A 144179-nucleotide genomic window follows, 5' to 3' on the forward strand; every position below is an offset into this window, starting at 1 on the left:
ATGATTTAGAGCACCTTTTTATATGACTAGAAATGGTTTTAATTTCTTCATCTGAAAATTGTCTGTTCATATCTTTTGACCATTTATTAATTAAATGGAGAATGACTTGAATGCTTATAAATTTGAGTCAATTTTCTATATATTTTAGAAATGAGGCCTTTATCAGAATGTAAAACTTTTCCCAGTTTATTGCTTTCCTTCTAATTTTGTCTATATTGGTTTTGTTTGTACAAAAACTTTTAAACTTAATATAATTGAAATTATCCATTTTGCATTCCATAATGTACTCAAGTTCTTCTTTGGCCACAAATTCCTTCCTTCTTCAAAAAGGTAAACTCTCTTTTGTCCTTCTAATTTGCTTACAATATCACTAATTATTTCTAAATCATAAATCCATTTCAATTTTGTATTAGTATAGGGTGTTAGGTGTGGGTCAATGCCTAGTTTCTGCCATACTGATTTCCAATTTTCCCAGCAATTTTTACCAAATAATGAGTTCTTATTCCAAAAGCTGCGGTCTTTCTGTTTGTCAAACATTAGATTACTATAGTCATTGAGTATTTTGTCCTGTGAACCTAACTTATTCCACTGATCAACTACTCTATTTTTTAGCCAGTACTAAATGGTTTTGATGACCGCTGCTTTATAATATAGTTTTAGGTTTCGTATAGCTGGGCCACCTACATTTGCATTTCATTAATTCCCATGAAATTCTTGACCTATTTTTTTGGTAAATATTCATTCATTTCACTTAGATTTTCATATTTATTGGCATACAGTTGGACAAAGTAGTTCCTAATTATTGTTCAAATTTCCTCTTCATTGGTAGAAAGTTCATCCTTTTCATTTTTGATACGAAAAATTTGATTTTCTTCTCTCCTTCTGATAAATTAGCTAAAAGCTTATCTATTTTGCTGTTTTTTTCATAAGATGTGCTCTTAGTTTTATTTATTAGTTTAATAGTTTTTTTTTACTTTCCATTTTATTAATCTTCCCTTTTATTTTCAGAATTTCAAATTCAGTATTTACTTGGGAGGGTTGTTTTTTTCTAGCTTTTTTAGTTACATGCCCAATTCATTGATCTTTTCTTTCTCTATTTTATACAAGTAAGCATCTAGAGATAAAAAAAAAATTTCCCTAAAAACTGGTTTGGGCTGCATCCCATACATTTTGGTATGTTGTCTCATTATTGTCATTCTCTTGGATGAAATTATCGATTGTGTCTAAGATTTGTTGTTTCATATAGTCATTGTTTAAGATCATATTATTTAATTTCCAATTAATTTTTGGTCTATTTTACCTGGTCCTTTATTACATGTGATTTTTATTGTATCATAACCTGAAAAAGATGCATTAACTATTTCTGCTTTTCTGCATTTGATTTTGATGTTTTTAATGCCCAAATATATGGTAAAATTTTTGTATAGGTTCCATGAACCACCCAAAAAAAGTATACTTTCTGTCTCCGATTTTCTCCAAAGAACTATCATAACTAAATTTTCTAGAATTGTATTTACTTCCTTAACTTCTTTCTTGTTTATTTTGTGGTTCAATTTATGTAGTTCTGAGAGAGCAAAGTTGAGATCCCACTAGTATAGTTTTGCTATTTCTTCTTGCAACTCTCTTAACTTCTCCTTTAGGAATTTGGATGCTATATGGCTTGCTGCATATATGTTTAGTATTGATATTGCTTCATTATCTATGGGGCCCTTTAGCAAGATATAATCTTCTTCATTATCTCTTTAAATTAGATATATTTTTGCTTTTGCTTGATCTGAGATCACGATTGCTACCTCTACTTTATTTTACTTTTTACTTCACCTGAAGCATAATAGATTCTGCTCCAGCCTTTTACCTGTACTCTGTATGCATCATTATGCCATAAATGTGTTTCTTTTAAACAACATATTGTAGGATTCTGGCTTTTAATCCAGTCTGCTATCCACTTCCATTTTATGGGAGAGTTCATACCATTCACATTCACAGTTAAAATGATTAATTTCCACCATCTTATTTACCCCAAGTTATGCTTTTCTCTTTTGTTTCCCCCTTTCCCTCTTCCCCAGTATTTTGCTTCTGACCACCACCTTTTCTAAATAGCTCTCCCCCTTTCTTATACCTTTCCCCTTCTACTTCTGTTTTCACTTCTATTAGCCACCCTCTTTCCTTTCTCCTTTCCCCTTCAATATGCCTATAGGATGAAACAAGTTTCTCTGTAAAGCCAAATATGTCTGATAATCTCTCTGAGCCAAATCTGATGAGAGTAAGATTCACTCAGTGTTCATCCCCCTCCCTTCTTTCCCTCAATTATAATAGGTCTTCTTTGCCTCTTGATGAGATGTAATTTCCCTCATTTTAACCTCCATTGTCCTCTTTTTCCAATACAATCCCCTTTCAACCTCAAGGTTCATTTTTATATTATCACAATAAAATCAAATTGTACCTGCACTCTTTAAGTATACCTATAAGAGAGATATAGTTTTCAAGAGTTCTTTCCTTTTTACATTTTTATGATTCTCTTGAATTCTGTATTTGGAAATCAAATTTTTTGTTCAGCTCTGGTCTTTTCATCAGAAATAAATGAAATTCACCTGTAGCATTAAATGTCCATCTTCTTCCCTGAAAGACAATGCTCAATTTTGCTGGATATTTGATTCTTGGATGCAATTCAAGTTCCTTTGTCTTTCAGAATATCAGAACTGCCTGATCCTTTAAAATGGAAGCTGCTAATCCTGGGTAATCTTGATTGTGGCTCCTAATCAGTGGAATTGTTTCTTTCTGGCTGCTTAAAATATTTTTTTCTTTGATCTAATAATTCTAAAATTTAGTCATACTATTCCTTGGAGTTTTCATTTTGGGCTCTCTTTAAGGAAGTGATTGGTGAATTCTTTCAATGGCAACTTTACCTTCTGGTTCTAGGATATCAGGACAGTTTTTCTTAATGATTATCTGAAAGATGATGTCTAGGTTCTTTTTTCATCATGTTTTTCAGGAAGCCTTAGATTGTCTCATCCAGATCTATTTTGCAGGGCAGTTGTTTTTCCAATGAGGTATCTACATTTTCTTCTATTTTTAAAAAATATTTTTGGCTTTGTTTGACTGATTCTTGATGTCTCATTGAGTAATTCATTTCCATTTGTTTGGACATAATTTTTAGGGAATTATTTTTTCAGTTACTTTTTTTTAGCTCCTTTTGTACTTGGCCAATTGAATTTTTAAATGAGTTGTTTTTTTCAATAGATTTTTTTCCACTTCACAAATTCTAATTTTCAAGGAGTTATTTTCTTTCTCCATTTTGTCAAATCTATTTTGTAAGGAATTATTTGCTTTTTCCATTTCACTAAATCTATTTTAAGTAATTTTATTAAGATAATTTCTGTGTTTCCTTTTCCAAACACTCTTGCAAAGTTTTCATTTCCTTTCCCCATTTTTCTTCTAATTCTGTTTTAAGACCCTTTTTGAATTTTCCAAGAGAGCCTTGTGAAATGAGGACCAATTCATATCACCCTTTGGGGCTGCATCTGGAGACAATCTGCTTTTAGTGTCCTCAGGCTTTTAAATCTGTTTTTGTCTTTCTCCATAAAACTATCTATGATCAGAGTTATTTTTGCTTTTTTGCTCATTTTAAAAAAGTTTTAGGTCTGCCTTTATGGCAAAGAAGAGATTATCCAAGCTTCCTGTACAGGAAACAGTGGCTTTGCTGGGTCGGTGATGATTAACTACCAGTGGTGGGGTGTGGCCAGGGGCTCATTATTTATCTTTTGTATTTGTGTTGGATGTCTTATAGTTAATCTACTGATCTATTGGCTTGCAATCAGGACAGATTAGCCAACACTACTGTAGATTCCCCTCATTATATTCCCCAGCTCACAGGGCCCACACCTTGCTCTATCTCTGCAATGCGTCTGTGTTTGCTATCTCCCTTCGTGCCTGATTGAAACAGAACTTTTTTGAAGTTGAAGTTTTGAAGTTTGAAGATATCTTGAAGAAAGATATATTTGAAGAAGATATCAAAATATCTTCTGCTGGAAATTTGTTATACTCCAAATATTTGTGGATTCTGTCACTCCAAAAGCAATTCAGAGGCTTGATTTAGTGTTGATCTGAGAGATATAAGGGAGAGCTCATATAAAGATGTGTCTCCTCTTTGCCATCTTGACTCCCCTCCTCAAATCTATTTTCTATAGTGTTAGTCTCTCTCCTTAGTTCTAGTTTCTCATCAACTGTCTATTGGATAATTCCTGCTAGATATTCATCCCATAGACATCAAAACTTAGCATATCCAAAGTGGAACTCATTATTATAACATTCTCACTCAAATCCCAACTTTTTCTCTTTCCTTTTCTCAACTTTGTTATTTATGTCAAAGGTATTTGTCATCCCTACAGTCATCCACATTTTCAAACTCAGGGTTATTCTCAACTCATCACCTTCCTTCTTTCTCTATGCCATTTGTATCTTCCCACATGTCAGCATTCAAAGGTTATCACCTTAGTTAAGGGACTCATCTAATTTCACATGGATTACAGCAATAGCATCTTAACTAGTTTCCCTGATTGTAAACACTATACAGGCAGGCTCTTTCTTTTACCTCTTTTTATATGCCTGGCACTTAGCATAGTACCTGGTACATAGTTTGTGCTTCCTCCCAGAGTTTACATCATGTCTACTTTAGTGATCATCCATTTTAATGATAATCAGGTATTTTCCCTCACTTATGAAGAACAAAATCATCATTAGATAGATTAAGAATTAATCATTGACCTTTCAACTGTCCCATCTCAGAAAAAGAAATAGAACTATCAATCAACTGCCTAAGAAAAAATCCCCGGGACCAGATGGATTTACATGTGAATTCTACCAAACATTCAAAGAACAATTAGCCCCAATGCTTTATAAACTATTTGAAAAAATAGGGAATGAAGGAGTCCTACCAAATTCCTTTTATGGCACAGACATGGTACTGATACCTAAACCAGGTAGGTTGAAAACAGAGAAAGAAAATTATAGACCAATCTCTGTAATTAATATTGATGCTAAAATCTTAAATAAGATATTAGCAAAAAGACTACAGAAAATCATCCCCAGGATAATACACCATGATCAAGTAGGATTTATACCAGGAATGCAGGTTCAATACTAGGAAAACTATTAGCATAATTGACTATATCAATAACCAAACAACAAAAACCATATGATCATCTCAATAGATGCAGAAAAAGCATTTGATAAAATTCAACATCCATTCCTAATAAAAACACTTGAGAGCACAGGAATAAATGGACTTTTGTTTAAAATAGTCAGGAGCATATATTTAAAACCGTCAGTAAGCATCATATGTAATGGGGAAAAACTGGAACTTTTCCCAGTAAGATCTGGAGTGAAGCAAGGATGCCCACTATCACCATTATTATTCAATATCATATTAGAAACACTAGCCTCTGCAATAAGAGTCGAGAAAGAGATTAAAGGAATTAGAGTAGGCAATGAGGAAACCAAACTATCACTCTTTGCAGATGATATGATGGTATACCTAGAGAATCCCAGAGATTCTACCAAAAAGCTATTAGAAATAATTCATAATTTTAGCAAAGTAGCTGGCTACAAAATAAATCCCCATAAATCCTCAGCATTTTTATACATCACCAACAAAATCCAACAGCAAGAGATACAAAGAGAAATTCCATTCAAAATAACTGTTGATAGCATAAAATATTTGGGAATCTATCTACCAAAGGAAAGTCAGGAATTATATGAGCAAAATTACAAAAAAGTTTCCACACAAATAAAGTCAGACTTAAATAATTGGAAAAATATTAAGTGCTCTTGGATAGGCCGAGCGAATATAATAAAGATGACAATACTCCCTAAACTAATCTATTTATTTAGTGCTATACCAATCAGACTTCCAAGAAAATATTTTAATGATCTAGAAAAAATAACAACAAAATTCATATGGAACAATAAAAAGTGGAGAATCTCAAGAGAATTAATGAAAAAAAATCAAATGAAGGTGGCCTAGCTGTACCATCTAAAATTATATTATAAAGCAGCAGTCACCAAAACCATTTGGTATTGGCTAAGAAATAGATTAGTTGATCAGTGGAAAAGGTTAGGTTCACAAGACAGAATAGTCAACTATAGCAATCTAATGTTTGACAAACCCAAAGATCCTAACTTTTGGGATAAGAATTCATTATTTGATCAAAACTGCTGCGATAACTGGAAATTAGTATGGCAGAAATTAGGCATGGACCCACACTTAACACCATATACCAAGATAAGATCAAAATGGGTCCATGACCTAGGCATAAAGAATGAGATTATAAAATAAATTAGAGGAACATAGGATAGTTTATCTCTCAGACTTGTGGAGGAGAAAGAAATTTGTGACCAAAGATGAACTAGAGACCATTATCGATCACAAAATAGAAAAGTTTGATTATATCAAATTAAAAAGCCTTTGTACAAAGAAAACTAATGCAAACAAGATTAGAAGGGAAGCAACAAACTGGGAAAACATCTTCACAGTTAAAGGTTCTGATAAAGGCCTCATTTCCAAAATATATAGAGAACTGACTCAAATTTATAAGAAATCAAGCCATTCTCCAATTGATAAATGGTCAAAGGATATGAACAGACAATTTTCAGATGATGAAATTGAAACTATTACCACTCATATGAAAGGGTGTTCCAAATCATTATTGATCAGAGAAATGCAAATTAAGACAACTCTGAGATACCACTACACACCTGTCAGATTGGCTAAGATGACAGGAAAAAATAATGATGAATGTTGGAGGGGATGCGGGAAAACTGCGACACTGATGCATTGTTGGTGGAGTTGTGAACGAATCCAACCATTCTGGAGAGCAATCTGGAATTATGCCCAAAAAGTTATCAAACTGCATATCCTTTGATCCAGCAGTGTTACTTCTGGGCTTATATCCCAAAGAGATACTAAAGAAGGGAAAGGGACCTGTATGTGCCAAAATGTTTGTGGCGGCCCTGTTTGTAGTGGCTAGAAACTGGAAAATGAATGGATGCCCATCAATTGGAGAATGGCTGGGTAAATTGTGGTATATGAATGTTATGGAATATTATTGTTCTGTAAGAAATGACCAGCAGGATGAATACAGAGAGGCTTGGAGAGACTTACATGAACTGATGCTAAGTGAAATAAGCAGAACCAGGAGATCATTATACACTTCAACAACGATATTGTATGAGGATGTATTCTGATGGAAGTGGATTTCTTTGACAAAGAGACCTAACTCAGTTTCAATTGATAAATGATGGACAGAAGCAGCTACATCCAAAGAAAGAACACTGGGAAATGAATGTGAACTATTTGCATTTTTGTTTTTCTTCCTGGGTTATTTTTACCTTCTGAATCCAATCCTCCCTGTGCAACAAGAGAACTGTTCGGTTCTGCAAACATATAGTGTATCTAGGATATACTACAACATATCTAACATATATAGGACTGCTTGCCATCTAGGGGACGGGGTGGAGGGAGGGAGGGGAAAAATCGGAACAGAAGCAAGTGCAAGGGATAATGTTGTAAAGAGATTACCCTGGCATGAATTCTGTCAATATAAAGTTATTATAAAATAAAATAAAATATATTTTTAAAAAATCATTGACCTTTCTTTTGCAATGAAAGAATTCTAGCAACTGTGTGGATAATCGAAGTTCCCCATCCAATACTGTTCTTTCCTACTTCTGCCCCAGGTTTATGATCTGTTTCAGGAATCTCTCATTTATTTTTCTGTTCTGACCAGGTAATATATAGTACACTCCCATGACAGCATCACTTCTCTTATTCCAACCGTTAACACATCACCAAATATTTTTCATCCTGATTCCTGGATTTTCCTATATGATGATGTCACATTAAGGTATAAGGTTATTCTGATACCTCTTTTAATTATTTTCTTCCTTTCAAAGATGATATAGCTGTCCATATCCATATTCCAGTCATGAGTCCTAGTTTACTGAATTTCAATATTAGTTATCAGACTGATTTAATCTCCATGGCTTAAATCCTTTATTTCCCCTTCCTTCTTATCCACAGCTTGTGCATTTGTATAATGTCATGAGAGCATAGATTTTATTGCTTGTATCTCCTTTGAATTATTGGTCCACTTGTTATACCTTACATTCACTACATGAATTATCTGTCTGTATTCTTGGTGCCTTCTCCTTTCATGACTGTTAGAATCCTAGTGTTAACCCAATGGAATTGATACAATGCTTATTGCTTCATACATTAGAGCAAATCCTTACAAGGTGCTAAGTCACTAGTACTGATAGAAACAATGCTTAAGTTAACAACTTGAGAGTTCACACATTAGCTCACACATTGGAGTTCACAAGTTCGGGAGATTCACAAGTCAGAAACCCACAATCCCACTCTCTCAGAGGAGGACTCAACTTTTGGGTTCACACCTTTAAGAAATCATATATAAAGAAGCTCTTAGAGCTTCAGTGAGTCAGTCAGTTAAAAATATTGAGAGGGGAGCATCAGTTGGAGATTGAGAAGCCACGAGTCAGGTGATTATTATACGGAACTGAAACTAAGGGTACCTCCAGAAAACCTCCCCAAGAAACCTGCTCCCAGAAAGAACGATCATATATTCTAGAAAAGAAGAGACCACCACACATAACATCTGGCTTGGGAGGTACATGAGGATACCCTCCTGATAAACTCTCTATTAATAAGCATTATTGAGAAAAGTGATGCTAAAAGATGCAGAAAAAAAATCCATCAAGAAAGTTATTACCTTCAAAGCTGATGCTAACAAATTGGTGTTCAATACCACAAAATTCCAGAGGGTTTTTTTTTTAATTTTGTGCATCATTTTCCAATTGGTACAAGTAATTTAATGAATTTTATTTTCCTTCATGTAGGATATTGTTGAGATAAAAACTTTCTAAGCAGACTGCCTGTTCCCAAGCCCTAGCATTTTGGGGGCCTCTTATAGGGGAGAAATGGCAGGGGGTATCTCATGTTGCTTAATGGACTAGGCCCTACTTTTAGGTGGTGTGATAAAAGGCAAGGGGGAAACTGTTCTCTAGCTAAATGGAGCCTTTCTGTCAGGCTCAACAGCAGAACAGAACACAGGTCATAACTTCTTCACCCCATGCTGTTATGATTGTACATAATAAATTCTAAACATAAAAAGACTAATTAAAACAAACAGAGAGAATGATGGCATCTTTGCTTATGTGCTCACATTTGCTGTAATATTTCATTTTTAATAGGACTGTTTTGCTTTCCTCGTGTTTGACAAAACTATCTTCACTTCCAAGGGAATTATTGACTATGTATCCCTTTGGAACCTTTTCCATATAGCTGGAACTCACTGACTTATGAACTCTCCAGGAGGTAGTGCAAAGGATGCCTTGACTAAAGCAGACCTCCAAGGCTCTTGGTCCCAGAGATAGTAAAAATGGTGACTGCTACAGCCACTACCAAGTTATTACAGAATGGCCTATTTGGCGAGTTCTAGCAAACTATTCCAGCTTTTGAGGCCATCCATTTATTTATGGATTTCTTTTCTAAGATTGGTAAGGTGTAGGAACATACCACTATTCTTTCATTCCAAATTGTCCAGTGTAGTCAGTCATATTGTGCCAACTATGTCACAGTAAGGTGTTCATGTGAATATGTTAACTGCTCATATTACAAATTGCATTTTCAGAAAGAGTTGGCCAGGGGCAGCTTAATACTTAGTACAAAATAAACACAAATGGGGAATTTCAGGAGTTAAGAATAGTCTAGTGGAGGAGGGCACCACCATCTCCTAGGCTCACAACATTAGAGATGTCTTTAGTTCTTACTTCTCACTTCCCTTATATTTCATCAGTCATTGAGTCTTGTTGGTTTCAGTTCTACAATACATCTTACAGCTATTTCTACTAAATCACCCTGATTCTAGCTCATTACCATATATTACCTGGACTACTGTAATGTTTACTATTGCAACTCCAAGCTTCTAGTCCCTCACCTTTCTAAACCATCTTCCACAAACCTATCAAAATAATTCTGCAAAAACACAAGTCTGGCTATACTATTTCCTATTTGATTACCCAATAGTTCCTTATTGCCTCTAAGAAAAAGCATACAAATTCCTCAGCATAGCATTTCTTACCTTTTACAGTCTGGCTTTACATATTACTCTTTCATGAGATCCCCTTTTCAGTCAGTCTGGCCTACTAGCAGTTCTGTGACATAAGTAACTCAAAACTCATTTGACTCTATGCTCTGATCCCTGTCTGCAAGGTACTCTCTCCTACCCTGACTTCCAAGAATACCTAGCATTCAGGGTCAACTAATGGGCTACCTCCTGAAGGAATCATTTCTTGATCACTCTAATTGCCAATATTCTCTTTTCTTGAATAATTATGTGTTGTTGCCTCTGTTCAAATATTCTATACCCCTAGCAGAATATAACATCGTTGAGGGAAGATATGACTTTTCAATTTATCTTTAGAATCTTTGACACCTAGAACACAGCTGCACATATACTAGTAAGTACATAGTTTTTACTTGAGTAGAATTAGATTGAGGAAAGGGTCCTAATGCTAGAACTCCTCATAATGCACCTTGTAAGCAAATACTTTATTCCTCTTATCTCTTAAGAGTGAATCATTCTGACATGTTGGAAAATGGGATATTTCAAATAGTCAAAGATTCCAGTTAATCCAGACCCAATCAAGATCACCATCTCAAGGTAGCAGGTTAAACTAGGAGAAAGAACAGTAGACAGAGACCAATAATTCATGAGAAAAAATATCCATTAAGAGAAATAGAAATTAAACTAGTAGAGTCTGATGTATGCATACAAATGTTGCTAATGTGAGTGAAAAACAGAATGAACTGTTTGAAAAACAGTATATCTTAACAGGAAGCAAATTTGAATCCATATATATCATTCACACTTAATGAGATGGAAAGCATGATTGGATATTAGCTCTTGTCAAAATATTAGGAAATACCCTGTTTTCTAGAGCCAAGCTGTGCCTGAGCTCGACATAACAACAATCTTTTGTGCTCATTCTCTGGATGACCTCAGCCTCTTGCAAAATCACATAATTATTGTATTCCTTGATCTCTAAATTTGGACAAGCACTGGACAAGCTCAGACAAGTATCCATGAAGTCCTACTATGAATCACATGTGTCTCATTGTTGCTGTTACTCATCACTGTCAAGGTGCTGATATAAATATTGTAATTTCCTCATACAGACTAGGATCCCCACACAAGGGACAGGACACTGGCACATGTGTCTAATCTGTCTTCCTGCTTGTAAGTCATTTCCTTTACTTTGAAGGAAATGTTTTCAACTTATTACTTGTTTAATTCCTGATTCTCCTGTCTCTAGACTTCTCTGTTTGACTCTGGCCATCCACAGGTTAGGGGCTTGTTTGATCCGGTTGACAATCTGAAAGAACACTTTGATGGAATTGGGATCTCATTACTGTAGGTTACTCCTCCATCAGTGGAGACAATAAGCTACCCATACTTTTATGCACTATCCTATAAATCTTCCATATAGAATCCACCCAGAATTCTTGAGCCTCTTTGTAGATCTCTTAACTTTAGACTGGATGTCAAGAAAGCAAGAATGCTGTCTACTTGTTATACCTTACATTCACTACATGATCAGACCACCTTCTTTTAAAAGCAAATGCCCTCTAGCTATAGTCTTTAAACCACTTTTACTGTCCACATTTCCATTGGTAATATGTAGCCATTTCTTAAGGCTTATGACATACCTCTACACCAGGACTTCCAAACCTTTTTTGCCTAAGAAATTTTTACATGATGCTAGATATACAGGTATGTAATACAAATAGACAAACATTTGTAGGTAATAAATAAATTTTACAACCCCTACATTCATTTACAAGAATCCCATATGGGGTTGACACTCATAGTTTAAGAAGCTAAGCTCTACACATTACTATTACAGTGACTCTCAGCTTCTAATTTTTCAAAAGCTGGTGCATTCCATAGCTGAGAGCCATACAATATCATGATAAGAATGACTGATGATGGGCCTCTGTTTCAGGAAAAAAAAGTTCTACTCAGTTTCACCCAAATAAACAGATCTCTGTGTTCTATTTTTAAAATAAGTTTATTATTTGTTTACTTATAATGTTTCTTTTTTTAAAAAAATCTGAATTCCACAAGTCATTACCCAATTGATAAATGGTCAAAAGCTATGAATAGACAATTTTCAGATGAAACAACTGAAACCATTTCTAGTCACATGAAAAAATGCTCCATATCACTACTGATCAAAGCAATGTGAATTAAGACAACTCTGAGGTACCACTACACATTTCTGAGATTGGCTAAAATGACAGGAAAAGATAATGTTGAATGATGGAGGGGATGTGGGAAAAGTGGGACACTGATGCATTGTAGGTGGAGTTGTGAACTGGTCCAACCATTCTGGAGAGCAATCTGGAACTATGCTCAAAAAAATTATCAAACTGTGCATACCTTTTGATTTAGCAGTGTTTCTACTGGGCTTCCGTAAAGGAAGGAAAGGGACCTGTATGTGCAAAAATGTTTGTAGCAGCCCTTTGTGTAGTGGCAAAAAATGGAAATGGAGTATATGTCCATCAGTTGGAGAATGACTCCATAGCATGACTACTGTGGAATATCACTGTTCTATAAGAAACGATCAGCCAGATGATTTCAAAAAGACCTGTGGAAACTTACATGAAATACTGCTAAGTGAAGTGAGTAAAACCAGGAGTACACTGTACACAGCAACAACAAGATTATACTATGATCAATTCTGATGAACATGGCTCTTTTTTCAACAATGAAATGATTCAGGCCAGTTCCTATGGTCTTGTGATGGAGAGCCATCTGTACCCAGAGAGAGGACAGTGGGGACTTAGTATGGAACATAACACAGTATTTTCACTTTGTTGTTGTTGTTTGCTTGCATTTTGTTTTCTTTCTCATTTTTTTCCTTTTTGATATGATTTTCTTGTGTAGCACGATAACTGTGGAAATACGTATAGGATAATTGCATTTGTTTAACATATATTGGATTACTTGCCATCTAGGAGAGGACTTGGGAGAAAGGGAGGGAGAAAAATCACAATACAAAATTCTGCAAGGATGAATGTTGAAAATTATCTATATATGTTGTGAAAATAAAAAGCTTTATAAAAAAGTAAATCCAAATTCTAAATTCTCTCCTTCCCATTCAGTACTCCTCCACCCATTGAGAAGGCAAGCAATGTTATATCAATTATACATGTAAAATCATGCAAAACATATTTCTATATTAACCCTGCTGCAAAAAGGTAAGAAAACAAAGTGAAACAGTTATGCTTCAATCTGTACTCAAGACTTCTTCAGTTCTCTCTCTGGAGATGGATAAAATTTTTCATTACTGAATCCTTTGGAATTGTCTTAGATCACTGTATTCTCCAATTGATAGGTATCCCCTCAATTTCCAAAACTTTGCCACTACAAAAAAGAGCTTCTAGAAATACCTTCTTTTTTTGATTTTTTGAATTTTTCTTTTTTTCTTACACTAGTCTATGTTTTTCCTGAGGTGCATATTTGTTCTGTTTGTTGGAGAACTCTAAAGACCTTGAAATTTACTGACTTTTTCCATCATCTACTCAGAATCTTCCTCTGGAGAAATATTTTTATACATATAGATATTTTTGTCTTTTTCTTTGGTTTCTTTGGGATAGAGACCCAATAGTGGATGGCCATAAAGTGGAGACTGAACAAACTATGTTATATGACCGTCACTGAATACTGTAAGAAGTGATTAACAGAGTAGTTTCAGAGAAAACCTGGGAAGACATATGTGAAGTGAGCAGAATCAGGATAACACTATACATAGCAACAGCAGTGTTGTGAGGTCAATCAGCTATCAAAGATTAGCTATTCTGATCAATACAATTATCTAAGAAAGACGTATTTTCCCTCCATCCACTCCAAAATTTGTCATTTCTGATAGGTGTTATATGATAGAGTTGTTTTAATTCACTCTTCTCTAATTAATAGTGACTTAAAGTATATTTTAATGTCACTATTGATAGCTTCAATTTGTTCTAAAAACTGTATGTTCATAATTTTTGACCTTTTACCAATTGTAGGATGGCTCTTATTTTTATAAATTTGACTACATTTCCTATGTATTTGAGAAATGAAGCCTTTATCAGAGAAACTTGCTATAAAATGTTTTTTTTCCCAGTTTCCAGCTTTCCTTCTAATTTTGGTTACATAGGTGTTGTTTGTCTAATATCTTTTTAATTTAATGGAGTCAAAATTGCATTAAAAATACTGTGATTGGGACAGCAAGTTGATAGAGCACCAGCCCTGAAGTCAGGAGGACCTGAGTTCAAATCTGGCCTCAGATACTTAACACTTCCTAGCTGTGTGACCCTTGGCAAGTCACTTAACCCCAACTGCCTCAGCAAAAAAACGTATTGTGATCGTTCTCTATCTCTTGTTTGATCATAAAGTCTTCCCTTAATGATATATCTGACAGACAAAATTTTCCATTTCTCCCTACTTTGCCTATGATTTCACCCTTTGTGTCTGAATCATGTACCCATTTTGATTTAATCTTGGCAAACAGCAGGTGATATCGATTTATTCCTAATTCCTGACAAAATGCTTTCCAGTTTTTCAAGCAGCAATTTTTGCCAAATTGTGATTTCTTATCTCCAAAGCTTGGATATTTGGTATTAGAAAACGCTGAAACACTATATTTACTACTATGTGTTGTGTATCTTCCACTCTATTTCTTAGTCATTACCAGACTATTTTAGTGATTACTGTTTCTTAATATGGTTTAAAATCTGGAACTGTTAGTTTAACTTCACATTTTTTCCATTGACTCTCCTGATATTATTGATATTTTTGTTCTTCCAGAAGAATTTTGTATTTTTTCTAGAACTATCAAATAAATCTTTGGTAGTTTATTTGATATGGCATTGAATAAGTAAATTAATTAGGTAAAACTGCTATTTTTATTATAATGGCTTAGTGTAAAGGGCCGGAACTTTGGAGAAGTATACTTGAAAAAAGGATAATTACAACAAAGTGGAATTGATGAGATGATGGTTCTTTAATATACATATACTTAGTACTTAGCATAGTGATGTAATGGTTCTCTAGTTGACACATAATCAGTATGCTGTAATGATGAAATTATAATAAGGTATATAAAGGCTAAGAAGGACTGGAAATGAGACATTCCATTTTTGACCATCCTTCTCTCGTGGTGGCTCTCCTGCCTTCTGCACTCCTCCACTAAGATCAAGACTGGGCCAGAATAAAGACTCTTGACTCTATTCCTGACCATTCTCGTAGCGTCTATCCTGCTGAGACCAAGGCCCATCCAAAGGACCTCCAGAAAGCTAGCCCAAACATTATAGCTTAGCCTAAACATGGGCAAATAACATTTTTCCAGTTGTTTAGCTCTGTCTTTATTAGTGCAAAAATATTTTGTGATTGTGTTCAAATAGTTCCTGAGTTTGTTTTGGACAGGTAGACTCCCGAATATTTTATATTGTCTATAGTTATTTTATATGGAATTTCTCCTCCTATCTCCTCCTGCTGGGTTTTATTGGTAATATATGGAAAAGATGATGATAATTTATATGGATTTATTTTATATCCTGCAACTTGGCTAATGTTGTTAATTGTATTCTTTGTCTATTCACAGTATCTATCCACAATATATATATATATTGGAAGGATACAAATTAAACACATCAAAAAGAACAGAATAAACAGAAAGAGCTAAAGCTAGCAATGAAGGTGAAGCACATACAAAAGAGGTTTGATCAAATAAGGAGTGGGGCAACAGAAGACAAAAAAGAGATAGGATTGCTGTTTGGATTGAATGGCATGACTGACTGCATAATAGCGAATAGTAGGACATTCAGAGTACAGGAAGTAAGTTCTATTGTGCCTTGGTTAGGTGAGCCACATCTAAGGTACTGGATGTGCCTTTAGCCTAACAGGCAGCTGGGAAAAGGAAAATGGGCTTTCTTGGAAGGCAGTGAGATCTCACTTAATGAAGAACTTCAAGCACAGGTCAGAAACTACATGGGATTCCATATAAAGCTTTCATAGTCAGAAATGGGGTGGAATGGAGAGGCTCTGAAGTGCTTCCTATCTCCTGAATTATGTGAGTCTGCAATATGACAAAGGGACTATTTTTATGCAGTTTGCCTCCACAGGGAAAAACTAGGCATCATGAGTAGAGAAAAAAAATTGTTTCATCAAAAAAAAATCTTACTAGGACTGAGAGCAATTCCAGTTTGAGATAGGCTTTCTAGTGAGGAAGGAGAGTCCATATTGCTGAGCATCTTTAAGCAGAAGGGTATGATCACTTGTCAGAGATACTATAAAGGGGATCAGGTACCACAACGACCTTGGATTGTCTATCTGATTATACCCATCAGGTATGGGCAAAAGAGTTTGATTCCAAACCACTGGACCCACTTCCAGGGTCAGAATGACTAGACGCTAGGGATATACTGTGGGATTTTAGGATACAGAACTGAAAGGGTAAGCTAGTTCACTCCCTTTATACGTGATAAAACTAAGTTTCAGAAAAAAATGTAATTACTTACCCAAAGTCACAAAGTTGGTAAACAGAAAAGCTAGTCATCAAACCCAAGTCCAGTGATTCCCAAGCTAGCTCTCATTTTTACCCCATATTGTCTTTCTTATGTAGGCTATTACCAAGGTAGAATGAAGGCATAAAAATCAACAGGTAGCTACATGTATTCCCTAAGCACCCTGCAAGCTATAGAGTAAATGCCTGAATCATCTCTGGTGGTATATTGTGTTCCTCTGTTCTGTGTCCTTTTTCCATAGTAACATCCAGGTCATCAGACTAGCTCAGCAAACAGAAGTTCATTTGCACAGATCCATTAGCAATTAGCCTACTGTGATGGTAGATGACATTGAAGCTCACCATGCTGCTCCCACTGAGCGCACAACTATTTATCCTGCTTTACAATGATGGAGAAAAATTGTAGGTTAAATTATGAGCTTCGGAAAGATACAGTCATATTGACATGACAATAACTTTGTAAAGAAAGTACTATTGTAACTTGTCTATTACTGGCCATTTTCCTAAGAAAGTGTTTTTTTTTTTTTGGAAGAATTGAGGAAAAAAAGAAAGAAAATTAATGTATTTGTCCACCATTTTGAGGCTCCTTGGCTTTAAGAGAAATATATTTTTATACCAATGCATGAGACTATATTATTACAGCTTTTTCTATAAAAAGTCAGGTCAAAAACATTATTCGCTTAGCAGTAGACAGAAAAGAGCTGTCTGATAAGATAAAATAAATATTTGGGGTGAGCTACTGCTGCTTTATTTTTTTTTCTTTTAAAAGTAGCTTTTGTCAAGCAGAATCTCTAAAATAATTAGTGTTTATCAAACTCCACTACTAGATATTGAAGCAATTCTTTCATTCAAAGCAAACAGAATATTTTGGGAATTGGGTGAAGGGATGGGGAATAAAGGCTATGCAGGTGATTTTGATATTAATGAAGTGAAGTGTATGGAAACTAGTGTTTGTACTGTTAAGTAACAAGGACAAGAGAGGATATATTTTATAAATGAAATAAATTAGTAGCCATATCGATTATTTAGCAATTTGATCTTTCAATAGGAATAATTCTTTTTCCAAGTCCTACTATAGATGGCAAATGATGGCTTAGAAAATATCAGCTCTAATGGCCTGCGGTCAGTAGTCAATGGTGCATTTTTATTGGTGCTTTTCAAGACACTATGAGACAATGCCACATCTAATGAAATAGATAATTTGGTGAGAGTTTAATAAGCTGTGACTCTGAATAAAATACTCTCCCTATTAATGGATGATATTATATTATGATCAATAGTGATGCAAAATTTAGCATGCAATTTAGAAATTAAATAATGAATGAAGCCTACATTTCTCTGGGAGTGGGCCTTCAAAGTAGAGGGGAAGCAGAAAATATCCATTTATAAACAGAAGAAATGTGGAATGATGGCTTCATATTCATAAATATCTGCATAAAGTAGATTACTCAGCCTTTGCAACCCACACAATGTCCAAAGTCAGTGGTTAAAAGGCACTATTTAAAAATACTAATTTGCACAAGGTTGAAGTTATACTTCTCCATGGTCGCTGTATGACACTGCCTGCCTAACAGTGGTCCTTTTAAAATATTGTTTTAACTGCTCTCATTCATTTTCATAACCTTCATTTCTAAATCTCTCTCCCTTCTCCTCTTCCCACTGACTTCCCTTGTAATAAAGATTAACAAAAAGGAAAAAGAAAAGTAGTTCAACAAAACCAATCAGAACATTAGTCATGTCTTATCATATATGCAGTATTTCAGACCCATAGTGTCCCAATTCTGCAGTGTGGGAGAGAACATTTTCTTATCACTTCTCTGGGACCATGCTTGGTCACTTTATCTGCATAGCATTTAGTTACCTTTTCTGGCCCTTTTAAATTTCTGCCACCTTTAGTGTCCTGGGCAATATATATGCCAGATACTACAATATTGCATCAATATGGGCATTCCTTTCAATGATCAATGATCCCAGTTTACCCATGCAAGGCCAATTTTGCTATGCACCTCTCAAACATATCATTGTCCAGATACTTAAGCTATTCTGACCTACTCACTCTTTTACAATGCAGCCATAAAGGGCTTCAAGCTTTTGCTAGTACAGCCACCAAAGGCCCTCTGTACTTAATGAAACATGTATAATGTATCCTGACATTTCCCATCTAAAGACCAGAACCTCTAGATTCACAAGGGGGAAGAGACAGGTTGTAACACTTGATCCTCTCAGGCTCATCCTAACCTAAAAGCCTCCCTCCCCAAGTAGTAAGAAATGCTCCTCTTGGACTGTCAATGGAAATATCACTTGGATAGCTTCTTAGGAAAGAAATTGAACACTAGATAAAATACTAAATACTTAAGCATAAGTAACCAGGCTTACTCTCCTTGGCCTTGCAATTATATTAAAGTCCTTAAAAACAGTAAGTTACATATGCTCAAATAAAGCCTAGATTAGGAGAGACTAAATCTATCCAAGGGAAAAAGTGGATCAGAGGATAAGAAATACACAAATACTAGAAGTCAGCACCAAGAAAGGGGTCAAAAATTTTGAGAACTTAATGTCAAAAATCCTAGTAAGCAGTTACAAATATTGACAGTGGACAAAAGCTTCAAAAACTGGAGAGCCATAATTACAACCAAGGAGGCTATGGGTAAAGAATACAAAGAGTAAGTCAAATACCTGCCATCAAGGATATAATCTAAGAGGAAGGAAGAAACTGTTTGCTTTCTTTTATGGTGACCCTGAGCCCACAGATATAAACAGGAATGTGTATGCCACTAAAATATTGGTAAAAAGAAATCTAAATTCAGGTGAGTAGCTTTATTGACTGAAGTATGAAATATAAGAGCTGAAAATATTGTCATGATTTGATTCTGGTCTACTCATTTTAATCATTTTCATGTGTATACAAATTTATTCATAGAACCATACATCTTTAAGTTTTTAACATTTTAATTAATTTTAGCATTCTTTTCTTTTCAAAATCTCTCCCTTCCTAGCACTCCTCCTACCCACTGAAAAGGCAAGCAATATGATATCAATTATACATATGAAATCATGCAAAACATTTCCATATTAGGCATATTTCCAAAAAAAAACAAGGAAAGTGAGAAAAGTATATTTAAAATTTTCACTCAGAGTTACTTCACTCTCTAAAGGTGGATAGCACTTTTTTTTTATCATGAATCCTTTGAAATCATCTTGGATCACTGTATTAATCAAGTAGCCAAGTCCTTTTCAGTTCATGATCCTGACAACATTGCTGCTATTGTGCACAATGATCTCCCAGCTCTTCTCAATTTACAACACTTCATATAGGTCTTCCCATGTTTTTATGAAACCACACCTCTCATCATTTCTTATAGTGTAATAGTACTCTATCAAAATCATATGCTAAAACTTGGTCAGCCATATCCCAAATGATGAGCATCCTCTTCAATTTCAAATTCTTTATCACTACAAAAAGAGCTGTTAGAAATGTTTTTTTTACATATAGGTCCTTTCCTTTTTCTTTGGGCTCTTTGATATACAGAACTAGTAGTGTTATTGCTAGGTCAAAGGGAATATACAGTTTTATAGCCCTTTTGGCATAGTTCAAAATTGTTTTCCGGAATGAGTGAACTGGTTCATTACTCTACCAGCAGTTCATCAGTATATTTATTTTTCCTTCACCCTCTCTACCATTTATAAATTCTGATAGGTATGAGGTGGTATCTCAGACTTTTTAAATTTGAATTTCTGTAGTCATGAGTGATTTAGTGCATTTTTTCACATGACTATAGATAGATTTGATTTCTTCTTCTGAAAACTGCCCATTCATATGCTTTGATTATTTATTAATCGGGGAATGGCTCTTATTTTTATAAATTTTACTCATACTCAATATACATTTAAGAAATGAGATCTTTACCAGCAAAACTTGTGTAGAAAATTTCTGATATTAGTTCACAGTGTATGGTACTTTTTAACATAATGTAATTTCCCTGATTATCCCTTTTAATTAGGTCTATTTTTGCCTTTGCTTTGTCTGAGATGATTACTACTCTGGTTTGTTTTGTTTTGTTTGACTTCAGATGAAGCATATTAGATTCTGCTTTATTTTGCTTCTCAGTGTATCTTTCTGATTCAAGTGTGTCTCCTGTAAGTAACATAGTTTTGGATTCTGATTTCTAATCCATACTGCTTTCTATTTCCATTTTATGGATGAGTTCATGTCATTCTCACCTAAGTTATAATGAACAAATGTGTACTTTCCCCCTATCCCTCCCTCTGTCCCCTTCTCCCCTCTCTTCCCTCCTCGAAAGTTTATTTTATGTCTAAGCACTGCCTCCTTTAATCTACTTTCCCTTTTTAAGCACTCACCCCTTTCCTTATCCCTTTCTTTCCTATTTCCCTTTTGGGTAAGTTGCATTTTTATACGTGTGTGTGTGTGTGTGTGTGTGTATGCGACACATATTGTTTTTTGAACCAGTTCAGATGAGATCAAAGTTCAGGTACAGCTCATCCTCCCCATTTTCCCTCCACTCTTCCTTGAATGCCTCTTTTATTTAAAATAAGTTAGCACACTCTATCTCTTGTTTATCCCTTCTCCTAGTGTAATTGTCTTTCTCCTTAATTTTATCTTTTCAGATATCTTACCATTATAATCAACTCATATCCATGTCCTCTATGTAAATTCCTTAATAATGACAGTTTTAACTTGGGTGTTACAACTATCATCTTCCTATGTAAGAAATATAAAAAGTTTAACCATATGGAAGTCATTATGATTTCTCTTTCTTGTTTTATCCCTCTATGCTTCTCTTGAGTCTTATATTTGAAAGTAAAATTTTCTATTAATTTCTGATCTTTTCACCAAGAAGACTTGAAAGTTCTTCATTTTATTAAGTAACTACTTTCCCTTAAAGGACCACACATTTTTTCTAGATAGCTGTAAGCCTAGAAGCACTGCTCTCCAGAACATCATATTCCTAGTTCTCTGCCATGGAAGTCATTAAACTTTGTGTGATCCTGACAATGGCTCTATGATAAATTGTTCTTTGTGGTTGCTTGAAGTAACTTCTCTCTGATCTGAAAACTCTGGGATTTGTTGCTAATATTCTTGGGATTTTTTCATTTTGAAATCTCTGGAGAAGATTTCTTTCTTGTCTATTCTTTCAATTTCTGGTTCTAGGATATAAGGGCAATTTTGCTTGATAATTTCTTGAAATATGATGCTTAGCCCTTTTTTTGATCTCGGCTTTCTTTGGATTTTGTTTTATTGTTTCCTCATGTCTCATGGAGATATTAATTTCCACATGTCCAATTCTAATTTTTATGGAATTATTTTCTTCAGTGAGATTTTGTACTTCTTTTCCATTTGACCAATTCCATTTTTAAAAAGATTTTTGCTTCAGTGAATTTTTGTGTCTATTTAAAAATCATTTGACCAATTCTAATTTTTCTGTAATTTTGTAATTTTTAAAAATTTTAAACATAAATACAAAATGAGAAAAGAAAAAAAATTATTGCGACATACACAGCAGATCATAAGAAAGGATTCAATATAAAACAATAAATTTCTATTTTAAGAAAACCTATGTAAAAAATACCACTCAAGGTTTTTCAAAGCTGCCCAGATTTTCTTTGCTTCCTTTTTGGGTTTTTTGTTCTCTACTGTGGACTTTTTATTTTATTTTCCCCTGTAATTAAGCTTGAACACACACACACACACACACACACACACACACACACGTGTGACGCGCGTGCGCGCATGTATATACCTATCTATATAGGTGCATATATATCTATAAACATAACCACATACACATATGTGTATGCTTATACACATATATACAAGACAGTCATGTTTATTTCCTATAAGCGTCTTTCTTTATTAATCCAATTCTTTCCATGTTTTTCTAAATCAACCAGCTCATTGTTAACCATATCACAGGAATAGTCCAACCTTATCACAACCTATCTAAGAGATTGTCCATGAAAGTTTTTTTACCCCAATTTTCTTCATTTGTTCTGTTCCTGGCTATGTACATTTTATTTATACAAAAATTTTAATTTAAATTAGTCAAAATTATCATTTTTACACTTCAAGAATATTCTCACCTCATAATGTAGTTTAAGGTCTTATATTGAATCTACTTTCTTTATATCTTTTCCCCTTGATTTCTCTCAAGTCCCTAACCTTTTGTTCTTCCAAATTAATTTTGTTATTATTTTGTTTGACTCAGTAAAGTAGCTTTATAGAAATTTAATTGATATGGCATTTAATTAATAGATCAGTTAGGTAAAACTGATATTTAAAAAAATTATATAGGCTTTACTTGCCCATAAACAATAAATATTACTTCAATCATTTAGATCTGAATTTATTTGTAAAAAGAATACTTCAAGTTTATATTCATATAGTTCTCAGGTATGTTTTGGCAGATATATACTCAGGTACTTTATACTGTCTATGGTTTTTAAGTAGTTTAAAAAAATTAATATTTTATCTATCTTTTTAGCTTTTTATTTTCAAAATATATGCACAGTTTCCAACATTCACCTTTGCAAAACCTTGTGTTCCAAATTTTTTCTCCCTCTTCTCTCCACCCCCTCCCTTAGACAATAAGTAATACGATATATGTTAAGCAACATATGTTAAACAGGTGCAATTCTTCTATATACATAGTTCAGTTATCATGCTGCACAAGAAAAATCAGATCAAAAAGGAAAGAAAATGAGAAAGAAAACAAAAAGCAAACAACCAAAAATAAAAAGGTGAAAATACTATGTTGTGATCTACATTCAGTTCCCACAGTTCTCTTTCTGGATGCAGATGGGTCTCTCCATCACAAGTCTATTAACACTGGTCTGAATCACCTCATTGTTGCGAAGAGCCAAGTCCATCAGAATTGATCACTGCTTAATCTTCTTGTTGCTGTGTACAATGTTCTCTTAATTCTATCCATTTCACTTAGCAACAGTTTATGTAAGTCTCTTCAGGCCTTTCTGAAATCATCCTGCTCATCATTTCTTATAGAACAATAATAAAATATTGAATAATATTACCGACACATAGTACTCCATTCCTCATTTTTGATTAAATCAATTTCAACTTTATCTGAGATCATGATTTCCATCCTAGCATTTTTTTACATACTAAATTCTATTCCTACTCTTGATTTTTTTTGTGTCTCTCATTTCTATATATCCGGAAAGGAACATACTGTCAAACTAAAAGTTTAATCTGCTATTTTTTTTCCATTTTATGGATAAATTCATCTCATTCACATACCAAGCTATAATTACTTCTGTGTTTTCCTCCTCCCTCTTTTTCTTCACTATTCTTCTCATTCTGTTTACTCTACCCCTCCTCGTATTTTAATTGTTTTTTCTTGTTATTCATAACATTTTCTTCTTGAGATGTGGGTTTCAGTATTTGTTTATGATATTCCTGTAGGTTTTCCTTGTAGGATCCCTTTTCCTACATGGTCTGGGACTGAAACAAGAACTCTATCCTCCTGTAAGTGCATTCACCAGGCATGGGCTTTCACAGTTTTCTTGCATTTCTCTGATTTCTTTTCCCAATTTTTCCTCTACCATTCCTTATCTCTTTAACTCTTTTAGGAATTCTTGTTGCATTTGGGTCTAATTACCATTTTTTGAGCATTTTTTGTAGCTGTTTTTACATTGTTATCTTCTTCCAAGTTTATTTCTTGGTCTTCTCTGCCATGATAGTAGCTTTTTATGGTCAAATTATTTTTTGCTGTTTGATCATTTATCAACCTCCTTCCGACTTCAAACTTTATGTTGGGCTCTGCTCACCTGTGGGGTACAATGGGAATTGTCCCAGACTTCAGGCTGCAAGAGCTGGCACTCCTCCTTGCTTTTGAACTGTGACCAAGGTCCCTGCTCCCTTGTGACTGACCACCAGTGCCTCTCTCCACCCCAGAATTGTGGCCCAGAACTGCATATGGGCGATAGAGTTGCCAATCAGCTCTAATTGTACCCAATATCAGCAAAAGTTCATTTTGACCATTTATCCCCCAAAATATCTTCAATATCTCTGGACTGAGAGTTCTCAAAGCAGCTACTGCTGCTGCTGTTATCACCCCTGCAGGTGTAGACTCCACACAATATAAAAGACTTGTTCTGGTGACCTCTTAAGTTTTTTTAGGTCAGGAAAGGGTCAATATTTTTTCCTCTACCATGCCAAAATTTGATTTGAGGCATTATTTTAAAGTAGTTTAGAAAGAAATGTTGCAAGATTTCAGTTGTGTAGCTACCTTGAATCTATCTTGGCTCTGCCAGACCTTTTTCTGAAAACTTTTAAGGAATAAATTAGTCCTCCACTCCTAGTGCTTTAAATCAAATAAGTAGATTCATTGGTCTCACATTAACATATTCTCAAGCAAAGTCCATTTGACGACTGTTCACACTATTTACTGCCAACAACTAAGCCTATTTTCCTCCTCTATGATGTATCAGATTGCCTTTCAATATCTTTCCAATGTCCTAGCCATGCTTCTTCAGTGATAATCTTCCTTATGCAAAACATTTGTTCAGGAGTAGGGTAAGATTTTCTATCATTAAGACAGCAGAAAAAATACCAGTGGTTGGATTCAAAGTTACACTGGTATTAACCTTGGCTTGGCAACAATTTACCTGATAGACCTAAATGCAGTAATCAAATGCAGGGAGAGGTCAGATAAACTGAAAAGCATTGAGAACTCCCATAGGCCATCTAACCTGAAGGATTATTTGATGTAACCTATATGTGATCCAATTAGGTGCTTAATACTGTATTATGAATTATTCATGGTGGATTAGGCTAATTTGATACAGGTATCATATGGTATTTTGGACAAATACTGAATTCAGCTTGGTTATTGGCATAAAGTTACTGGTCTTTGGCCAGAAAAAACAGTGATAATACCCATCAAGCTATAAAATGGAGTTTGGAGTTGTTATATGTTCTTATGAAATAATAAACATAAAAATGCCTTTGATACTACCTTTCTTATAAGCATTCACACCCATGACTTTGTTTACATTCACCATATTCCTTTCATGAAAGTCATCAGTAGCCATCAAGGTTTATGATCCAATTTGTGCATGCAAATCTACAGAAAGCAAGTCTTAGAAATTGTTTTCAAGAGCTGGACCCAGTTTGATGAAAAAAAAAAAAAAACTGCAAAGGCACCTGAAGCCAAAAGTTGTCATTGCTGTGACTGTAATATTATTTTTGTCACTAGATTCCCAAGGCACTTTGTCACATTTTAGAGATCAAAATGGAGAGTTGCAAGATTAAGCCAAATTCTATGAAGCCCTAAAACAAAGGTTAAGTAGTTGTTCAAATCAACAGAGAAAGTCCTGATATTGTGTTTCTTCTCTTTGCTCCTCGAAGGATCTTAGCCTAATGTCAGTTGTAAACTGCATTTTACAACTTAAAGAATGACAAAAGTAATATTTGCTATATTTACAGTTATTTTATAATGTGATTGATTGAGATGTTCTGTTACTGGAATTGCAGGGGAGCCAAGGTATCAGGAAGTCACAGAAGAATATGATAAGGCAGTCAATGTTGAGAGGAACAGAATGACCTTGGGATCTGGGACAATGGTTTCTTTAGTATGCAAAACTCCTGTCATGGAAACTTAGTCTTAGAGAATTATTTGGACCTGGGAAAAATGTTAAGTCCTTTGTCAGTGGTCATGCAGCAATTGTCTATCAGAGGTAAGCCTTGAATCTCAATTTTCCAAATTCCAAGGCTAACTCTCTATCCATTAGACCAATGAAAGGACTTTTAATTTGGTACTGCTTTAATTTCTCCTTCAATCTGTGCTCCCAATTCTCCGCCTGACCTTTTTGACATTATTCTAGAAACATGTTCCCCTTGGAAGCTTACTGCAGTCCTAGATTTCACACATTGGATGTACCCTCTGCCCCTGTATCACTCCTCTGTGATAGGCTTAATTATCCCAGAACCTCCATTTTAAGGAGACCATTCTGGCCAGCCATATCTTCACTATTCTCTAAGCTTCATTCCTAATTTCCCTGGACTTTTATAATACCCTTCATGTCATTTCCCTTCCCCTTTCTCTCTCTTTTCCAGTTTCTTTTTAAGTGTTATTCCTTGCCAATGGAGTAAGCTCCTTCAGGTCAGGGACCACATTTCTTCTATCTATACTCCTAACACTTAGTATAGAGCCTGACACATAGTAAGTGTTTAATCAAGGATTATTGACTCAATTTGGCTTAACCTCAGGGAAGTCTACCTGAATTAATTTGGAGATTTTCAGTGTTAAGGGAACACAAGCGAAAGCACAACGAAGAAGGAAGTGGCACTAATTAAACCAATCCCTGCCAAACCTAGCCCATTAAATGTTAGCTTCAAAATGGGATGGAGGAGAGGAAAAAACAATCACAAATTATGCCCCCAGAGCCTCAGGCAAGAGGATAAGGAAATTCCAGATTGTCCTGCAGAAGATTAGTCCTTATCTTACCTTTGCAATGCCAGGCCCTCAGCATTCCTCCCATGGTTTCTGGCCAGGAATCTTGCAATGAAATGAGGGCTGAATCTGGAATCAGAAGATGTAGACTTGAAGTCCAGTTCTGCTATTTGCTACTTAATTGTTGTTCTTGGGTATACCTTCTTTTTCACTTTTCCCACTTGTTCACTGGAAAATGAGTGGGTTGGACTATATTACTTCTAAGATCCCTTTCAATTTTCAAGTTATAATGCTATGATTTTCAATAAACCCTATGAAAGTTCTGGCAGATCCTAATAAACTTAAATGATTTTAAGGATGGGTCTAGGGACAGATTGTATTTGCTATTTGACTATATCAATCTGACTAAATACAGGGAGGATTGCTACCTAAAGGGCTCAGGTTGGTGACTTTTCAGAGTGTAACAATTCTCACAATCCTTTCAATATGTTAAATGGGGGTCTATTTGATAGTTTAAGGGAGAAACCATGCTGAAATGATTACCAATCTTTGGAATCCTGAAAGATTACACAGGGAAGTGAGCAACTTAAGAGAAAAGACCTTTTAAAAAATCATTGTGATGCTTTCAACATTCTGAACTAGTTCTAGTTATTAGTCTAAGTGATTCTCCCACTAGTCTTCACTGAATTGACAGGTAGCTCCAGATCTTAAAGATCAAAACTTTTACTCCTTTATGGACAAGAAAAGCAAATAATGGCTCTCCCACAAATAGTGATTCTCTTGGCTCTTGAAATCTTCAGTGATTTCCCTTAGTTCAAGCAATGGCTCTGTGTTCTGCCTACCAGGTCTCAACATGACACTCTAGTTAATTTTCCCTTTCACTCTCTGCTATAACTGGTAATTTATTCTCAATGAATATAGAAAGTGAATTCAACTCCCCCAATACTCTAGTTTCCTCTATTCTGGCACCTGGTTTTGATAGAATATAAAATTAACTGGAAGGGAAAACAACTAGTAGCACTAAGTACAAGTAAACACATATAGAAAATATTAGATACTAATGGGGTGAGGACTAGACATCTAGTCTAGACTAGAGAACTAAAATCCAAACAAAAGATAAGCAAACAAAAATACAAGAGAATTTAATAAGTCATTTTAGATAAGTGAGAGAGGCAGAGAAAGAAACTGACAAACATTTCCCAGAATCCCAGAATTGGAGACCTGGATAGGACCTCAGAATTCACCTTGTCCCACGAATACTAAATCTTTTCTACAACACCTCAGACACGTGGGTTCTAGCCACTGCTTCAATATCTATGGTAATAGGGAACCCATCACCTCTTGAGATAGCCCATCCTACCTGGGGATAGCTCTGAGAATTAGGAAGAGGTTTCCCAACTTGAAGCCTGAATATGCCTCTTTGCATTTTTATCCATTACTCCCAGTTCTGTCCTCAAGGGAAACTTGGAAATGTCTGAATATAATCATTACATCTGTTCTATGGTGTCTCTTATTTATGCTAAATATCTCCAGTTACTTTAATCAGTCCTCAAATGACACATTCCTCATTCCTCTTATATCCCTGTTTACCCTTTGCTGGACAAAACTCCAATTTATCAATGTCCATCCTGAAATGTGGTACCCCAAAATGAACACAATATTTCCAGAGTATAATATCACTATTACCACCCTTCCCTCCATCTGAACATTCTGCTTCCCTTGAAGCAACCACAAGTAGCACTAGTTTATTTGGTTGCCATGTCCCATTATAGACTCATATTAAGTTCACCCTCCACTAAAATTTCCCAGATCATTTTCATGGGAACTCTTATACAGTATGTCATTGTAGGGCCCACAATTTCCCAACCAAGGTAATTCTTTTACTTTCTCCCAGAAGGATAGAGTACAAAATGGCGAGTGGTAGTCAGAGAAAAACTTTGAGATATAGTGATTCCCAGTGCCTCAGGGTGGTACAATGACAGCTTTTCCAATTGAAATGGTATTACTGATTTGATTATTGTTTCCTGGGTAACAGGTGACATGAATAGGGGACATTGAGATACAAAACGATCAGATGATCATGCTAGCTAAAAGCTGATGGATACTAGAGGATTGCTGAACTGAAGGAAGCTCTCTGCAATAACTGAGTGTGTGAGTTTACAACCCAGAGAAGATCCCCATTTTAAGATCACAAGAAGTAGCTCATGTTTTTACAGCAGCATGATCCAAACTATGGCTCTCTAAATGAATGATTAATCCAATCAACCCCAGAAATATGAGATTCACTCCTTTACTCCTAGGGAAATTAGGCATAATTGTTTTTAACACTGTCAGAGCTCAAGAAGAGAGATGCTAAGAGGCTGAGAGAATGGATGGCATCTCCAAGATTCTTACCTTGATATCTTGTTGTTTATATATGAGCCTTAAAATAAAGCTTTTTAACACCTTTCAACATAACTATAGCAATTAAGGTAGCTTATATATCAAAGTTATAGGTGTTAAAGGATGCCTTTTAACAAGTTCCCTATGTTGTTTCAAATTACTCCTCCATGTAGAAAAATCAGCATTTAAATCCTTGAATTACTTGCATCCTTATCTTACTATAATTGGGCATACATTTCAAAAATATATTGAGTAGGCTTTTTCCAAAAAAATTCAGAACACTATTTTTAAAGACTCAAGAATGTCTTTTGAATGATTGGGTTATCCAGTAAACAAATGGTTTTGGCAAAGGTGAGAAAAGAGGAAAAATTTTTAAGAATCTTTTTTCACAAAAAAGTGTATGGGCCATAAAATGCTTCTTCTGAAATACTAGGTTTCATATAAATATGCTGCATATTAGGGATATGTGCCAAATGTCTCCACTCATAACTTTATAAAACAGTGCACCATGAAATTTGAAAGGCAAATTTTGACTTTAAAAACAGCCTAAATGTGATTTAATGCCTTAGGGATCTTATTTAGAAAATGAAGACCTCCTCCTTGCGAACAGTTTTTTCCTTGACCTTCTTGCATTCCTGCATAAGCTTTGTCCAGATTTTGTATTATAATTTGGCAACATCTATATAATCAGTGCAAATGCACAAGAACAACAAACATCTGCATCATCAACATCCCCTAAAAGAGACATCACTGTGCACCCTTGGTTGCAAATTTCAATTTCGTCTAATGAGGAACTTAAAAAGAAGAAGGATCCTTCACATACTTCCAAAGCACTTTTACGTATATTAAAATGAGGCTAATAAAACTCAGGTCCAGGGTCACTGGGAGCTGAGAAGTTTCTTGTCTCCAAGCAATTTCTGGATGTGATTTCTCACTATCTCATTTGGGCCTCATACTATCCCTGTGAGAGAAGGCTAATATATACATATTGATATCTTGTTGTAAGGCTTATAAAAAGAGCTATTTTCATAGTTTCCTTGAAAGACAGAAAGCACAAAAAACATTATTCTCATTTTACAGATGAGGAAACAGAGGTACAAAGAGTTGTGAATTGCTGATGGTAGCAAAGAAGTACAATCAGTCCTTTAGATTTTCCAGTGCTCTTTCTGTTTCAACATATCTCAGTATGACATATCTATGTCACAAGGTCAGGGATAGTTATATCTGTGGCACCTGCTGAGCCATGCCTTCTTCCCTTAGATCGGTGTGTCCATGTCAGCAGCCACAGAACCCCAGTACTCAAAGATGAGAGGATCCCTGGAAGATGGGGAAATAGATGGAAACAAAGTAATTCTGACCAGGGAAAAACCCAGTGGCTTTAGAAGTCAAGTGGGAGGCTATGGCATTGATGGTCATGGAAACTTCAGTGGCCAAAGGGACTACTGTAGAAGAGGTGAAAGGGATTTCTTGGCAGAGACCAAGGAATCTTTGGAGGTGAGGTGGTTTCCGAGGGAGATCAAGAAGTAGGAGGAAATAACAAGACACAAGGAAAGAAGACAAAGTTTGAATAGCTTTTCCCCATTCTTTTTTCCTGTCATCTGAATGGACTGTAGGAGTTTTTCCTGTTATCTAATCATTAATAGTCTTCTGAGGACATTCCATGACAAACATGCATCTCAGAGGTCCTCTTAGAAAAGCCTGGATGAACTCAGAAGGGAGAACGTGTGTTGATTGTGACAGGACACATGCTCCATATAAGCTTTTTGCAGAGACAGGTGACATATGTGAGAGTTAACCTATTTGTCTATGAGTTATCTTGAGTTTATAATAGCATAGCCCATTTACAAAATCATTTTTTCTATAAATATCTGTAGTGGTGTGTTGTTTCATTTTAATATAATTCTTGGCTATAAAGGGAAAAAAAAGGTAAATGTTTTCTCCTTCCTGGTTCAGCAGCCTGTCTTAGAACATATTAAAAGGGCTTAATCTGAAAAAAAAAAAAAGATTACAGGATTCCGACAGACTATTAAAATAGAAGATTTTAGCCCAAATAATTCCAGACAGTATTTGTATTAAGAAACTTCTAGATAAAGAAGTTTTACTTTTTTTTTCTTATTTTTACCCCCCAGTGCATTTTCCACGTTGGCTAACAGAACAAGCCTGAGAAAGCCTCCACTAGGTTCGGGGGTACAGACATGGTGTCTCCCAAGGACTTGGCCCAAAAAGTACTTTTCATTCCATAGTAAGTTACCTTTTACTAGCAGGAAGAATAAAAGGTCAAGAATTTCAAGGGAACTAATGAAAAAAAAAATCCAATGAAGGTGGCCTAGCTGTACCAGATCTAAAACCATATTATAAAGCAGTGATCGTCAAAACCATTTGGTATTGGCTAAGAAATAGATTAGTTGATCAGTGGAATAGGTTAGGTTCACAGGAGAAAATAGTCAATAACTATAGCAATCTAGTGTTTGACAAACCCAAAGGCCCCAGCTTTTGGGATATGAATTCACTATTTGACAAAAACTGCTGGGAAAATTGGAATTAGTATGGCAGAAACTAGGCATGGACCCACACTTAACACCATACAACAATATAAGATCAAAATGGGTTCATGATCTAGGCATAAAGAATGAGATTATAAATAAATTAGAAGAACATAGGATAGTTTGTCTCTCAGACCCATGGAGGAGGAAGGAATTTGTAACCAAAGAAGAACTAGAGAGCATTATTGATTACAAAATAGAAAATTTGGATTATATTAAATTAAAAAGTTTTTGTACAAACAAAAGTAATGCAGAAAAGATTAGAAGGGAAGCAAGAAATTGGGAAAACATTTTTATAGTCAAAGGTTCTGATAAAGGCCTCATTTCTAAAATATATAAAGAATTGACTCTAATTTATAAGAAATCAAGCCATTCTCCAATGGATAAATGGTCCAAGGATATGAACAGACAATTTTCGGATGACAACGTTGAAACTATTTCTAACCCTATGAAAAGATGTTCCAAATCATTATTGATCAGAGAAATGCAAATTAAGACAACTCTGGGACACCACTACATGCCTATCAGATTGGCTAGGTAATGATGAATGTTGGAGGGGAGGTGGGAAAACTGGGACACTGATGCATTGTTGGTAAAGTTGTGAACGAATCCAACCATTGTGTAGAGCAATTTTCTTTTTTCTTTTTTTATTATAAATTTTTATTTACAAGATATATGCATGGGTAATTTTTTAGCATTGATAGCTGCAAAATCTTTTGTTCCAATTTTTCCCCTCCTCCCCCCTATCTCCTCCCCCAGATGGCAGGTAAACCAATACACGTTAAATATGTTTAAGTATATGTTAAATACAATATATGTATACATGCCCATACAGTTATTTTGCTGCACAAGAAGAATTGGACTTTAAAATAATGTACAAGTAACCTATGAAGGAAATCACAAATGCAGGCAGACAAAAATAGAGGAATTGGGAATTCTATGTAGTGGTTCACATTCATTTCCCAGAATTCTTTCGCTGGGTGTAGCTGGTTCAATTCTTTACTGCTCTATTGGAACTGATTTGGTTCATCTCATTGCTGGAGATGGCCACATCCATCAGATTTGATCATCCTATATAGTATTGTTGTTGAAGTATAGAATGATCTCCTGGTCCTGCTCATTTCACTCAGCATCAATTCATGTAAGTCTCTCCAGGACTTTCTGAAATCATCCTGCTGGTCATTTCTTACAGAACAATAATATTCCATAATATTCATATACCACAATTTACTCAGTCATTCTCCAATTGAGGGGCATCCACTCAGTTTCCAGTTCCTAGCCACTACCAAGAGGGCTGCCACAAACATTTTTGCACATACAGGTCCCTTTCTCTTCTTTAAGATCTCTTTGGGATATAAGCCCAGTAGTAATACTGCTGGATCAAAGGGTATGCACAGTTTGATAACTTTTTGAGCATAGTTCCAAATCGCTCTCCAGAATGGCTGGACGTGTTCACAATGCCACGAACAATGTATCAGGTCCCAGTTTTCCCACATCCCCTCCAACATTCTGCATTATCTTTCCCTGTCATTCTAGCCAAACTGACAGGTGTGTAGTGGTATCTCAGAGTTGCCTTAATTTGCATTTCTTTGATTAATAATGACTTGGAGCATCTTTTCATATGGCTAGAAATAGTTTCAATTTCTTCATCTGAGAACTGTCTGTTCATATCTTTTGACCATTTATAATTGGAGAATGGCTTGTTTTCTTATAAATTAGAGTCAATTCTCTATATATTTTGGAAATGAGGCCTTTATCAGAACCTTTGACTTTAAAAATGTTTTCCCAGTTCATTGCTTCCCTTCTAATCTTTTCTGCATTAGTTTTGTTTGTTACAAAAAAAAACTTTTCAATTTGATATAATCACAATTTTCTATTTTGTGATCAATAATGATCTCTAGTTCTTCTTTGGTCATAAATTCCTCTCTCTTCCACAGGTCTGAGCGGTAAACTATCCTATGTTCTAATTTCTTTATAATCTCATTCTTGATGCCTAGATCATGAACCCATTTTGACCTTATCTTGGTGCATGGTGTTAAGTGTGGGTCAATGCTTAGTTTCTGTCATACTAATTTCCAATTTTCCCAGCAGTTTTTGTCAAACAGTGAATTCTTAACCCAAAAGCTGGGGTCTTTGGGTTTGTCAAACACTAGATTGCTATAGTTATTGACTATTTTGTCCTTTGAACCTAACCTATTCCACTGATCAACTAGTCTATTTCTTAGCCAATACCAAATGGTTTTGGAAACCACTGCTTTATAATATAATTTTTAATGTGGTACAGCTAAGCCACCTTCATTTGATTTTTTTTTCATTAGTTCCCTTGAAATTCTTGACCTTTTATGTTTCCATATGAACTTTGTTGTTATTTTTTCTAGGTCATTAAAATAGTTTTTGGGAGTCTGATTGGTATAGTGCTAAATAAATAGATTAGTTTAGGCAGTATTGTCATCTTTATTATATTTGCTTGCCCTATCCAAGACCATTTAATATTTTTCCAATTGGTTAGATCTGACTTTATTTGTGTGAAAAGTGTTTTGTAGTTTTGCTCATATAGTTCCTGATTTTCCCTTGGCAGATAGATTCCCAAATATTTTATACTATAGGTAGTTACTTTAAATGGAATTTCTTTTTGTAAATCTAACTGTTGGATTTTGTTAGTGATATATAAGAATGCTGATGACTTATGTGGGTTTATTTTGTATCCTGCAAGTTTGCTAAACATGTGGATTATTTCTATTAGCTTTTTAGTAGAATCTCTGGGGTTCTCTAAGTATACAATCATATCATCAGCAAAGAGTGATAATTTGGTTTCCTCATTATCTACTCCAATTTCTTACTCAACTCTTATTGCCAAAGCTAGCATTTCTAATACAATAATTAATAGTAATGGTGATAGTGGACAACCTTGTTTCACTCCTGATCTTATTGGGAATGGTTCCAGTTCATCCCCATTATATATGATGCTTACTGATGGTTTTAAATAGATGCTACTGATTATTTTAAGGAAAAGCCCACTTATTCCTATACTCTCAAGTGTTTTTTTAATAGGAATGGATGTTGGATTTTATCAAATACTTTTTCTGCATTATTGAGATGATCATATGGTTTTTGTTAATTTGGTTATTGATATGGTCAATTATACTAATAGTTTTCCTAATATTGAACCTGCCCTCCATTCCTGGTATAAATCCTACTTGGTCATGGTATATTATCCTGGAAATGATTTTCTGTAGTCTTTTTGTGAATATTTTATTTAAGATTTTAGCATCAATATTCATTATGGAGATTGGTCTATAATTTTCTTTTAGAGAAATTTGGAATTATGTTCAAAAAGTTATCAAACTGTGCATCCCCTTTGATCTAGCAGTGTTTCTACTGGGTTTGTATCTCAAAAAGATCTTAAAGGAGGGAAAGAGTCCCACATGTGCAAAAATGTTTGTGGCAGACCTTTCTGTAGTGGCTACGAACTGGAAATTGAATGCATGCCCATCAATAGGAGAATGGCTGAGTAAATTATGATATATGAATGTTATGTAATATTATTCTGTAAGAAATGACCAGCAGGAAGAATTTACATGGAGAGATTTACATGAACTGATGCTGAGTGAAATGAACAGAACCAGGAGATTATTATATACTTCAACAACAGTACTATATGAGGATCAACTCTGATGGATGTAGCTCTCTTCAACAATGAGATGATTCAAACCAGTTACAATTGTTCAGTAATGAAGAGAATCAGCTACACCCGGAGAGAGAACTATGGGAAATGAAGGTGGACCACAACATAGTATTTCCACTCTTTCTGTTATTACCATCTATGGGGAGGGAATGGGGGGAAGGAGGGGAAAAGTTGGAACAAAAGGTTTTGCAAGGGTCAGTGTTGAAAAATTGGCCATGCATATGTTTTATAAATAAAAAGCTATAATTTAAAAAAGGAAAAAAGGAAGAATTTGACTAGATGATTGTTAATGTCCTTTTGATATTCATTATTTTATGAATAACTTTTGGAGTATAACTCCATCAAAAATTGTGAGGTTATCTGGAAATCTAAAGAGGTCATGAAACTCAGAATTCCAGCAGCATTTCAGCATTTCTCATACCACACACTATCTATTATCATTTTTCCTATCCCAAATAAGGTCACCTTGGGTCATTGCCCTAGAGAAGGAATCCAGTACTGGTAGTGGTAATAACATTTATTGCAATGCACATTAACAGTAAAAGAGGTAAACCTCTGAATAGAACCTAAGAATTGGCCATGATCCAAGAATGGTATAGAAATATGCTGCATATATGACATTCCCCTCATCTTCATTTCAAATTTCAAAATCCTATGGAAACAAGATAAGAGACATATCCTGCTTATCATCCCTGCCTGCTATTGAAGTAGAACTGAAGGTACTTTCAATAAGACTAAGATGAGTTTATGTCCTAATACTTTAATTTATTTAAAAAATATTTTATGCACCCATGCAAAAGTCTGAAAAACATTAAATTGTAGAAATAACTGCAGGATAGGACTGTTTCAAAATGAATTTCATATCATAAATGGAAACAAGATTATCATCATTGTCAGTATTATTATCAGTAACAACAACAACAGTAAAAATAATAAAATAGGGACTGGACCTCTGATTTCATTGGCAGGGGAGAACCCAAGTAGGGAAACTGTCTCCTCATGCAGATAAGTATGTTTCCTACAATTTATAGTCACAGACAGCAGTCCGGAGCACTGAAAGATTAAGAAGGTTGCAATCACATGCCTTAAGCATCTGAATACATGTATTCCTTGCTCTGATGACAGCTCTATCGACCAGATTACTGCCTCTACAACAACGGCAGACACATAGCATATTATTTCAAAATGCTTTATATAATTATTTCCTTTGAGCCTTCCAACAAACTCCAAGAATTGTAACCCCCAGTTTGCTGAAAAGAAAAATAAGCCATAGAGAAGTTAAATGACATGTTCAGGGTCACGCAGCTAATTAGTGTCAGAAGCAAGATTTTAACCCATGTCTCTTGCCTGCTTTTTGTAAGTCTAATATTTTTTCCATCATACCTTACAGAATGCATTCCCATGTTAGGTCTCCTGTCTATGGACTGTAAGTTCTGGTTCTTGCTTCTGTACCATAAAATAGCCATTTGTTTGGGTTGAAGGAATGCTGTAAATCCTTACTATCAAGTTTTGTAATATTTCCAAGAAGAAATGAGCAGCCAACTATATGCTAGGCTGAACAAAACATTTTAGAAATACATATAAACACACGAAGAGTAACATTTTGGAAACACAAGTAACTTTTATTGGTCTTCTCTCCCCAATGTATACTGATGCATACAATCACAATAAACACCCAGCACATGTTACTGATATGGAATCTCAGAATGGACACTTTTGACTTCTTATTTCCTTGACTGGAATCTATGATGGGGGAGCTAGGGGGAACAGTGGACAGAGAGCCAGACCTGGAGTCAGGAAGACTTGAGTTTAAATTTGACCACTTAATGGCTGTGTGACACTGGACTAGTAACTTCATCCTATTTGCTTCAATTTCCTCATCTGCAAAATGAGCTGGAGAAGAAAAAGGTTGACCACTTCGGTAGCCCTGCCCAAGGAAACCTCAAATATGGTCACAAGGAGCCAGACATGACTGAAAAATTACTGAACAACAACAAAAAAACCAATCACAATCTGGAGTGACAAGAGCATTGGATTTTGAATGAGTGAACCAGGATTGAAATCCTTGCCATCCTTCCACTAACTAGCTATGTATCCTTGGACAAGTCACATCTCTTTTCTTTCCTCATCTGTAAAATGGAGAAGAGAGAGCAATTCATGCAGCTCTTGCTCATCAAAACCTGAATGCCAAAAAATTGAGACCAACAAAATTTCCAGCTATTTTGAAGTCAGCCAGTTTTGTCCCATTTTTTCCAGTTCTGCTGCCAAGTATATTGCTCCAAGCTTCTAAACAGACGGAAACATGGATCTGAGGGCAATTAAGCACAGTGAATTTTCAGAATATATCACAATTACAGAAGCACCTGGGTTACAGTTTGTTATGCTGGGGTACTGTGAGCACAACGACTGGAAAAGATATTTTGACATTCTTTAGCCACCTAGAGATGGGGAGCTTCATCATTATACAGGGGCTCCAATATTTAAAATGATATGAGTATTATTCCAAAATTAACAGTGGCTTATCATCCAAATTTTAAAATGTATTTTTCTTATTGCCTCTGCTGTATGGACACTGATAATATTCTAGTATTGGGTAGGCAGTACAGAAGAAGGTATCTTTAATATTAAAGAACTGGCATCTTCTACAGAATTCACATTTCCTGTTGACCTTCTTGGGCCTCCTCCAAAGAGAATTATGCCCTTTGGACAGGTCATTTTGGACCTTGTCCTTTGAAGTTATGAAAAAAGAAAAGATGCTTGTGAAAAACAAAAATCATGCCCCTTTTTCTGGAATTTAGGGAGAGCAAATGGCTAGTTCAGTATTATAATAAAGGGTAAAATGTGTTTAAATACTTCTCATTTAAGCAAAATTCTTTTGGCACAATTATTCTTATTTTGCATGTGACAAAACTATGACTCAGTGGTGAATTCACTTGCTCATAGTCACATAAATTGTATGTATCACAGGGAAGGTTTAAAGTTAGGTTTTTCTGATTTCAAGTTTCAGAACTCTACCTACTATAAAATTCTTGCTTTTTAGGATCTCAGAACCTTCAGTCATACAAAGCAACCATTCAAAATGTCCATGTATCCCAATATTGGCCCATGGAAATGTCAGACCTGCTAAATCAACCCAAGCATCTCAGAATAAAGTAATGCTTATATCCTCTGCAAGGGATGCTAATTTATCTATTGTCATGCACTTCATTTGTACCTATACTGAAATTAAATACTGAGCTACTAGGGTTTCTTAACTGCTCAACTCTTTTGCAGGAGTATTTGCAAAAACAGTAGATCCTATTTCCTTTGGCTTCTTCCATTTAACCCTTTTTTATTCCTGCTTAATATTTTCACTCATCTTATCTCACCTCATTTGCTGTTTCATTAACAAGCTTATTTCAATGACCCTTTTTTCAAAAGCAGTAATGGAAGACAGAATTTTAATTGTTACTGTAGCAGTAAAAAATAACAATAAACACATTTCTTGAGTGTCAACAGTATTATAGGCACTGTTCTAAATTTAAAAAATGATATATTCTCTTCTCATGGGATTGTTTAAAGAGACAATTGTTGCTATTATCCAATTGTTCCAGTCATGTTTGATTTTTCATGATCCCATTTGAAGTTTTCTTGGCAAAGACACTAGAATGATTTGCCATGTCTTTCCCCAGCTCATTTTACAGAAGAGGAAACTGAGGTAAACTCAGTGTATTGACTTGGCCAGAGTCACCCACCAAGGAAGTGAGTGAAGCCATAGTTGAACTCAAGAAGATGTGTCTTCCTTTTCCAAGTCTGGCACTCCATCCTTTACGTGACATAGTTGCTCAAAATTTTGTACTATATAACCTCTAGAAGCCTTCAACAGTTTTTAAAGGAGTTATCTACTAAATCACACTGGGTTGTCATCTTTGTTGGTTGAGAAAATTTCTGTGATGATCACATATTTAAAATCAGCTGGAGTCAGGAATTCAGCTTAAGGGAAAAATCTTCAATCTTTATTGAAGTGAAGAGATGAAAAAGGATTGTGATAGCAATATGGGCAAGAAAGATTGCGATAGCAATATGGGCAGCTGCGACAGGAAGCCAGCTAGCAGAGGGGGATTGGAGATGAAAGGCCATCTCAATAGCAATGCGAGCGCTGTGTCAAGACGCCAGCCAGCAGTCTCTCCTTCCGCCTCCACCCACCAAAATTGTCATTTCCTATACACCACATCAGGACTTGCACAAAGAGTGGGCGGGGGCCATTCTTTCTCCAAGCATATATATTAATAGAGTATGGTCCAATTATAATTTAGCCTCACGTGCTTGGGACCTCAGTGCATCAACTCGAGCCTCAGCCCATTACAAATTTCTTCCCCAGTAATCCCAAATCCAATCAGACAAGCATTCATTAAGTGCTGTCCTTGGAGTTGGAAAGACTTCCATTCAAGCTCTGCTCTTGACACACTTTCCCAAGTTGCTACACCCCACAGTGCTCCAGGCAGCTCTCTACCTACAACACCTACTACAGGTAGATACAAACCAAATGAACAACCAAAAAGTCCTTAACGTCAAGGATGGTAGTCTACTATATTCTAGTGGAAAGAGTCAGTATGTGAACAAATCTGGAGGAGGGGTGAACACTAGAAAATAAGAATGTCAGGAAAGCTTTCCTCTAGGAGATGGTACAAGAGTAGACTTTGGAGGAAGAGAAGGATTCTGAAAGGTGGTATTGAAAAGGAATACATACTGGGCATGTGGGGTGAATCCTGTGCAAAAGAATAGGAGAAAGAAGTGGGAGGGAGAAGATGTGGGAGGGAAAAGATGGGAACACCTTGATTTGGCAGAAGCGGGTCAATTTGACTGGAATGGAGAGTGTGTGAATCAGTAATACACAATAAGCTTGCAAAGGTTGGCTGCAATAGGATTTAGAAGGGCTTTATAATATAAGCTAAGGAGTTTGTGTTTGATCCTAGAAGGAAAGGGGGTGTGGGAAAATTCTTGAGCAGAGCAACAATATTATAAGACCTATACCTGGGGTAAATCATTTTGCCAGGTTTGTGGAAGACGGATTAGAGTGAGGAGAAACTAGAAGGTGAGAGGCTGATATGACCATTATTGCAATACCTCAGGTGAAAGTGTTACATTCAATGATGCAGCCATCCCTGAAGGAAAAATTCATTATGAAGAACAGGCCCACCACTTCATCACCCCTATCAACTTTGGCTGCAACTAAGTGGTGGATAGGCTTGGGGGTTCCAGAGTGAGAGTGACCCCCAGATCATTGATCCTGCTTCCAGAGCAGCCCTCCAAGCCAGGAAGGTGGCTCCTGTGGCATGGGTGCCAGACATTCCAATCAATCTCTAGCCAATTTTTCCTCACCGATCAGGGAAGCCAGCTTAACTGAGATTTCCCTCAGAAAAGGGGAAGAAAGAGAAAGAGAAAGAGACAAAGCACACCCAGAGAGACAGAAAGAGAGAGACAGGGACAGAGAGAGGAGGTAGAGAGAGACAGAGACAAAGAGATAGATAGATACAGAGACAGATAGAGACAAAGACAAGGAGAGGGAGAGAGAGAGGCAGAGAGGAAGAAAGACACACAGAGAGATATAGAAACAGAGAAAGAGACACAGAGCGGGAGAAGACAACATGTGCCAGGCAAGCTAAACCACCACCATCACCTTGACTGTCATTTGACTATCATCTCCTTTAAGACCATGATGGAGAAAGCCCAGGAAAAAACACAAGAGCCTTGGGCATAGTAATGCTTGTAGGCCAGGGTTCATAGTCATTATCCTAGGAAACAACCCCTACGGAAGTATAGCCTGCCAACTGCTCCTGTAAATTCTACAGCCAAAACTACCAAAGACTCAGAAATAGAATTCTTGCCACTGAAGTCTTTGGCACTATCAAACAGTTTGACAGTAATGGACATGACTAATTTATATGGTTTTATCATTAGAAATGACATGACATAAAGAAGCATCATTACCATTTACTTTGCCACTGCACCCTAAATACCATGGGACCTTTCCATCTGACTGGCAGCTGAAACCTTCAATGGATGTGATCTCCATCCTTAGAAAGTGAGGCCCTTGAGAACAGATACTGCCTTATTTTTCTATTTCTCCATTGTTTTGCATATGGTGAGAAATAAATTTGGTATCAACTATGTTCAAGGGACCGTACTTGGCCCTGTGCAAGAAAAAAAGGAAGAAAACAACTCAAGTCTCTGTGAGATACATGACACCAGAACCATAACACACATGGAGTCAAATAGGATTTTTTTTCTCAAGACACAGTTGTGGGAAGGGGCACTTCCTCCTCGTAGGAACCACCATTTCCAGCCCTGTTTATTCCTTACTCTCCCTTACCCTACATGTCTAATCATTTGCCAAATCGTAACCTTTATAATTTCGGCCATCTTTGGCATCCATACTTTCTCAAATGAACATTGTCCTAGTCCATTCCTGTAATAATGCAACAGTTTAATTGCTCTCCTTACTGTACTGTATTCACCACACAGCTGACAAAGTGTTTTCCCTAAAGCACAGGTCTGATGATGTCACTCCTCTACTCAACAAACTCCAGTGGCTCCCTATCACTTCAAGGGACAAATATATACTCCCTGTAAAAAGCCATTTACAACCTAGGGCCAATGGACTTTTCCTATCTTATTATATACACCACTCCCCTTCATGTACATGATGGCCTAACCAAACTGACTTCCTTATTTTTCTTCATATATGATGTTACATCTCCAATAGTCATGGACTATTTCCAACACATACAACTCACACCTCTGATTTTCAACATCTCTAATTTCCTACAAGGCTCAATACAAGGACCACATTTTCTGTGAAGTCTTTCTGGGGACCCTACTCCTGTACCCTGAACCCAGTTGCTATTCCCTTCAACCAGAAATTGCTTTGTATCGATTTTTGTATATACAAATTCCTGTACACAGTGTCTCCCTGCACCAGAACATAAGTTCTTTTAGTGCAGTGATTGTTTCACTTTGGTTTCTGCCCCCACAGTTCCTAATGTGCCAGATATTCCAGATAGAGTTTACTGTATACAAGGCAAAGCTTGATGGAGCCTAAGGATAAAGTACAATCAAGTCCAAACATCTCAGTAAGTCCATGGCTGTGGCATTACTTTCCTGGACCTGCCTTTCCCTCAGACCTCTGCAGGCCTAAGGGCTAGTTTATTCTCTCCATTGTGATTATTCCTGTAGGTGAAAGTATGCTATGTACACAAGTGAACTGCCTCCCCTCTCCAAGCCATTTAGATCAGTGCCTAACAGTTACTATTGTTATGTTCTCAGTCAAGAAAATTAAAGTCTCAAGGGCTCACTTTTCTCATGTATCAAATGCAGATAGTAGGGTCCCATGCAGTTCCAATTCCATTAACTGGCTTCCAGTGCCACTACCTCCACAAGGGACTATCTAGAAGACTTTACACTGGAAATTATTCAGTATGTTGGCAAGTACCTTCACCAACCATACATCTTCTGGTTTTAAGGTTCATGTCATATTAATAACTAGCAAGGTACAAAACCAAATTACTTCTTTCATTACATCTTTCAAGGAATCTCTTATGATTTTAATACATTTGTAGGAGCCACCTTCTTGGATGAGAACTTTTAAGGTGGCATTTTGCTCTAGGGAATGACATTTTTTATATACTTGTCAAAAAGTAATGCAGTGGGATCTTGGATTCTCTGTATTTTTTATTCATTTGTGTGACTGTAAATATGTTATGTGTTACAGAATATCATTTTCAAGTCCTTGTGATACCAATGCCTTAATCAAGGATATATCCAATGCATGGGTAGATTATTTTCAGGAAGACCTTTCAGACATGCAAAAGCAGGCATTCAACTCAAAAGTTATTGATACTTCTCAATTGCTTTCTGGGGCAATAATGATATTTATGTGTTTTTCCCTTACAGAGAAAGTTTTGATAATATGAAGAATATGAAGAGTAGCCATTGTTTTCATGGCAATAGGGGTTGTAGATACCAGAATGGATTCATTATTCATAAATGTTATAGAAGCAGTTCCCTTTAAAAACTGGTGTTTATTTGCACAGTCACTTCCTAAATATATACACAGGCAAATCCTCTATTGTAACTAAGATAGTTTCACAAAAAAAGTAATCTTGTGTGATAACATATACAAAATTCTATTTCCATTGTCCTCCACTTCTTTTTTGAAAGGAGAACATATATATATATATATATATATATTTCATCATTTATTTCATCATTTTTGGGGGGATCAGTACTAGTCATTGCAATTAAACAAAATTCATGTTTCTTTCAGAATTGTTTTCATTTGCATTATTGTAGTCATCACAGATACCATTGTTGTATCGAGTCTATTTTTTAAACTCTGAATTCATTCACACAAGTCTTCTTACAATTCTCTGAATACTTCATTATTTTCTCATTTTATAAGATGCAACAATATTCAATTCCCTCATTAAAAGCCACAATTTACTGAGTCATTCCTCAATCAGATACCTAGTTTGTTTCTGTTTTTGTTTTGTTACAACAAAAGGTGCTACAGAAATATTCTGGCATATTTTACTCATATATTTTTCCAAGCATTAAGTATATATCTCTCTCTTAGATATCTTAAGAATCAATAACAAAATATACTCAAAATGTTATCAGTGCTTTAATAAATAGCTCTTCTGCATATACTTGACCTATTCCAGTTTCCCAGCTACTTTCCCCATCCTTGTTCACTTGAGTGCCATTCTTACTTTGTCATTGAGCACAAGGAAGACTATGTTGTTAAGCTGCCAGTATGGTACCTCCACTCCCCAATGATTGGAACAATCACTTGTTACAATAATCTTGTCAGATTGCCCATTTTCATCTGATTTTTAGTTTCTTCTAGTTTTTAGTTTCCTCTCTCATGAAGATGTCAGTTAATTGGGTCTCAGATAAAGGTTTCTACAGATTTATTTTTATCTCCACTGCATCATTGTTCTTCATGAAATGACATTGATCATACTCTCCCAACAGCCTGATTTGCAAAATTTTATAAATGAGGTTATAGTCTAAACTATTTACTAGCTAAGGCAGCTTCCAGGCCTTTTTTGATCTCACTGTGGTTCTTGATTTCATAAGATTAAGAGCTACCTTTCACACAGCACTTGAACATTTTCAAAATGCTTTATACATATACTCATTACTATACCCCTGTAAAAGAGGACTATTATTAGAGAAACTATTATTATCCCTATTTGCACATGAGGATTAAATAATTTATGTTGGGTCACAGAGCTAGTAAGTGCCTGTGGCAAGATTTGAACTCATGACTTCCCGATTCCCAGGCAGCTAGATGATAGAATGGCTAGAGTGCTGGGCTGGAGTCAAGAAGATTCATGTGGCCTCAACCACTAATTGCCTGTGTGGCTCTGGGCACAGTTTTCTCATCTGTAAAATGAGCTGAAGAAGGAAACAGCAAACAATTCCTTCCCTTTGCCAAGAAAACCTCAAGTGAAGTCACAAACAGCTGGAAATGACTAAAAACAACTGAACAACATCCTGATTCCAAAGTCAGGGGTCTACCCACTACACTACTTAGCTGCCCTATATTAGTTAATGTTTTATAACAGTAAACTTACTTAGGAAGTAGTGAATATATCTTGAAGCTCTATTTTTTATCCATTTCCCATTTTTGTGCCAATAGCTTGTTTAAAAGGTCATATTGGAGTTGTTTCCACTATGTGTCTATCTTCCCATTTTTATTATTTCTTATAATTCAGTATTGATTTTGATTTTTTTTGCTCTACGAAGTCGATGGTCTGACTGTACACAGACAACTGATTCTGAAATGACTTCCCCATCAGTAACCAGTTTCCTGTCAGTTGAGATATAATCAATTTCATTTTCCATGATTTGGTTTTTGCCCTGTACAGCATCTTTCAATTCTTCTCTTAAAGAAAGTGTTTATGATATATGGGCATGTGCCTTCAGTCTAGGCTATAAGCCTTGGGCATCTTTATTTCTTACTCCTGAGACACATTTTTTCCAAAAGATTTTTCATTATCCTCCCTATCCCCATTTTAGCACTAAAGGTTCTGGGTAGCAAAGTATTCAATCTGAAAGATTTACTGAGTTCTCCCAAGATTTCTACTCATTCTCTACATCAGATGTTGGGCCATACATTGCAATTATCTTTATGATACTATAGGGTTTGGTGAGGTTTTTCTGCTTTTGTTTTTAGCAAATGTTCACATGAAGCTTGCAATATAAGATCTGTGTCCTATGAAATCAAACCTTTTGTATATATGATATAATCAATTTCACCAACTTTTCCATTTTATACTCCAAGTGAAACCCAAGAGTTACCATACCATTTAGCTGCAACTTCTTTTTGTCATCTGATTTAATTTATAGTGACAAGGATGGCAAATTTAGAACATTAAAATAAAAGTTAATGTTTACAGTCTAAATGCATTGATATTCTAAATTTGAGATCCTTGTCTATATTCACTTGATCAAGGGAGCAAATAATCCCCATGTTGAATGTCTCACTATAAATTAAATCAAATTTTTTTTTCTTGAACAGCATGATAAATGTGGAAATATGTTTGGAAGAATTGCACGTGTTTAACATATTGAAAACGATCTTTGCATGTATTTTGAAACAGAAAAAGCTATTATTATTTTTTTAAAAAGGAAAAAAAAAAGAAAGCATTTCTGTAAAACTAAAAAAAGCTGTTGACAAAGAGAAGTTGCAGCTAAATGGTACTTATTTGAAAGGCAATGCAAAATGGACTGGGCATAAAGTTACAGGACCCGAGTTTGAATTCTGGCCCAGATAGTTTCTACCTGAATGATGTTGGGCAAGCCATTTCACTTCTCTAAGACTGTTTTTCATCTATAAAATGAAGGAGAGGGCCGAGACTGCTTCTCAAGTCTTTCCAAGATTTATTATCAATTATCATCTGAACCCTGGGAATCCATACTGTCACCAATCAATCAACTGACATTTATTAAGCACTTTCTATATGCCAGGTAATGTGGTAAGGCTGAGGATACAAAAAGAGGCAAAACACAGGTTCTGCTCTCAAGAAACTTACAATCAAACAGTGTCACTTTGATTTTTACTTAGTTCCAAAATAATAAGCAGAATATCTTAATAGATTCTGTTATGATAAAAGGGAAATTCATTTATATTTGTCACTGAATAACAAACAACTTCTTGTCATCAAATATAGAAGTGAACATTACAACTATCAGATGGAGTCTAAAAAAATATTAAGGTAAATGCGCTGCTCATATATGCAAAGGTTGGGAATCACTATTCTAGATGTTTTTCTTATGTATTCCTTAGGACCTTTTTATCCTTTACAAACTGTCTCATCCCCATCAACATGTTCACTTAGACCTGTTGAAAAGATACCTAGTTTATCAAAACTCAAAAAAGGTAGAAGTTAGAAGGGACTTCAGTGATAATCTAGTCCCAACTGGAAGGAGGACTCCCTCTATAATATTCCCAACTAGTTGTCATCAAGCATCAACCTGAATACCCTGAGTTAGGGAAGACCCAACACTTCATGTGGCAGTCAACTGCACTATGGGATCATGGCTCTAAACCTTAAAAACTTTTCTTTTACAATGATTTCTTACACTTGTAGTTAAATAATATCATGAATGATACTGATTTTTAGAAAACAGTTTGGATCTGCTTTTTACTATCAAGAAGATTTTTTTTAAGAAGAATTTTTTTTTTCTTTCAAAGAACACCAAATTGACTTTGAAGGATAGGTCCTAATTGGCTTTATTTTCCCCAAGTATTAAATGTGCAACAGAACATCACTTCACATGCTAGCAGTCTAATTATACGGAAATTTTCTTTCTCTATTCTTTAGAATTTCTTTCAAATCTGTGTCTACCCAACACACTAGATTGCCAGGTATTATTGTAATTCTCCCAGAAAGATGAGGGACTGTTTCACCCGAAGGCTTTCAGAAAGTCTTCAGGGTCTCAGGCTTTATGCTGAATCCAATGAGTTCTCCCTTGAACTGTATGGATAATTATGATCAAAATAAAGAATGTTATGATCAAAGACATTTTTTCCTGTAAAAGATATTACTGCATCTCTCTATTTGTCTTCATCTCTTTAAGGTGTTTACCACAGTTTAGTAATGACCCAGAAGCTCAAGAAGCTGGATAATGGACCCAAATCTAATTCCTTAAGGCTAAGTCAACATTTGAATATAATTTGTATATATGGTAATTTTGTAAAATCCTGCCTTGAAGTGTAAAATACCTTGAAAGGAGTCATTAGCATATCCTAACATTCTTAAGAAGAGAACTCTAATCTAACATAACCCTTTTCTGAAAGTTAGCAGTATTAAAAAAAAATAGAAACAGATATAATTGTTTCTTTGTTTTCAAGTAACACAGATAGAAATGTGAGGTCCTGGATTAACTATACTGATTCAAACACCTGCCCTCCCCAAACCTGGATCTGCCTCTTCTATTATAATTCTCCTTAACCTAAAATATTGATCAGAACTCAAACATATTTGTTGTAATTTATACAATTATTCAGTGGCTCCCCATTTGCTACTAAAAATAATAAAATTTAAACCTTTTAGTCTGGCATTCAAGGACCTTTACAATCTGTACCCAGATTGTGTGCCTGTTGAAATCCTTTCATGCTCTCAAGGTCCAACTCAGGAGCACCTCCTCCATAAAGCTTTCTATGATACATCCTTCTTTGAGTTTCTCATGTCTAAAGTACTTAATTATAATTTAATGAGAATTGTGGTTAATTTGCAAGATCATAGGGTTTAGATTCAGAAGAAACTTTTAAATAAATCCAATCCTTTTTCCTCCTGATTTTGGAGGTCAGGAAAAAGAGACACAAAGAGTTGACATGAATCCAAGGTTTACCAATAGTAAGTACCAGAATCTGGAACAGAACCCATAGCCTCTAAACTCTGTTCCAAACAGGACACAAACTATTCATTTTTCTTTTCTTTAAGATCCTATGATTGTATGAGACTGTGAAGGCAAAGAACTAAATTATTTTTCATGTGTTTCTCCAATACCAAAGACAGCATGTGGCAATTATATATAGACGTGTATGTCTGTATACACACACACACACACACACACACACACACACACACACATATATCTGAGGCAATTGGGGTTAAGTGACTTGCCCAGGGTCACACAGCTAGGAAGTGTTAAGTATCTGAGGTCACATTTGAGCTCCGGTCCTCCTGACTTCATGGCTGGTGCTTTATGCCACCTAGCTGCCTTATAACTATATTCTAATGAATGTTTATTGAACTGAATTGAATAAGGAGGGGGAGCAAGAATGGGAAGGGTGGTAAACCATGTGGACAGATTACTCAGAAAAATGCCAAGTGGGATCATTAATTGTACAAAGAATAAGGTTTCCATAAGTGTGATAAACTCAAGCTGGCAGACTAGTGATCTGACACTTAGCTCCAGATAATCACTTACTTATTCAATGATAACTGCTCTTATTCTCTTCAGTTGGATAAGAAAAGATTCCCAACACAAACCTCAAAAGAACATACATACACATATATGTATGTGTGACTACAGGTATGTATATGTATGTGTGCATCACATTCAATTCCATGCTAAATAAATCTCATTACCAATAATTTAATACAAGTTCAGTTCACACTGTATCAAATGAGAGAGTCTTTGGACTTCAAAAAAGGAATTCACCAAATTTTTAAGAGCTTACTACTGGGACAGCTAGGTGGCAAAGTAGATAGAGCACCAGCCCTGAAAAGTCAGGAGGATCTGAATTCAACTCTGACCTCAGACACTTACCACTTCCTAGCTGTATGACTTTAAGTAAGTCACTTAACTCCAACTGCCTCAGAAAAAAAAAAAAAAGCAAAGCTTATTACTTACCATGAGTTAATATTTATAAAGTGCTTGTTTAGTACACATGTGCCTGGCACATAATAGATAGTACCTAAATTATAAATGACCATCAATAATGATAATAATAATAGCTAGCACACATATAGTGTTTTAAGGTTTACATATGTTATTTGTTTTTTACAACAGGAGAAATAGTACAATTATTATCCCCATTTTATGTATAAGAAAATTGTATCTGACAGACTAAATGACTTGTCTAGGATCACACAGTTAGTAAGTGTTTGAGGGACAATTTGAACTCGACTCTTCCTGGCTCAAAGTTCAGCACTCTAAAATATGCAGAGAAAAGATAGTTTATAGCCTCTCTTGATGATATACGTCATTCCTCTAGAATCCAAATGGCTGAAAAGTTTTTCTAGACTTTTTCTTTTTTATTATTAAATCTTTAAAATATAAAATCTTTTAAATTAAAATAATAATTTAATTATTATTAAATAATAAAATAAATCTTTTATTATTAAATCTACCATTCATCCGGGCAAAATCTTGTGTTCCAAGTAGACTGGTTTTTTTTTCCTCTTCTAACATGCCAGTGTTTTAAGGAGGTGATCTAGAGCTCTTATATACTACATCAGCAAAGAACAAATTATCAGGAAGTCCTACAAAATTGCAAAGACCCAAGTATAAACCAAGTATTGGACAAAATCTCTGTGGTTTAGAGAGTCTTATCCCTATGCTGGTCCCACAACAACTGGAAATGGCCATTTGCTAAGTTCTAAGAACCTTGCAATTGCTGGCAGTGAGAGGAATTCATCCCAACTGGAGGTTTGTCAGCGCTATGAAGTATTAATTGAAGAAACTGTATCATGCCTTACTTCTTCTCATAAGCTAATTACATATAATACAAGACAAGGTCACAACCTTCAGAAATGATGGCAAACACAGGGATAGAAGACAGAAGAGATCATTAGCCCAGGTAGTTCAAAGTAGGGTCACAGAGAAGTCAGAGCCAATGGGGTTTCAAGATAAGGAAAGGCTTAGAGGTCAATACTGTGCCTCAGTTTCTAGATGAGAAAAATGTGTCCCAGAGAAGATGTTACTTATCTGAGGTCAAGAAGGTAATACGGAGGAGAGTAAGAATTTGAACCATGGCATTTCAGTTATAAATCCAACCCATTACATGTAATATATAGGGAAAGAGGTTTTATAGCTTCTTTTGATAATGTGTTTCATTCTTTGAAAATCTACATATTTAAAAGAGGTTTCCCTAGAGTGGAACTCAAACCTTTCCTGCTGAGATTTAAACCCTATGTTGCCTGCTCCATTCTCAGTGAAAGTAGATTTATATTTTGTAAAATTTCTCTTGTTGCTACAGAATCTCTTCTACTTTTGCTTTAAATTAGATCATTAGATTTCTTGAGCCTTACATAAGGACAGGGTAATTATTATAAATTAAAATTATTTACATTTATGGGACATTAATGTCCCTATGTCTTTATACTTTTATAAAGCTCCAGCTGTATTCCCACACAGTATGATCCTGATTATCTGTGGCATTGGAGGAAAAATGAGATCTTTAGATAATTCAGTATCCTCATTTTAGCCAACATTTTCATCTTCTCTGTCCAACTTTTTATGAGAGCGGCTAATATGTACTAAAATTGAATAATTCGAAATTTACCTCCTCTTATTTCTCCTCTCTATTTTCTAGTACAGAAAAAAGTGCCAACGTGATGCACATCCTTAAGAAGGACTTCAAAAAGATACTGGTAATTATATAATGATGAGTTTCACTTCCATAGTGGGCACACACAATTTGAAAGACTGGCAACATGGCTTACCTAAAAGAAAATCATATATCACCAATCTACTAGAATTATTTGGAAGATGGGATTATGTGAAAATAAATTTAAAATAACCAAATTGTGTGGTAATGACAAAACAGCCTTTATTATCTTGGAATTTGCTCATGGAGAGAATGGTGAATTAAAACTAGGCAACAAAAGGTAAGGATAAACGGACATACCTGTGGGTGAAAAAATGTTAATGAAAGAGTCGCACAGAGATATATGCTAAAATAAATCTTATCAAATATTTAAAATTATATGGAAAAGGAAGGATGATAATATATGTTTTGATTTGAAGAAATCCACCAATAATTTATAAAGTAATTTATTTCAATAAATACACATTAATTTCATCTCCCTCCCACCTATCCCTTACTGAAAATAAAGGAAAAAGAGAAAAAAATGCCTAGTTGCACACACACACACACACACACACACACACACACACATATATATTCAAGCAAAAAAAAAAAAAAAAAAAAAAAAAAAAAAAAACACCTTAATGGCGATGCCCCAAAGTATGCTTCACTCTGCATATCTCTCTGTCATGATCTTTCTGTCCTCAGGTTGTAACCAACCTTCATCCTCTGTCTTCTGAAATATGACAGATCATTGCATTTATCAGCGTTAAGTTTCAAAATTCTTCCTTTTTACAGTATTGTTCTCCTGGTAGTACTCACTTTACTCTTCCTCAGTTCCCACAAGTTGTCTCAGGTTTCTCTGAAAATGTCCTTTTCATAATTTCTTACAGCACAACAATATTCCATTATATTAATAAACCAGGGTTTATTCAGACATTCCCTAATTTAGGAACATGCTCTCTTGGTTTCAAGTTCTCTCAGGAAAAAATAAATATTAATATAAATACAGTAGCATAAAATGTATGGTACTATCTTTTACACACTGGCTAGAAGCTAATTCTTAATCCAGTAAAAAGTAGAAAAGATCGCAGAAGACAAAATAGATAAATTGGATTACATGAAATTGAAAAGTATTTACATAAATAAAATTAAGGTGGCTAGAAAAAGAAAGGAAGCTGTTCATTAAAGAAAATCTGTGCATAAAAATGTCTCTGATATGGGCCCAATATCTAACCCAAATAGGGAATCAACACGAATACATAAAAACAACAATGAATGAGTGGTCCAAGGATATAGGTAAATAATTATGAAAAGATTATTTGTAAACTATTAACATTCACATGAAGGAATGCTTCAAATATTCAATAATAAAAGAAATACAGCAGATTACAACAATATTGAGGTTTTACCCGTGTGACATTTAAAAAGTTTGATAGACATATGTGGGTAATTAAGTCTTTTTATTAATAAGGCTAGCATGTTGATTGATAAAAAGAGGCTAGTGGCACCTTCAAATGCCAAGGACCCCTCATAGTGGTAGGCTCACAGTTTATATGCTTTTGGAAGACTGGGTGGTCTTGAGAGTGGCAATCAACTCTGACAGTTAATGAAAAAATGAATATTCCAATTAAGATCTTGAGGTATGTGGCCTGGTCACCTAAGTCTTGGTCAAAGAAAGAATCCAAATTTTCCCAGACTTGTCTGGGTAAAAACAAGGAGTAGGAATTTACTCATTAGCCTAAACTTAGAAATTTTTTTACTGTCTTTGATTAGATCTTTAGTTTGGTAAGATTCCCCATGCTGAATGATTTCTAGATGAGGAAATAGAAAAAAGGAAAAGCTTTGTTCCCAATTCAATAATAAGCTATTGGTATGAGAAAAATAATCATTTCTCTCGTCATGATACTCAGTAACTTGACAAAGATAACAAAAAGCAAAATTAATTTTACGTTAGAAAGACTTAGGAGAGATAGGCATATAAATATATATTTTTATCGACCAACTGTGATAGACTTAATTCTTCTCAACAATGCAGTGATTCAAGATAATTCCATTTGACTTGGGATAGAAAATGCCATCCCTATCTAAAGAAAGAACTAACGAGACTGAATGTGTATCAAAGCATAGTATTTTCACCTTCCTTTGTTTGTTTCTCATTTTTTTTTACCTTTTGGTCTGATTTTACTTGTACAACATGAGAAATGTGTAAATGTTTAAAGGGACTGTACACATTTAACCTATATCAGATTACTTGCTCTACTGGGGAGGAGGAGGTAAGGGAGGGAGAAACACAAATTTGGAGCACAAAGTTTTGCAAAAATAATATTGAAAACTATCTTTAAATGTAATTGGAAAAATAAAATAGTATTGAGAAAATAAGTAAACAAATAAATAGTATAAACAATTTGGAATTAGATTCAACAACCAATGTGGCAAAAAATATCCCAGTCCTTTTCATCCAGAGATCTCTGTAATTTGCCTATATTCTGAAGAGGTCAAGGAGGGGAAAGGAAGATCCCTCCTACATCCAATTATCCAAAAGAGCACTTTTGATATAGTAAATCTCAGAAATAAAGTGAGTACGCATCATTTGAGAAATAGCTGAACAAACTTTCACTAATAGGATAAACAATATGAAGAATTCAGAGAAACATGGGAATACTGGTATGAAACTAGTTTAAAGAAATCAGCAGAGTCACAAAAACAAGCTAAGTGAAAAGAACACTAAACCAAAAGTAAATTCTGTCAGATCCTAATACCTGATTTTTATCCTAAGAGAATGGCGGAGGAGCTCTGCCATGAGCAGAGGATATTTTTTGCCTTTCTTTGTACACTTAGAATTTAATATAATACCTAATTTGGAGTAGATGATGTTTACTGAATCTCTGAAATACACTTCCGTGGTTCAATAGAGAGATGGGGGAATATGGAAGTATATTGTTCATCTGTGGCCAGATGAGATTTACTTCACTCTTTTGTTTTTTTCTCCTTTGTGACAAAGGAAGTCTCAACAGAGGGAAATTTTGGAAATAAGCATCACCTGAAAAAAGTCTTCATAAAACTTGGAAAAGTAAAATAAATTCCCCAAAAAAGTTTTAAAGAAAGTTGTTAAGTAAATAAGTTGAATTAAACCTGACCACCCAAAATGTGCCTGCTTCTTTCCACAGCATGACACTCAGTTCACTAAGCAACTAAGTAAACTAGAAAACACATACCAATTTTTTTTCACATTTGCCTGCTGACTATAGTAATCATACTGCATCAAGCTGTGATCTCACTGGATAGGATTAGATATTTTCGACATCCTTAGCAGTCAGCTGAGCTAACTTGGTGGAAAAATCTTTTATCTGGGGGACCATTATTGGGAGTCCAGATATACTATTTTTCCATTGGAATTGATATTCCCACATGGTGCTTAAGAGTTAGTCTGCCCAATAACCCATCTCTTGGAATAAGTTAATTCCAGTTAGGAAATTTCCAAGTTAGGAAACATAAAGTCGTTACTGGAGATGTGCAAAGCCTCACATGTCATTCCCAGCATGTCTGACGACACTATATTAGTTACACTTACTGTAGTTTTGTCTAATGTTTCAAACTGGAAAATGAAAACCCAGTGAACTGTGCTCCTGGGCATGGGCAGCCTCATATAAGGTGCAGATTTAGTTGATATTGACAGTATTGCCTGAGGCTGGTCCTGACTCCCAGCCAAGTCACTGGAAAGTACCAAGTTTTAAATCCCTATAAGCAAGATTGTAAATAAAGAAAGCCACCAAGGAGAATCACTTATCTTGTCTTCACTGGGGAATGTTGGTTGATAGATGCCGTTTTTCCTTCCTGTTTGATATGTTCAACTGTTTCCTGACACTATCATCCTTCTCTAAGTTTCATCAAATTGAAAGTCATTTTAACTGGTAAGTGACATGATCTTGTCCATAGATCAACTATTACGGCTATAGGCAATTATAGAAAGCTTCACTCGTCTTCCTTACCTTCCCTAGTCTCCATTTACCATTCTCTTATGTGATCCCCAAGATATGTAGTTATTCAGTATGTGAGAAATCATTCTAACCATTCTGGGAATGGTTTTAGAAATTGTTGTGAAGCACCTGCAAAAATGCTGGTTTTGTTTTTTGCTATAGATTTAACCAACCCATGATGGGGAAAGGGTTTTTTTGTTCCTTCCACCATTCACATATATTTCCCAACTGGTTTTTCAGGTAGGAATTTTGATGTGGTGTTCCAGGAGTAAATAGACAACACAAAGAAGCTTCCAGATAAAGAAACTGTGTGAAAAGAAGGCCAGGAGGGGACAGATAAAATTAGAAAGTATAAATGAGTTGAGACATTCACTACTGGAGGAAGTATCCATATGGATGAGCTGACAGATAGCTTTAAAATATAACAGTGGGACTGCAAATGAAGCTACTAAAGGGAATTCTTACTCAGATCAGTTCAATTTAGTTCAATTCAACAAGCATCTAGTAACTACTTGTGTAGTGGATAGAGCACTAGCCCTGGATTCAGGAAGACCTGAGTTCAAATTTGACCTCAGAAACTTAACTAGCTATGTGACTTTAAGCAAGTAATTTAACCCTTCTTGCCTCAGTTTCCTTTTTTTTTAAAATAACTTTTTATTGACAGAACCCAAGCCAGGGTAATCTTTTACAGCATTATCCCTTGCACTCATTTCTGTTCCAATTTTTCCCCTCCCCCAGATGGCAAGCAGTCCTTTACATGTCAAATAGGTTACAGTATATCCCAGATACAATATATGTGTGCAGAACCGAACAGTTTTCTTGTTGCACAGGGAGAATTGGATTCAGAAGATATAAATAACCCTGGAAGAAAAACAAAAATGCAAGCAGTTTATAGTCATTTCCCAGTGTTCTTTCTTTAGGTGTAGCTGCTTCTGTCCATCTTTGATCAATTGAAACTGAATTAGCTCTCTTTATCGAAGAGATCCACTTCCATCAGAATACATCTTCAAACAGTATCATTGTTGAGGTATATAATGATCTCCTGGTTCTGCTCATTTCACTTACCATCAGTTCATGTAAGTCTCACCAGTCCTCTCTGTATTCATCCTGCTGGTCACTCCTTACAGAACAATAATATTCCATAATGTTCATATACCACAATTTACTCAACCATTCTCCAATTGATGGGCATCCATTCATTTTCCAGCTTCTAGCCACTACAAACAGGGCTGCTACAAACATTTTAGCACATAAAAGTCCCTTTCCCTTCTTTAGTATCTCTTTGGGGTATAAGCACAGTAGAAACACTGCTGGATCAAAGGGTATGCACAGTTTGATAACTTTTTGAGCATAGTTCCAAATTGCTCTCCAGAATGGCTGGATGTATTCACAATTCCACCAACAATGTATCAGTGTCCCTGTTTTCCCACATCCCCTCCAACATTCTGCATTATCTTTCCCTGTCATTCTAGCCAATCTGACAGGTGTGTAGTGGTATCTCAGAATTGCCTTAATTTGCATTTCTCTGATTAATAATGATTTGGAGCATATTTTCATATGTCTATAAATAGTTTCAATTTCTTCGTCAGAGAATTGTCTGTTCATATCCTTTGACTATTTATCAATTGGAGAATGGCTTGATTTCTTATAAATTAGAGTCAATTCTCTATATGTTTTGGAAATGAGGCCTTTATCAGAACCTTTGATTGTAAAAATATTTTCCCAGTTTATTGTTTCCCTTCTAATCTTGTCTGCATTTGTTTTGTTAGTACAAAAACTTTTCAATTTGATATAATCAAAATTTTCTATTTTGTGGTCAATAGTGATCTCTAGTTCTTCTTTGGTCATAAATTCCTCTCTCTTTTACAGGTCTGAGAGGTAAACTATCCTATGCTCTTCCAATTTATTTATAATCTCATTCTTTATGCCTAGGTCATGAACCCATTTTGACCTTTTCTTGGTGTACGATGTTAAGTGTGGGTCAATGCCTAGTTTCTGCCATACAAATTTCCAATGTTCCCAGCAATTTTTGTCAAATAATGTGTTCTTATCCCAAAAACTGGGATCTTTGGGTTTGTCAAACACTAGATTATTAAAGTTATTGGCTGTTTTGTCCTTTGAACCTAACCTATTCCATTGATCATCTAGTCTACTTCTTAGCCAATACCAGATGGTTTTAGTAACTGCTGCTTTACAATATAATTTTAGATCTGGTACAGCTAGGCCACCTTCATTTGATTTTTTTTCATTAGTTCCCTTGAAATTCTTGACCTTTTGTTTTTCCACATGAACTTTGTTGTTATTTTTTCTAGGTCATTAAAGTAGTTTTTTGAGAGTCTGATAGGTATAGCACTAAATAAATAGATTCGTTTAGCTAGTATTGTCATCTTTATTATATTTGCTCGACCAATCCAAGAGCACTTAATATTTTTTCAGTAGGTTAGATCAGACTTAATTTGTGTGGAAAGTGTTTTGTAGTTTTGCTCATAAAGTTTCTGATTTTCCCTTGGCAGATAGATTCCTAAATATTTTATACAATCAGTAGTTGCTTTAAATAGAATTTCTTTTTGTAACTCTAACTGTTGGGTTTTGTTAGTGATATATAAGAATGCTGATGACTTATGTGGGATTATTTTGTATCCTGCAACTTTGCTAAAGGTGTGGATTGTTTCTAATAACTTTTTAGTAGAGTCTCTGGGATTCTCTAAGTATACCATCATATCATCAGCAAAGAGTGATAATTTGGTTTCCTCATTGCCTATTCTTATTCCTTTAATCTCTTTCTCAACTCTTATTGCCAAAGCTAGCATTTCTAATACAATATTAAATAGTAACAGTGATAGTAGGCAACCTTGTTTCACTCCTGATCTTATTAGGAATGGTTGCAGTTTATCCCCGTTACATATGATGCTTACTGCTAGTTTTAAATAGATGCTACTGATTATTTTAAGGAAAAGTCCATTTATTCCTATACTCTCAAGAGTTTTTAATAGGAATGGATGTTGGATTTTATCAAATGCTTTTTCTGCATCTATTGAGATGATCACATGGTTTTTGCTAATTTGATTATTAATATGGCCAATTATACTGATAGTTTTCCTAATATTGAACCAGCCCTGCATTCCTGGTATAAATCCTACTTGATCATGGTATATTATCCTGGGGATGATTTTTCTGTAGTCTTTTTTTTTTTTAATTAATTAATTTATTTATTTTTAAAATATTTTATTTTATTTTATAATGACTTTATATTGACAGAATCCATGCCAGGGTAATTTTTTTTTTAGAACATTATCCCTTGCACTCACTTCTGTTCCAATTTTTCCCCTCCCTCCCTCCACCCCTCCCCTAGATGGCAAGCAGTCCTATATTGAACCAGCCCCGCATTCCTGGTATAAATCCTACTTGATTGTGGTGTATTATTCTGGGAATGATTTTCTGTAGTCTTTTTGCTAATATCTTATTTAAGATTTTAGCATCAATATTCATTAGGGAGATTGGTCTATAATTTTCTTTCTCTGTTTTCAACCTACCTGGTTTAGGTATCAGTACCATGTCTGTGTCATAAAAGGAATTTGGTAGGACTCCTTCATTCCCTATTTTTTCAAATAGTTTATAAAGCATTGGAGCTAATTGTTCTTTGAATGTTTGGTAGAATTTACACATAAATCCATCTGGTCCTGGGGATTTTTTTTTTTAGGGAGGTGATTAATAGCTTGTTCTATTTCTTTTTCTGAAATGAGGCTATTTAAGCAATTTACTTCCTCCTCCGATAATCTGGGAAGCCTATATTTTTGGAGGTAGTCATCCATTTCACTAAGGTTATCAAATTTATTGGCATAAAGTTAGGCAAAGTAACCCCTTATTATTTCTTTAATTTCCTCTTCATCGGTGGAAAGTTCTCCCTTTTCATTTTTAAGACTACTAATTTGATTTCCCTCTCTCCTTTTTCTAATCAGATTTACCAAAGGTTTATCAATTTTATTGGTTTTTTCATAAAACCAATTCTTAGTTTTATTTATTAGTTCAATAGATTTTTTACTTTCTATATTATTAATTTCTCCTTTTAATTTTAGAATTTCAAGTTTAGTAATTGATTGGGGGTTTTTAATTTGGTCTTTTTCTAGCTTTTTAAGTTGCAGGCCCAATTCATTGATCTTCTCTTTCTCTATTTTATTCAAGTAAGCCTCTAAGGATATAAAATTTCCCCTTATTACCGCTTTGGCTGCATCCCATAAATTTTGGTATGATGTCTCACCATTGTCATTATTTTGAGTGAAATTATTAATTGTGTCTATAATTTGCTGTTTCACCCAATCATTCTTTAAGATGAGATTATTTAGTTTCCAATTACTTTTTGGTCTATTTACACCTAACTTTTTGTTGAATGTAGTTTTTATTGCATTGTGATCTGAAAAGAAAGCATTTACTATTTCTGCCTTCCTGCATTTAATTTTGAGGTCTTTATGTCCTAATATATCGTCAATTTTTGTGTAGTTCCATGAACTGCTGAGAAGAAAGTATACTCCTTTCTGTCACCATTCAGTTTTCTCCAGAGATCTATCATACCTAATTTTTCTAATATTCTATTTACCTCTTTAATTTCTTTATTTGTTTTGTGATTTGATTTATCTAAATCTGAGAGTGCAAGATTGAGATCTCCCACTATTATAGTTTTGCTGTCTATTTCTTCTCGCAACTCTCTTAACTTCTCCTTTAGGAAGTTAGATGCTATACCACTTGGTGCATATATGTTTAATACTGATATTGCTTCATTGTCTACAGTACCCTTTAGCAAGATATAGTTTCCTTCCTTATCTCTTTTAATTAGATCAATCTTTGCTTTTGCTTGATCTGAGATAAGGATTGCCACCCCTGCTTTTCTGACTTCACCTGAAGCATAATGGATTCTGCTCTGGCCTTTTATCTTTACTCTGTATGTGTCTCCCTGTTTTAAATGTGTTTCTTGTAAACAACAGATTGTAGGGTTCTGACTTTTGATCCAGTCTGCTATCCGCCTCCTCTTTATGGGAGAGTTCATCCCATTCACATTGACGGTTAAAATAACCAATTCTCTATTTCCTGCCATCCTAATATCCCCAGATTATACTTTTCTTTTACTTGCCCTCCTTCCCTTCTTCCCTAGTATTAAACTTCTTGGTCCCACTTACGTCACGCAGCTCTCCCTCTTTAGTATCCTTTCCTCCTTCCTTTGAATCCCTTCCCCTTTCTTGTACCCTTCCCTTATTACTCTTTTTCCTTCTCCCTTTTCCTCTCCCACTTTTTAATGAAGTGAGAGAATAATTTCTATAAAATAAATATGTCAATTATTTCCTCTTTGAGCCAACTCTAATGAGAGTAGGATTCACACAATGTTCCTCACCCTCTCTAAGTTCCCTCAAATATGATAGGTTTCCTTTGCCTCATCGTCGCATGTAGTTTCCCTCTTTTTATCTCCCCTTTTCCCTTTTTCTGACACTATCCCCTTTCCATTTCTACTTCCCTTTTTTATGTTATATTGGTAAAATCAAATTATATATATGGTTTTTATGTATATCCACAACAGAAATACAGTTCTCAAGACTTCCTTTTACCTTTTTCTACTTCTCTTGAGTCCTGTTGTTGGAGATCAAATTTTATGTTTAAGTCTGGTTTTTTCCTTAGAAACCGATGGAATTCCTCTATTTCATTAAATGTCCATCTTCTTCCATGGAAAAAAATACTCAGCTTAGCTGGGTAGTTTATTCTTGGCTGCATTCCAAGCTCTTTTGCCTTTCAGAAAATCTGATTCCAGGCCCTTCGTTCCTTTAATGTTGAGGCAGCCAAATCTTGTGTCACCCTTATTGTAGCATCTAGGTATTTGAATTGTTTTTTCCTGGCTGCTTGTAAAATTTTTTCTTTAGTCTGAAATTTCTGAAGTTTGGCCACAATATTCCTCGGAGTCTTTATTTTAGGGTCCTTTTCAGAAGGTGTTTGATGAATTCTTTCAATGCCTATTTTCCCTTCCGGTTCTATTACTTCTGGGGAGTTCTCTTTGATGATTTCCTATAAAATAGTATCTAGGCTCTTTTTTTCATCATAATTTTCGGGTAGTCCAATGATCCTCAGGTTATCTCTCCTAGATCTATTTTCCAGGTCTGTTGTTTTTCCAAGTAAATATTTGACATTTTTTTTCCAATCTTTCATTTTTTTTGGTTTTGCTTGACTGATTCTTGATGTCTCAATGAATCAGTCATTTCTATTTGTTCAGTTCTGATTTTTAGTGAGTTATTTTCTTCATTAGCTTTTTTTACTTCTTTTTGTATATGTCCAATTGAGTTGTTTTTTTTTTTTTTTTTTTTTTTAGTGAGTTATTTTCTTTTTCCAATTCGCAAATTCTGTTTCCCTGCACTTCTTGGGAGTTTTTTATCTTTTCTAATTCACATTTTAGGAGGTTATTGCTCTCTTGCATAGCTTCTCTTTCCTTTCCCCATTTTTCTTCTCTCTTTTAAGGTTTTTAATAGTCTCTTCTAGGAGAGCCTTTTGTATTGGAGACCAACAATCATCTGGAGACTGTTTGCTATTAGTCTCTTCAGGGTTGAAAAGCTGTTCTCTTTCTGTATAGAAACTATCAGTCGTTCTTTTGATTTTTTTAATCATTTTGTTAAAGCCTGTAAGGTCTGCCTTCAGAGCCAGGAGGTTACCAGCTTCCTCTGCAGAGCAGTGAAAGGTGTATGAATGAGTAGCTGTCCTGCCAGCCTTGCCTCAGTTTCCTCATCTGTAAACTGAGCTGGAGAAGTAAATGATAAACCATCCTACTACTTTTGCCAAGAGTAACCCCAAATGAGTTCATGAAGAGTTGGACACAACTGAAAAATAAAACTAAACAACAATGCTTAAAAGTACTATGTCAGGCAAAGAGGAAACACAAAATATATAAATTATATAAAATATATAAATAAAATAAAATATTTCCCTTCCCCCAGGGAATGTAAATTACACTGGTTATGAATGTGTATACAGATAACCAAAAAAGAAATAAATGCAAAGTGATTTGGAATGTAGAGAACTAGCAAATGGGAGAATCAGAAAAAAATCTCTTATAGGAATGTGTACTATAATTAAGTCTAAAATGAATCTAGGAATTCCAAGAAACCAAAGATGGGAGACAACCTAGGCAAAGGCAAGGAGATAAACAATAGTATGCAAAATATGGAAAATATCAAATAAGCCAGTTTGGCTTTTAATTCATTGGAAAGAGTAATGTGGGACCATCTAGAAAGAGTGGCTGAAGCTGACTTTTCAGGGCTCTAAAGGTAAATAGACTTTATATTTTATCCAATGGCAAAAGGGAGTCCCTAAAGGTTTCTAAGAAGGAAAATGGCATAATAAGATCTATGCTTTATCTTTTTCAGTTTTATTTTGTAGCTGATGGTTTCTGATGCCCCTAACAACTTTAATAGTCAGAAATTCTGTGATTAATCCTGTAATGAAATTTCTTCGAACTAAAGTTCTTTAGATATCTTAACCTTCCTTCCTATCAAACCATCTCTGACAAAAGGAAGGAAAGGAGAGAGGAAAGGAAAGAGAGAAGAAAAAAGAGGAAGGGAAAGAAGAAATGAAGGAGAGAGGGAAGGAGAAAGAGGAGAGAGAAGGGGAGAAAGGGAGGGAGGGAGAGAGGGAAGGAGAGAGAGAGAAAGGAAGAGGGAGAAGAGGAAGAAGGAGAGGGAGAGGGAGAGGGAGAGAGATTGAAATCAACTTGTCAAAATACATTTCTAAAATGGCATTTATATGGTGACAGGGCAAAATATTTTGCTTTTAATTTCATCAACAGTTTTGTATAGAAGAAAAAAAATTCCAGCAAAACACAGCTGGTTTAGAATGAATACGAATGAATATGCCTAAACTCAGGCAATTGTACATGGCTTTAGGTTTCCTAACCCAGCTTGAATTCTAAATATTAAATGTCAGTAAAAAGCTCATGGGATTCCTCATCAGCCTAAGGTAGCACTTTTGTCCTGGAAACATTTCAAACCAGGGGACTTCCGTCTGTGTCCCCAAATCCTGCCTATTTTTCAAATGTGATAAAGTATTTGTTTTTCTGCTTTCTTTCCTTGAGGAAGAGGGTATCTAGTCATACTATTATGAAGGAGCTTGGATCTCCTAATTCTAGCATGAGAGAACTCAATAAAAGCAATGTATCCTCTATAACCATAAGGAAAAAAAAAAACAACTTTCCCTGGCTCTAGCTATAGAAAAGGGTAAAGATTTCTACCTTCTCATAAACCTTTGATGGTAAGAAAAACAAAAGGGAAGAAAAAACAAAACAAAGTGACTACTGAGAAAAGAATACAACAGGAATAGGAGATGGTTTTAATTGCACCTGGGTTGGGGGGAATGAAATTTAATGAAAGAAATAAATCACTGGCTAATTGGATTTAAAGAAAAGAAAGAAGAAAACTAAATGATCAGTATCAAAAATGAAAAGGGTGAATGCACAACGAACAAAGATCAAATTAAAGCAATTGTTAGGGCCTTTGGGGGTTTGACTTGATGCCAAAAAAACTTGAAGACCTCAATGAAATGTATGAATAACAGCAAAATTATAAACTCCCTAGATGAACAAAAGAGGAAATAAACGATTTAAACAACCCTAACTTAGAAAAGAGAAACTGAACACGCCATCAAGAGTTCTTTCTGATAAAACAAACAAAAAGAAAGAAACAAAAGCCAAGACCCCAGTGAAACAAAACAACCCAGGCCAGATGTGATGGACAAGTCAATTCCACCAAATGTTGCTTGTTAATGTGTAAAAAGTGGTTTGGATTCTGTAGAGCAAAGCGTCCCCCTGAAAACTTTTTTCTGATGAACTGTCATGGATGGATAGATGGATATATGGATGCATGTATGTTAGCCTCATACAAGAGAACACAGAAGGTATAATGCCAAAGATAAGATTGCTTAATAACATTCTGACCACAAATATCAACAAGATATAAAACAGACAGAAGCTTGATGAAGATCGTCTCCATTTTCATGAAGGATGTCCAACTCCAAGTTCAGAAGAAAAAGAGATTCCTGATAGAAGGTGAGGTTCTCTAGATTTTGTCTGTGAAAGATATCTGACAGAACACATCATTCCCAAAATCACTGAAGAGACTCCAAGTCAATGAGTACAATTCAATTAAATTCAACAAATGAATTTATTAAGCACTCACTGTGTACACGGTATAATATTTGGCTCTGAGGATACAAAGACTAAAAATAAAAATCTCCTTTCCCGAAGAAGCTTAAATTCCATTGGGAGAATAGAATGTGGAAACAAGACAATTTGAGGCAGGACCACTGGAGGTAAGGAGTGGAGATCAGGAAAGGCTTTGAGTTGGAGGTAAAGCTAAAAGGATAAGAAGAATTCTAAGCTTTGCAGGTCAAAAATGCATTTCAGGCATGGAACAGCTGGTCCAAAAGTAAGAGTTGGAATATCAATTTCAAGGAACAGCTAGTGGGCTTATTTGGCAGGATACTGAATGGTAAAGGAACAATAAGAAATGTCCAAAGCCATAAAAAGGAATAGCCAAATCATAACACTGAGGATTTTAAATGTCAGACCAAGGCATTTTCATTTTATTTGACTCAGTAGGGAATCACAGAAGGTTTTCAGCAGAATTAAATGGTCTGTATTTCAGGCATATTAATTTGGCAGTTTAGGTGGAGGAAAGATGGGAGAGAGGATAAATTTGAGCAATGAGAATAATTAAAAATCTAGCAACTTTAACAATCTAGGTAAGATATGCTAAGGGTCAGAAATAGGGTAGTGACCATGGGAGTATATGCAAAAGATGATGGATAAGTGTGAGGTGTAATTAGAATGCACAAGTTTAGAAACATTGGCTATAGGCAATGAAGACAAAGAAAAATAAGGGATTCTGGTGAATCAAACTGACTAAAAGTTTATCTATTTTGTTGTTTTTTTCATAAAACTAGCTTTTAGTTTTGTTTATTAGTTCAATAGTTTTTTTTTTACTTTTATTTTATTAATCTCTCATTTTATTTTCAGAATTTCAAATTTGGTATTTACTTGGGGGTTTTTAAATTGTTCTTTGTCTAGATTTTTTAGCTACAAGCCCAATTCATTGATCTTCTCTTTCTCTATTTTATACAAGTAAGCATCTATAGATAAAAATTTCCCCCAATAACCACTTTGGCAGCAGCCCACAAATTCTGGTATGTTGTCTCATTATTGTCATTTTCTTGGATGAAATTATTGATTGTGTCTATGATTTGTTGTTTCACCCATTCGCTCTTTAGTATTAGATTATTTAGTTTCCAATTAATTTTTTATCTATTTTCCCCTGGCCTTTTATTGAATTTTTTGTTTGCATCATGATCTGAAAAAATGTATTTACTATTTCTACCTTGCTGCATTTGGTTTTAAGATTTTTATGTCCTTACACAAAGTCAATTTTTGTATAGGTTCCATGTATTGGCAAGAAAAAAAAGTATATTCCTTTCTGTCTCCATTAAGTTTTCTCCAAAGATTTATCATATCTAAGTTTTCTAGAATTCTATTTACCTCCTTAACTTCTTTCTTATTTATTTTTGTGGTTCAATTTATCTAGTTCTGAGAGAGCAAGGTTGAAATCCCCCAGTAGTACTGCTATCTATTTCTTCTTGTAGCTCTCTTCTCCCTTAGGAATTTGGATGCTATACCATTTGGTCCATATATATTTAATATTGATATTACTTCATTATCTATGGTATCCTTTAGCAAGATAGTTTCCTTCCTTATCTCTTATTTAGTTCTATTTTTGCTTTTGCTTGATCTGAGATCAGGATTGCTACCCCTGCTTTTTTTTAAATTTCAGCTGAAGCATAATAGATTCTGCTCTGGCCTTTTACCTTTACTCTGGATGTATCACTCTCCTTTAAATATGTTTATCATAAATAACATATTGTAGGATTCTGGCTTTTAATCCAGTCTGCTATCTGCTTCCATTTTATGGGAGACTTCATCCCATTCACACTGACAGTTAAATTACCAACTCTATATTTCCTGCCACTTTGTTTTCCACAAATTATACTTTTCTCCTTCCTTTCCCTCTTTCCCAATATTTTGCTTTTGACTATAACCTCCCTTAAACCGCCCTCCCCTTTTACAGCCCTTTGCCCTTTTTTATACCTTTCCCCTTCTATTTCTGTTTATCCTTCTATTAGCCTCCCTCTTTCTTTTCCTCTTCCTCCTTCTTACTTCCCTATAGTGTGAGACCAGTTTCTGTGAAGCTAAATATGTCTGAGATTCTCTCTTTGAAACTAATCTGATGAAAATAAGATTCACACAATGTTCATCCCCATTCCGTCTTTCCCTCAATTGTAATAAGTCTTTTTTTGTCTCTTCATTTAGCAAGATATAGTTTCCTTCTTCCAGTAGAATCTCCTTTTCTCCTCTAGTTTTTTTTTTCAATATCATCACAATAAAATCAAACTATACCTACATCTTCTAAGCATACCCAAAACAGAGATACAGGTCTCAAGAGTTAAACATATCATCTTCCCATATAGGGATATAAGCCTTTTAACTTTTAAAATAATCTTTTCTTTTCTTTTTATCTTTTTTAATGCTTTTTCTGAGTTCTGTATTTGAAGGTCAAATTTTCTCTTCAGCTCTGGTCTTTTCATCATGAATGAAATTCACCTGTTTCATTGAATGTCCATCTTTTCCCCTGAAAGATAATGCTTAATTCTCCTGCATAGTTGATCCTTGGCTGCAATGCAAGTTCCTTTGTCTTTTGCAATATCAGATTCGAGGCCCTTCTATCCTTTAAGATGGAAGCTGCTAGGTCCTGGGTAATCCTGATTGTGGCTCCTTGATATTTGAATTGTTTCTTCCTAGTTGCTTGCAATACTTTCTCCTTGATCTGATAATTTTGAAATTTAGCTATGATGTTCCTTGAAGTTTTCTCTTTGGGGTCTCTTTCAGGAGGTGATTGGTGAGTTATTCTTTCAATGGCTCTTTTACCCTCTGGTTCTAGGACATCAGGGCAGTTTTCCTTAATGATTTCCTGAAAGATCATGCCTGGGCTCTTTTTTTCACCATGGTTTTTGAGCAGTCCAGTAATTCTTAGATTGTCTCTCCTGGTTCTATTTTCCAGGTCAGGTATTTTTCTAATGAGATATTTTACATTTTCTTCTGTTTTTTCATATTTTTTTTTTGGTTTTGTTTAATTGATTCTTGAAGTCTCATTGAATCATTCACTTCCATTTGTTCAATTTTAATTTTCAGTGAATTATTTTCTTCAGTTAACTTTTTTTAAACTCCTCTTGCATTTGGCCAATTGAATTTTTAAATGAGGAGTTTCATTCATTGGATTTTTTTTTCCATTTCACAAATTGTGTTTGTGAATGGATTGGTTTCTTTTTCAAATCTATTTTGTAAGGAGTTATTTGCTTTTTGAATTTCATCAAATTTGTTTTGGAAGCAGTTATTTGCTTTTTCTATTTTATCATATCTACTTTATAAGGAATTGTGTGATTTTCCATTTCATTAATTCTATTTTTAAGGAGTTTTCTTCAGATAATTTTTGTGTTTCCTTTTCCAAATTCACTTGCAACATTCTCGTTTCCTTTCCTCATTTTTCTTCTCTCTTTTAAGATCAAGCCTTGTGAGATGGGGAACAAATAATATCATCCTTTGAAACTTCATCTAGAGATGATTTGCCTTTAGTATCCTTAGTGTTTGAGGTCTATTCTCTGTCTCCATAAAAGCTATCTATCCTCAGAGTTCTTTTTTGCTTTTTTGCTCATTTTTTAAAGGTTGAGGTCTGCTCTTAGAACAAAGGGGAGATTGTCCCAAGCTTCTTCTACAGGCAACACTGACTTTATGCTGCTGTGCTACTGACTTCTTTCTTGTGTTGAATTGATGTGTCCAAGTTCTGCCTTATTCAGCAGTTCAGAGGCTCACTATTTGCCTTTTCTATTTGTGTTGAATGTCTCACAGGTAATCTGCTGATCCACTAACTTATCACCAGGGCAGAGTAGCCAATGCTGCTGCATTTTGGCAAAGACCCTCCTGTACATTCCCTGTCACACAGACACCACACCACTCTGGGTCCCTGCACTGTACTTACACTTGACCACCACTACCTCCCCACTCCCCTCCCTATTGCCTGACTGAAACAGACCTTTTTCTGAAGTTATTCTAAAATATCTTCTGCTGGAAATTCGTTGCACTCCAGATATTTGTAGGTTCTGTCACTCCAAAGCCAGGTCTGAGGCTTGATATGGTATTGATCTGAGGGATGACAGGAAGAGCTCAGATAAAGACCTGTCTACTCTCTACCATCTTGGTTCTGCCCCTAGAAGACTGATTTCTTATGGGAAATTATGTAGTACTTTTAATAACCTCAAGATTCTCCCTGAAACAAAGAGCCATCTCTGTAAATACAGTGTTCTCCTTGGTTATTCATTGCTAACCCAGGTTCTATTTCTGAGTTGGGCCTTTTATTACTTTGACTTACTTTTCCATTTCTAAAGCCATTTAATGATTGCTATTCTGTGTGTTTCAGGGTCTTTCATTTCAATCTCCCCTTTGCTGGTTTTCCTTATCATAATTCTTCATCATTTTTACTATCTTCTTTGCCATGTGAATTTTGTTATGACTTTATCTAATTCTATGAAATATCCTACTTTGTATTTTGATTACTTTTGCATTAAAGCTATAAATAAGTTTTGGAAGTATTGACATTTTTAGTATATTTACTTCACTTATGCATGAACTAGAGATAGTACTCTATTCAGTTCTTCCCTGTTTTCTGTCTAAATTATTTTGACACTGTCTTTTTATACACCTTTTTTGTGTCTTGATTTGTTCATGCTCAAATATTTCATGAATTTTGTCATCACTGAAAGGGTTATTTCTCTTTCTATTGGTTTTTTTCAAGTTTTATTTGATATTATAAGTAAATGAAGATTCTTTCCCTAGATTTATTTTTTGCTTCACTACTTTGCTAACATTGTTTATTATATTAATCAACATCTTTTTTTGTTGGTGAATGTCTTGAGTTTTCTCAGAATACAATCACGTTATGTTCAAGTGTAGCTGTTTGAAGGTTTTCATCTTTGATTATTATTCCTTTAACTTGTTTTCATGCTTTATTTCTATCACCAAGATTCCTAAAATAATATTAAATAAGAAGGGCAAGAAGAGGGTCTCTAATTTATTTCTACTTTTAAAGGTAAAATACTTCTAATGTTTTTGTGCTGTAAGCAACAGTAGTTCATATTTGGGAATATGTAGATGGATATTCATATATACATATGAACATATATATATATATATATATATATATATATATATATATGAAACTGTGTGTATGTGTGCCTATATACACATACACACACAAATATACACTTTTATATCCTAGTAAAAAAATAACATTCTATTGCCTTTTTTTAAAGCTGCATTTTATTTAAATGAATCATATATATCAAATACTTTTTTCTCTAGTGTGATCAATCAACAAACATCTCTTATATGCTTGTTGAAGTTACTAAGAAAGTGATATAACCAGACTTGTGCTTGTAGTCCTTATGTCTTCACTTGTTAATATTATGTATTATACTGATGAATGTAACCAATAAAGTACCCTCGGATTCTAGGTATAAAGCTCTGCTTGGTAGATGCTTGTTTTTGATGAACTCCTACTTTTTCTTTTGAGAGAACTTCTTTTTTTCTACACCTTAGTTGATATTCATTAATGCCATCAGTTTCTATTATACAGCAGTCTTCTTTGTCATCGACTGCACAATATGCAGTTTTTCCTCTTGTGTTTTTCCCCAACATTGACAGTGAGAATAAACTCTTTTGAGCAATTGTAGAAGCTATTTAGGAGGCCTGTAACTTTTCAGAAATTGTTACAATTAGCAGTCTTTGGTTTGGAGATGAAAACTAGAAATTACTTCTTAGCAGGAACTAAGCAATCTCACATCTTTTTCTGGATTTTTGAAAAGTAGAGCCGATAAGTTACCAGTTTTTCCCAAGTATGGCTGAATTTGTGATTCTATCTGGGCTCTGAGCCATTTTGCTTAAAACCTCTTTGGTCATTTAAGCTATCCATTTCTTGCCTGATTCATTTTTAGAATTTTGTCCTTCTATGGATAATCAATTTCCTCTAAAATTTCAAATTTATTAGTACTGAACTTTGTGGAGTACTTTCTAATAATTGCGTTGAGTTCATTTTCCTTCATGATTTCTCTTGCTCATTTCTAACTTTGCTGACTTGTCAACCTCTTTAACACCCATATTGATGAGGCGATTGGCCACTGATGACTCTCCCTCAAGACATGTCCTTTTAAAGGGAAAGAAGCACAGACTAGGATCTGCTTCCTGGAGAATGACAGAGGTAGAGAGGATAGGGATTCCACAGGGACTCCATTTTGATTTCCTGAAGAGGGATGTATGTGTGTGCGCCCGCCAAGTGTGTGCTGATTGCTAAGATTAAGTAAGGAATAACATCTGAATCTCCAGTTTAGAGTCTAAATTGAAGAAGGCTGTCCTACAGACATTAAAGTTTTCCATTTGCTCCTGTTTGCAGATGACACTATACTAATTGTAACAATTTCTGAAAAGTTACAGGCCTCCTAAATAGCTTCTACAATTGCTCAAAAGAGTTTATTCTCACTGTCAATGTTGGGGAAAAACACAAGAGGAAAAACTGCATATTGTGCAGTCGATGAGAAGCAAATGAAATGGCCTCTGTTCATGACAAGCAGCTAGATGGTACAGTGGATAGAGGGGTAGGCCTGTAGTCAAGGAGATCTAAGTTCAAATCTAGCTTCAGACACTCACTGATTGTGTGATTCTGAACAATTTACTTAATCTCTGTCTCAGTTTCCTCAAATATAATTGTACTTCATAGGAGTGATGTGAGGGTTAAATAAGGTAATATTTATAAAGTACTTAGCATAGTACTTGGCACATAGTAGTCACATAAGAAATACTTATTCCCTCTCATCCCATCCTATTAGGAGAAAGGCATTGTGAAGTCCTATAAGGATGGCTGGGCCACAAATCAGAGGATATGTGTTGAAATCTCAACATTTATTATTACTACATGATTTTGAACAAATCATTAATGTTTCTTGGCCTCAGTTTCCTTCTCTGTAAATTGAAACAGTAAGATTATTTAACATTCAAGCTCCCTTCTAGCTTGAAGTCTACAATTCTTAAATATTTGCATTTTGGACAGAGATTTCTGATGAATATTCATCAGGACCCAGAATGGAAAGGACTAAAAAGAAGAGCTAAATTGTATTTTAATAGCCCCCAGTTTTTCTCAAAGAAAAAAACAATCTTTTCAGCACCAATATTATTTTGGTGATACAATATGGCAGTGAATTGTGCCGTACTGCAATACTCAAGAGAAAAAGAATTATAGGTCACTCAAAGAGGAATGGAGAGACAAATGATAAGTATAAAGAGGCTGCAACATATTCTCAGAGAACTGCATGCTAGTAATAGAATAAAAGATATCATCAGAAAGATATATAACCAGAAAAGAGGGAGGGTTGGTCATTTTTATTCATGATGTTAAGGCACATAAAGGAAAACACTCAACATGGATTCTCCCTCCCCATGAAATATTTATGGGAAGACACAGATGAGATGAGAGTAACACAAGAGGAAAAAAAGCATGTGTAACATGATACACCACTGGAGGGAGATAACAGGTATGTTATTGACATAAAGCATTAAAGGAGGCTTTGGCCAGGTTAACCACTTATTCCAGCTGTATCTTAGTATCACTGCTACTTTCTAAATCAGTACACCAGAGATAGTAACAATAATCAAAATGTGGCACTTGAACAGTTTGTGTTAATTAAAATGGCCATAAGAACATGTATGGATCTGTTTCACTTTTTGGCTGTTTGCTATTTCTCTTCCAATTTCTTCCCCATGCTCTTAGGATTATCTAGCTTAGTTAGATCTCATGCAAAATTATTTGCAGACTTGTAATGCTCCCCCTCCACTCCACCCTGCTATCACTTTTTTATGCTTAAGTGAGACAGAACTGTTTATCAAAGAATCTCAAATGTGGAAGCAACCCCAGAGACCATCTTCCATCATTCTTCTTTATGATGTTTTGTAAATGACCCTCTCAAATGATATTGCTATTGGCTGTAATTTCTCTCTGTTTAACAAGGGATATACATCCAAACTTTCTTGGTTAAATGGAAAATTAATCAATGGAACAGTCAGAACTCTGAGGAATATGCTGTATTAAAAATAGAAAAATATGCTAACCCAAGTCATAAGAAACATTTAGGTCTACTATAAAATTGGAGAAAATTGTTCATTTATATTCCTCTTTCATTCCTAGTAAGATAAAAAACACATTTATTCTTATTTCCAAACTGGCCAAATTGTTCTGGCATTGACTTCAAATGTTAAATCTCTCCCTCCCCATAGCAAATTTAAGGAAAACTTTTTGCAAGAGATGTGGCACAATATTTATTTGTTAAAAGTCTATTCATACTGTGCATTCAGTCAGCATATTTAGAAGCTTGAAATTCTCAGATGTATAGATTTGCAGACTTTTAAAGCCACAGCCTATGTAAATACATATTTATGAACTTTTTAAAACACCAAGAGTTGACCTTATAAAGTATAACAACTCTTTCTGAATACTGATATGCTCCAAATCGGGTAGAATACCCAAAGCTTCAAAGAGCCATAAAAAATGTCTAAGATCATAAAGGAATTCTAAATTTCACCACCTCAGTCTCTCTAAAAGTTAACATCTTAATGTTTTTAATCACATTTTATTCCAATAGAGGTTGCCTGAGACACAGCATTTTTTGTATGGTGATAGGGAAGGAATTATACATATAAAATATAAAATTACATCATAGATTATCACCATGATTGAAAAAACCTCAAGCACAAATTCATTTCATAAATTCAACCCTGATGTATATAATGAATGGAAATTGGGCATAGTTGCATTTCCTTCATTCCTAGTGACAGTTCTAAATACAACATTCTCAAGTTTTTAAAGACTTTCTGACCTCTCCCCAGTTTCTTCCTTCCAGGCATCACTAGGAACAGTTTAGAAGTGTATTTGCATCTAAAAGAAGGAAGGATGTGAAGAAAATATGAAAGCTTTCTTTTAGCAAACTTTTGCAATGCAAGTGGATGGCAAAGTATGAAAAATAAAATAAAGGGTGGGCCAAAATAAGATATGGGAGATGAGAAAAAATTTTGGTAGAGTTTAAATTGGCCTAAACATTATGGAAAATAATTTGAGGATTATGCAAGAAAAGTGACTAAAATGTTCATACTGTTTGACCCAGAGATTCTACTGCCATGCATCTGTCTCAAAGAGGTCAAAGACAAAAAGGTTCTATATATACCAAAAATATTCATAGCAATGCTTTTTATGGGACAGAGAACTAGCCACAAAATAGATGCCAATCAATTGGGGAGTGAACAAATGCATTGTGGGACATGAATAATAGAATATTACTGTGCCATAAGAAGAGACAAATATTTGAGAAACTTTGCACAGAATCTGGCACATAGTAGGTAATATAGATAGCTAGTTCGATAGAGATAGATATCTATATTTTTATCTAGAGATTTATCTATCTATGATGCATATGAAAATGCAGAATGGTATAAGGTGAACCAGGAAACAATATGCATGATGATTACAATGTAAACAATCAGATTTCCAAAACCAAGACCAACATTACTATCCTCACAACTGATTGTGGCCCCAGAGAAAAGTAAAGGCTCTTCATTAACACTGAAGGGGTAGGGGACTATTAGCATAGTGACACAAATGTTGTCAGATATGGTTAATATGTTGATAGCTTTTGCTAGACTGTTACAAAGTTCCAGTTGTTACAAAGGGTGGTATATTTTCTGCAACTGATTCTGATACTTTAAAAAGACATCAATAAAAATGTTTTCTGAAAGGAAAAGCAATGAATCTTTTACCATAAATCAAATTCTTTGGAACTAGAAGAAAAAGTTAAGTGCTGTCTCAGCACTTTTGCTTGGACTGAGTTTCGTGGTTAACCACATTCATCTACTTATGTTTGAAATTTCCTACTTCCTTTGGATCATGGCTTTACTATGACCATATATTTCTTAGTCTGGATTAATTGATCTTGAAAATTAAGAATATTTAGCTTCAATATTTTTGCTATAATTTTCTCTGGATTTATGGCTTCACAAAAATCTAAGACAATGAATTAACTAGAACCTTCCTAAGATCCAATGCTGTTTCCTGGCTTACTCCTTGTTAAATAGTCCAATTTCTTCTTAAACTTGCATTCATTAACATGGTTTATGATTGCCAATTTAAAAATGACAACGAATAGAATGAAACCTATCATCAAGGTAAACAAGTTTTATATTTGATAGAAATTAATGATGACAAACTACTGGGTAAGAAAGAATAACTCTAAATCTTTATTACAGACTTTTGACCAACTAAGCAAAAATAATGTGAAGGTTATAGCTTTCCAACTAAGTTAGATATTAAGAGATGAAATATCCTTGGTATAATGCTTTGTTAGTGGATAAAATTTCCTTTCTAGTAAGCTTGATTCTCTCTCTTTTTTTATTAATAACTTTTTATTGATAGAACTCATGCCAGGATAATTTTTTACAACATTATCCCTTGCATTCACTTCTGTTCCGATTTTTCCCCTCCCTCCCTCCACCCCTTCCCCAGATGGCAAGCAATCCTTTGCATGTTGAATAGGTTACAGTATATCCTGGATACAATATATGTGTGCAGAACCGAACAGTTTTCTTGTTGCACAGGGAGAATTGAATTCAGAAGGTAGTAAGGTTGATTCTCAATCCAACTATCATAAGGCCATTGTGAGATTTTCTACTTAAGGATTAGTGCTATGAGAAGGACAGGAAGTGAGGACTCAGGAATAAAAAGTGAATTAGTGCTGAGTTTGATCAGTATTCATTCTTGGGTGTATGTCAGTACTTTGGGCATGGTTCCCTGAAAGTTTTGGGACTATGTTTACCTGAAAGAGGGGAATAGAGGTAGAAATATATATATATATATATATATATATATATATATACATATATATATATATATATATATAGAGAGAGAGAGAGAGAGAGAGGGGGGGGGGGAGGCATTCTAAGCAACAAGCAAACAAACAATGAGTTCTGTTTCAGCTATAATGAGTCTGAGATGCCTATGGGAACAACCAAGTAAAGATGGCTAAAATGCAGTTATGAGGTTGAGGGGGATATACAGATCTTGCAGTTATCTATACAGAAATAATAGTTGAATATATTAGAGCTGATAAGATTACCAAGAAAGATACGAGATGGAGAACAGAAGAAAGCGCAGGAAAGAGCTCTTGAAGGATCAGTCAAAATTATAGGAAGAGAACCTGAAATTTCTCAAAGGTAAATTTAGGCTTCACATTAGCAAATTCTAACAATTAGTAATTTTTCAAAGTGGAAGGGGTTGCCTCAGAAGGCAATGATGGATTTCCCATCATGGGAAACTCTTTAAGTGAAGACAAGATGACTACTTGTCAAAAATGTTGCTGTTGTGGGGAGACACTAGGCCAGATGACCATTAAAACTCCTTTCAGTGCTGAAATTCTATGCTTCTAACACACTCGACTTTAAAAAAAAATCCCTAAAGATTAAAAACACAAGGACAAATACTGTCAGAAATTAGATTTTATAGCCTTGAAGGGGCCTTGGAGATCAAAAAGCCCAGCCTTTTTATTACAGATGAAGAAAGTAAGATTTAAGGAGATAAAATATCCTACCTGAGGTCCCACTGGGAATAAGGAGCAGACCCAAGATTGGGATAACAAATTCAAGGTTCTTTTTACTATATCATGTGGATATGCTAAAAATCTTCTGGGTGACTCTTAGTCTCTTTCCCAACTTCTACTGCCAGCATCTAGTCAATCTCTCACCTTTATTTAGGACAACTTTTCAACAGTATGCTCTGCTTCATATCCTCAAATCCTTTCTTCACGGCTAGTGAGCCCATTTCTGTGGCACTCCCTTGTTCCAGTCAGTGAGTTTGAAATCTAATCCCCAGCCTAGTCATTGGGATTCTCCTTTCTTTTATTCCTCAACTCTACATCCACCTCAAATAAATTCAGAGTTCTGTGTTTACAGCCTCAGCATGATAAGATAACCTTCACTACTAATGTCTCTCTTTACTCTGTCAATTCAGCTTGGCCATTGGGCCACTTGAGTCATTGTTCCTAAGGTCCAGCACTCAAGGCTCTGCATGGTCGGCCCCAAGCCTACTCAACTGATTCTGCAATACTTCAGTCCAGCAAGGCTCTCTCTTCTCTCTTATCCAAACACATTTTGGTCACATCATACATGAGCACTATAACAGAAGCTCCTCAAGGGCAAGCTCTATTTCCTTTTTGTCTTTCCAGTTTTGTTTGCATTTTGTTTCCATCATCTATTCAATTTTGTGGAAGATTGCATTGGCTTATGGTATTTATACCATATTTACATATAAATACAACCCTACTAAAGAATGAGTCAAACCTTTTTAAGTGCCTACAGAAATGGGAAGGGAAGAGAATAAACATTTTTATAGTGTCTGCTATATGGTAATAACTTTCCAAATATCTCATCTGATCTTCAGGTTCTATCAAGCTCCTACAACACAGGGGCATACATACAATAGGGAGACAGCCAGGGCTTTTAGGCTTTTTTTTTTTAGGCTTTTTAGGCTGTCTGGTTCTAAAGAAAGCTTGAATGAAAATGAATGAATGACTAAAACTCTTGTGGCAAAGTCACTATTTCCTAGAACAATGTAAAAACTGTATTCAAAAAATGAATGGGTTTAGCTGGTGTAAAGAGAGGAAGAGACAAAGTAAAGGCAGGGACTTCAAATATTTAACACTGGGAAGAGAAGATACTAGGAAGATGTGATAACCATCTTCAGGTATTTGAACAGTTCTCACATTGTTCTTGATGTGGTTAGGACAGCAACACCTAGTTTGAAATAAACATGTGACAAATTTACAATGGCCATTCTCTGGCAAAAGGCAGATTTATTAAGGGGAAGGGGTTACAGACAAAATGAAAGGATACACTAGACACCAGGAACGGTAAATATTCAATAGAATTGGAAGAACAGATATTTAGACTAAACAAAGTCAGCTAGAAAAAGGAGAAATATGCCATTAGAGAGAAGGAAGGCACTATGAGGGAGAGAGAGAACCTCATAGCAGGCTTAGTCCTGAAGAGACCTTAGTAAAGATGTTCATCGTAAGCAGATCTTTTATGGGAGAAATATAGCCTTGAGGTTTGTCAGGGAGAGCTGAGCAGTAAAGGAGGGAACTCAGAGGGAGGGGTCAGGAGCTAGAAGGAATGCACCTGGCAGACCAGTCCCAGACCTGTCTAAAGACATGCTAATAAATATCTCAAAAAGTTATTTGAAGATACCCAGAAGTTGGGAGAAAGATTGTGGGGATTGGTAAAGAGTTTCTTCTTAAATAGTCTGGAATTATCTGATAATAGAATTATTTGATGACAGCTTCTTTCTCAGGGGAAGAGATTAAGTCACATCAGTTCTGTTTGACCCTAGAGGACAGAACTGGGAGCACCAGGATGAGGTTGCAAAGAGATTAAGTTAGGCTTGGTAGCCTAGAGAAAACTTTGGACTTGCTATGAAGTTGGATGGTCGACCACAGAGCTGGTTGAGAGTACACAGAGAATAACTGTGGGAAAGACACTGGGCAATGACCTGAGCCAGGAATTATCAGGATGCTGAGAGTGTACTATATCACCATAAGAAAGATGTTCATGACTTTAAATTTTTCTCTAAAAAAAGGCCCATCTGTTTAACATCAGGATTCTTCTGATAATGCTGGGTGGTTGCAAATCATGGAACACTACAGTCTCTGAAGAACTGAAAATGAAGATAACCCAAAGATACTGGAGAAACTTCTGGTAGGTATAGGCAAGGTACAACCAAGAACAAAGAAGGAACTACTCAGGAGAATCAGGGTAAAGGCTGTTATCAAAGAACTATATAATTAAAGAAAAAAGATTGATGACATGGTGACTGTGATGGAGATAGAGACTAAGTAAGGAGAATGATAAGTCTTCCAGCATTTTGAGTGGGCTTCATGTGGAAGATATGGACATGAAGCATACAGGTTGGGTGGACCCAGGTGGTGTGTCATCAGCATTAGTGAAGGGCATATACACAATGAGAAATCACAGATTTTAGCATTTAAGAATAAGGAAAAACTTCTTAAACAATTACTGTTTTCTTTATGGGGACAGATTCCTTTAGCACATAGCACATAACACATAGCAGGTTTGATCTCATTGGAGGCCTTCAAGCAAAGACTGGGGAAGTTGTAGAAGAGATTCTTGGTCACATAAAAGTTGGACTAAATTACTTCTTATGTCCCTTTGAACACCAATACCATATAATTCCATAATGATACAGTGAATTTAAGGATTGAAAATAACATGTATGAAGTAATGCTGAGCCCTAGCTCATGCAGAGCCCAGAAAATAATGTACACAAAGACTACAACAACATCAATAGAACACCAAGAAAAGACAAGAAAACTGGTCCAAGACAAAAGGAAATTCTAATAACAAACATTTACAGATAATGTACATCTCCTTCCTACTGTAAAAAACTGGCAAGTAGCAAAAGTGAGAAGTAACAGTCTCAGTCACTCTATGACCAGATCTGATTAATTAACTATTTTCTGGAAAAGTATTTTGTGGGGCTTTTGAGTGCATAGGTTTTTGCTTGGGCTATTTCTTGAAATGAGCTTGAGTGTTGATGTCAGTTCTAGATTTAAAAAATTCAATACAAAGTATTTTGATTTTCTATTTAATATCTTTCTGTTTCATTTTTTTTAACATTGCTTTCCTTTTAGAAATGAACACAGGAAAAAGGCCAATATCTAAACATACAGTGTGTGTGTGTGTGTGTGTGTGTGTGTGTGTGTGTGTGCCTGAATTTTCATTTCCAATCAGTTTATTCATAGAGTACTTTAGAAATTATGTACAAGATGCATTTGAAGAAAGTATTTCTTACATATTAAAAATTACTCCAAACCACAGTCCTGGTTTCATTTTTAGTGAACTGATCATTAGTATTTTTTTAGAAACTGAAAGTTTATTGTTTGAAGAGCGGCTTGTGGCCAGAGAAACACAAGGTAGTGTCAAAGTCTAGAAGTCTAGAAGTAGAAGAGAAGCATGTAATTAGATTTAATTAGATAAAGCCCTGCTAGTAATTAGATTTCTGCTTGAGACCCTGCAGCTAAGGCCAATTTTTTTTTTGCTTGGTTGGATTTTTTTTTTGCCTGTAGGCTTGGCAGGAATCTGCTAATTGCCAATGAGAGGCTGCTAAGGAAGATAGCATCCCAATGCTTGAAAACATGGCAAATGGGCAATGGAGAAATTAAGTTTCCCACTAGAGCATCTGGTACTGCAATCAAGTGATGTACACAGGCAGTTTGCCATGAGAAAGTGATAAGAGCTACTGACAAGAATGAGAGGGGACTGAGGAAATCATTTTCAGCAAGTATGAAAGCTGAGTTAAATCTGGCAGGACCCTAAATAGAGGGCCCTTTGTGTTTCTCTGAGTTTCAAATAACAGGTTTATAAGCAGAATATGAATTGGTTTTCCTCCTGGAAATGGCTGATGAAAAATCACTTTACTCCTTAAACTATCAGGGAAAAAGTACAAACATCCTCAAAAGAATTGATGACCTTCAGGGAGAAAAGTTTATGAAAACACAGAAGGGAATTCCAATTTATATCATCAGGTTTGAGAGTAAAAGATTATGACCCAGAAAAGAAACAAGCCATAGCAATGAACACTTTTAGTTGGAAATTGAGGGAAATGTTCCCTAAAAGTGATTTCTTTTGTTCCAAAGAATGGAGACTTACATCCACAGAAGAGGGTAAAAGAGACATTATTAGAAGACTCACTGTCAGAAGGAGATGACTTGGGTAGTAATGGTTGGCGATATCCTACAGAGGAGCAAAGACGGGTAATGAACAACAGAAGCTTCTAGCATCTTCCTTGGACAGATAATGAGGTCAAGCCTTATGACTACTTTGTTCCAGTTTGCAAAGCTCTTTGCGAATATTCCTTTTGATCTCACAAGAACCCTGGGATGTAGGTGCTATTATTATCCCCATTTTATGGGTGAGGAAAGAGAAGCAGACAGATGTTAAGTAACTTACCCAGACTCACAGAACTAGTAAGTATCTAAGATCTTCTCCAAGTCCCATGCTCTATCTACTGTGCTACTTAGCTTCCTCTAACAACCATCATTGTTCTTGCCCTTAGCTTCCCTCACCAAGTTCATCTATGGCACTCTTGACACAGCTTTTATAGAAAAGACCAGGCTTTTATAACAATTTTCTTTTTCCTTTACTTGTTTTCATCTTATGTAGCAGGCTTTTCCAAATCTGATTAGCATGCTACAAAAACTGCCCATTCTTCCTACACACAAAATGGTTTTTCTTTGTTTCTGGCAGACTTAATTCTACCCCATTCCTCCTGGACTAGTTTCCCTTGGAGAATTTGAGGTTACAGGATTCCACATATTCTCTTTCTGAATCCACTGAAATGTCTCCACTCCAAAGACAGATGTATGTCTTTCAATATTCATAACTTCCCTATCATATATTCCAAGATGGATCTTCCCTGTGATGTTTCCAGAAATTCTATTCTACAACCAGTTCCTTCTTCTGAGTTAGAATTGGATCAAAACAGCATTCTTCCTCATGGGTTCTTATATAAGTTTTTGTCAGATTGTTATAATGATGAAAGATGTATTTATAGCCCAGAAGGACTTATAAGAGTATTTTATAAACTATTAAAGAAACTAATACTTGCTGCACTATATAAACTGTTCACAAAAATAAAGAAGGCATCTGACCAAAGTCCTTCTCTAAGATAAATACATTCCTGATAGCCAAAGCAGGGAATGGTAAAGTAGAAAGAACATTTTAAACTTTGTTCACTATTGAATATTGATATAAAATATGAAAAATTCAGCATTTTGAAAACAATTACCTGATCAACTCTGATAGACTTGGCTTCTTTCAAAAGTGAGATGACTGAGGCCAATTCCATTAGAGTTGTGATGGACAGAGCCATTTGCATCCAGAGAGGGGACTGTGAGAACTGAGTGTGGATCACAACATAACATTTTCACCTTTTTTGTTGTTTGCTTGTTTTTTCTTTCTTCCTCATTTTTTCTTTTTGAACTGATTCTTTTTGTGCAGCATGATAAATATGGAAATATGTATAGAACAATTGTACAAGTTTAACATATATTGGATTCCTTGTAGTATAGGGGAGGAGCTGGGGAATGGATGGAGGGAAAAAAACTTGAAACACAGGGTTTTGCTAGGTTAAATGTTGAAAACTATCTTTGCATGTATTTTGAAAATAACCTATAATTTAAAAAAAGCAAAATTATTCACTGTAACTAGGATGGGTTTATACTACGAATATAAAGATGTTTTAATATTTAGGACTAGGATAGACATAAGCATAACAAAAATAATTAAAATCAGATTACATCAACAGATGCAGAAAAAGCCTTTCACAGAGAACATAGCACTATTTATATTAAAAATTGAATTAAAAGTACTTTTTTGTTAATTTGATCAAAAGTAGATATCTAAACCCAAGAGCTAGAATTATCTGGATTTAAGAAATATGGGTAAATCCCTATGTAATGACTGGGATAAAGCAAGAATACCCTTTATCTTTATTACTATTTGATATAATGGTAGAAATACTAGCCACAGAAATAAAGGCAAAAAATGAAAAAATAAGAACAGAAAATCCTATGTTTGCACATTATATGATAGTTTACTCATAGAACAAAAAAAAAAGATAAGCAAAAAGCAATGAACGCAATTAGTAATTTCAAAAAGTAGCAAGATGCAAAAGAATAAGACAAAATTCAACAGTCTCTTTCTATAATGCTAAATAAATTCAAGAAAAAGAGACAGGAAAAAGAAATTCCATTCAAGGTAACAACATTGTACATTAAACATCTGTGAATTAAACAAGCAACATACATGTAGGCCTTCTATAAAGAGAACCATTAAATACTTTTTTAAAGAAATAAAAGGGCTAAATAATTATAGATAGCCAATTAAATTCATTTTAAAGATATTTATTAAGTGATTGTTGTATGAAAGGAACTAGAGTTAAATATTTAGGGATTCAAAGAGAATCAATAACAAAATAATTCCTCATATGAAGGACCTTATATTTCACTGGGAGAGGGAATTCAACATTACACAGATATGTAAACTTTGGATCCTGGCTCTTATGGGGCCTTAGTTTCTCATTTGTTAAATGAGTGGATTGAACTAAATGGCTTCTAAGGTCCTTTCACACACTAGATCTATAACATCATATAGTATTCTGAAATTAGCAGTATGAAGCATCATAAAAACAAGTACTCACAAGTAGAGGGATAAGACAAGGTTTTCTGGAGGAGATGGGACCTGAGATCTGCTTACTGAAAGCTTAGGGTATCTATAAGGGAGGGATATGCATTTTAAATATGTAGGACCACAGGTTAAAGACATGGAGATAAGCAGATGGAATGTTTTATAAACATATTGCTAGGAGGTCCATTTAAAAGTAATGGAGAGGGCATGAGGATAGGTAAAAAGAAATAAGACTGTAATGCAGGTAAAAAGCTATGTTATGGTGAGCTTTTAATGCTAAGCTGAGGATTTTTTTTAATCCTAAAGCAATGGGGAGGCACTAAAAATCTCTCAGATGAGGATCATAGATTCATGTTTCAAAAGTTTTTATCTAGAAGCCATGTAAAAGAGAAATTGGAGAAGAGAGAGAGACTGGAAACAGAAAATGTTTCAGAGGCTAATGAAATAGTTCATTAAAAGACATGGAGTACCTGAATTAATGGATAAAAGGCAACAGATACGACAGATTTTGGCAAAGAAGAATCAACAATATTTGGGAACTGAAAATATTCTCACCTGATTCTTCCATCTTCCTTAATTATCATCCTATATCTCATGCCATTTGTAGCTAAACTTCTCAAAAATAAGTGCTTCCATTTTCTCTCCTTCACCCCTTAAAATATAGCTTTAGACCTTATCTTTCTTTGCACTAGAAATGCTCTCTCCAAATTTACAGATTATCACTCTCTTGAATGCCACATCCAATGACCTTTCCTTAATCCTTATTCTCTTCAACATTTCTGTAGCCTTTGACACTTGTTGATCACTCTCTCCTCTTGAAAACTCTCTAAATTTTCAGGGGAGCACATTCTTCTGTTCCCTCAAGTATCTGGTTACTCCTCTCTTTTGTTCTTCTTCCAAATCATGTCTCCAACGTGTCCCTCATGGTTCTCTCCTGGGCCTTCTTGTCTTCTCCCTTTATACCATTTAACTTATTTTTTTGGTTTTTATTATAGCTTTTTATTTACAATTTATATGTATGGGTAATTTTACAGCACTGACAATTGCCAAACCTTTTGTTCCAATTTTTCCCCTGCTTCCCCCCACCCTCTCCCCTAAATGACAGGGTGTTAAATAAGTATACATGTCCAAACCATTATTTTGCTGCACAAAAAGAATCGGACTCCGAAATAGTGTACAATTAGCCTGTGAAGGAAATCCAAAATGCAGGCGGGCAAAAATAGAGGGATTGGGAATTCAATGTAATGGTTCTTAATCATCTCCCAGAGTTCTTTCCCTGGGTGTAGCTAGTTCAGTTCATTACTGCTCCATTGGAACTGATTTGGTTCATCTCATTGCTGAGGATGGCCAGGTCCATCAGAATTGATCATCATATAGTATTGTTGTTGAAATATATAATGATCTCCCGGCCCTGCTCGTTTCACTCAGCATCAGTTTGTGTAAGTCTCTCCAGGTCTTTCTGAAATCATCTTGTTATACCATTTCATTTATGACTGAATAGCTACCATCTATATGATGACAATTCTTTTTTCCTTTTTTTTATTAAAGCTTTTTTCTTTTCAAAATATATGCATGAGTAACTCTCAACATTCACCCCTGCAAACCCTGTGTTCTAAATTTCTTTCTCCCTCTCCCCCCCACCCCTGCCCCTAGATGGCAAGTAATCCAAAATATGTTAAACATATGCAGTTCTTTTATACCTATTTCCACAATTACTGTGCTACAAAAGAAAAATCAGATCAAAAAGGAAAAAAATGAGAAAGAAAATAAAATGCAAGCAAACAAGAACAAAAGGAGTTATTTTCACTATTGTGAAATTATGTTGTGATCCATACTCCGTCCCCATAGCCCTCTCTCTGGGTGTAGATGGCTCTCTTCATCACAAGACCATTGGAACTGGCCTGGATCATGTCATTGTTGGACAGAGCCATGTCCATCAATAATATTGATGTTGCCATGTGTAATGATCTCCTGGTTCTGCTCATTTCACTCAGCATCAGTTCCTGTCAGTCTCTCAAGGCCTCTCTGAAATCATCCTGCTGATAGTTTCTTATGGAACAACAATATTCCATAGCATTCATATACCAATAATATTAGTGTCCCAGTTTTCCCACATCTCCTCCAACCTTCATCATTATCTTTTCCTGTCATATGATAACAATTCTCAAATCTACATATCCTGTACCTCTCTGTGGATCTCCTTTCTCACATCTCATTGTCTTTCAGATATCTCAGACTAGATGTACAGCAAACATCTTAAACTCAACATATCTTTTCCCCAACACTTCTTCCTCACTTTCTAATTTCCCTGTTACTGTAGAGTATAATACGATCCTTTTGGTCCCTCCGGCTCGCAGCCTACGTATTACTATCAATTCCTCATTATCTTACATGATCATCACCTCAATATCCAATCTGTGATCAAGGCCTGTCAATTTTGCTTGTAAACATCTATCAAATATGCTATCTCCTCTGATGTTGTGACCATCCTGGTACAGGCTTTCATCAACTCATGCCAGGACTGTTGCAGTAGTTCTGCTGTGGATATGTCTCATTTAAGTCTCTCCTCCCTCTAATCCACCCTCCATTTAAGCACCAAAGTGAGTTTTCTAAAGCTCATGTACAATCATGTCAACCTTATTCAATAAACTCCAGTGGCTCCCAATGAACTCCAAAGTATAAAATGCTCAGAGTTCATCATAACCTCCTATCTTTATAGTTTTCTTATACCTTACTCTCCAACATACACTTTGATCCAATAACACTGATGTTTTGGCTACTCCACAAAAAAATACACTCTGTCTCTCAATTCTAGGCATTTTCTCCAGCTATCCACTAGGCCTAGAATTCTCTTCCTCCTCATCTCTGCCTACTAGCTTCCATGGCTTCCTTAAATTTTCAACTAAAATCCCATCTTTTATGGGAAGCCTTTTCAAATTATTATTAATTATCATGCCTTTCTTCACTTATTTCCTATTTACAGCTTGTTGCACATATTTCTTTCTTTGTTCTCTCCCCAGTTGGATTGTGAATTCCTTGAAGTCAAGGACTTTTGCTGCTTTTTTTGCAACCCCAGTGCTTAGCACATTGCCTGGCACATAGCAGGCACTTAATAAATGTTTATTGCCTGAATGACTAATGCTAGTGGAGAGTAAAGGGAAGAATCATTGCTTATTCCCAGGCTGCAAACTTGGGTAGCTAAAAAGAAGGAATGGTCTTCACCATAAATAGACACTTTGGGAGGAGGTAAAGATTAGGAGGAGTGCTATGAAATCAATTTCATTTTAAACATGTAATCTGAGATGCCTAGAGGGCATATAAGTGGAATTTCTTGTAAATATCAAACAATATGGGATTGGAATTATGGAAAGAGATAGATATTTAGACAGACAGACAGATGGGCACACTAGCAAGTTAAGGGCACAAAGAATCAAAGTGCCATTGGCAGCTTATAGGATTACTTAGGAAAAGACTACTGCCTAGCCAAAAAAAATAGGTTTAGTTCAGAATATCATACCACATACCACAATAAATTTCAAATGGATTAACTAACTGCTAAATGGCAGTACATAAAAAAGAAAGATGAATGGAAGCTCATATCATTAAAAGTAATGACCAGTGGATATATTTGTAACTAATTATGAAGTAAAAGAAATTATAAAAAACAAAACAAATCATTTTTATTATACAAAATTTGAACTCTTTTAAAATAAAAAAGTCAATGTATCTACACTTAGAAGAAAATATTTATTTGGATAAAAGCAACCTTTGTTTTAAAGAGTTCAGATACATTTGGGGTTACTTGGCACAAAAATACATCATTCCATAACAGACAAGTTGTCAAAGGATAAGAGAATACAATTTTCAAAAGAAAAAAATACAACCTACCAAAATCCACCCTAAAAATGTTTCAGATGACTAATATTCAGAGAAATGTACATTAAAACAAATATGAGTTATCATCTTACACCCACAGAGACAGCAAAGATGATACGACTCATTGTTCAAAGAAATTTGAGAAAACAGGAATGCTAATTTACCATTGGTTTATCTGTGAATTTCTTTGACAATCCTATGTAATAATTTGGCTCTAATCAAGGCAATGACTAGGATTCTAGAGGACCTGAGATGAAAAAAATGCTACTGTACCTCCTCACAGAGAGGAGCTAAACTCAGGATGCATTTTGAGACAGATATTTTTTGGACATGGTCAATTGGTTTTAGCATATGCTTTTGTGGCAAAGGTTTTGGGGGTTTTTGATCTTTCAGGGGAAGATGTGAAAGAAAGAAAAGAAAAGATATTTTAATTAAAATATATTAAATTTAAAAAGAAAACAATTTATATTATACAAAACATTAGCAAAATTTTTGTATCCTTTAACCTACAGTTTTCACTACTGAGATGATACCCTAATAAGATTACAGCACAAAATAATCCATATGTAGGAAAAAATGCACAGCAGCATTTGCAGCTACAAAATGCTTGGAGACAAAATATGTGCCCAACAAGAACTGTGAATTATGGTATGTAAATATACCTGAATATAACTGAAATACAGGAATGACAAAAGTGAATTCAGAGTAACAGAGGAAGTTTTAAATGATGCAAAGTGAAGAAAACAGACGAAAAAGAACCAAATATGCACCAACTACAACAATGTAAGTAAAGTCTATGTGGAAAAGCTTCATGTTACAAAAACCCCTCTTTTCCACAAAAGTTTCCTACTGATGCTATGTGAATCACAGAAAACTCTTAAGAATGATAACTTTGAGAGACCCAAAGAGCATTGGAAAAACACAAGGTAACATAATCCCAACCATGATTTGTGCCCATTAAGTGGTCTGAAAGATACCATCCCAGCACATTGCTCATGGAACAGGAGAAAGAGATTATCATGCCTGGCTCACACACTGTGCTCCCACTAACAGAACATTTTTTAAAGTCTTTGAAAAAAGCTTCTAGTATGTTAAATAGGTATGTTTTGGATGATTTAATGGGAGGATGTGGACAAGAAATTAAACCGGCTAAGAAGCCACCAGTGAATAGCAACTAAACCAAGGAAGGGAGTACTTCCCTGGTGAGCTGACACTGAAGTGTCAGTGAAGCAATTCAGTGAAGCATTGAAGTGCTATGATAACATTTCCAGGGAAAATGACAACTTGTAGCTCTGTGTAGACAGAGTCTAGGTTGCCTCTTCCTGATTTCCAAATAACTTTTCATTACTTTGCCATTCGACACTTCTACATGGTGTACACTGAATGCTTTTCTAATGCTTATCAAGACTGAATAATTGGGGCAGCTAGGTGGCACCATGGATAGATTACCAACCCTGAAGTCAGGAGGACCTGAATTCAAATCTGACCTCAGACACTTAACACTTCCTAGCTGTGTGATCATGGGCAAGTTACTTAACCCCGTTTGCCTCAGGGGAGAAAAAAAAAAGACTGAATAATTGGCATTCTTTCACTATTCTTCTTTTTTTCAGATTTTAAATTATCCAATTTTAATTGTTTCAAAAGAATAAAATCATCTCAATGTTAAATACTTCTTAATGTTTTTGGTTACAAAATTTTATGACCATTGTTTCCCTTGAAATTTACCTATGCTAATTTTTTCCATTCTTACATATATGTTCTTTAAGCATAAAGTAGAGGAGAGAAACACATTCCCTTTCCTGTGGCCAGTAGGCTAATTTAGCCAAATACATTTCTCCTTTCTCAAAGAACTTCTTTGTATTTTCTATGACCCTGATTCAAAAATCATGAAAGTACACCATAAATGTAACATAGGATATGGAAGGTAGAAATGATCCCCAAGAAATGTGTGACTTTACAAATGGCGTATAGCAGATACTAAACATTTTAAGGGTGAACTTTGGAATCAATACAAACTTAAAACCTATCCCGTGGTGGTGGTGGTGGTGGTGGTGGTGGTGGTGGTGTGTGTGTGTGTGTGTAGGGAAGATCTCATTATCTACTTGCAGTCAACAGGTGTGATTTTCTTCCAGTTGGAATTCTCTGCTTGCAGCCAATGCTGGCCATGATTCATTCACTTGGCTTTCCCACTGCTGTGGCAATGGTGGGAGTCACAGCAAAAGACTTCAAACAATAGTTTGATTGTGAAATTTTGTCTCATTTCCTCCCTTCTCTTTGTTATTTGTAATTTATTTATCAAGGAACCTAGCTCAGCAGCTGGCTCAGAACAACAGTTAGCTTAACAGTGGGGTCCAGTTTTCTCCATCCCTCTCACTCATCCCATAATACACACATATATTCATCCATTCATACTCTCCCACTTTGGCCTGTTCCCCTTCCCTTTTCTCTTTCTCCCTTCTAAAGTGTAATCACAACATTCCTTAAAATTCTAAACACCAGTTTAAATAAAGATGTCAGAAAAATGTGTTTCTATTCACACGGTTCCGATTTTAAGACATCTGGGATTGTTTTGAAGGGGAATTTATCATTTCTGTGGAAAATATGTCCATTTTATTTATTTTTCATTTTTCATTCATTTGGGGTACAGAACACATTCATCTTATCTTCAATACCCCTCTCTCTCTTTTCTCTGGCTATCTACAAATTTGTTGTCTTTGGGATTGCAAATGACGGTGGTTGGCTCTCTATTTTTAAACTCTACTAGATTATTTTAAATACAAATTCATTCTGGGCTCTAGAGTACAGATGATGATCAATATTTCATTTCCTCATATAGGGAAGTAGGAAACTACAGATGGGACACATGCAGTTGTGATACTTTGCAGAACTTTTTTGTATGAAAAGGGAGTATTCTAAAGGTAGCATTAATAGAAAAGAACAATGATGTAAAAAATCAACAAAGCATTTTAAAACAAATATTTAAAAACAACTTTCTTAAAGGAAATTGACTCAATCAAGTTGGCAAACAGCAATAATTACTGAAAGATCAGCAGAAAAACCTTTAGAGGCTATGAGAGATGGACCATAGGAAGGTTTGGCCAGTCTATCAGGATAACTCATGTCAATAGAAGGCTATTTTACTTTATCCCATCGGACATCCCAAAACAAGACACTCTATCTTTTGGCTTCAAGCATTTTCTCTGTCTGTCCCCCATGCTTGGAATGTTTTCCATCCTCAATTCTGCCTACTGACTAACATAGCATCTTTTAAGTCCCAACCCAAATCCCATATTCTTCCTTCTAAATTCTAGTACATCCTCTCTACTTTGCTGTTATTGTTTAGTCATGATTCTTTGGGGTTTTCTGGGAAAAATATTGGAGTGACTTTTTATTTTACAGGTGAGGAACCTGAGGAAAACAAGGTGAAGTGATTTTCCAAGGACCATACAGCTAGTAAGTATCTGAAACTAGATCTGATGAGTCTTTCTGATTCTAAGCTGAACACTCTATCCATTGTACCACCTAAGTGTCGGGATTCCCTCTATTTTTTTCTTTAATAATAGTTTTTTTTTATTTTCAACATACATGCAAAAATAGTTTTCAACATTCACCTTTGCAAAACCTTGTGTTTCAAATTTTTCCCTCCCTTTCCCCTACTCACTCCCCTAGACAGCCAATAATCCAGTATAGGTTAAGCATGTGCAATTCTTCTAAACATATTTCCACATTTATCATGTTGCATGAGGAAAATCAGATCAAAAATGGAAAATGACAAAGAAAAAAACAAGTAAACAACAATAAAAAGGTGAAAATATTAGATTGTGCTCTACATTCAATCACCACCATCCTCTCACTGAGTGTAGATGGCTCTCTCAATCACAAAACTATTGGAATTGGCCTGAATCACTTCACTGCTGAAGAGCCACGTCCATTGGAATTGATCATCGTATAATCTCACTGTTGCCATATACAATATCTTCTTGGTTCTACTTAATTCACTCAGCCTCATTTCCTGTGACTCTCTCCAGGTCTCTCTGAAATCCTCCTGCTAAACGTTTCTTATAGAACAATAGTATTCCATAGCATTCATATACCATAACTTATTCAGACATTCTCCAATTGAGGGGCATCCACTCAGTTTCCAGTTTTTAGCCACTACAAACAGAGCTGCCACAAACATTTTTGCACATGTGGGTCCCTTTCCCCTCCTTTATTATCTCTTTGGGATATAGGCCCAGTAGAACTACTGCTGGGTCAAAGGGTACGCTCAGTTTGATAGCCCTTTGGGCAGAGTTCCACATTGCTCTCCAGAATGGCAAGATCAGTTTACAACTCCAGCAACAATATATTGGTGTCTGGGTTCCTTCCATTAAGTATTTTCTATTTATTTTGTCTATAGCTCCTTCTTTGCTTTTTGTCTTTCTTATGTAAGTTTGCTGAGGACAGGACCATCTTTTGTCTCCTTTTATATCCTCAGCATAATGCCTGCACATAGTAGGTGTTAATAAATGCTTATTTACTGACAGGTTCAGAGAAACTATCTTCCAATTATAATAAGTGCTGTAATTTTTTTGAGCTCTCTTTGATTTGAGAGTCTTCCCCATTTCCATAGTTATGAAACCATAGACCATCTTTCATGTAAAAGAAACTTGAATTTTTTTCCTTTCTTCTTTCAATATGACTCCAGGTGAGATTTGGAGCTTTTTAAAAATGTGTGTATTTCTTCTATTCCTGCAGATGCCAGCCCATGCACACCTCATCCTAAAGGATCCAAATTATCTATGATCTATGCTTCACTCTCACTAAATGATAGACCTGTCTTCTTCTCTGATCCCACATATTTGGATGTTTTGGATATCTTGGAATCTATTTGTTTCTCCCATGTATCTTCCTAGTGACCTCTGGGTCAGCTCTGGCTCTTTGGAGACTAGAGGTCATAGAACCATAGAATCTTGGCTCTAGAGCTAGAAAGCACCTTAAAAGCCATTTAATATAATTCCCTCATTTTATAGGTTAGGAAACTGAGTCCCCTGGAGGGGAAGTGACTAACTTAGGGTGACATAGGTAATAAGGATCCAAGGGAGGATTTGAAAACAGTTCCTCTGACTCCAGTCTGCTCTTTCCATTATACAATGTAGTTCCAATGGTTACAACCATGCAGTGTCACACAGAAAACACTCACATCTAGAAGATGGATTTTTTGTAGCAGAAAGCAATTCAGGATCCTTAAAAGCATAGAATGATCTCCTAAAGGTGATCCAATTCCCTCTCTTCATTCTGTTCCATTCTAAGTCCAGATTATCATTATTTTTTGGCAAGACAATTGGGGTTAAGTGACTTGCCCTGGATCACACAGCCAAGAAATGTTAAATGTCTGAGACCAGATTTGAACTCAGGTCCTCCTGACTTCAGGGCTGGTGCTCTATCCACTGCACCAACTAGGTGCCCCATTATCATTCTTTTGTAGGTTCTAACCCAGATGGACTAATCCAAACCCTTTCTATTTTATAAGATAAAGAAGAAAATATTTTGTTCTCACTCTCCACTTAGAATCACAGATTAAGAGTTGAAAAGAACCTTAAAAGCCATGGAATCCAACTCCTTCATTCTGTAGATCAAGAAACTGGGGTTTGGAGAATTTAAGAGATTAGCCTAGGGTCACAAAGCCAGAAAGTGTACAAAGCAAGATTGCCACACTGGTTTTCCTGAATCTGCCAAAGAATCTCTCCACAGTGGCACCTAAGTTCACCCATAACTCTCTACAATGACACATTTTTATCCTGGGCTACCACTCCAAAACCATTAAAGACATAAATAATTCTTGAAGGGAATGAGTTGGGCAACCTCTAGTACAATCACTATCACTCAGAAACCTCTAACCAATCTTCTTTAATTGCGATATTAATGTTGTTGTTGTCCTTTGTTTTTGAAGAGGAACAAAATGCTATCAGTGTGTTAGAGTTAAGTGACAGTGTGTCTTCTGTGGTGTTTTGCCACAGATTGGACACAAAGAGCCCCTAGGAACAATTGGGGTAGCTTCTCTAATTTTGCATATTTCACTATTCCTTTGGCCTACTTCAATTCTGCTTTGCTCATAGAGCACAGCACTTTCTCTCATGAGGGCACGCCATGCTGGCAGTCCTGTGCCAGGATCTCCCGGGTCATAAATCGATTTTAAACTTCTTAAGAGAGACCTTGAGAATGTCCTTGTATTGCTTTTTCTAATCACCTTGTGGGCACTTGCCCTGTGTGAGTACTCCATAAAATAATTTTTTGGCAAGCATACATTTGGCATTCGAACAATGTGGGCAGAGAGTTGTGCTCTCTGCAATCGAGTTGAAATGTTTGGCAAGTGAGTTCAGGAAAGGACCTCAGTGTCTGTTATGATATTTGTGTAGCACCTTAGAGTTCTCAAAGTGCATTCTAGATCTCACTGGAATCTCACAAAGGTCTTGTGAGCCAAACATTAGAGGTGCCTTTATTCCCATTTCACAGATGAGGAAACTTAAATTAATGGGGCTTAAGAGAATTGTCCAGAGCCACACAGGTAAGAGTGTTAGAGATAACCTTAGAACCTAGTTCTTTCTCATTTCAAGTCTAAAATGTCATTTATTACATCACACTGTCGAGTCAACTGGGGAAAGGGTTTGCCCCACTGGAGGCCCCACCCTTCATTGACAGCCAACTAGTTAGCACTGAAGGGGAACAGGGAAGAAGTGCAATTCAAAAAGATCTAGTGCAGTAGTCAGTAGAACAGCTCCTACAATAACAACACTCTAATGACTAACAATTCAACACAAAATCTCATGGTTCATAGAACCAACCATGATGATGAAGCATGCTGCCCACTGCCTGACACAGAGGTCATCAACTCGGGGGATAGATAGATGTGGTTTCTCTTGACTATTTGCTTCAAGGGGATTGCTTCTGCTTTTTCCCTGAGGGGCAGAAGAAGAGAAATGAAGAACAAAATAATATTTTAAATGAAAAAAAAAAAAAAACCTAGGGTTTCCCAAGTACAATCTAGACCCAATAAGGCTATCTCTCTGGGAGTCTTTTTGTGACATGCAGTCTTCCCATGAACCATTTTCATCATTTCAGCCAATGCTGGAGGAGCCCAAGATAGGGAAGGTTAAGAACTTGAATTTCCAGAGACTTTACTGACACCTGCCTTCATCAAGGGACCCAGAAGGGGAAAAGAGGAAAGTGAAGTTTTAGACTGACTTCCAGTGAAAGATTTCTCCACCAGCTAAGTGAGTAGTTTTCAATCCATAAGGCATCTCACTGAACTCCCAGACACAGACCAGGTGAGGCAAATCTTTAGCTGGTTCCTGTGCTAACATCTTGGAATTCCTCCTGCCCTGCAGTCAGAGGAACAAAAACAGTGCTATCATCTTCACAACTGAACTAGACAGAGTGAGATAATCCTTGCTTCCCTTATTCATGATTTATTTAAAATGTTCAAATGACTATCTCCTTCCTTAAGAACTGAAAAAGAAATAGTTTCCCCATGGAATTGGAAATGTTTCATATTTAAAGGAGACAGTGATGAAGGAGTGGTTTCTTAGGCCAAGATGATGCCCAATGGACTCCTCAAAGGTTATTTCAAGTTTTATACCCATAAAGACATGCATTTTCCTTTCTGCAAAACAGTGGCTGAATATGGAGACTTTCCATGCACATCCATATTAATACATTCATTCCAGGTCAGCTACCCGAGGACTATGAAGATCTGAATCCCTCATTGCTGTCAAACATCTAATTTGTTTCCAGGCCAAATGAGAACTAGCAGCTAGAAACCACTAGGTAATTGTCCTCTCTCAAGTTATATGAGTTGTTCTGTCCTGTTACTGCATTTGCAACAGCTCAGACCATGTTGAAACACAGACACATAGATAACTTATTTGGTTATCTTTCAATAAAATAATCCCATATTTGCTATGCAAACTTCAGGTCAATTTCCAATCAGACAACTGTATTAATTTTGTGTCTGTTTTACTTCAGTGTATTAGAATATGTGCTTGATCCTAAAATTTGGGGAAAGGCAATGACTTTCCAACAAATAATTCATAAATGACACTAATGAGCACAGGCAGATGAAGTGGAAAGGCTTTAAATGTGTCCCATTATTTAGCAGGATAATTAAGAGCACAGCTCTAGCATGGCGCTTTATTACAGAAATAGATAAGATCCCTTCTTATTGCAAGCAGGTGTTGTAATGAAGCAAAGCAAGATCATTTTTATGAGGTTCTTCTGGTCCAAAGAAGATTGCAAATTTATCTCTTTACGCCTAAAGCAACATAAAAACTAAGTGCACAAACTTTGCAAATAGAAAGGACTCCAACTTTCCCTGAAATAATACTGTTTTCTGCACCTCCCAAATGCGTTACATAGAAAGTTTCTCCAGGGAAAGTAGGGTTGAATGGCTGCATATATCTCCTCCTTGGTTCACTTAAGAAGCTTTCAAATTAGAAGGAATAATTCATGGAAGAAATCAAAATCACATTACATCAGTTGTACTTCAGGCTTTTCTTTGGACAAATCCCACTTTTGTCTTCTGATTACAATTATCCCCTCTGTGTCTTCAGAATTTCATTCTTGAATATGTCTCAACTCCTCCACTGGTTTCCCCAAGAAAATTTTAGCTATAGGGATGCTCCCTTGCCTTCTGGCAGATTTTTTAAATGTGTGATCCCCAAATTTCAGGTACACTTTAGACTGTGTCTGACTTTTCTATCCTTCTCTAGCATGAATTCAAGGTTCCTGCAATTTCTACCTCAGCAATTAACTCCTTTTTGTTACTGTTCAGATCCAGCAGAGAAGTCCCTTTCATTGTTCCCTCGAATTTTTGAAGGATGCAATTATCAGTAAGGCAAGGCAAGGAATGAATGATTAGCTGATACTTTGGGGAAAGTCCCTAATCATTGCTGTATCAGGCCTCCATGGCCAGTTTTATTGTATTTCCCAAGATTTTCATCTGTTTTCTCTCTCTAGTCACATTATCTTGTACCCCACTGACAATATCCCTGGAATTTCAATTGCCACAGATCCTTACTGAAATGTATATCATCAAGATTCTCCTCTCCTTTGGCTCCTGATTATCTCTTGTGAGGACATCTTAATATACATGCTATAGGGGCCTGCATATTATCCTCATTGCATTAGGGTTTCTGTAACATAATTACCAGTACTTACACTGTGTGCATTTATGTGTAGCCATTTAAGTAAATGTTTTGTATTGCTGACTCCTTTTTTGGATTTCATATCCTATGAATTTCTGGGCATCTCTACTATTATTCTTCTTCTTCCCATCTTCTATGGTACTTTTGCCAATACAGGTAATTTTCTTTCTAGTACCTTACTGCTAGTTTTTGATCATGTGCTTTTGATTTGATTTCCAGGATGTCAGGCAAATAGATTCATAGCCATCTTTGTTAGGTGTAATCTGTCCCTGGCCAGGAGCGTCTGACTCCTACATTTTAAGACATGATCAGAAATCCAAATCTCATTCTCAGGTTTCTCTTTTCAACTAGATTCTCACTTATTTTCTGAACTTGCCTTTCTCTAATGCTGGCCTTATATCTATACAAGTGATGAAGATAGCAATTGTGTTTCTAATGTTGTCAGTTTCTTTTCCAAAACTTCAAAATCTCTGGCCATGTTGTTTAGATTATTTTGGTCTGTTCTCTTTATATGTATAATCAGAAATCTATACGGTTAACTAATATGACAAGTCTTAGAAAGTTATCCATCATATCCTGAAAGAATGGCCCTGGAAGATAGTAGACTTCTATTATCAAGTTTACAAAGAGTAGCTTCACTACCTCTTATCAGGTATCACTACCACAGTAGCTTCACTACCCCTTATCCTTGTCTATAGTCATACCATGCTAAATGCAACCAAACTCACCTGACTGCAGGAGGTAAAGGGATCAAACCTAGTTGTTGCTCGTTTCTTCTTCTTCAGACCCTTAATGGATGACTGCTCACCTAACAGAATATCTGGATTCCCAATATCATTGGTTGGAGAAAGCACAGATATTTCTTCCTCCAAAGGTCTAGCTCAAGCAGCAAAAAACCTAAGAGAGAGACAGGAAGCAGCAAGTGTTAGGCAAGTCAAAGCACAGGTACCACCCTCACTTCCAGCTCTCCACAGAAATCAATGAAGCTAGCCCAGAGTTGAAGAGCCATTGGAATAGCAGTGCTCCCCAGACAAGTGTCTAGTGAAGAAGGCTTTCCACTCTACCCAACTTCCTCTCTCACATGCAGAGCCATCTTGTCATCAAAGAATATTATCCAGCCCAGACATCTTTTTTAAAAGAAGGTATCTCGATCTTAAAATGGAAGTCATACCAAAGTGGCAGCCATTAGTGTCTTCACTGATACTGTTATCAAACACTTTTTTTGGTATAAAATTTGTTTGCTGATTAACGGCAAGTAATTTCTAATTGCAAACCAACACGAATGGGTTACCACTTATCAGCACTCCATTTCTAACTCAGGAATGAAACTTTGAGCAGTACTTATTCCCGCTTAATCAAGAGCTCAAGCAATCCACAGTTTTAACTACTTTCTTTTTATCCACATTTGTAAAAAAAGAATATAGTCTTCAAGAGAGACTAACTTGCAATGCTTAGAATAAACCCATAAACTCTTTGTAAGCCTGTCTGATTTTATTAGACTTTCCTCAGACATTTCCATTTTCCAAAAAGGTAAACTTTTTCACTATTGTGATATTATTTGCACTTTTCTTTGGAATTGTCTTCCAAGATGCACCTTGGGTAATTGAGAGGGAGGAGTGAGAATGAACATAAGCCTTTAGGAGTTTGGCTTCATTGGGATGCATCCTATTAGGAGAAGGAGGAGGGAGTAAGGGCAGTTTGAACACCACATCTGTACACTCCCCACAGCGCCAAAACAGCATAAAATTCAAATGATGTGTTCCCTGACCAGGTGATAAACTTTAGAAGAAGAGCAGTAGATTCAATATTATTTTTCATCCTGATAAGGCATCACAAAGCCCTTTTCAAATGGTGGCACTTTCATAAAAAAGAATAAAACCCAAATACATTTTTGAAAAGTATTTTCAGTTCTGATTCAGTCTTTGTATTGTATCAAATTTTAATATAAATTTTGTCTAGACACTCCATTTTCTCCTTGACTCATCAAAACGTCCCTTTAGGGCAACTGTTTAACATCATACAACTCATATTTAATTAATTTTTAAAAATAAAGCTGTCTTCATAATTTTTTCTTTTAACTATGACATCATTTTCTATTAAGAGATTTCAGATCTTGAATATCTGGGTTTGTATGAAATGTAAATTACAGCTCTGAAGTCAGTTACTGAGTCTACGTTAGTCTTTGCAAATTCATTATCTCTACTTCTCCCAGAGAAGTGAGATCACCAAAAACATTGAAAGTTTCCCCTTCTTCAACATTTCTTTTTGGAATGTAAAGACAAAGGAAGGAAGGAAGGAAGGAAGGAAGAAAGGAAGGAAGGAAGGAAGGAAGGAAGGAAGGAAGGAAGGGAGGGAGGGAGGGAGGGAGGGAGGGAATGAAAAGGTTTCAAGAATCCATTAGCATGGGAGCTTATTCCACTGAAACATATTTGAACTCAGAATTCCTAGATTCAAATCCAACCTTACTCTTAATCGACTTAAACTTCATACATTTAATAACTGATTCTTGGCAAGTCATTTAAACTTCTCTCCTTTGACACTGCCACCACTAAACTCAAATGAGTGACTGTCACAACAGTCTGCTGGTGGGTCTGCCAACTCCATAATTTTTTCTAGTGGCTCTGGAAAGCCACTGATGGGATTTTCCAAAAGCTTAGGTCTGACCATGTCAATCTCCTACTCAATAAACTCCAGTGGCTCCCAACTGCCTCCCAAATCAACTACAAAATGTTATCTTTGGCACTCACAGGCCTTCATAACCTATGTCCCTCTCCGCTTTCCCATCTTCTTACACCTTACTTCCTTGACACATACTATTCAATCTAGCAACATTGGCCTTTTGGCTGTTATATAAACAAGGCACTTTATTTTATGGCTCCAGACATTTTCTCTCTGGCTTCCCCCACTTCTAGATCATCATCACTGCTTCCTAGCTTCCTTGGCTTCCTCTAAATATTAAACAAATCCTGTCTTCTACTGGAAGCCTTTTTCTATCCCTCCTGATTCTAGATTCTAGATATAGATTTCCTATATATCATATATATATATCTTCTTTGTATCTATTTCTTTCCTTGGGCTCTACTGTATTAGATTGTCAGCTTGCTCCACTACTTAGCACAGTGTAACTGCTTAATAAGTATTTATTGACTGTCTAATTTAAGCTCTAAAAATTGTTTCTTCATCTGCAAAATGGACATAACATTATCACTTAATTTACAGGATTTCTGTCAAGACAAAGTGAAATAATGTATACAAAGGCTTTCACAAATCTGAAAGCACTACATAAATGTAATCTATAAATACCATCTTTCAGTAACTCATTCATTCACTCAAAAAACACTTAATAAGCATCCCTCATAGGCTAGACAATATAGTCCAGGCAATGCTAATCTCTCTGGACACAAAGTCCTAAAGCAAAACAAAATAAACAAAAAAAATCAAAACAAAACAAAACAAAAAAGTCTACTTTCCAGAAGCCTCAGTTGTGTTACATCTAATCATCTAATCATCTAATATGATGATAAGTTAGTGGACAGTCTTCATGGAGTGTTCTATTCAGAAAAAGAAATCCTTACTGCTTGCCCGAATTTTCAGTGGCTTGAGTCAATCAGTCTCTACAATTAAGGGGAAAATGTCTTTTGTTAAAAATTCAAATTATCACTCTTGATGGTGACCAAAAAATGGGAATAAAATAATTGTACATGTGTTAGGGCAAGACTGATTGAATAAAATGTGAGATCAGAATGCAGTAGAATATTATTGCACTATAAAAAAACAGAGGAATTCAGAAAAATGGCATGGGAGAATTTACATGTAGTAATACAAAAGAACAATATATAGAATGATTACAGTATATAATAATGCTAAAAAAAATGGCCAGTTTTTTTTATGTGAAAGGGAAAATCTCTATTCTAATCATGACCCTAACCAAACCTTTCTTCCCAGAGCTGTAGGCAACAGATATGAAAGAATGTATATAGTATCAGACATAGTTTGTCTCTAAGCAAGCTTGCTTAAATGTTTTGTGGCTGTTGTGCATAGTTGTTACAAGGAAAGAGTCAATGGAATAGAGGAGAGAAGGAAGGAGAAATTACAGTGTTATAAAAATTAAGACAACAATAAAACTATATTTAAAAATCTGTGTTACTATACTATAGAAAAAATTACACATCATGGATGGTGGCACCTATTTGAGGTCATTCTGGATAACTGGAAATTTGGTAACAGAAAGAAAATTTAGCCCTAGACAGCTGGCCAGGGGAGGAAGTGAACTGAATTAGCTCATGGCAGCAGACAAAGGGTGGGGCAGATAAATTTGACAAAATACCTATCCTCTTCTTCCTTGCCTTCCTTAAGAGGTATTTGCTATGCTTATGTCTGGCAACTCTGAATTATGTGAGGGTCAAATTTAAGCCATCATCACTTTCATTTCTGAACAAGTCTTCCTGTATAAGTGGTACGGTATGATATTAAAATGGCAATTTGCTTTATATCAGCAAATGCAAAAGAGGAATTTTTTTAAAAAAGTTTTCTCTATAGGAAATCAAAGTTGTAATAGAGGCAAAAACCCCCATCACAGAGATGTAGAATCAGTTGTTTGAGTCCATATTAATAAATGACTCTGATGGACTGCTCAAACAATTAGTCCTTAAAAAGAGATTAAAGGAAAGTCTCTAAGAAAAAAAGTTTCCCCTCCATATTCCCATCATAAATCTTTCCTTGCAACAAAGAAAAATAGCCAAATAAAACCAAAGAACAGTGTCTGGCTTTGGCAGTGTATGCAACAGTCTCTATCCACATGTCACCCCTTCCCAACCAAGATTGGTCATGACAATTACAAACCACACAGTTTTGTAATTTGGGGCTGCTGTTCATTTACATTCTTGTAATCATTCTCTCTTTTCCTCATTTTCTTCCCTTAGTCTGCATGTAATTTGGGTGTAATGGGTAGGATCCTGAAGTGAAATCAGAAAGATTGGCACTAATCCCCACCTTAGAAATCTCTTAACAGTGTGATCCCGGAAGACTGAGTTCATTAGATGTCAATGTGAACGGGCCACTCCAGACTAGGATCTCCATCTTCCCCACATTGTGTTAAGCATATCATAGATGCACTGATCAATTTATATCATCGTATTAGCCAATATTTGTGAAGGAAAAGGACTTTAAAAGCATTAGTTCAAATAGATGTGAACAAAAATGCATTCTGAAGGTGAGAGGGCTGCATGAGTCCTCATAGGTTGATTGTTATCCTCTTTTCTTGAAGAGAACCAAAATGACATTGCTATGTTGGGGTGAAAGAACAGTATGTCTGACTGACTGTAATTGATCAGATTAAAATGATGTCAGAAGACTCTGTCACAAGTTTGCACCAATAGTACTTACTCAGACTGTTACAAACTCATCTGAACAGTGGGCACCTCTTAGCTGTGCCTAAACTTCAAGTCCTCCTGCCTGGAGATACAGAATCCTGGAGGTATTCATTCCCAGAGTGACTGTCTTGACCCAAGACTACCTTAACAAACACTCTGCTGACTCTACCACCAGAATTTCATTGTGTCCATATACATTTACCTATTTTGCGTTTGAGGTGATTTGAGGCTATCTTTGAAACTTGTCCATGTTACTCTTCTAGTCATAACATAACTGTCATATCTAGTCATGAACGTAAATGAAAAATAATTATCTTTTTTTTTACTGACCTTTAATATAAACTTAAGTATTCCTGAGAACAGTGCTAGATAAACAATCTTCAGAAATGAAGCCCAAACTCCTCCTGGTCCTAGAAGCTCACACTTTAAAGCCATATGAAGGTGTACATTTCCAGTGTTGTACCTCTTCAAAGACTGAAACTATTGCAACCAAAGAGGAGTTCTGCTATTTATTTGCAATTAGTGTTTTTGCTTTATACTTTATTGCACATTAACGTTCTTTTCCTGCATCTATTAAACCTGTTGTGAGTCATCAAGCAAATACCCATTTTTGTCAGTTGGGAAAAATGTAATCGGAAATTGTACATTTATTAGATGGCTTCATAGCCTATGTGGTCATTCATTCTTAATAGTGCTTCATATAGTACCAACTAGCAATAATGACTTTATACCAATAAAGTTTCTAATGGCAGCTTGCATTAGGACAGTATCCAAATTATGGCAGTGCGATGTCTTTGCTGAAACACATTAGCGGGCTTAATCTTCAAAAAAGTTTACATTATGCAATAGTGAATGCTATGATTTTTCTCCTTTCTTAGACATACTCAAAGCAATGCAAACCCATCTATGGGGAAGTTAACACATTAGGATTTTCATTTAACCACACTGCAAATTATGGAACATGATTTGTTATACAAATTACCTATAATTTGGCTAATTACTAAACTATTTAACCCTCATTTGCTTATTGACAATTTGCAAACTTTCTTTTTTATGTCTGTAAAGTAATATTTCAATAAATCAGTTCAAAGGTACAAATGCTCTTGACCAGCTCTTCTCAAAGAGTGGTCTGGGGAATCCCCAGGGGGAACAGACCTTTTAAGAGGTTGGTAAGTTCAAAATTATATTCATAATAATACTCAGAAGCCTTAATTTCTGACATAATAAAAATGAATACATATGACCCACGTAATCAAAAGCTCTTTGAAGGTTTTTCAATAATTTTTAAATGCATAAAGAAACCAAGTGTTGTCCAGAAACCAAAAAGTTTAAGAACCACTACTCTAGACCACAACCAGAAGTAAAATTTTCCATCTGAGTTTTCTCAAAGTAAACAAACGCACTGTTCTTGCCAAATCATTTACAAAGTTTTCTGCCTCTCTTATGTTACTCACACATATCTTCAGTTAATTTCCCTAAGTTTATTAGAGACCTCTTGTTTGATTAGCCTCACTATAGCTGAAAAAATCACATGGCCAAGATTAGATAGACAGAATCACAGATCTAAGGCAAGAGATGTCCTCAGGGCCCATGTAGTCCACTGGCTTCGTTTTTTTTAAATAATTTTTTATTGATAGAACGCATGCCAGGGTAATTTTTTACAGCATTATCCCTTGCATTCATTTCTGTTCCGATTTTTCCCCTCCCTCCCTCCACCCCTTCCCCCAGATGGCAAGAGTCCTTTACATGTTAAATGGGTTGCAGTATATCCTAGATACAATATATGTGTGCAGAACTGAACAGTTTTCTTGTTGCAGAGGGAGAATTGAATTCAGAAGGTATAAATAACCCGGGAGGAAAAACATAAATGCAAGCAGTTTATATTCATTTCCAGTGTTCTTTCTCTGGGTGTAGCTGCTTCTGTCCATCTTTGATCAATTAAGGCTCTCTTTATCAAAGAGGTCCACTTCCATCAGAACACATCCTCAAACAGTATCATTGTTGAGGTATATAATGATCTCCTGGTTCTGCTCATTTCACTCAGCATCAGTTCATGTAAGTCTCGCCAGTCCTCTCTGTATTCATCCTGCTGGTCGTTCCTTACAGAACAATAATATTCCATAACGTTCATATAACACAATTTACTCAACCATTCTCCAATTGATGGACATCTTTTCCAGCTTCTAGCCACTACAAACAGGGCTGCCACAAACATTTTGGCAAATACAGGTCCCTTTCCTTTCTTTAGTATCTCTTTGGGGTATAAGCCCAGTAGAAACACTGCTGGATCAAAGGGTATGCACAGCTTGATAACTTTTTGAGCATAGCTCCAAATTGCTCTCCAGAATGGCTGGATGTGTTCACAGTTCCACCAACAATGTATCAGTGACCCTGTTTTCCCACATCCCCTCCAACATTCCCCCTTATCTTTCCCTGTCATTCTCACTGGCTTCATTTTACAGATGAAGAAAGAGAAGCTGAGAGGAGCTAAAGAACATATCCAATATCACACAGGTAACACTTGGCAGAGGTGAAATTTTAACCTGGGTCCTCTGCCTCTTGAGCCAGTGCTTTCTGCAGTTTCCTTGACATCACTATTCTTGACCACAATAGAAAATATTCCTGAAAATATGCATTTTCCCCTTCTGGGATTAAGAGTGAATGCAATATTAACATGTGAGCCATATATATGAGGAGCCTGCAAAATCAAATTCTTCTTCAAATTATCTTTATTTTTCTTCTTAAAAAATATTGAGAATGAGGGACAGATGAAACTGGGACTAAGAGCTGGGACATTCAGCCATCATGATAATAACAGAAAGTCTTGCCATGAATATAATATAAAGACACATATAGCCTACATGCTCTAGGAAACTTGCTACATACAGATACTATAAGTTGCTAGCTTTTGTATCACAACTCCAGACTAAAACACACATATACATATATATGTGTATACATGTGCACGCGTGCATGCATACACACACACACACACACACACACACACACACACACACAAGATATCCCAGAATTCTTAATCCAATTTTAAGGCAAAAACCACACTAAGACTTTGGAAACATTCTGTAAAATGTATGTATATATTTACATACACATATCTTTTTTAAATGGTCAGAACTATTACAATCTTTCAAATATGTGTCAAATTTCACTAGTTCAATTAATAGGAAAAGCCAGTTCCAAATGATGAAAAATTCAATTACAGAATACTTCTTATTGCAATCTAGTGGTCTGATTTTCAGTTCAAATCAATTCAATAAACAGTAAATAGGCACTTACTCAGTTGCAGGTACTATAGTAGGTAAGAATAATGCAAACATAAAAATGAGATAGTCCTTGCCCTCAAGGAGCTTATGATACACACACACACACACACACACACACACACACACACACACACACACACACCCATCCTCTGAACTATCAAGCATATAGCAAAAATAAAACTAGGCAATAAAGTACTACTAAAAATCCTGAGGGTATTTAATTTAATGAATTGAAAAGATTTGTTTTGTAATGAGAATATCATGGAGCTTTCTATAATGCATGATGATATTTGAAATAGTTTATTCTCTTATGTATTCTAAATATCTCTCCTACAATTTGTTTATCCTGGCTCTTCCCTAGCTTTCCAGCTTCATTGTGCAAACTACCCCATCATGAATACTATGATTCAGTCATACTGGTCTATTTACCATTCCTTGATCTTTCTGCTTTTTTCCTGTCCCTGGGCATTTACAGGCAATACCTCTATACCTGGAATGATATCTTTTCTCTGCTACATAAATTTCACACTTGGCGTTTTCTTCCCTCAAGGTCCACATCAGGTGCAACTCCTTCTGGGAAACCTTCCCTAAGCCTCTCAACTGGAAGTATTACTTTTATCTTATTTATCATTATTTTTGACCTGGACTAGGCACTTAATTATATACTAACTGTGGTTTTAGTTAACCGCATGCTGTTGCAATTGACGGCCATGAATGAGAGAAATTGAGGCAAAGAGTTCCAAGTATGATCAGTTTATTAACAATGGCTAGCAAGCTGCCAATGAAATGGTCCAAAACTACCACAGTTGGTAAGGACCTCAGTTTGAGTTTGGAATACAGTTTTGTAAGTATAAATTAAGAACTTTAGAAAAGGGAACATGATAGATGAGGAACACTAACCACATTTTGAGGAACATAATACTGATTAACAGGGGCATTTATGTTTTCTGACTGGCTGGGTTATTAAAAGAGTTTCCATTATCATCATGGAAATCTATCTTGTATAAGTATCTCTGACAAGAATAGCGAACTATTACAGTAATAGAAAATTTTTACATATTAGTAATGTTCAAGGTGTGGGCATTCCTAGCCCCATGTGACTATAATTGATAGTGGAGTAATTATGATTCATCATCTATAACAAGGCTTTTAATAAGAATGAGGAATTTAGCCTATAAGCTGAACTCTGTGGGAACCCAGCTTTGCAGGAAGTCAGCTTTGCAAAAATAGGGAAATTGGCTAATAGGGAAATTACTGGACTCAATACTCTGTCAGCCTACACAGTGTCACACATGCACTTCTTAACCTGCTGTGATTTATGAGAGCAAAACTACAGTGTAATTTATTAAAAGGATGTGATTAAAAGTAAATAATTGATATTTCACAGTTACCCCCTTTGATTCTGCAAGTTCCTTAATAATCTATGCCTCCTGGGACTTCCGGGGGTGGAGCCAAGATGGCAGAGAGGACACATGTTTCTTTCTGACCTCCTACAACCCTCAGACTAATTAGCTAATCCAGCCTCTGAATTAGCTCTGGACCAGCAGAACCCACAAATATTGGGAGTACAACAAATTGCCAGCAGAAGATAATTTCAAAGATTGCCAGAAAAGCTCTGTTTTTCAATTGGAAACGGGAGGGAGGCAGCCAAGGGTAAGCAGGCTGAGCACAGACACCAGTGTAGACAATGCAGAATCCCAGGGCAGTGTGGACTCTGCAGGGTGGTACAGTCTCTGCGGGGTGGTGTAGACTCTACATGGCAGAGAATCTATGAGGAGGAATCAAAAGGAATCTACAGTAGCAGTGTTGGCCACTCTGCCCTGGTTGCAAGCCAGTAAATCAGCAGAGAAGTTAGAAAACATCCAACACAAACACAAAAGGTAAATAGTGAACACCAAAATGCTAGAATCTCATGGGACCTGCCCACCCAGCACCAAGAGTGAATCAGCACTCACCCAGCACAGTCATGGCCGCTTATAGAGAAAGCTACTGATTGTAGAGGAAGCTTGGAAAACCTCCCCTACCCTACTTTTTTTAACCTTAACTTTTTTTTTTTAAATGAGTTTAAAAAGTGACTCTGACAATAGCCAGCTTTTATGGTTAAAGAGAAAAACAGATTCCAAACCCTGTGGAGACTAAAAGCATATCATCTCCAGATGAAGCCCCCAAAAGTGATATAACCTGATCCCCATCACACAAGGCTCTCCTAGAAGAAATTTAAAAGGATCTTAAAAGAGAGCTAAAAGAAAAATGGGGAAAGAAAATGAAAACTTTGCAAGAGGGTTTGGAAAAGGTATATAACTCATTAAAAGGTAGATTTGATAAACTGGGAAAAGAAAACAACTCCCAGAAAAACAGAATCTGTGAAACAGAAAGAGAAAATAACTCCTTAAAAACATAATTTGTGAAATGGAAAAAGAAAATAACTCCTTAAAAACAGAATTTGTGAAATGGAAAAAAATTCCACAGAACAAAACAATTTATTTTAAAATTCAATTGGACAAATACAAAAAGAAGTAAAAAAGTAAATGAAGAAATTTCCTCAGAACTGAGGAAATGGAAATGAATGACTCAATGAGAATGAACAAGAATCAGTCAAGCAAGTCCAAAAAAAAAAAAAAAAAAAGAAAGAAAGAAAGAAAGAAAGAAAGAAAGGCAGAAAGAAAAAATAGAAAAAATGTAAAATACCTAATTGGGAAAACAACTGACCTGGAAAATAGATCTAGGAGAGACAACCTAAGTATTATTGAACTCCCTGAAAACCATGATGAAAAAAAGAGCCTAGACATTATTTTTCAGGAAATCATCAAAAAGAACTGCCCAGATGTCATAGAATCAGAAAATAAAATAACTATTGAAAGAATTCACCAAACACCTCCTGAAAGAGACCTCAAAATTAAAACTCCAAGGAATAGCATGGCTAAATTTCAGAACTATTGGACCAAGAAAAAATATTACAAGCAGCTAGAAAGAAACAATTCAAGTACCAAAGAGCCACAATAAGGATTTCTCAGGACCTAGCAGCTTCTACTTTAAAGGATAGAAGGCCCTAGAATCTGATATTCCAAAAGGTGAAGGAACTTGGAATGCAACCAAGAATAAATCATTGTATTAAACTCAGCATTTTTCTTTCATGGAAAAAGATGGACATTAAATTAAACTGGTGAATTCCATTTACTTTTGATGAAAAGACCAGAGCTAAACAAAAAAATTGACTTCCAAATTTAAAACTCAAGAGAAGCATAAAAAGGTAAAAAGAAAAAAAAAAACTCTTGAGAACTGTATTTCTGTTATGTGTATACATAGAGAGTACATGTATAATCTGATTTTATTGTTATAATATAAAAAAGAAACTAGCAATGGAAAGCGGATTGTAGCAGTAAAAGGGGAAACTGGAGTGTAAAATGAGGGAAATTACATCTCAGAAAGAGGCAAAGAAAACCTATTATAATTGAGGGGAAAAAGGAAGGGTGATGAATATTGCATGAATCTAACTCTCATCAGATTTGGCTTAAAGAAAGAATATTACATATATTTGGTTTCACCAAGAAACTTCTCTCACCCTATAGAAAATTTGGAGGGGAAAGGGGAAAAGGGGATGGGTAGGCTAAATGGAAGGGAAAACAGAAATAGTAGGGGAAAGGTATAAGAAAAGGGGAGGGTCTCTAAAGGGAGAGAACTGTTTGAGGCAAGTAGTGCTCATAAGTAAAATACTGGGGAGGAGGGAAAGGGAAAAAGAAAAGAGAAAAGTATAATTTAGTTAATAAGATGGCAGGAAATAAAGAATTGGTAGTTTTAACTGTAAATGTGAATGGGGTGAACTCTCCCATAAAGTGTAAGCAGCAGACTGGATTAAAAGCCAGAATCCTAAAATATGTTGTTTACAATAATCTATTCCTCCCTCATGGAAGTTTATATAAGAGAATGATGGTGGTAGAAAGTACAAAGTATGAGACCCTCCAGCTCCAAGACATATTTCCCATGAATCATTGTATCTAGAGACTTAATCTATATTATCAGAAAGCATTATCACAGAGCCAAAAGAGCAAGTGAGAGTTCATGTAATTCAGCATATTCTCATTTTGTACCACATTTCTGAGCAACATAATATTCTCAGAAACTATGTTTGAGCATGCGGTAGTATAGCAATTTGTGCAAAACTGACTGCAAGGTGGAAGGACAATTTTAAGAGCTAAGATAATAAGGGTCTATTTAATTATTATAACAAATATTCTTCTCCTTGAAACCAAGAAAACAGCCAGGAAAATCACACAAAAAAGTATTCCATCAGGACTAATTGTCATGTACATAGATTTTGTTGGCAATTCATTAAGTGGCTCACATGATTTGATGAAACTCGTAGACATCTGTGATAATATCTCCTAACTAGTTAGTGTAGGAACACCAAATTGGTTAATGATAGCATATATTCCACTTCGGGCAATAGTAAGAAGGTCTAATGCCAGACAGTGATATAACACCATTTCTGCAAGGGAAGCAATGTCCATTTGAAGGAAAGTGATGGCACTGGCCATTTCAGCTATGTCCTCTGCTAGTTTTTTCAACCTCAGTCAAGATGTTTCTAAAGTGATTTCATGACAAAGACCATCCTCAAATTTGGGACTAGAGATCAAAGAAATCTCAGTTCATGAGTAGATTCTGCTACAGAGTTTGATAACCAGCATATATTCATACCTCTATGCTTCTGAGTTTTTAGTAATCTTTCTTCCTATTAGAGCCACTGAATGATTAAATACTGATATGTGTAGTAGTAAATAAGATATTCCACAAATTTCATACCAGCCAGGAGGGAGAGATGCAAAGGCTTCTCTTGCATAAATGAAAAAGTGGTCTGGGCTTACTATTCCCTACAGCATCACGAGGATTTTTTGATGTGTTCCAAAGGTCTTTCTGTTGTTATATGTAAAAGTTACAAAGTTATAATTCTAATGTGGGTCATGAGAGCCATTGAAAACCCTGGTCCATATCAACTTGAATATAGGATACAGGGACCAGAAAGAAGTTCTAAGAATGGAGCCCTGGTTTGCTATCTGTGATACTGTGCAAGTCTGTTAGTAATCCATGGCTCTCTTATGGAAGTTTATATAAAAATAGAGAATTATGACAGTTGGACATACAAAGTATGGGACCCTCTAGCTCAAAGATGGACTCAGCAAAGCTTAACACTGGAGTTTTTCCTGTGCTTAAGGAGTAAACTCAGCGCCAAAGTTGGTACTACATTAATAGGAGATGGTGTGTGCCAAAAGGGCAATGTACACAATTTACCCTTAATTACCCCAACCTTGGCTTCATCTAGAATAGAGGGCCTCAGTAAGTACAGGAAGATATTAGTATCATCATCATGAACTCTTACTATCCCTATGTCTCCCCTATAGTAGATGTATGGAAGAAGACCGGAAAAGTCAAGGTGTATAGACTATTGAATTGTGAATAAGAAGACAAAGGTAAACAAGTTCACCATGTCATGAATGGAAGATGCTCTGGGCTGTCTACTTGGAAGCCAGTAGTTTCCAATGCTGGACCTCCACAATGGGCAATTTTAGACACTTGTGGCAGAAGAAGATAGGGAAATGATAACATTTCTACAGTGTGATTGTCCAAATGTGAATGTATGGTCAAGGGATATCTGGAGGCCCCTGACAATTTTCAGTACTCCTGAAAAAGCAACCAGTCGATCAATATATTAACTACTTAGATCTATTAGCATAGCTAGATATTCTCATATTATGCAGAAAGACATTGTATCAGAGGATAAGGAAAAGCCACTGAAAATATTAGACTGATTTTAAATTATTAGACAAAAACTGTCAATCAACAACTTACCAGTTCCACAGAGCTTCTATGAATTGCCATGTAGTATGTCAGCAGAGCATAAGTGCTCATCCTAAGAAAGTAGCAGTGCTTCTTATCTGGCTATAGCTAAAGGATTATTAAGAGTTAAAAATTTCCTAAGGATCAAATATCAATGATAAGATATTAGTGAGGGTTGCTACCATTGCAAGCTTTTCAACAATCTCAGTTTGCTGGTAAACCTGCTCTGGAATTCCCAAGTGAAATGGTATTCTGATTTAGATAAGTACAACAGAATTAGTTCAAGCCTTTATCTCAGAAACACTGGGGATCTCCAAGATCACCTATACTTAGTCAAAGCACCTTATTTGCAGACAAAAACAAGGAATATGTCAGGTCTAAAATAATTAGCAAAATTTGAAAAAGGATGGAAGAATGGAAAAAACCATACAATCTCCCAAACCTTCCCATTTTATAACAAATGGTGTAGGAAGCAACCTAAAAACATGATCCCCATGAATAGAGGTATTCTCTAGGTTTCCATGTCCTTTCAGCTTGGCCTCAGTAGCTGACAGAAAAGCTGTACTGTAGAAGAGAGCAATCTTCCCTGCTTATTCCTTCCTTTCCCCTGCCTTCCAGGCTTTGATGCTGGAATGCAATTCAGGAAATCCCATTTATCAGACTTTTCCTTTTCAGCTCCCTTCCAAGACATTGGAAGGCCACTAGAATTATTAAACGGACTTGAAGCTGTTAGACAAGAGTCATCAATTAACAAGTTACCAGTTCACCAGAGCTTCTGCCAAGTGCCTGGGTCATGTATGTCAACAGGGCATAAGTGTTCAACCTGAGATGAAAACAGTATTTATTTCCTGGCTTTAGTCAGGTATCAGTTCAAGAATCCTTTTCCTTTCTCTGAGGGTCTCAAAATACGCCAAGATCAGTGACCCCAAAAGTCTTCCTTCTCTTACTCCTAGTTCTCTTTCAAAATTCTGTCTACCCATGAATGTTATTTTGGAGGAATGTCATTTTGGAATCCTCTAATGACACATCAGAAGAAATGCAACCTGGTGAAGCTCTATTACATTCCTAATGGCAGCTCAACTACCTCTCAGCTGAGCAGTCAATGCTCTGGTGTTATCTCTTGCCACAAAGATGATTTAGCTCAAGGTTCTTATTGCCCTTTTATCAAAGGAATGACATGTAAAACACACACCATATGTATATATACATACAAACACACATGCATTGGTATATATACATACACATACAGACACAGTGGGCATATTCTTTAAAAACATATAAAATAAAGTACATTTTTATGCCCTAGCATATTTGACTTTTTAAAGGGACTTTGCAAGGAATGAATTATTGATGAGCAAGGAGTCCTTTTATAATAGGAATATATAGGTATTCTCTATAACCACCCTAGATATCTATGTATTCAGCACAGGATTTTGTATATTTTGTGTCCAATATTTCCTTAACACAATGGTTTTCTATGTCTTGATTTTAACTGAGAGTTATATAATTACTACATAAAATTACTTAACAGGGTCTCCCTTTGGAGGCAAGACCTGCAATGTTACATAAGATCCATGACATTGCCAGAGCCTCAGACCCATTTCATTCACTACTTTAAAAGAAGGAAAATTTATGGAAGAAAAGAACCATGATATAGTAGAGTCATAGATGTTGACAGAGTGAGAAAAAGGAAGCCCTAAAGTAGTGCTAAGATAAAGCAAGGATAAAAATAGGTACAGTAAAGAGACAGATGTAGGAAAACTAATTTTTAAATCAGAGATATTCTTCTAAATGTTAAATGGTCAAAGGTGATGAAAAGGTAGTTCTCAAAAGAAGAAAGGCAAGCCACTATATGAAAAAAAATGTTCTATCACTAATAAGAGAAATACAAATTAATGCAACTAAGGTTCTCCCTGTTCTGGGAAAACAGACACACTAAATCTTTGTTGATGGCACTGGGATTTGGTTCACCTGTCCTGGAAAGCTATTAAGAATGTATCCCTTTAACATGTTTAACATGTATAAGACAGCCTGCCATTTAGGGGAGGGGGTGGAGGGAAGGAGGGGAAAAGTTGGAACAGAAGTCATTGAAAGGGACAATGTTGAAAATTCACCCATGCATATGTTGTCAATAAAAAGCTATAATTAAAAAAAATAAAAATTGTATCCACTGATTTCAAAGAAGCCTGGAGAGACTTACATGAACTGATGCTAAGTGAAGTGAACAGAACCCAAAGATCATTATACACGGCAACAACAAAACTATATGACAATCAATTCTGATGGATGTGGCTCCCTTCAACAATGAGATGATGTAAACCAGTTCCAATTGTTTAGTGATGAAGAGAGCCATCTACACTCAGAGAGAGGATTGTGGGAACTGAGTGTGGTTCACAACATAGCATTTTCACTCTTTTTGTTGTTGTTTGCTTACATTTTATTTTGCTTCTCTATTTTACTGGTTTGATTTGATTTTTATTGTGCAGCATGATAACTGTATAAATATGTATGCATATATTGGATTTAACATATATTTCTACCATGTTTAACATATATTGGACTACTTGACATCTAGGGGAGGGCGTGGGGTAAGAGGGGAAATTGGAACACAAGGTTTTGCAAGGGCTAATGTTGAAGAATTGTCCACACACATATGTTTTGAAAACTAAAAAGCTTTAATAAAGAAAAAAAAAGAATTGTATCCACATTGTCAATAAACTCCATGTATCCTTTGATCCACTTATACCACTATTAGATCTATACCCCACAATAAGATCAAAGAAAGAGAGAAATAAGACATATGCACAAAAATAATTATAGCAAGATTTTTTATCCTAGCAAAGAATGGAAACAAAATGGGTGTTCATCAACTGTGGAATGGACAAACACTTTTTCATATGTGAATGCAATAGATTGCTACTATCTTATGAGAAATGATGAAAGGAATGTTTTAAGGAAAACCTGGGTAAATTTGAATGAACTGATGCAGCGGGAAAGTGAGCAAAACCAGGAGAAAAAAAATACAATGATGAAACTATTGTAAAAGGAAACAACTATGAAAGGTTGAAGAACTCTGATCAATGCAATGACCAACAACTATTCCAGATGACAAATGAAGATGCATGCCTTCTACATCTTGGCAAAGAAGTGTGTAATATGAGACACACTTTCCAGACATAATCAATATGTGAATTTATTGCTTGACTACATTTATTTTTATAAGGAAGGCATTTTATTTTTAGGAGAGGTGCAGTACTGCTAGAAAAGAAGAAAAAGAGAATGAAATTAGTATCAAGGATTTTAAGAATACCCAGAAAAGGTCAGAAGGAGGCACCGCGTAAAGCAGAGTTGGTACTCCCATATTTAATGTAAGGTATTCTTATATATGTATCACAGAGATTTCCAGTTTCATATATAATCCTCTATTTCTGTTCTTTCTTTGCATCTGGAAATATTTATCATATTTGTCAAGTTCATAATAAAAAAGGAAATTTGAATAAAAAAGATGACTTGTCCTCACTGTCCCTGCTGATGCTTACATTTTAAAACTTGGTACTGTGTAGCATGACATTATTGATCAAAAGATCACCTACCAAAACAGAAAAGTCATTTACTATTGGTTGAGGAGATCAATTAGGTTAAATACTTTGCACAGGCTCTCACAGTTGAAGTTTTGAGTACCCCAGATGCCTATCTCTGGTAGACATTTTTTAAAAAGGGGCAGCTGTAAGAAAAGCATTTTCTAATCTTCTGCCAATAAATTTCATACTGATCTCTCTAGGATTTGCATAATACATCCTTTATCTCTCTTATCCTCCTCTCTAAAAATCATTTTTCTTGCCATGCTCTCTCGATTTTGGAAGAATACACGCTATACTGGCCAAATAAACTGTGTTTTCCAATCCAAAACAGTCCATTTATTCATGTCTGGATTCACTGTGTATATATTTGTCATTGTTTCCCCTGGCCATCTTTCTCCTAGGCTAGCCTGAATACAATTAATGTTCTCAGACAGTCATTCATGCCTGGTGTTTTAATAAGGACAAGCTCTTCCATTAAAGGAGATGGGAGGAGGGGGAAAAGACTACTAAACTACAGAGTAAGCAGAATAGGCCAGACCTACACCATAAGTAGTTCAGAGTTAAATAGGGCTTTGCCCCAGTGCAATGAAATTTCAAGGGCACTTGCAACATTAGATCCTAGTCAGGCAGAATCATTTGTAAAACAGTCAGCAAATGGCCTACTACACCCCAGGTGAGCTCCTCCCTGGATAGCAACATCATGATTTCCTCTCTTCATTTCCTTCCTTGCAGTACCAGATATCCCAGAATTCCAAACCACAGGATTTGAAAGTGTTCTGGGATTTCATCCCACTTCTCTCACTCTACCATGGAGTAATCTAAAGGCCTTCCCTTCCTGCTAATATGAATTTGTCTCAAAAAAGGTAATTTGAACCTGTTTTATATTGCCTGGCCAGGAATCAAAATTTCTAGTTATGGTTCTTCCTAATATCTAACTTTTGTCTAAAGCCAATGTCTTGTCCTTCTGGAAAAACCTGGGCTACTTTTTGCAGTGAGTTAAGATCTCAACAGTCTTTTCTTTATGGGAAAGAAAAAAAGGAAGAAATATCAGTCTTGACATGCTATGCAAGAGAAATATGTACGTATTATGGACTCTGTTCTGGTTTCAGTTACCTGCATTATTTTTATCCCTATCCCAACATGCATTCAAAAACATTCTTTCAGACAGAATTTCTTAATTCACCTACACCCTGCACTTCCATTTTATAAAGCTTCAGTGCCAATTTGAGATAGCATTCTCATCATACTATTGATAAAAAACAAAAAGAGGTGGTTAACCCACTGGATAATAGAATCAAGATCCAACAAGACCTTCACTAGATAGAAAAATGGGCTGAATTTTTCTTTATATCTCTTGCTGCTGGATTGTGTTGGTAACATACAGAAATGCTGATGATTTAAGTGGACTTATTTTGTATCTTGAGGCTTTGCTAAAGTTGTTAATTGTTTTTAGTAGTTTTTAGTTCATTTTCTAGCATTCTCTAAGTATACCATCATATCATCTGCAAAGAGTGATAACTTTGTTTCCTCATTACCTCTAATTCCTTTAATTTCTTTTTTTCTCTTATTGCTAAAGCTGACATTTCTAACATAATATTGAATAGTAATTTTGATGGTGGGCAAAACTATAATATTCTCTATAAGGAAATATGTCACATTCATCTCTGTATCTAGCAGGGTATGTGGCAAATAATGACCCAGAGTTCGGGAGGCAAGAACACAAATGGCCTTCTTGGCTGCTTCTCCTAGGCAATCTTCCTTCTCTTGTTTTTGTGCCTTTGAGTAGGCTGTTTTCTCTATATCTGAAATGCTCTTCCTCCTCTTCTGTGATTCTCAGCTCCATTCCAGGATCAGTTGAAGTACTTCTTCCTACAGAAAGATTTTCTTTGTCTGCCTAATTGTTCAAGCTCTCCACCCCTTCTCCAAAATGTTGCTGTACTTACTTCATTTGTATTTTCTGTTTCCTTGTCTGTCCACATGTTGATTCCAACTAAGAGGATGTAAGCTCCTAAAAGGCAAGAATTGTATTCAATTTTTGCCTCTGAAACACAATACCTGACACATAGTTCCAGATGTTTCTGGAATGGAATTATCATTCTTTCTATGTTTACTAGCATAGGAAAAGTAATATTAGCATAATAAAATATTAACAACCAACTAACTAGAATTGTCAATTAACAGGAATTATTCCCACCACCACCACTACTACCAGTATCTCAAGAGGTCACCTCTAGGAAAAAGAGGTAAAAGAGAAAAAATCATATCTGGGGTTCATACAAAATAATTTCCAGACCTGGAAATAGAGTAGATGCCCATTGATGAGGGTTGTCTGAACATACTGTCAAAGAGGAATGTAATGGGATATTCTTGTGCTATTAGAAATAATAACCATAAAAGATTTAGAAAAAGATGGTAAAACTTACAAGAACTGATATAGAATGAAACAGGCAGAACCAATGACTACAACAATGGCAATAGAAAGAGTAAAATAACAAAAAGAAATACAGTATAATATAATTATGATATTTATGCTTGGTTCCAAGGTGGGGTTAAGAAAATGCATCTCCGTCCCTTCACTGCAAAAGTAGGGGACTATGGATATGGAATACTACATAAGTTTACACATAGAGTTATGTTGGTAAGTTCTGATGAACTGCTTTTTCGCTTTCTTTTTAAATTTTTGTTATGATAGACAGATGAATAGGGGAGTATAGAGGGGCATGTCTGGGGAAAAATTATTTTAACATTTAACATTTAACAAAATGATTTAAAACAAGAGACATCAATAAAAATAAGAAAATTTTGAAAAAGAAATTTCTAGGGTCAGGAATTTAGGGCAATCTTTTCCTTCCACATTTAATCCAGTTCAACTAGTATTTTGAAGCATTCACATCTTTATATCTTATCTTGAACAATGAGTAGTGATGTTCAGAATGATGACCCTGAGATCCTGAAAAGGCCTCAGTCATCAAAAAAGTGATCTGATTATATTCACTCAATTGTACTTACATTTTAGAAAGAATTTTCAGCATAAAAAAGTAAAGGGGAAAAGGAAAGATTTTCTCAGTATTCCTCAACAAAAAGTAAAAACAAATTTACCCCAAATATCCTATCTTGTCTCTTGTACCTAAATATGTGTAAAGAATATAAAAGTGAACCGTGGAGAAGGGAATAATAGCTGATGGATCAGGAAAGATTTCTTGCAGAAGACTGCACTTGAGCTGAATCTTGAAAGAAACTAGGGATGTTAAGAGACAGAGGTAAAAAGGGACAAAATTCTAAGCATGGGAGAAAGCTGAAAGATGGAATGTGTTAGAGGAACAGAAAGGCAGCCCATTTGGCTGGGTGTAAGAGGAAGAGTAATATAGTGGAAGTCTAGAAAGGTAGTTGAAATTAGATTGAGAAGGGTTTTCAATGCCCTACAGAGAAATTTAAAAGAACCAAGACCAATATAATCAAGACCAATATAAAGAACCAGAAGCCAATATAATCTACTGAGCAGGGGAGTGCCATGGTCAGAGATGTTTTAGGAATATCACTTTGCAGTTGTCTGGAAGAGGGATTGGAGGGAAGAGAGAATGGAGGTAGGAAGACACTTATGGTTTCTGTGAAAGGTGATAAGGCTCTTAACTAGAGTGGGCAGTTATGTGAGTGGAGTAGATAGACTCTAGATATGTCATGGAGATAGAATTGGCAAGAATTGGCAATTATTAAATAAATGAGAGAGTCTATAGAATTGAGGATAATTCCAGATTCTGTCACTTCTAATACTGACCTTCCTAGAATCCTTTAAGTCCCAACTAAAATGCCACTTTCTATAGGAAGTCCTCCCTGGCCCCTCTTAAATACGCTTCCTTCTTTCTAATTATTTCGTATTTACCCTGTATAGAGGTTGCCTTGTACATACTTGTTTTCCCACTAACTTCCTCAAATGGATCATAAGATCCTGGAGAGCAGAGACCTATCTCTCCTCTTTTTATATTTTCAGGGCTTAGTACAGTGCCTGCCATATAATAGGTGCTTACTAAAATTTAGCTGATTGAAAGGACAGGGATGTCCTCTGCATAGAAGCTTCCTATTTAATGACTGTCCAAACATAACATCTTCCAGGAGGCCTTTTTCGGTGTTCTCTATGTCACCCAACATAGTTACTCATGTCATCCTTTCTATGGTCACCTTATTTCTACTCTATTTATCTTGCATATTAAGATGTATACATCTCTCTTCCACATTAGAATATAAATTCCTTCAAGGCAGATGCTATTTATGCCTTCTTTTGCTTCCCCAGTACTTAGCTGGAGGAGGGGCAGTTAGGTCACACAGTGGATAGAGTACCAGATACAGAGTTGGGAAGACTCATCTTTTTGAGTTCAAATGCAGCCTCAGAAACTTAGTAGCTGGGCAAGTCACTTAACACTTTTTCCTTTAGTTTATTTATCTGTAAAATGAGGTGGAGAAGGAAATCAAAAATCACTCTAGTATCTTTGCCAAGAAAACTCCAAATAGAGTCATGGAAAATTAGACCCAACTGAAAGGACTGAAAAATGAATTTAACATAAAACCTGGAACAAAATAAATACGAATAGGCACTCCTTGATTGATTAAACATTATTTCATGAGTCCTCTGCTTCTGGGATTTAACTTCAAGAAAGACTCATGGATCAAGATTTATTTCCCACTTGAGAGATGGCATCATAAAGGGCTTATAATGAGGAAAATGTCTTCACTTTCAGGATTTTTTACTGTGATTGGCCACACTGCCCAAGTGAAACATCAGTATGGAAATATCAATGTAGGGTATTTCTTCAGGTAAGGGATAAGCTTAACTAGCAAGAAAAACAAATGCTGATCCTAGCTGACTTTGTTCAGAATCTTCATCGACTGCATAAATGGAATGGAGAGAAGTGATCACAAACCCAAATACCCATTTAGCAATCAAATTGTCACCGGTAGTCCACACAGGAAAAGGATGAGAATATGGGCTCGATCCCCTGGAGAGTGCTAATCCCATCAAGTTCAAGAGATGAATAAATGCAAATATTTTGCTGGTGAACTGTGACATTCTAAGCAAGAGGAAATACTGTTCAAGCCAACTGTGCCAACAGTTTGGATTTGTTGACAAAGTCAAGGGGGAAACTCCTTTATTCGTGTAGTGTTCACCTAAATGGCTGAAGAAAATGAAACATTAAGCAGACTCAACATATATTCTGTTTGTGTGGAGGAACAGTATATGCACCATTTGGAGGGAGTCACCAATATTCTTTCGTTAATTAGACTTCACAAAATAGAACTAGAGTAAAGGATGTCATCAAAGAAACAAAAGAGCTTAAAAAACCAGACTGGTCCAATACTGAGAACAAAGGGTCACCACATGCACCGTTGTATATTTAATGAAACAGAACATGAAGAAGGTGCCTCCCATCATGAATTTATGGGAAAATTTAGATAAGAGTCACAAAAGAAAAAAAGGAAGAGATGAGTTGAGACCCGTATCACTGGAAGGCACAGCCACATAAATGCGATCAGAGATGTGCTGGAGGATTTGAGTGGATTCAGAGTGGGTTTTTCATTTTTGGATAAGCAGCATAAAATAGTGGCTAAGTTTGGGGATCATGAAAACTTGGGTTCTCATTATGTCTAAGTAGGGGACCAAGATATATAACAAGTCTGAGTCTCAAAAGATTCTTAAAAGTTTCTTTTACTGGCTATAATCTGCATTAATGTGAGGAGATACTGAAGATGTCATACAATAAGGAAGGCACAGGTCCTTTACATAATCACATTTATTTCATACACACATATACACACATCATCTTTGGAAGAGTCCTAATTAAAAAGTCATCACTTGTGTTCAGGGACTCCGAGAAGAGTGTGGGTTATGAGAGTAGACCTGGGCAAATACTGATTTAGTGTAAGTCTGTCCTGAACCGGCAGCTTCCAGTAGCTCAGAGTGGGCCTGGAAAAGCTCTTTGTGAAAGACACATACAATGGAAAGTTGCCAAGTCTCCTGGATCTAGAATGTACTGATCCCAAGTATTCTGGGGAATGACACATCATTATAAAAGTCACAGATGATCCAATGGGAAGCCATGGTACATGGAGTAGCATAGCACATAAAAAGGGATCAACGAGAGCCCATCAATAGTGAGCATTCACTGAACACATACTACCACACTAAACAGAATGGGAGGAGAATTAGGAAGGCAGATGCATGTAAGACAGCCTCTGCTTTATAGGTACTAGCATTACTAACAATGATGACAACAAAAATAAAATGATACATATAGCATTTTACCCACATTATCGAATTTTTCCCTCAATCTATGATTGTGAAGGTAAAGTGGATATGAAGAAATAAAAGAATTCCATGAGCTCCTAGTTCAATACACATTTGTGTCCATAAAAGTAAGATAGCTTCTGAACTCCATGCCTTACTTTCTGGCTAGGTTTAACTGAATCAGCGTACCATACCATAAGCTTCCAGTCAAATCCTGCTGAATGATGAGGCAAATAACCAGTGTGGGGAAATGATCTACTTTCTCTCTCTCTCTTTTTTTAATAGCTTTTTATTGATGGAACACATGCCAGGGTAATTTTTTACAACATTATCCCTTGCATTCACTTCTGTTCCAATTTTTCCCCTTTCTCCCTCCACCCCCTCCCCCAGATGGCAAGCAATCCTTTACATGTTGAATAGGTTACAGTATATCCTAGATACAATATATGTGTGCAGAACCGAACAGTTTTCTTGTTGCACAGGGAGAATTGGGTTCAGAAGGTATAAATAACCCAGGAAGAAAAACAAAAATGCAAGCAGTTTATAGTCATTTCCCAGTGTTCCTTCTTTGGGTGTAGCTGCTTCTATCCATCCTTGATCAATTGAAACTGAATTAGCTCTCTTTATCGAAGAGATCCACTTCCATCAGAATACATCCTCAAACAGTATTGTTGTTGAGGAATATAATGATCTCCTGGTTCTGCTCATTTCACTTAGCATCAGTTCATGTAAGTCTCACCAGTCCTCTCTGTATTCATCCCGCTGGTCATTCCTTACAGAACAATAATATTCCATAATGTTCATATACCACAATTTACTCAACCATTCTCCAATTGAATTTTCCAGCTTCTAGCCACTACAAACTGGGCTGCCACAAACATTTTGGCACATACAGGTCCCTTTCCCTCCTTTAAGATCTCTTTGGGGTATAAGCCCAGTAGAAACACTGCTGGATCAAAGGGTATGCACAGTTTGATAACTTTTTGAGCATAGTTCCAAATTGCTCTCCAGAATGGCTGGATGTGTTCACAATTCCACCAACAATGTATCAGTGTCCCTGTTTTCCCACATCCCCTCCATATTCGTCATTATCTTTCCCTGTCACTCTAGCCAATCTGACAGGTGTGTAGTGGTATCTCAGAGTTGCCTTAATTTGCATTTCTCTGATTAATAATGATTTGGAGCATATTTTCATATGTCTATAAATAGTTTCAATGTCTTCATCTGAGAATTGTCTGTTCATATCCTTTGACCATTTATCAATTGGAGAATGGTTTGATTTCTTATAAATTAGAGTCAATTCTCTATATATTTTGGAAATGAGGCCTTTATCAGAACCTTTGATTGTAAAAATGTTTTCTCAGTTTACTGTTTCTCTTCTAATCTTGTCTGCATTTGTTTTGTTTGTACAAAAACTTTTCAATTTGATATAATCAAAATTTTCTATTTTGTGGTCAATAGTGATCTCTAGTTCTTCTTTGGTCATAAATTCCTCCTTCTTCCACAGGTCTGAGAGGTAAATTATCCTATGCTCTTCTAATTTATTTATAATCTCATTCTTTATGTCTAGATCATGAACCCATTTTGACCTTATCTTGGGGTACGGTGTTAAGTGTGGGTCAATGCCTAATTTCTGCCATACTAATTTCCAATTTTCCCAGTAATTTTTGTCAAATAACGCATTCTTATCCCAGAAACTGGGGTCTTTGGGTTTGTCAAACACTGTATTATTAAAGTTATTGGTTGTTTTGTCCTTTGAACCTAACCTATTCCATTGATCATTAGTCTATTTCTTAGCCAATACCAGATGGTTTTTAGTAACTGCTGCTTTATAATATAATTTTAGATCTGGTACAGCTAGGCCACCTTCATTTGATTTTTTTTTTCATTAATTCCCTTGAAATTCTTGACCTTTTGTTTTTTCCATATGAACTTTGTTGTTATTTTTTCTAGTTCATCAAAGTAGTTTTTTGGGAGTCTGACTGGTATAGCGCTAAATAAATAGATTAATTTAGGTGATCTACTCTCTTTTCCCCTGTACTTGCAATCTCACTATAGAGGAAAAAAATATGAATGGTGACTATGGACTAGAAACACTCCTGCTCCCCATATTTCCCATTTCTTTTCCTCCCACCATGCTTTTAAACAGCTGTTCTTCCCTCATCCCCCACCATTGCTGGAATGCCTCTGCCACCTCTACTTGTAGAATCCCCAGTTTTTGTCAAGGTATACCTTGGCCACCACCCCTAAGATGAGGCCTTTCATAGTTCTTTCTCTCTTGAAATTGCCTCATATAATGTGCTTTCTTATATGTGGACATGTTGAATGTCCATCACAATCCCTGATCCAGTAGAATGTGATCCCTTTGAGGGAAGGGAATCTTTATTTTTTTGATTTCATGTTCAAGAGGCTGGAACACACTGGGAGATAAATAAAAGTTTGTTATCTTGAGTTAAACTGAAGGTGTTTATACTCAGAGATCTCACACTAAGCAAAACTACTAACAGGAGGGGGAGAAAGGAAAAAGACCTTCCCCCAAAAATCTCTCAGTAAGCTTAATAAAATATAATCATAATTTACTCTAAAAGGGGGAAGGAAAATGGATTGTTGTTGTCCTTCCCTTTTTTCTTATAATTCAATGGCTGTTGGGATTTTTAAATTTTTACTGATGACTTTATGATGACATAGTCATTTCCAATATTCTTTTTCCCTATTACCAACCCAAGTAAAATGAACACAAAGAATGGGGAGATTAGAACACTGAGAACCTTGGAAGCCAGGGGTTTTGATATTGATAGATAAATTTATACATTTGAATCCTTTAGAATATAAAGGCAGGGGTTTGGGGGGAGAGGAAGAATATAATCTGGGCAGGGAAATCCTTAAGAATGGAGAAAGAATGACTTGGCAGCCAGTAGATTTAACTATCACCCACATGGGAACTGAGAAATACATCAGGATGGAGTGAATCTCAAAAGAAATTACTACCAGGAAATGGAATCTCATGTTTTATTGAGAGAGGATCTGGGTCCAAAAATACCAGCAATCTTACAGTTGTCTTCAGGCCACATCTGGATTACTGTGTTCAAGTCAGAGGATCACACAGAGGAAATCGGTGGTAATATGAGCAGTGTTTGAAAGAGGATGGCCAGAGAGGTAGAGGACCTTAAGTTCAAGGACCAGGGAGGGGGACTAGTTTGACAGAGGAAAATCTATAAATGGGGTTGGGGATACTCAACCTACAGAAGACATAAGGGACAGTTGTGATAACTATTGTCAAGTATTTGAAGGACTGTCACATGAAGAAAAATTGCTCGGTTCCAAAAGAAAAAAAACTGATGGTAGCTTCAAGAAGGCAAATTAAAGCTTGATGTAAAAAAACAAATGAAAAACAACAAAAATAAATCAACTTGCTAACCATTAAAGCTGTTCCCAATTCCCTGTCACCAAGAACTTCAAGCCATGACTCAATGCTGACTCTCTAGGAAAGCTGAAGAAAGGATTCTTGTTCAAGAATCAGTTCAGATATGTATTGTATCTAGGATATACTGCTACATATTTAACATATATAGGACTGCTTGCCATCTTGGGGGGGGGAGGAGGGAGGGAGGGGAAAAAACGAAACATAAGTGATTGCAAGGGATAATGCTGTGTAAAAATTATCCTGGCATGGATTCTGTCAATACAAAGTTATTATTAAATAAAATTAAATTAAAAAAAAAAAAAGATCTGTGAAGGCAGAGACTGTGTCCAATAAAATTTTTTATTTATTCAATAATAAAAAAAAAGAATCAGTTCAGGTACTCACTGAAGTCCCTTCTAGTTCAAAATTTCTAAAATCCAAGCCTCAGTTTCCTTCTCAGAAAAACAAGAAGGTTGAATCAGATGATCTTTAAGAGGTCTGTTCTAGTTCTAGCACTGAATAAAAATAATATCCCTGCATCATTTGGAAGTTTGTGAATTTTCCTCTGTTATATATGTATATCTGTTGAGAATATAATCCAGTAAGTCATTGTACTAACATGGAAAGCCCTGTGCCTTCTGACATAAAGGGGACTAGGACACTCGGCCATGGCCACTTCATACCATAGTCTTGATTACTTGTTGCCTTGTAGCGTCTCGTGGTTGATGGTGGAATGTGGAAATACTTGCCTTATGCTTTCCTATAACATTCCTACCTCCAAGCGCAGCTTTCCCACATTTCTCTTTTAAAAAGGGCAAGTACCTCCTAATTAGACAGTCCCACCACACTCCCCAATTGCTGGCATAGCACCCATATTTCATGTACCCCCTGGGAATTAAACAACACAGAATAATCAGTGAACAACAATGCTTCGCCTTCCACTACCTCCACCGCCAACTTCTGCTGTTGCTTCCAGGCACCTATGAACAATGGCGGAGAACTCAGCTGTTCCCAGCAGTCTAAATCTTTTTCTGTGATAGGGGACATGTCCTAGACCCTTGCAGCTCTCTGTGCTCTCCTGCATAAATGCCTTGTAATATGGCATCCCCAAGCAAAAGTCACAGCAATACCAGTAACACATTCAGAATAAAATGGAGGCAGGGCTGGCTAATGGACCTTATTCCCTCTCTCACAACAAGCTCAGAAAAGTCACTTAACTTTACTTGCTTTGACTTTCCTTCTTACAGCATGTAGGTGTAAGAATAGCTCTCAAGGTGCTGAGAGACTTAATTAATCAATGTCGGAAAGATGTTTGCCATGGAGGCTCCCCTAGGAGCAGTGTGATTCACCAATTCCCTATTCATTGAGACGCCACAAGAGTTTGAGTTCTTCAAAAATGAGGCTCTGAAGGCAACACAAAACTTGTCCATCAACCGCAGGGCTCATAAATATCTGAAGAATCCGAGGCTGGCTGAGCACTCACTCACGGCATCATGCGTCATTCTGGGAAAGGGAATGCAGGCATCTTGCTTTTGCTATCCTCAAGCTGTTTTCTTGTTTTCTTATAGTTGTCATGGTTAAAATTTGAGATAAAATACTCTCTTTTAGTGCTGAAATATATCTGAACTAAGTACTTTATTATTATTATTATTAATTTTATCCTTTGGCTAATTATAGGTATTTTAAAACTAAGTTTTATTCATGTATCTAGGCTTTAAATCACAGGCATTTTTGCATATGCCTTTTCTTCCCTGACTCCATGAGAGTCTCTAAAACCAAGCGACACATAAACCATTTATGGAAATGTATGAAATATTCCATTTTCTTTCAAAAAAAGAGGGAGGTAAAACATTTCCTTATATCTGTTCCAGAGTCAAGATTGGTCTTGATAAGCACATACTGTCTGACTCCTTAAGTATTTTCTTGACTCTACTTACTTCATTTGGCACCAGTGCATACCAGGTTTTGCATGAAGGGTGTGTGTGTGTGTGTGTGTGTGTGTGTGTGTGTGTGTGTGAATCTTAGTTCCTATAGTACAAATACTATGTATTCATGTGCCACAATGTCTTTAGTCATCCCCCAAATGATAGTCATCCACTTTGTTTCAGCTTGTTTGCCACCACAAAAAATTATGACTATAAGTATATTGGTCTACAGATACCCTTTCTTTTTGTGTTTGGCCTCCCTGGAGTGTTTGCCTAGCATTAGAATCTCTAGATCCAAGGGTATGGTTAATTTAGAAACTTTCCTCACATAATTCCAATTTGTTTTTCTGAATGGTTAGATCACCAGTGGCTCCACCAAGAAGGTTATTAACATGCCAGCTTTCTCATAGTAGGGTTATTTTAAAAGACTATTCCATTTTCTAAGAGTTTATATGAATAGAATGATCTCATCTCATGATCACATCTATGTAAGAAGCTCCAAGGGCAAGAATTTACCCTATCACTGCAGACTGGCAACTCTTCTGGACTTTAGTATCTTAGAGAGAGAATTGTCTGAGGCATTAAAAAGCTGTGAGTTATTATACCAGATAGAAAGATATCTCTATATAAATACTATATATAGTGTGTGTATACATATATTTTTATATATACACATATATATATATACACACATATATGGAGAGAGAGACAGAGAGACAGAGAGGGTGAGGGAGAGAAAGAAAGAGAAAGAGATATCACAGGCAGGACATAAATTTGTCTTCCTAACTTTAAGAATGATGCTCCATCTGTGTTACCATACCATCTCTCACAGTTCACTTATTGATTTTAGTCAATGATATGAACCCAAGGCAACCAGTACACTTGGGAAATTCATGAATGCATTGATTAAATAAGAAAGAACAAGTGGGTCTGAATCAAAGCGATGTCACTGATCTTTACTCCTGCAAGAAGGGTAGAGTCTTTGTATCATTCATGATTATTTAGAATTTTGAATATCAAAGTCATGTTCTGCTTTGGGGTTTGCAATCAATCTTGGATTTAGTAGATGTACTTAGGAGGAGCTCTCTGAGGTGACAGAGTGGAGTTAATTTGCCTAGGGTAATAATCTAGGAAGTGTCAGAAGTGAAATTTGAACACCTGCCTTCCTGACTCTAAGCCCAGCCCTCAATCTACTGTACCACATTGCCTTTTGGAATCATCTACAGTGCCCAATGGGAAAATCATCATCCACTGGGAGATGTGTTCCCATGATTTGGCAGAAACAACAGCTACCATATCAGTACCCAAGAAGTATTGAAAATATCCTTTTGGCTTACTTGGCCAATGTGAACTAAGGCCTCAGTCATTACCAGGGACCAAAGTACAACAAAGGCTATGAAGAGTTTAGGGTTTTCCTTCAGGCCTGGTCAATGTAGAGGCAGGAAGATTGTGTTCAGTCGAATCCTTGCTGATTATCTTCTCTAAGACGTTCCTTTTGTTAATTATTAAATAGTTTATGAGTGTTCCATTTCATTCTAAATGTAAACTTGAAATCCCATACCAGCTAGATACAAGCTATGATACAAGCTAAATATCTCACCCTGTAATGATTCAAGGACAATTTGTCCAGCACTATGGCACTTTAAAGGCTGTAGTTATGGTCTTACCAGTTGAGGAAATCTGGTCACATTTTCAGTTAACATTTCTGTAAAACCAAGCTAAGGCTCAGAGGTCATCTTGAATCAGTGATTTAGATGAGATGCAGTTACAAGGACCCAAATTCTTCACTCCAAAAGGATTCAGGTAATGTCTCAGGATCCAAGCCCTTACTGAATATGTGACTCTACTGGGATTTTGTATCTTAAGAGACAATCAATCGTAAAAAGAGAGACAGCTAATGCCTTACCTGTACACATTGGTCTGTATGTGTCAGCCTGCAATTCTGAGAAACATTTCATTTCACAGATACATTGTCAATCTGCAAATCAAGATACCTCTAAGTCAGGCCATCCAGAAAATTGCCAAGTTGCTAAACACAGTCAAAATCCAGGAAACAGGGACTGACTTTGTCCAACACATCACTCATCCCCACCTGCAACTAAACCCACAAGATTATCAGAGATGCAACAAAGATAGTGCTACAAAAACCAATCAACCCTAATGTGCTATTTAATTTCAGCATTACTTGGAAATCACCAAGGCACTGTTTAAACAAAGTCTAAAAAGATTTTGAGCAGAAGGAAGCCTAATAAAATTTCAGAACAAAGCTCCAAAGCCCAGGGCTTTAGTCACCTACCAAGCCAGGTCTCTCTTTAGAAACATGATTCAAAAAGCCAATTGGAGCTAAATGAACACCATATGGGCAGGGGGGTTGACTACATTTCATTTTCTCCGTTAACATGGAAGTAACCAGACATCCCCACACACACACTTCATTCTCTGAGGTAAAAATACCTGGGCACAGCCAGATACTCTAAGAAAGGAGCATGGCCACATGGTAGTATCAAATAAAAAATTAACGTCTAGTTAAAGCCTCCTGCAGTGAGGCTGCAGTTTATGTAGCTTCATCAATGGACAGACCAATGCTAAAATAATTCATCATGTTCAAAGCATGGCTAAAGGATAACAATATTTGGCCATGAAGTCAGAAAAGTAAAGGCTCACATACCACTGCTGACTCTTAATAACTAAGTAACTGACTCTGTGTGTCTTGGCAGAACTTCAGTATTTTTCTACTAAAGGTACAGATGAATTGTAAGTTGTTTGTTAATGGAAGATATTCCCACATGGGGAGATCCTAACATTGAAAAAAATCACAGAACCTACTAACAGTCACATATTTTCATATGAGCAAAATACTTTGGCATATACTTTGGCCAATCTGGGACTTCACAGACAAGAGTATTACCTCAAGTTATTATCATTATTTATATATATATATATATATGTGTGTGTGTGTGTGTGTGTGTGTGTGTATAATTGTATAATAAATTAATAAAATACTTGCTTGTCCATGTGATCCTTAAGTAGGTTCTCCTGTAAATTTGTCCAAAGGAGTCCATTTAGCACACTAGCAGGTCTTTCTTATTGTCTTTTGACATCCTGAAGATATCAAAGGAGCATGGGAATTGTCTATCAGTTATTGATGACTTTAGCAATATTCACATGTGAACATTGCAGATTTCCTGAGTTTATAGCAATCTCAATCAATAAATATCGAGCATCTATTATGCAATGGATACATTGTTAGGTGCTTAGGGCTGTCTATTTGTCAGCCCTTGCTCTCAAGGAGTTGATGTTGTATCAGAGGAGACAAGGTGAATGAAACGATGGATGAATGAGTGAATAAATGAAGCATTTATTGTTTACTATGTTCTAAGCACTGGGGCTATGAACAGAAAAGTCACAGTTCATGCTCTCAAAGAGGTCTCACTCTAATGGAGAGACAACATATAGAGAAGGTTTCAGCTATAGGCCTGATGGAAAAATCTTATGGTTCTTGTTGATATAATGGCAAAACAGATGCTAATGTCACTTCTTTTATGTTACTTCCACTGATCAAATGTTATCACTTTCTGATGCTGAATGACTGAAGTACAAAGGACTTTGGTGGCAGGAACTCTCTTGCTTGAGTCTTCAATAGCTGTGTATGCAGCAGCTGCAAGAGCATTTGCCAAGCTGCATCTCTTCAGGGGTCATTTCCTAGGAAGATGACTGAGAGCACAGGGTTAGAAACATGGCTATTCCTAAAGTTCTTGAGTTCAAGAAACTGGGTTATCACCAGCCTACTATATGGGGAGATGCTGGTCAAGATGGTGGTGGCTTGACTCTCCTGGCATCTGCTTCATCCTGTCCCTCTCTCAGGACACCTTGATGCTTAGAATGTAGACATATATCCTTCAACATATGGTGGGTGTGAGCATGTTGAAATACATGATCAATGAGGAATAACTAGGGAGGATTTACTAGAAAGGATAGGGGTAAAAGAAATAACCAAGGAAGAATACGAGTGGAAGAAAAGACATGGTACTCATGAGGAGAGGGTGACAGATAACAACTGGATAAATGCAGAGGTTCTCTGGTGCCTGTTTGATATCAGGAGACAGCAAGGAAGAATTTATAGCACTCCTCTCTGAAGTAGCAAACTGGAAACTAAAAGAATGTCCATCAATTGGTGAATAGCTGGATAAATGATGGTATCTAAATATAATGGAATACTATTCTGCCATTAAAAATGACAAAGGAAACAGTTTCAGAGAAGTTTGGGAAGAATAAGCAAGCAGAACCAGAAGAACAATTTAAACATAACAACACTGTGAACACAAACAACTTTGAGACAATTAAGAACTCTGAGTAGTGCAGTGGCCAGTCATGATGTCAGAGGGTCAATGAGAAGGAATGTTATTCACCACTTGACAGAGAAATGATGGACTAAATATGTGAAATCAGATACACTTCTGGACACGGCCGATATCAGAATTTGCTTTGCTTGACAATGAATATCTAATATAAGCATTTTATTTTCTTTTTTTTTCCAAGCAGGAGTTAGTTGGGAAAGTAAGAGAGAAAAAATGCATGTGAATTTTAAAAATTAGCTTAAAGTTTAAAAAAAAGTCAAAGAGGACATCTGATATGTTGGGTAGATTCCCCACCAAAAACTCATGGGAAGATAAAGATGGGAAAATATAGATGAAGATTATGTAAGATTGTCAGGGATGTATATATAGTTGTAATCCGCAGCATTTGAGGGAATTGTGATATAGTTGAGTTTTCAGATACTTCAGAATATTTAAGAAACATCAAATATAAGGGAGAGAGGAGAGTATAGGATATCCCTAAAGCCTTTGTGCAATTTTAGGGTAATAATAATAATAGCTAATATTGATATTTTACTGTACTTAGTGCTTTACACTTATTATCTCATTTGAGCCACACAACAACCCTGGAAAGTAGATGCTATTATTATCCCCATTTTACAAGTGAGGCAAATAATTTATGTGACTTATCCAAGGTCACATAGACAGCAAATGTTTGAGGACAAATTTTAACTCAGGTCTTCCTGACTTTATCCACTAAGTCCAGCACTTTATCCACTAAGCCACTTAGATGCCACTACAGTGAAAACTTTAAAAGTGCATCGAAGCAGCCATTCTCTGTCCTGTGAATAATTAAGGACTGGTGATTTTTAATGGACAGTAAAGGCAGTTTCCTAGAGTGGAAGTAACTGGCCTTCCGGGGTGTTCAAATGTTGATTCTAATCTATACCATCCAGGCGACTATGGGCATCAATTATTCTCTGAGATTTCAATGTTCAGGTAAAGAGCTCATCTAAATCAGAGAGTAGACAACACCCTGAATTCCCTAGATCAATCAAATCTTAAGAGGTCTGGAGTCAAAAAATGGAGGGACATGATTGTGGCACATTTAATGGAAGGAGTCCTTCAGAGGGCTTTCCACTAGCTTAATTTCTTCTTTTCTGCCTCCAACTATGCTGTTAGTTCTATATAAACCATGAAAATGAGGGCTGGGTTTGGAGGATCCACAACCCAGTTCTTCTACTTACTGAATCACCTTTATGAAGTTAAATAACTGACCTGGTCCTTAGTTTCCTCATCTATGCCAACTTCTGAGGTCACTTTCAATGCTAGGATTCTGAAAATACCAAGCTATCTTCTTACTTTCTCTAAAACATTTAGGGCACCGATTGAAGGAATTTAACATGAACTGAGGGAATTCAATGACAATGGATCATAGAACAAAAGGCTTGCCGGCCTTTCTGACAGCTCATATTGGTCACCTAATCTTCTTTGTGAAAATCCTGAAAGAGGAAAGGAAACAAAGTCGAAGGGATATGAAAAAGCATCTGCCCTTTTTGGAGGGAACAAGTGAACAGTTTGAACACCTGCCCTCTACCAGAAGGAAGATCCAATTCACTCCAATGAAAGCAGCACACAAATAGCAGGGCATAGATTGTTTTCATTCAGATCTCAATGAGGCAATCAACTTGAATGAGAATGGCTAAATTTGTTCGCAGCAATTCCCTCAGTGATATGTTTTCATTTTAATGAGAACAGGATGGATGGCTGAACTATTGATGGAAACTAGGTATACTAATGGCCTGGAGGCTTAGCAACTCAGGATCTGTTACTGATCCAATAGTGATGACATACACCAGATAAAACTCAGGTTTGGTGTCTAATGGGAATGAAAGAGATAAAGGTATATACACATATGTATACACACATAACTATGTAGATATGTAGATGTTACACTGGTAACAAATACCCATGGCACATAAGATGTACATCAGCACTCTGCAGGTAAAATACAAAATGGGAAATTATACTGAAGCCTTGCTTGTGAATGAACAGTATGGGTGATTCAGAGGAAACAAACATATTTTCTTTTAACTAGCAGTATTTGTTGCATGAATTACTTAACTAATAACTACTTCTACTCCTTCATTCATGTCTTTGCATAAGCACAGTCATAGTGGCCATGACAATTACAAGGGTGCCATTTATATTACATCAACACTGGATCTCCATTCAAAAGATGGCTTCCAAACAGAGCTATACTCCAAAACTCTATTTTGGCTCCTCTCCTCTCCTCCATCTAGAGGACTGTGCTCCTATGGATTTAATTAAGATCTTTGTGCAGAAGATTCTCAGTTCTTTTTATCCAGCCCTAATCTCTCATATCTACGACTGCCTGTAGGACATCTCGAAATAAATGTGGGTCAGGCATCTCCAACGCGTGTCTAAAACGGAACTCTACCTTTCTCTCCAATTCTCCCCTCTTCCTACAAATCCTCTTACTGTTAAAGTCACCCCTGTTTTCCCGGTTCTTCAGGCTCCCAGCCTTGGCATCAGCTGCCATTACTAACCCTTACCCCAAAATCCACTCATGTGCCAAGCCCTGTGGATCAAACAGCAATATCTTTGCAATATCTCATATGTATCCCCATCTCTCCTCTGACACTGTCATCACCCTGGTGCAGGTCCCCATCACCTTCCTCCCGAACTATTGTAGCAGTCAGTTGATTTATCTCCCAACCTTCTCTAGTTCATCTTCCATTCAACTGTCAAATTGTTCTTGCTAGAGTACAGATTGATCATGTCATACCCACTATTTAAAAAGTTCTTTAGCTTCCCATTACTTCCAGGATCAAATATAATAATTCTGTTTGACTTATAAAGCTCTTCATCATGTGGCTCTTTCTTACTTTTCTAGTCTTCTTATACCTCTCTTCTTCACAGTTCAAGAACACAGGCCTCCTCTTCCTCTTTGCACAGGACTTGTCATCTCATGACTACAGGAATTTCCACAGACTGCCTCCCAAAACTGGAACTCCCTCCCTCCACATCTCCCTCTGCTGCTTTCCTGGCTTCCTTCCGGTCTCAACTAAAATGCTACCTTCTTCAAAAAGCTTTTCCCAATCTCTTTCCAGCTATGAATTTCTCCTGCCTACATCTTGTCTGTATATAGTTATTTGCATTTTGTTCTACAGAACTAGACAGTGAGCTCCCTGACATCTAGGACTGAAAGTCTGCTTAGCATAGTGTTGAGCACTTAAAGATCCTTAATAAATGTTTACTTACTTTATTTGAAAGACCTGTTTTCTCTATCATTTCAGTAAAATCATCTATCTGGATAAATAACCAGCTGAATGAATGTCACACAGAAGAGAAATAAGTAACAACATTTTGACTTTTCACATACCCACTAGCCATATTCTGAGCCCAGGAAGCCAATTTTTTTTTTAAACATCCAACTGTGAATATCTATTTCCCACACCTTATTTTTAAGTATAATAATAAATTCAACATTAGCTCCAAAGATGTTCTGTTTACTTGTATCTCCCTCTGAACTTCATTCTATTCTTATCTGTACATTTTAAGCAATCTTTCATTGAAGTGTTTTTTCTTCTTTTGTATCATTAGCTTCCTTCTACCACCTTCTTCAATTCAGTTAAGGCTACTTCTTTAAGATTCACAAATGACTCCAATCCTCCTGTATATCTATAATTTCATCAATGTGGGCAATCCTAATAGTGTAGATTCCCATACATCAATGTATCTTAACACTGTTTTGTGACTTTTTTTCAAACAAATAAATCATCAAGGGTGGTAGGGTAGGGAGAGGTGCTTCCTAATGTGCTGGGGTCCTCCCTTCAGGTCTTTTTGTCATTCCATAGCTAACAGTGCCATATCTGTGCTACTCATGATAACATCATGCCTTACAAGACTGGTTCACCTTCTATTCTCATTAGGTGTTTCCTAGGTGGTACATTATGTATGTACCAAATTACTTTAAGACAAAAAATGGCTTGTTCATTTTTTTTCTGACTTTTACCAAGTCCCATTCAAATCAATGGCTAGCATGGAGAGGATTCTGGGGACTTGAAGGCTGCACCAACAAATCACAAACTTTGGGAGACAACAAAAAAGGTTTATTTGGCTCTGATAAACTATGTTTGCTTCCTGAGGACTAACGTAAGTAAGTTCTGTGAGATTTGTCACCAGTATGTGAACTACTTAAGTAATAATTTATTTGTACCCTTGAAACATATGTACTCCAATATGCCAATGGATCTGTGACTTCACTGGAATAGATATTCCCTCTCCTGGTAAGGATTACAACCCATTAAGACTTGTCAAATTCTCGTCCCTGTCCTAGAAGTGCAGCACAGGAGGACTCCTTGATGTACTAGGTAGGGGCCTTTCTTGAATACTCCTGACATCATGAGGATATCAGAGGTGAAAGCAGATTGTCAATCAGCCTGTGTAACCCCACTGATTTCTCTCACTCTTGTGATCTTCCTTTCTCACATACATACATGTCATTGAAAACATCTTTTAACATATCTCTCTTTTGTAATTCCTGTTTAGAAAGTGTTATACCCTGCTCATACTCAATATGTTTCTCTCTATTGAGTATTTCTCATATGGATTTTGCTAAGTGTTAAACAAAGAATCAAAATGCCAAAGAGTATATACAATGAATGTTCCATTGGGTTTTTGGTAAAGGTGACCATGCTAAACAATTTACTCTATTGTTCAAAATTTTACCTGAAACTGTCAATTCTATCTAGCATAAAGAGGTAAGGAAAGGGAATTGGAAAAGAAAGACAAGAACATAGAGAAGGGAAAGGATGGGAAGGGGGAAAGACAACATAGGGAGGAAAGAGAAAAGGAAGGGAAGGGAGAAAGCAATGAAGGACAAAAAGTTAAGGAAAAGAAAGAAAAAGAAAGGGAAGGAAGAAGGGAGAAAAGAAAAGGGGAAAGAAAGGTAAAGTGAAGGGGAGGAAAAAGGGAAGAAAAGAAAAAGGAAGTATGAGGTTAGCAAAAGGAAGAGGGAAGAAGAAATGAAGAGAAGGGATAGGAGTAGAGAAAGATAAAAGAATAAAGATATTTAGAATGATTTTGATCAAAGTTCTAAATTAATATCTGAATGAATAACCTTTACAGATATTTCATTTTAATCAACTGATATTTAACAACAACTCTATTTCTAAATGCCGATTAACTGGCTTTTTTTGGCTTAAAATATAAATTACATATATCTTACAAATGCTCATGTTCTACTAATAGAAAATGCTATGTTATTTCTCCTATTATTTTTCTTTATGTTTAGCACAGATAAATCAGGCATGTTTTTCTGGAGTTAAATAGAAAAAAAGCTTATACAAATAATAGGCAGGCTTCAAGTATCCTATTTTCTTCAATTGTCAGATTAATGCACTGCTGTGAGCATTCACAAGCAGCTAGATTGCCTGGTTAATGTTTGATCTTCTCACAGGCCTTAAAGACTGCTCTCCCATTGTATATAACTGTCTACATAACAAAAGTACACAGATGGGTTTGGGACTCCCCCCTCTTTTTAGCGACAGCTATTCTGAGCAACATTTAATTTTACTGAGCTTTCTTTTGGGTGTAGGTCAGTGCTCAAGTTTGTATCCACAATCATTTCTCAATTATGGGAGTAAACTTACTGCATTATATTTCATCTTCTGTGAATTGTGTTTCCAACTTTTTACTGGTGTTATCTCCTCCCCTGCCAACGTAACTGACTGGCTGACATTATTACCATCTCCTTTTGTGTTTTCTCCATATGCAAGCCAGAGGAGCTGGAATGACTTTGCTATTCTCTTTGCAATTCAAACTTGACTACCATTCAAGACTTTTCCCCATAGTGCCAATGATATCACTCCTGCACCATGCTCTGGTGCATGCTCTAAAACCTTTTGGTGACCCCCCCCACACCTCTTTCACCCTCTGGCAGAGAGCTCAGACACTTGCTCAGTAGCTATTGTGTAAAATAGCTCCATAATATTCTCCATAAGAGCATTCCTGTTGGTGAGTATACATGGAGCTAGGGGAGAACGAGCACATCTCTATAATGATACACCCCAGTCTCTCAGTATTATTAGCCTTGGCTTACTATCAATCTCCTCCTCTTTTAAGACTTACCCTTCTCACTGTCCCCACACACTACAATTTCTCTACAACGAAAACATTGCTAGATTTGAATCCGGAGAGATCTGGCACCAAAGGGCTTTGGTTCACATCAGAGACTTGGCTTGTCCCTTACACTTGACCACCTTTCCAGGAGAAGCAGTCAAGTAGGTGGAACAAGATGCCCCAAGGGGAAGAATGTAAGAGCCCATGCCAAGCACATGTTACCGCTCTCTATCCTTGAACTCTGGAGACTTGCTGAGGACCCTAAAGCCAAGAGACTTGAAAGTATCAGTATTCCTCAAACCAGCTTCTAACCCAGCCCCAACACCATTACTGAAGAAAGGAATTCTTATGAAAAAGGGGGACCCCCTTCTTCAGCACCACCACCAAATGCTGATCAACTGCCACCAAAAGGGAGAAAGACATGATGGCCCAGGGAATGCCCGCATCTTCCAGACCACCACTCCTGCTTCTAGGCAATACCCTACAGTGATCATCCTGGGAAGCTCCTGTGGAAAAGGGGACAGTCATCCCCAGCAACTGTCAACCAGCACCAGCCATAGGGAGGCAAGGTAGCCTAATTAAAGCAGGAAGGCACTCAAAGAGAGAGGCAGGAGGTGGCATGTACCAGGCAATATGAACCACTAACAGCATCCTGACTGCCACATCCGCTCACATACTGAACTCAAGTCTTTATGGTAGCAATGCTTCCAAAGCCAGTGCTTTCAAACATCATGGGAAGCAAGCCCTGTGGAGATACATCCTGGCAGTTTCTACAAGAGCTCCTATAGACAAGTCACAACCCTTGCAGACTTTTTTCTGCAATTGTTTTCTTAAGTTTTTGTCATAAAAATCTGTGGCAATGTCAAACAGTTCGTTATAAGAAGTTGAGGTCATTTTATCAGTGGGAGAATGGCACTCTCAGAATCCTGGGACTTTTCCATCTGACTTGTCCCCTCTCCCCTATTAGAATATGAGAGCCTTGAAAGCCAGGATTGTTTGAAATTTCTAATTACACTTCCAGTGCTTAACAAAGTGCTTTCACATAGTAAACATCTGCTAAATGCTTCATTCATTACTAGCTATATGATTTGGAGTGAATAACTTAACTTCTCTGAAACCCAGTTTCCTCACTGGAAAACTGGGGGAGGTGAATTTGATGATATGTAATGTCCTCCCAACTTAAAACTCTACTGCTTACAGTTGTTATTACATGAAAACCCCTATCTGAGCTTCTAAGACTTCCTTACAGGTGGAAACTTGGCTCACATTAATGTCCTTATTCTCTCAACTGACTCATTGACTCTGCTAGTTTTCAGTACATATTCCTTCCAAAGGCTAAAATTAGGAATTTTTGTACATGTATCAAATTCCACTGGATGGAGAGATGCAGATGACAATCTAATCCAGATGTAGTCTTAACAAGGAAGAGAGTAGCTTGCTCAGAATATAAGATCCTTAAAGGCAGGGACTGTCCAGTTTACTTGAATTCATACTCTCAGCACTTAGTACTTTGCCTGGTACACAGTAAGTACTTAATAAATGCTTTAACTGTCTGTCTGTCCATCACTCATAGGGTGATCCACAGTAGGGCTAATGGTCCTCAACCAATTCTCTACCACTGTCAAATATGGTCAAATGAAAAAAAGATTTACTAGTTTTCCAAATTGTCAAGCTCAATCCCCTCCAGTATGACTGATGACCTCTACCATCCCAAACTGGGAAAGAAGGAGAGGGAAGAAGGCCACAGTAGAGATGTAGCTTTTGACTGAAACTAGTATCAGAAACTAGTATGAGGCCAGGTAAGGGACTGAAGGAAACTGCATAACTTGAGGGAAGGGGATGTCAGAGCCAGAGCACCTCTGTGGAAAGGAAGAAGAGCCCCAACAATCCTGGTGTCTTGGGGCAAATCCCTGCCTGTCCTTACTGACACTTTTTTTTCCACTATATCCAGAGACCAATTCTTCCAACCAATGATTCTCTCAAACACGACTGATGTATACTTCTTTTCTTTAAAAACAGAGACTTCACTCATAATTGGCAGCTAAAGGCAGCTGTGGGTCCCTGTCTCTTTCTATTCATAGCTGTTCCCCCTCTGCTAGCATTCTCTGACTCTAACAGCTAGCAGGAAAACATTTAATGACTAAACTTCTTAACTGCATCTCCTATTCCCAGGGTACATGTGAGCAAGATGTACAGCAACACTAGAGAGAAAGAACAGCTTTGCTTAGGATAATCATTCACATCAATCCATCTGAGAATTGACAATGTATCTCAGCAGGATATAGGGTGGAGTCTGAAGAGTAGGGAAGATCTGAATAAGCATTGAGAATAGGGGAAAAGAAAGTATTCCAGTTCTGTCTGAATTGGTTCTTTAGCACAAAACCAAAATCAATTGTTTTTGCTTTGACAAGAAAACTATTTCTATCAACACAAATTCTATTTTTTAACTTATTTTTTTAATTTTTAATAGCTTTTTATTTACAAGTTATATGCATGGGTAATTTTACCGCATTGACAACTGCCAAACCTTTTATTCCAATTTTTTCCCTCCTTCCCCCCACCCCCTCCCCTAGATGGCAGTATGACCAATACATGTTAAATATATTGAAGCATAAATTAAATACAAAATAAGTATACATGTCAAAACTGTTATTTTGCTGTACAAAAAGAATCAGACTCTGAAATATTGTATAATTAGCCTGTGAAGAAAATCAAAAACACAGGCGAACAAAAATAGAGGGATTGGGAATTCAGTGTAATGGTTCTTAGTCATCTCCCAGAGTTCTTTCCCTGGGTGTAGCTGGTTCAGTTCATTACTGCTCTATTGGAACTGATTTGGTTCATCTCATTGCTGAAGATGGCCAGGTCCATCAGAACTGATCATCATATAGTATTGCTGTTGAAGCATATAATGATCTCATGGCCCTACTCGTTTCACTCAGCATCAGTTCGTGTAAGTCTCTCCAGGCCTTTCTGAAATCATCCTGTTATACCATTTCACTGTCTGTTAATTCTATTTGTCCCTATGGGAATGGCCTCCTTCCTTTCCTGTCCATCTATTTTTTGGATGATATCTCTTGCATCACTTCTTGTAAACCAAAGGTGTCAAACATATGACCCACAACACTGCTGAAGGATGTTCATTTGAACTGGATTAAAATGTAATCAGAAAATAATTAACAAAACAAAAATACAACAAAACATAAATTATATTAATATGTGGTTTTCTAGGTCAATATATGACTAGCAGGGAATCCTTATGTACACTTTAGTGGCCCCAATTTCCATTTGAGTTTTGACATCCCAATGTAAACAACTGTTCATTGGTCATAGACTCCAATCTATTTATACCCACTCAACAGAGATGTTGTCTGTTGTTTTTTAGGTATCTTGAAACAAAGATTCTGGGGATGCCTGATTCCCAGACATATAGCATCATCACCAAATGTCACCACCCTTCTTTGGGTTTCCCCAGTTTGTCATCTCAGCTCATCTTCCCTTAATCCAAATATCTGAACACATGCCAAAGTCTGGCATTTTTATCTTAACAGCATCTCTTGAATGTGGTCCCTACTCATACTCTAACACCCATGTTCATGTCCTCATCATGTCTCACCTATGTTATTTTAATGGTTTCCAAAATGGTCTCCCTGAATCATGCCGTTCCCTACTCTGATCTATCCTATATACTGCTAGCAAAGCATAAGCCTAATTACCTCACTCCCCTACACAACAAACTCTAGTGGGTCTAAACTGCATTAAGCTCTTTTTAAAAATATGATTTGATTATGAACTTAACACCAAAGAAAACCCTTCATGACCTGACCCCAATATATCTTTCTACCATCATAGTATGTTACAACCTCATCCAGATTGTGTGATCCAGACAAACTGGTCATCTCTGTTCTTCCCACTCAATTCTCCATTGCTCATAAACAGGTCCTTACAATTTTCACTCCTCATAGCTAGGATGACCTCCCTCCTCATGTTTGTCTCATGGAATCTACCTATTCCTTCAAGACACAGATCTTAGAGAGAAAGGATTATTTCATTATTTGCATTTGTCTCTACTGACACACAGTAAGACCTCAACAAATGCTCAGATGGATGTCTTCCCAAAACAGGAAGCTTTACGAGCCATGAGATTTAAGTAAACAGAAAGTGAAGACATCTTTGCTGATGAACATGGGGATAGTAATGGTTTTATGCCTGGGACAGAGCAACAGGTTTTGGACATAAATGAAAACCAATTTTCTATTTATATTTGGGATACTATGGGTTCCCCATTTCGATATATACTCCTTCCTACTATGGACTGTCCCTTTCCACCAACCAGTTCCATGTCGCTCTCTCTGGCCTGCCTTAACTCCTTGCAACAAATTCTCAGTAAGTTATTTTTAACTCTGTGGGTTTTTTTGCTTTAAGTTATAGAAAAATTATTCATCATCTATGAAGGAGATTTCAAGTATCAGCGACAAGAGGCATAGAGCTCCTCCTTAAGACCCTTAAAATCACACCAAAGGAATAGTTGTCAACTCTGAGTCCTGGCTTGATGACTTGTCAGATACAAACACATTCCTCTGAGAAGATCATTCTAATTAAAAGTTGCTCATATCATCAAGGTCTACTTCAATGTCTATATGAAACAGCAGGTCTGTGGTTCATTAGAAAGGACCCAGGAGTCCAAAGAATCGTGTTCAGCACTTGTTACTTAAGAACTCTGTGTCCTTGGGCAGGGTGGTCCAACCCATCTGAGATTCATTTTACTCTTTTCTACAAAAAAAAGAGAGTTGAAATCAATGATTTCAGAGATCTCCCTAGCTCTAAATCCAATGGTTCTCTGAACATGGAAAATGTAGAATTCACTGTCTGGCAGCACTAAGACTTCTTACACATTGTATGAATTATATGGAACTATCTAGTTATCAAAATGAGAAATACACAAGTGAAAGAATGCATGTCTACAGTGACCCAGAAGTAACTCAGGCTGGGAAAAGAATGAAATCATCTACCAACCTCAACTCCAAGTTTCCCAGATGTAGAATTTATGTTTTATGGACCATTGGATGTAATTTTAGCTAACATTTAGTTTGATTTTCGTACTGTAACTACCCGTTTTCCTGTCCTGGAATGCATTTCTATACTTTTAGTAATTATTCCATCTCTGTAAAAATCTTCTGCTTGGGTATCAAGGCCTTCTATTGAACTCTGAAAAACTTAATTACCTAAATGTCAACTGTTACTAATACTAACTATTATGACCACTGTAATTACTAATTACTATTACTTCTCCTCATCTTCTTCCTCCTTACCCTCCTCCTCTTCCTCCTTTTTCTTTTTCTACTACCACTTCTTCTCTTTTCCCCTCTCCTGTGCCCTTTCCCTCAGCTCTCCTCTCCTCTTCCATAACTTTCCATTACAGTCTCTGGTCCCATCATCTGGTCTCCTTACTACCTCTTGTAAAAATGATAACTGTTCTTGAATTTATGCCTTTATTTATGGTATTTTCCCCTACCTGTGCATCCTTTCCCCCTCCCCTCCACCTATCCAAGACCAAACTTTTTTTTTATGAAAGTAACTGTTCTCCAGTACAGATTGCCTATCTTTCTTAACTCTGAATTTTTTATTTCCTACTGTATACCATCCAGGTTATTGCATTTAAATATTTATCTTGTTTCTTTAATCAGTTGGTCAATTTTTCAAAGTCTGAGACCAAGATCAAAGACAGGTATAGAGTAGATGTTGATGGACTGATTTTCCAAGACAAAGGGGAAAACCCCTACTATTTCAGAATTAGCTGTATGCAGAAAAAGACCATAAATTTGATAGTCTAGATCAAAATCAGAGCCAACTTAGAAAAAAAAAAGAGGATAACAATGGGGACCCATTTACAGAATATAAAGAAAACAACTCTCTCCAACTTGACCTGTTTTTTTTTAAAAGCTGTTGCTATGTGTTCGTGTGTGTGTGTGTGTGTGTATGTATGTATGTAAGAGAGAAACAGAGAAAGAAGGAAGAGGAAAAAATTACTACTACAAGAATGCAAAAGAGTGAAAAGGTAGCTAATGCAGTTAATACTTGATTTTAGTTACAGAAAGAAGGACAAGACTAGTTTAGATATAAATATAAATACATAAATAAATAAACAAATAGATAAAGAAATAAATATAAACCCACCCTCCTTACGGAGGATGAGGACAGAAGGATGAGGAGGATGAGAAGCATCTGCTCACAAAACAGAGAGAAGCCGAGGCAAAAACTAGCATGTACCAAGTTTATTGTGAGACCTGCTTAAAACTAGATCCCTCCTTAGAACGAAGGAAAATGAAAGTGGAAGAAAACAGAGGCAAAGTATTTCTGTAACAAACTGTTTTCTTCAATAACAATGAAATCACTACATTTATGTTCCAACACCTAGTTCATGACTTAATTGCTATATTAGGGAAGAGGGATTGAGAATGAATCTGATTTCTTTGGTAATGAGAATTCCCCGGTGAAGAAACTCCCTCTATTTATTAAATAAAGGGTTATCTTTCTTTCACTTATTAGTCCTCTAGACAACTCTAAGAAGTATCTAGACAAATATGGAAACATGTTTAGAAGAATTGCATATGTTAAACCTATATCAGATTTCTTGCTATCTTGGGGAGGAGGAAGGTGGGGAGAGAGGGAGAAAAATTTGGAACATGAGGTTTTGCAAAGACCAATGTTGAAAACTATTTTTGCATGTATTTGGAAAAATAAAATACTATTAAAACAAAGAAAAAGAATTATCTAGAGAACTAAAATATCAAATGATATCTTCCAGGTGACAGAAGGCACAATATTTGTTAGAAGAACACTTGAACACAGGACTTGCTGACTTCAAGGCCAGTTCTCTGTGATGTGCTGCCTTTCGTGTGTGCTATATTAGGAAGTAGAAATTGCACTTACAAAAAGATGTGAGAAACAAGATGGAGAACTGAACATTTTTTTTCCAATCCCCACAACCTGTCAAATCTCTTCAAAAGAGAAATTATGTACCAAAAGATAAAGCAACTTCAGCTGTGTACACGGTCAAGCACACCTAGAATCCAAAAGAAGATTAAAAAAACCATGAACTGATACTCACTAAACTCTGTGGTCACTGAGCATTTCTCCCACCCCACTTCCCATGCTTTTGGCAGCGAGGCTATCCCGTAAACCCAAGGACTAGACATAAGCTTACAACAAAACACCCTTCCACTCCCCAGCCACCCTTTCCTCCTTCTAGTGCCTGCCTAATTGGGCCTGGGCAATAGCCAGCCAACACAGTTACAACTCTACAGAAACAAAAGGCTGCTGGAGGTGTCAACCCTGGAGCACCATATTGCAAAGCTCGGAACTATGGGTATCCAGGGAAGACAACCTTGCAGCACCAGAGCAGCAGCTCTTTGAATTGCCAGTGCTAAGCCAGGTAACCATGGAATAGAGGAAGAAAGACATGACACCAGGGCAAGGAACTGTGAGTGGGGGTTTGTGTAGGTGGGTGGGTGTTGGGCTACCATATGAAGTACTCCACCAAGCTTGACAGAGAGCCTAGTATCCAGCTGAGGCCAGTTCTGACCACCCAAAAGTTACTTGTTGCCGAGACCTAGGCTTGTTATTCCATGAATTACCCAGCATGAAAGGAGGCTGGAATGCTTTGAGATTCAGCTCCCTAAGGTTTCAAAAAGAGAAGAGTCTACAGAATAGTAGCAGGAGCTTGAAAAATCTATTTGCCCTACTTTGGAAGAGGGAATTGGAACTCCTGGGGGCAACTGGTACCTCAGGGAATGGGAGAAGCTCCAGAATAGGGTAAATAAAAGTGGGGAAAAGGGTAACCAGCAGAGGGTATAGAGAAGTGGCAAGAATCTAGAAAGGATATACTTTGGAAGTTTTGACTCTATGAGAAAGACAAAGAAAAAAGAGAAGTCAGATAATTTGAAGGGTCATAAATCAGAAAATGAGGATCTTCAGCAGAATGGGAAAAAAAAGAATGGACAATCAAGAAAACAAGAGGAACTCTTAACAAGTTAATTATAAGACTAGTTGAGGGGTATGAAAGGAAGGAAAAATCTATTTGACTAAAAGAACAAAGAGAGAAATAATTACATATCCAGATAAAAATAGATGATAAAAAGTAATAAAGAAAATTCTAAAGTGAAAGGGATAACAAATGAGAGAAAGGGATTGAAGTGATGGGAAGACAGACAGTAGAAACAGAGTCATTTTCAAAAAAGATCAAGGCAAAGTAACTGA

The sequence above is a fragment of the Antechinus flavipes genome, chromosome X (genome assembly GCF_016432865.1).
Source record: "Antechinus flavipes isolate AdamAnt ecotype Samford, QLD, Australia chromosome X, AdamAnt_v2, whole genome shotgun sequence".
In the NCBI taxonomy this organism is placed as follows: domain Eukaryota; kingdom Metazoa; phylum Chordata; class Mammalia; order Dasyuromorphia; family Dasyuridae; genus Antechinus; species Antechinus flavipes.